Source organism: Acipenser ruthenus, chromosome 20, assembly GCF_902713425.1.
Source record: "Acipenser ruthenus chromosome 20, fAciRut3.2 maternal haplotype, whole genome shotgun sequence".
NCBI classification, from domain to species: Eukaryota; Metazoa; Chordata; class Actinopteri; order Acipenseriformes; family Acipenseridae; genus Acipenser; species Acipenser ruthenus.
The window spans coordinates 15,950,581-16,091,839 of NC_081208.1; the positions used below are offsets into that span (position 1 = coordinate 15,950,581).

The 141,259-nt window shown below is 45.4% G+C and overlaps 9 protein-coding genes across 12 annotated transcripts; 5 read left to right on the forward strand and 4 right to left on the reverse strand.

The window, feature by feature from the left end:
- The first annotated feature begins 11,851 nt into the window (after window positions 1-11,851).
- LOC117425243 (tumor necrosis factor receptor superfamily member 3) lies at window positions 11,852-16,534 on the forward strand. The gene is made up of 4 exons (XM_034042058.3): window positions 11,852-12,028; window positions 12,958-13,083; window positions 15,606-15,731; window positions 16,305-16,534. The coding sequence occupies exons 1-4, from the start codon at window positions 11,881-11,883 to the stop codon at window positions 16,532-16,534; spliced, it is 630 nt and encodes a 209-aa protein (XP_033897949.3). The 5' UTR covers window positions 11,852-11,880.
- A 6,987-nt stretch (window positions 16,535-23,521) lies between these two features.
- LOC117425206 (E3 ubiquitin-protein ligase TRIM39-like) lies at window positions 23,522-28,775 on the forward strand. Its single transcript, XM_034041981.2, has 5 exons — window positions 23,522-24,042; window positions 26,627-26,722; window positions 27,021-27,239; window positions 27,490-27,640; window positions 28,117-28,775. Exons 1-5 carry the CDS (start codon window positions 23,803-23,805, stop codon window positions 28,659-28,661), a joined length of 1,251 nt encoding a protein of 416 aa, XP_033897872.2. The 5' UTR covers window positions 23,522-23,802; the 3' UTR covers window positions 28,662-28,775.
- Window positions 28,776-48,889: 20,114 nt separating this feature from the next.
- On the forward strand, window positions 48,890-57,140 carry LOC117425199 (tapasin-related protein-like). The gene is made up of 10 exons (XM_034041971.3): window positions 48,890-49,115; window positions 49,918-50,163; window positions 50,502-50,771; window positions 51,464-51,640; window positions 52,666-52,833; window positions 53,093-53,196; window positions 54,600-54,840; window positions 55,380-55,478; window positions 55,893-55,924; window positions 56,659-57,140. Exons 1-10 carry the CDS (start codon window positions 49,055-49,057, stop codon window positions 56,665-56,667), a joined length of 1,407 nt encoding a protein of 468 aa, XP_033897862.1. The 5' UTR covers window positions 48,890-49,054; the 3' UTR covers window positions 56,668-57,140.
- A 764-nt stretch (window positions 57,141-57,904) lies between these two features.
- On the reverse strand, window positions 57,905-70,940 carry LOC117425182 (von Willebrand factor A domain-containing protein 1-like). Of its 4 annotated transcripts, none has more exons than XM_058993997.1 (15): window positions 70,528-70,940; window positions 66,130-66,684; window positions 65,594-65,905; window positions 65,167-65,232; window positions 64,874-64,957; window positions 64,656-64,739; window positions 64,373-64,471; window positions 64,093-64,176; window positions 63,515-63,586; window positions 63,284-63,349; window positions 63,066-63,149; window positions 62,849-62,932; window positions 62,471-62,743; window positions 61,302-61,577; window positions 57,905-61,067 (listed from the first exon to the last, which is right to left on the reverse strand). In XM_058993997.1, the coding sequence occupies exons 1-15, from the start codon at window positions 70,613-70,615 to the stop codon at window positions 61,000-61,002; spliced, it is 2,295 nt and encodes a 764-aa protein (XP_058849980.1). In that variant the 5' UTR covers window positions 70,616-70,940; the 3' UTR covers window positions 57,905-60,999. The 4 variants fall into 4 exon arrangements, with proteins under 4 accessions (XP_058849980.1, XP_058849979.1, XP_058849981.1 ...); XM_058993996.1 differs by having other exon boundaries at window positions 64,373-64,456; window positions 65,167-65,250; XM_058993998.1 differs by lacking the exon at window positions 64,874-64,957.
- Window positions 70,941-72,827: 1,887 nt separating this feature from the next.
- vamp1b (vesicle associated membrane protein 1b) lies at window positions 72,828-81,545 on the reverse strand. Its single transcript, XM_034042111.3, has 5 exons — window positions 81,196-81,545; window positions 78,268-78,403; window positions 77,748-77,906; window positions 76,505-76,556; window positions 72,828-76,318 (listed from the first exon to the last, which is right to left on the reverse strand). Coding segments are annotated over exons 1-5 (366 nt in total). The 5' UTR covers window positions 81,198-81,545; the 3' UTR covers window positions 72,828-76,301.
- Window positions 81,546-87,928: 6,383 nt separating this feature from the next.
- Window positions 87,929-91,862, reverse strand: mrpl51 (mitochondrial ribosomal protein L51). The gene is made up of 4 exons (XM_058994001.1): window positions 91,712-91,862; window positions 89,993-90,075; window positions 88,980-89,087; window positions 87,929-88,215 (listed from the first exon to the last, which is right to left on the reverse strand). Exons 2-4 carry the CDS (start codon window positions 90,066-90,068, stop codon window positions 88,019-88,021), a joined length of 381 nt encoding a protein of 126 aa, XP_058849984.1. The 5' UTR covers window positions 90,069-90,075; window positions 91,712-91,862; the 3' UTR covers window positions 87,929-88,018.
- On the forward strand, window positions 91,782-100,606 carry LOC131698932 (acrosin-binding protein-like). Its single transcript, XM_058994000.1, has 7 exons — window positions 91,782-91,909; window positions 92,173-92,304; window positions 92,723-92,929; window positions 93,025-93,119; window positions 93,850-94,128; window positions 94,941-95,223; window positions 95,598-100,606. The coding sequence occupies exons 2-7, from the start codon at window positions 92,223-92,225 to the stop codon at window positions 95,714-95,716; spliced, it is 1,065 nt and encodes a 354-aa protein (XP_058849983.1). The 5' UTR covers window positions 91,782-91,909; window positions 92,173-92,222; the 3' UTR covers window positions 95,717-100,606.
- On the forward strand, window positions 100,271-104,795 carry LOC131698954 (acrosin-binding protein-like). The gene is made up of 5 exons (XM_058994085.1): window positions 100,271-100,301; window positions 100,802-101,017; window positions 102,746-102,840; window positions 103,455-103,600; window positions 104,286-104,795. The coding sequence occupies exons 1-5, from the start codon at window positions 100,271-100,273 to the stop codon at window positions 104,755-104,757; spliced, it is 960 nt and encodes a 319-aa protein (XP_058850068.1). The 3' UTR covers window positions 104,758-104,795.
- A 5,107-nt stretch (window positions 104,796-109,902) lies between these two features.
- LOC117425239 (adenosine receptor A1-like) lies at window positions 109,903-115,129 on the reverse strand. The gene is made up of 4 exons (XM_034042043.3): window positions 114,492-115,129; window positions 113,407-113,704; window positions 111,623-111,870; window positions 109,903-110,992 (listed from the first exon to the last, which is right to left on the reverse strand). Exons 2-4 carry the CDS (start codon window positions 113,611-113,613, stop codon window positions 110,353-110,355), a joined length of 1,095 nt encoding a protein of 364 aa, XP_033897934.2. The 5' UTR covers window positions 113,614-113,704; window positions 114,492-115,129; the 3' UTR covers window positions 109,903-110,352.
- Window positions 115,130-141,259: the final 26,130 nt, after the last annotated feature.

Sequence of the window (141,259 nt, forward strand, 5' to 3'; positions counted from 1 at the left end):
AGGGATACTGGCAAATCCCTCTAACCCGCAGCTCCAGAGAGAAAACCGCATTTTCAACACCAGAGGGGCTGTTCCACTTTAAAACCATGCCGTTTGGGCTACATGGTGCGCCCGCTGCCTTTCAGAGACTGATGGACCAGGTGTTACGCCCACATCATGAATATGCAGCAGCGTATATTGATGACGTGGTGATTTACAGCTCCACCTGGCGAGAGCATTTGGCTAGGGTTGCAGCCGTTCTTCAGTCTCTAAGGGCAGCCCGGCTGACAGCTAACTTGAGGAAATGTGCGTTTGCCAAGACAGAGACTCAATATTTGGGATTTTTAATGGGAAATGGAAGGGTGAGACCTGTGGTCACCAAAATCCAGGCTTTGGTTGATGCAGCGATCCCCAAAACCAAGACTCAGGTGAGGTCACTACTGGGCTTAGCCGGTTATTACCGCCGCTTCATCCCCGAGTACGCCACAGTGGTTAACCCGTTAGTCGACCTCACCAAAAAGAGTGCGCCAAATTTAATTAAATGGTCAGCTGAGTGTCAGGGGGCGTTTGATACGATTAAGCGTAAACTTTGCCAGGCCCCCACTCTTATTACCCCAGATTTCACCAAAAGATTCATCCTCCACACCGACGCCTCGGATGTAGGGTTGGGTGCAGTCTTGTCCCAAAAAGTAGCTGGAGTAGAACACCCGATATTGTACCTGAGCAAAAAAATGTTACCTCGGGAGCGTAACTACTCCGTAGTCGAAAAAGAGTGTTTGGCCATTAAATGGGCTACTCACTCTTTACGATACTACCTGCTGGGACACTCATTTGATCTGGTCACAGACCACGCCCCACTCCAGTGGTTAAGCACAATGAAGGACAGCAATGCCCGGATAACTCGGTGGTATCTGGCATTGCAGCCCTTCATGTACCATATGGTACACCGTGCGGGGAAAGACCACCAAAATGCGGATTATTTTTCCCGGGAGGGGGGAGCAATGGGAAAGGTAGATTTAGCCGAGTGTTCCTTCGGCTCCACTCTGAGCGGTGGGATATGTGACAGAAATACAATGAGTTCTGGTGATAAATCTTCCTCCCGACCTGTGAGGGCGCTAAAGAACGGGAGGAGAAGTATCTGGAAGGGCTGGCCTGACAGTTCGTTTCCGGGACCGGAAAGTGGGTCAGCCTGGAAGGAAGCGAGACTCTGTTGTAAGACCGTATTGATCTGACAGGTAAACAAGGGGCAGCTGCAAGTAATAAGGCAGCTGCAACCGTTTACCTAGATATCATGCGGGATTACATATAGGGGCCAGGGTAACGCTGTTCTTTTCCTTCGTTTGGGTTAAACAGGAGGAGAGAAGGACTGAGAGGGGAGCTCTCAGAAATATAAAAGCAGGAATAAGTGTTACGTGTTGTGTGTTATTTCTGTCTGTCTATAATTGTCTGTCTTTTGTCGCACTACTAGACAGTTAAAGCACACCTCCGGAGCTGTCGCCACAAAAGCACTATCCGGAGCACCACTGCACAGAGCACCTGCACGACTGAGTTCACCCAGGACTGGTGACCGTGCATTTGTTTTTCTGTTCAGGACTGTGTGGGATTATTCACGCTCCCCGTGCTTTACACATTGTTGTGTACTGCCGGGGATTTATTATTTGACGGTCGCCAGACCTGGAAACAGCACAATAAACACTTGTTCACCGAATTATCGTTGTCTGTCTGTCACTCCTGCATCGCATCACCGCTACACCTGTTCCCCTTACCATCCACTTTGCCACAGTGGGTTGTTAGTGGAGGCTTGGATTACAGATTGGAAATAAGTACATTTAGCAGAGGAGAGAGTAGAGTAGAGGAGAAGGAGTAGAGGAGAGTGCGGTAGAGGTCTAGGGCAGCAGGGAGTTTGGTTCTCTTCCATTTCTTTTCAGCAGATCGCAGATTCTTGCTGAGCGGAGTGCCGAGGAGAGCCAGGGTTGGGGAGGGGAGGAGCGAGCAGGTCGGGAGGTGAGGGGACAAAGGGAGTCGAGGGAGAAGGTGAGGGAGTAGAAGAGGGTGGAGGTAGCAGAGTCTACAGAGAGTTGTGAGAAGGAGTCTATAGGAGGGAGGTGAGAGAGAGCAGTGGAGGCAAGGACAGAGGGGGAGAGAGAGCGGAGGTTAAGGCGAGAGGTGACAGTGGGGGTAGGAGGAGCAGAGAGAGAGGGGAGAGACAGAGAAAAAGAGATGAAACAGTGATCAGAGAGGTCCAGGGGGGTGACAGAGAGGGTGGAGGGGCAGCAGGCCCTGGAGAAGGTGAGGTCCAGTTGACGGCCAGCTTTGTGGGTAGGGGGGGATGGAGAGAGACAGAAGTCGAAGGAGTGAAGGAGAGGGAGGAATCCGACAGAGTGGCTGGGGTTGGAGAGATGGATATTTGAAGTCACCTAACAGGACAGTTGGGGTAGACAGAGAGGGGAGGGAGGTGAGTAGATAGTCGAGTTCATCGAGAAAGTGAGCGAGAGGTCCAGGGGGACGGTACAGTACAATTAGCAGGAGTTGACAGGGAGAGGTTAGTTGGACAGCATGAAATTCAAAGGTAATAACAGAGAGTGAGGAGAGGTCGGAGGGGACAGAAAAGAGTAAGGAGAGAGAGAGGAGAAGACCAGTCCCACCTCCCCATCCAGTGAGACCCGGGGTATGGGACAGGACGTAGAGAGAGGACAGGGCAGCAGGAGTTACAGTGTTATCAGGGGACAGCCAGGTTTCAGTGAGAGCAAGGAAATCGAGAGAGAGGTGGGAGGCAAAGGCAGAGATGAAATCAGCTTTGTTAGCAGAAGAGTGTCAGTTCCAGAGTGCACCAGAGAGTGTGTGGGAGGGGGGGGGAGAGGGCAGAGGGATGAGGTTAGAGGGGTTGGAGGAGCACCGGCAGAGAGAGGGCAGAGGACGAGGGCGAGAGGATAGAACAGGGATGTGGGAGACGGTCATAGCAGGACAGGCAAGACAAATAGGCACAAATAAGTTCCCCCTTCATCAAGGCCCCCCTTCGGGACGTTGGGCCCCTTTCGAGGCGTTGGGCGCCGGGGAAATTTCCTCGTCCTCCCCACCCTCTTGGTGGGCCTGGTAAAGCATAGGCAAGCACGGTAAAGCACAGAGAGGTATGGTAAAGCATATTAAAAACAAACCGTGGTAAATGAACCCTTATAAAAGTTTCCAACAGTATACGCATAGGAAATAGGATCAGCATTTCTTCAATCAGGGCAGCAGTGTGGAGTAGTGGTTAGGGCTCTGGACTCCTGCCCGGAGGGTTGTGGGTTCAATCCCTTGTGGGGGACACTGCTGCTGTACCCTTGAGCAAGGTACTTTACCTAGATTGCTCCAGTAAAAACCCAACTGTATAAATGGGTAATTGTATGTAAAAAATAATGTGGTATCTTGTAACAATTGTAAGTTGCCCTGGATATCTTTATATAGTGCCTTTCATAGTGGACCACCATAGAACATTGATTTAACATCTCATCCGTAGGATGGAACACAAGGAGCTTAAGTCACACAGTGAGTCAATAGCAGAGGGGGGATTTGAACCGGTGACCTGCTGGTTACTAAAGCCCTGGACTTTAACCACTGGACCACACTGCCTCCTATAGAAAAATGTTGTGTAACATACCATGCAAAAATACTGGTCAACTTTTCTAAACTCTCTACAGTCAGAGGCTTATGTGCCATGTTTCACTTACTTCTAGAGAATCCGAAAGACCTGTTGGCACCAAGTCCTTGAAGTCTATATGAAGAAATATTTAACAAAAGCTGCCCTTGGTGCTTACTGTAGAACTGTGCCAAAAAGGGTGCCTGTATCATATAGCTGACTTCCAAACGGTGTGCAGTCAGTCAGCCACAGAGTTTGCCACAGCTCATCAGATAGTAAGAGAAAACTGAAACTTAGGCCTCGGAAACTGATTACACAATTAACAGGTTTCACGACCTTTCCTCAGTGAAGCTCAAATGAGTCTGAAGATATTCTCTCTTTGAGTTAGTTACAACTCTTCTCAGAACAGATTCTCTCTGAGTTACAGAGTTAAAGATCTGCTCAGAACAGATTCTCTCTGAGTTACAGAGTTAAAGATCTGCTCAGAACAGATTCTCACTGAGATACACTTACAGCTCTGCTCAGAACAGATTCTCACTGAGATACACTTACAGCTCTGCTCAGGGCTCTCCATAGGGGCAGGTCTGTGGAGTTGGGGGCTACAGCCTCTGATTAAATAACTAGGAATTACTACAATAATGAACGTACTCACATAAGCTTCACTAAGACAGCTCCAATTGTTGTGACTGTGAAGCCTCCACACGGACTGAGACATGTATTTGCACCTTCTTATTTTAGCCATTCAAGTTTGATTCCAGGGTAATGTTTTTACCACGATAGATCATTAATCACCTTTATCACATAAAACAAAACCTGTGGTGGGGTGGGTGTGAGCACCTGCTTATAATACTTCCTGGGTTCTTGAGCCCCGGATTACCATGCAGTGAGTGCCTACTGGGCTCTCTGTGTACTTCAAGACCTCATTACTTCTAATGTAATGACAAAGTTAGCCTTTGCTGTACTTGTAAAAGCAGTGACTGAATCCTTGCTTGTTCTTTCTGAGATGATCTTGGCTACTGCTGACGCACAAATGATGGGGAAATTTTCCCATCAAAGAGGTCATTCATGTCATTCAAGAAATATGCAGGTTTGCCTTTTTCAGAGTACTGCTGAGTGATGCAAAGATTACTGATTACTTAGAAATATTGTAAAATAAACAGATATTTCTTCAATCGATGCTTTTAAAACCACAAGAAGGATGTGTGAAAAAACCCTCACCTTACCATGTCTTAACATCAATGATGAGAGATTGACACACACACACAGCCTGCATATGCAAAGGCAACAGTTCTGTATATATATATAATTTAAATATATATATTTTTTCAATTGTTTATTATTTTATTGTTTAATTGTCACCCGCACCTGGTAATGATTGTAAATGACTGCCAGGTGCAGGGTTTAAAAAAGGTGCAGCCAGTTTGTTCTGGGCTGCTGTGTGTGAAGAAGCCCTGGCAAAATTAGCCTTTGCTGTACTTGTAAAAGCAGTGACTAAAACCTTGCTTGTTCTTTCTGAGATGATCTTGGCTACTGCTGATGGTGATAGTGTGCTCAAGCGTATTGAAAGACAAAGGTACTGTGTAAAGCCTTTTCATGCTATTTGTTTAATAAAAGGTGTTTTTTGTTTTTGTTTTGGGTCAATGTTTTTTTGGGTCAGTGGTTTTTAAAGGGGCAACGAAGTTGCAGCACTGTTCACATATGGTGGCAGTGGTAATGAGTGCCCCAACTGACCCAGAAGACAAAATTAACTTTGCGGAGCTAATCAGGACTGTGGATAAGTCCACGACGGGCATGCTGGAGGTGACCCGCAGGCAGCGAGAGTGCAACGAGCAGTGGAGGCAAGAGCAGGGGTTGCCCGCACGGGAACTGGACATCCCTGTGTCCGAGCTGGAGCTGCTGCTGCAGAAGGTGGTGTGGCCTGCACCACAACAAAGAGTGCAGACACTGGAACTGGAGTCTCCTGCACCTGTGTCTGAATGGCCCGCAGCTGAACCTGCACCGGATCCAGAGGTCCTTACACCAGAACTGGCGTTGCCTGTGCAGGAACCGGAAGTGCCCGAGCTGCAGCAGGTACTGCTGCTGTTGGAAGAAGAGGAGGTGAGGAATATACCTCCACCACAGCCCCAACCTCCACCCCTGCAAAGCAGTCCGGCGCTGATGGGTGCGGTCCTTTGATGGGTGCGGCTCTTGGACACCCTGCCCAGGTCGGGGCACCACCAGGCACAGATGCTTGCCTGGTCCCTTGCGCCGCTCCCCCTGGAATCTCAGACGTTACTGCACGGTCATATGACGTCACTGGCATTCCTCACACCTCTGTCTCCAAGTTACCGGCCAACGTGTCGGTCGCTCCTGGCAAGCCATTTGGGTCCCTCCTCACCGGATCGCGGTCCCTTCCTGTGGGCAACTAGCCCTGCGCAGAGAAAATGTGTGTTTGTGGCAGGGAGAGAGTTAAAGTCTCCCTGCCAAATTTGTTTAAAAGACGGTGTGTTTTGTTTTTGTTTGATTTTGTTTTAACAGGTAACCAGCTTATCTGTCCTGTTTGTTAGTTAGGTTCCTGTTTCTGTCTTTTAGTTAGTGCTCAAGACAAGAGCTAGGTGTTTGTTTTCGCTTTGTTTATTTTATTTTGTATAATTAAAAAAAATTGTAAAGCTCTGATGCCACCTTTGTCATTGTTTAGTTAGTCCAATGAAAGGTATCACCTCCCCTCTTTTGGTTTCTCATTTCTGGACTGATAGGGCTCCCATTCCCCCTATCTGTTGAAAGAAATGATCCAGTGTGCAATAGGCTTTACCCACAGTTTGACTATCTGTAGGGTTATACTGAAGACTTTACTTCACTTATATGCACAAATGAAGCCTCCTTTCTCACGCTAGACCCTTCGAAACAGACCCTTTTTCACAGCTCCTAAATGTAAACTACAGTTAAACCACATATAGTTGCATTAATCAGACTTCTTTATATTGCAGGAAACCACATAGTTACGAGAAGCACAGGCAGACATCATTAGTCAAAGCCTACAATATAGATGTAACAAAAATGAATTGAATCTGTCCCCAGACACTTATTTTTTGCTGAGTCAGTCTTTGGTAAATAACATAATGAGTAACAGGGATGCTATGCTAACTGAAGGTCCGAGTCATTCTACTGCAGTTTAGACTAGCGAACTTAAGCAACAGTTACAATGCAATTTTACTAAAGAATAGTGTAGTGAGCTCAAACTGCAGTTACAACATAATTCCAGTCCAGTCTAGTCTAGAGATCTCAAACTGCAGTTACAATGTAATTCCAGTCCAGTCTAGTCTAGTGATCTCAAACTGCAGTTACAATGTCATTCCAGTCCAGTCTAGTCTAGTGACCTCAAACTGCAGTTACAATGTAATTCCAGTACATTGCATGAATTAACACTTTTCACAATCCCCTGATGGGCACATGAATGCATGCCATATACACATGATCAACATCATTTGTTACAAAGAAACAGGAATTAACAGGGCATAAAGCGGACATTGCTTTTAAGTGTTTTCCATGATGCCAGCCAGAGCCACTGGCCACAGAACCATTCTGAATGTTTGCACACACAATCAGAAGGTGAAGGTAAAACTACACATTACAATGACTTTTGTGCCTGTTTGTATTGTATGTACTTTAACTACTACAATAAATATTTTGTTTTGTAATAAATGAAAAGTGAACATGTTATGAAACCTAGTGACAGAGAAAGAATGACTCTTGGGTATAAATCTCCCTCCCAACCTGTGAGAGTGCTGTGTATAGGGAACAGAATGCCCTGGACTGCATGGCGTGACAATTTATTCCCAGAGTTAGGTGGAAGTCAGCCATCTAGAAAGGGGGCTCAGCTACGGTACACCAAGTCATCACCCCAGAGGGAAAGCGATGTGGCAACCGCGGATTGCAGGAGAAACGGCTGCACTCGCAAACCAAGGGTGTGTGACTGAAGGTACAAATAGGGGATGTGGCTTGGTGATCTGTTCCTTTGTTTATGGTTAAGAGATACTCTGAAGGATGAAAGTAAAATAACCGTGAGTGTTTAGTGTTTGTTTGTTTTGTTGAGTCTAATTGTACTGTTTGTTATTTATTAAATGGCTAACATGATCCGGAGCTGTTGCTACAGGCCAGCACAAACCTGGATTACAAACCCTCCCCAAATAAAACATTGTTTGGACATTGAAATCACTTGTTTGTCATTACTTGTGCACTGCATCACTTCTACACCTGCACACTGCAAACCACTTGGTCACAGACCTACATAGCCAATGGAAACAAACTGGACTGTCAACTTTTTTTTTGTATTGTGTTTTTTCATCTTTCAGACACTAAGGCACTATATTGTAGTCACTGTTGTTTTTAGCACATACAATTGAAGAAAGAAAGGAAGACGACTTTCAAAGCAATAGCAGTCTTGGTATTGGTATTCCCAATAGTCTCACTGTTTAGTGAGGTAGCTACATATAACTGCTGTGAAACAATCACACTGTGGGAGCCAACATGATGAGGAGGTGAATCTAATAAAAATCATGCTAAAGAATTTGTTTTTTTATTGGGAAATTGAACTTTACCACCACACGAATCAAAGTATCAACATTATTTTTAATGTTGTTTCTGACAGACTTCCTAATAGTATGACACCTCATATTTCATAAGAGGAGTGGGGAATTGTTAAACAAATTATCTATAAAAAGAAAAATCTAGTGAACATTTTGTTTTCTATTATTATTATTATTATTATTATTATTATTATTATTATTATTATTATTATTACTACTACTATCATATTGTCCTTAACATTGATGTACACATATATTTGTATGTATTAACTTCAATCTGTTCACTTTGTTCACCTTGTGCATCCTGCCGTTTGGGAGACCGGTAACACTGTTTCTTTGTGATTCTAGTGTGTTTTATAAAATACCAATCTAATATACGTTTAGCCATTTTGTATTTACGATACTCTAAGGAGTACATCTTGATTAGTTTCACACGAAAAATGCGGTTTAAAATATGAATACTGCAGGAATGAGTTTTTAAATTGATACTACAGCTTGTAAAAAGCGATCCTGTGTATGTGTATTGAGACGAATATGTGAACAGCTCAGATAAGTCATTGTGAAGCCCCCAGGCAAGCTGTTTGAGTCCCTCTCACATTCATTCAGTGACAGCGTTGAGGTTGGGTTTACTGGTAAAGGAAGTGCAGGGTGGGGGGCTCACTTGTAGTTGAACTTTGTTTTTACTACAATAACATTAATCAATATGTGTCACTCTGTTACTGTTCTGTGTGACTATGCCTTCCCAAATGTGTGTTGTACACTCCAATCCAACAAGCATATTCCCCTCCAACAAGTACTGGGACACAAATGAAAGAGATTTTTAATGAGGGGAATCAGCAAGCCTTCCAACAAGAGTTTATGCCTCAAAGTGTTACCATTCCCTACCAATGAGATTAGAATGACTGTCTGGGGCTGTATAGAATAATCATTGATGATTGTGCCAATAAAGAATTTGCCAAAGTCTGTAAACAAACACCATGGAAGCTGTTATACACAGCATATCATATACACACCAGTTACTGTATACAGCACTTTCAAGCATGCTAAGAAAAGCTTTAAAAAGCGTTTTGAGTTTGACATAGTATCTCAATCTGTCAATCTGCCCCTCTCTCTCTCTCTCTCTCTCTCTCTCTCCCCACCTCTCTCTCTCTCTCTCTCTCTCTCTCTCTCTCTCTCTCTCTCTCTCTCTCTCTCTCTCCCCCCCCCCTCTCTCTCTCTCTCTCTCTCTCTCTCTTTCTTGTTTTCCGTGAAGATCTTGTTCATGTTTCCTTCCTCTAGTATCAGAATACACAAGCAACAAAAAATTCAATCAAATGAAATAAAACCCCCAAAATGTAGCAGAAGTATATCTGATAAGGATTTATGTGTGGGCGTTTTTTTGGCTTCATTTGTACTTTTTTTCATGTATGACAGATAATTTCCGGCATGTACATCAATGTCAGCTGATTAATGACATTCAAAATAAGTTTCATTTTAATTTTGATAACCTAGTTGCCTGACCTTCATAGAGTCCAGTATGATAGTAATATGAATCAAGAAGTCATTAAAAAACGTAATAGGAGTTTCCCCTGAAATCAAGGTCTATTGTTATTTATTTCTTAGCAGATGATTCAAAAACTAAATAGCTGAAACCCACAATTCACACCGTACTTGCTCACTCACTAAATATCTTGGTATCCATGAATAGAAAATAGACAAATGATTCGACAAAGGACTTCATCAGTGGACACCAGTCTACCAATGCATGCTGAATGATTGAACGTATCTCGCAGTGGCATTAATGGTGTTTCAGACAGTTCCCCAGACAGTTCTAATATGCAATGTTACAGTTAGGTTAGGTTGAGAGCAAACTGAAGCTTCAAGCTTAGTTTAAATAATAAAATCACAAAGTAGGAGCTATCAGAACCATGGAAATATAAGGTTGTGATACACTCAATTAGAACATAAGACAAGTTCTGAACGAGAGGAGGTCATTCGGACCATCAATGCTTGCCCGGTTCCGAGTAGCCGATTGATCCCAGAACTTTGTCAAGTCAGGGCTTAAAGTATCCCAATGGCTCCATCAGACCCTGTGTCTATTATCAACACCCAGACAGGGACAGGGTCTGATAATATCATGCAGGTTATCATCACCACACTGAGACAGGGACATGGTCTGATAATATCATGCAGGTTATCATCACCTCATTCATCGGCTATAGAACAGATTTCCACCCCACTTAATAAAAGCACACGATTAGAAGATTTACATGGAAGTAAGTTGCTTTACTTTGTCTGGTCGCAACTTCTTAAGGTATGTATTTACAATGTGCTACACATGTCCAGTATGCACTGTATATAAATATTTTCTCCCAATTTGGAATGGCCATTTATTATTATTATTATTATTATTATTATTATTATTATTATTATTATTATTATTATTTCTCCTTCACCACAGCGATTCCCTACACAGCTCTGGGACGTGACACTCAGTGGGTGTCCTCCAATCCCATGGGCCAATTGGCGTCATTTTTACACCCAGGAACTCGAGAGCGGATGTCTGCAGGCTATCGGCTTCTGGAGGACAAAGACCAGCCCAGCAAATCTCCGCCCCCAAGCTCACTTGTTGCCTGGCCTGTAAGGGTCGTCGGAGAGCAGTGAAAAGAAACAGCCGGATCCCATCTCCCCAACCCCGGGAGCGCTAAAGCCAATGCAGCGCCCCCATGGAATCCCCAACGATCTCTGGTTGACTCCCCCAAGATAAAGTGACACTTGGTGCTTCCCTTTCAAAGCTAGGCAGATCATTCCAGAGTTGTGGGGCCCTATAACTGAATGCTTTACCACCTGTGTTTAGTTTTTAAATTTGTGGCACAGTAAGTCTAGGAATATATGGCATTAAAAGATTATTTAAATACGATGGTACAAGGCCATTTAATGCCCTATAAGTTAGAAGCAACACCTGAGAAATCTATCCTGATTCAGCCCGGATGCCAGTGCAGAGATTCTAGCACAGGAGTAATATGATCTCGTCTCTTAGTCCCGGTTCAAATTCTAGCTGCAGCATTTTGTATAAGTTGCAGTCTAGATATAACACAGCTATGAATACCACAGAAAAGGGCATTACAATAATCAATTCTACAAGATACAACAGCATGCATCAATCTATCAGTATCTGAGTGGGAAAGAATACTTCTCAATTTGGCAATATTTCTTAGATGATAAAAATAAATTTTAGTAATATTCCTGATGTGTGTCTCAAAAGAAAGATTTGGGTCAAAGACCACACCTACATTTCTCATTTCGTCTGCAAGTTCAGAAGAGAAGCCACCAAAGAGTACAGATATACTTTGTTGGTTCTGAGACCCTAGAATCATCATTTTTGTTTATCTGAGTTTAGCATTAAAATGTTTTCAAACATTCATTTTGTTATGTTAGCAAGACAGGTACTCAAAATATTTACATCCAACTGTGTCTCTTTTTACTGATATTAAAATGTTTGACTACAAATGTTTCAATAACTACTAATAATCAAAAAGTATACTTCTATAAAAAAAAGAAAAAAAAATTCACATGTCATAATACTTTTTTTAAAACTCATTATGAAAAACTTTTAGCTGATGGTGGGATTTTTATGAGTCACTAAGCATACATGTTTAGTGTGGGACTCAGTCACAATTCAGTCACTCATACACTCACTCACTGAGAGCTACTGTGCAGCACCACAGAGCACCAGAGAAGATGGATATCAGATCATTGGTCCTGTTGCCGTGGCTTCTCTTTCTGGTGCCACTGTTAAGATGTGCAAAGTCTTTGGATTGTGATAACAGCACACAGTATGGGTTTCCTTATCTTGAAAACAAGAGATGCTGTACCAAATGTGATGCAGGTAAGTACATGCTGATTATATATATATATATATATATATATATATATATATATATATATATATATATATATATATATATATACATATAAGAAAAAAGGTAATGTAGGTACAAAATGCAGCCAGGAAGCAAAAAGAACGTAAATTAATTTTCAAATGAGGCCTTTGGAATGAACATTCTATTCTGAAGTCATCGTGACATCATCATCCTCTGGAACTTTTCTTTTGAAAGACAACTTGTTTATGACAGCAGCTTGTTTACAATGCTGCTTTATCCATCCAGCTCAAGAAGGTCTTTTAGTCTGAAAAAATGTTCTGATATAATTGATTTTGTGATCAATTATTCACATTTTCGTGCACCTATATTACCTTTTTCTTTTTGAATTTGCTCCTTTTGGTGCACAGTTTTCCTTTTTCAAATTATATATATAAAAATACATATATATATATAAAACTGCAGGGTACAAAATTGAAGGCATATGAAAGAAAAGGTTTTTTAAAAGATGTACACAAAAAGTTTAAAAGATTAAACAATCTTTTATTTTCAGAACGTTTCGGGCAACAGCCCTTCTTCAGCTGTTTAAAAAGAAAAGTAAACACAGTGCAGTACAGTATTTTTTTTTATTTTAGGTACCTTCACAGTACTGAAGAATAAAAGAAAAATGTTTTAATCTTTTAAACTTTTTGTGTACATCTTTTATAAAACCTAGAGAGAGAGAGAGAGAGAGAGAGAGAGAGAGAGAGAGAGAGAGAGAGAGAGAGAGAGGGAGGGATGGAGAGAGAGAGAAGTAAGGTTTAAAATGTACAGATTCATTATCAAAGTTGTTTTTTGTTTCTTCTGAAGTTGGGGATGAACTACCTACTGTAGACCTACCTGCTTTCTTTGTTTCTTCCAGAGTACACCTGACAGTTTTATCGTGTGTGTTTTGCAGGTGAATATATGACAAACAAGTGCACATATTTTGAGGACACCAGGTGTGCGCGCTGTCCAGAAGGCTCCTACAACCCAGCGAAGAACAAGAAGCAGAACTGTGAGCGCTGCCGCATCTGTGAAGGAGGTAATGATGACAGCTTCACATCTTTACAATGCGCATCCACTTCAATTCAGCTCTTTCTAGTTTAACTGAGGCAGTGAAACTGTTTGCAAATTGTAGGGTGGTACTGAAAGACAGTCACTTAAACTGAAGCAGACTTTTTCCAACCAGATTGTATTGAATCCTGAACACTTTTGAGCAGGTACCTGGAAACCATTACTTGTGGTTATACTGAACCAGGCTACTTTTGAATAGTTCCCGAAATTATGCAGTGCTTTGCCTCAGACTTTACTCACAATATCCTGCCTCAATCCAGCCCTCCAGTTCCTCCAGTGAAACATCCACTTACTCCAGAACAATCTCCACATTAACTTGACATAACTAAGGGGTCAGGCTCATAGACTTTAAGGTACTGTTCTGTTATTACTAAAAGCTTCCAAAAGGCACAGGGGTTAGCTTAGGGTTTGTGTTTTTTTTTTTTTCTTCTGAAGTAGTAGTAGTTTAATTTGCTTTTTAATTTGATCTCCATTTGAAGCAACAATATTGTTTTTTATAGTTTGGCTAGGGTTTCACTGAATTAAAAAAAAACAGCGGTGTTTATGTGGATCAATCCAGGAGGCTTCTGAGAGAGAGCTGACATGATGTGATCAGTGTGTGAGTAGAATTGCCAGAGATGCTTCTTCTCATCAGAAGTGACATCAGCATTATGACATCACAGTGCTTAACAGTGCACAGCCTGTACTGTGCTGTTGTACAGGATGAACCAGGGCAGGTCATTGCTTAGGCTCTTGTGTAAGAGTAGTAGAGTGTGTTTCTTCATCACTGTGATGGCCTCCCTGCCTATCTCCTGAGCATTGCTTCAGCCAGCCTCTGCTAGAAGAGAATACATCCACAATGAGAACGCAATTAAGCCAGGACAGGGTCTGTGTAAAAACTAGATCTAGGCTTACTTTATTCTTCAAGTGTTTTGTTTGTTGCTGTTTTGTTTTAAATGTAATTTAGTTAGCTGAGTAATAGTTTCCCCTCCAAAAGGGACTTTTTTATCTTAAAATATTTTTGCTGGAATAACGAAAATTTGTTCAAACGCAATTTATCTATAAGATTAGATCACGCCCACACACATATATTTTCATATGTTTTCATTCTGTTTAATGTCTTTTGGTGGTCCCCCTACTGTTCAAAATAAAGAACACATTTGAAGCTCAGCATGGAGGTAATTCTCGGACTGTGTGATGTGCCGAGATCTCTGAGAGATAAACAGAGCAGCAAAGCTTAGCAGCAGCAGGGTCTGGCATGGTCAAAGCTTCCCCTTTCCTTGCATTGTGTGAGTTGCTTAGATCTCAGAAAGATGATAAACAAGGTCCCCAGGCAGTCTCCCCTGGTAAGATCCATCTGCGTGGAGGGGAGGGGGACTAGCTGCTTGGAATCCCATTGACAGGCTGGTGCAGCCTGGTATCTTTGTTGTTAGTCTGATTGCAGCAAGACCCTCTACCTTGAAGAAGAAGCAACCCCTTAACTACAGTATAGGGAGTCTTCGACATATCGAAGCATATAATACAAGCAACCGGATCTTCAACAGGTGAAAAGGGAGACAGTGATAATATTGCCAGTGCAATGTTGCTAGGTAAGGACGTTCAGTACGACCACGTTTCAATAAAACCCACCGCTGTCAAGGGGAATTCCCAGCAGCATGATCACAGCAGATAAGCAGACCCCTTTATGCTCTAAATGAGAGCTATCAGCCCTTATCAAGGCATGTCATTGGAAACGAAAGCCTTTGTTCTTAACATTTCTAATCAAAGGTAAAACAAGCTAATTTGCCAATGGAAACCTGCTCTGGTTATTAATCCCAGAAACAGAAAGCATCTTCTTGAGCTGTTTTCTTCATACTGCTGTTCCAGGTATTGCTCACTCGTGGGTGTTTCGTAGGTCTTGTCTGGTTTCGGTTCTGGAGGTCTTGTCTTCTGGTGGTCTCGCTATTATTTAGAAGAAGGAAACTTTTAGTTACTTGTGGGGTAAAATTTAACCCTTGTGCTAACAGTTAATATGTGTTCTGTGATCAAATGACTGTGACTGATCCCATTTTCTAGCACACTACATGACTATTTCACAAATGAAAAGCTTTTATAAGGCGCTTGTCTAACTTTGTACAACGGTTTTGTCATCATAATCAAACCTGGCAGCTGCTCTGCGCTCCTAGATTAGTTTTTGATTTCACTCTCAGTGTTGCTGCTGACCCTGCACTGTGCCTCTGTGCTTCTGCAATGTAGAGATCTGCTCAGATCTGCTCAGATCTTTATTTGTCAGTTTTGCTAACTTCCCTTCTCACTTTTCAGAAGGACCTTCTATGCAAAAACAATGGTAGAGAATGATAGAGGCCACATAATATATATATATATATATATATATATATATATATATATATATATATATATATATATATATATATATAATAACAGGTAACACGTGAAATGTGAGGTAAATGGAGGTGATCTAAAGTATCGTCTTAATAAATGCTACCCTGTTTGTCTCTGGTCTCCCCCCAGTGTTTTTCTATGAGAAGCAGTGTACCCGCTACAGCAACGCAGTCTGCAAGTGCAACTCTGGACTACAGTGCATGGATAAGGAGTGCTCAAGGTGTATATACCCTGCTGTAATCACAACCCCTGCAGGTAAAGGAAACTGAAGCTAAATGAACTGAATACACACAGGAGAGCCAGCACAGAAACGTGTGGGCTCCCCAGCAGACAAGAATAGAGCAGAATGGCTATGGGTAGAATGGGATCACAGCATGCTAAGTGTACTTTACCAAATGATCTTTAACGGCAATGCAGATAGACAGACAGGGGCAATGGCCATGCGATGGCTCTGTATTATACTGAGGGGCAATGGTAGCGCAAGTATAGGGCAGCTACAATAGAATGAGGCTGCCATTAGTAGAATGGGACCACAGTGTGCTAACTGCACCCTTATCAAATGATCTTCAATGGCAATGCAGATAGACAGACAGGGGCAATGGCAGCACAAGTATAGGGCAGCGACAATTGCTAGAATGGTACCACTTTGGGATAATATCCATATAGCAGAACCTTTAGGGGATGATTATCTATTAAGAAAGCAAGCAAGTACAAAATAGTGCTTCATTCCCTGCCATTTGTTTTTATTATTCGTCCCAATACCTACTCTATAGAACAGGTAAAAAGGCAACCATTACTAATCCTTAATGTCTCTTTATTGTTGGTTAGAAATCAGTGTAATAGTTAAACGGAGCACCCCAGCCAAAGAGCCTGCAGGTAAACCAGCCACCCCCGCCAAAGAGCCTGCAGTTAAACCAGCCACCCCAGCCAAAGAGCCTGCAGTTAAACCAGCCACCCCCGCCAAAGAGCCTGCAGGTAAACCAGCCACCCCAACCAAAGAGCCTGCAGGTAAACCAGCCGCCATACATGAATCCAGCAGCTCCAGCATGGCATTATAAACGCATTACACTGAATCCAGCAGCTACTGCATGGCATTACACTGAATCCAGCAGCTCCAGCATGGCATTATACATGCATTACACTGAATCCAGCAGCTCCAGCATGGCATTCTACACGCATTACACTGAATCCAGCAGCTCCAGCATGGCATTATACATGCATTACACTGAATCCAGCAGCTCCAGCATGGCATTCTACACGCATTACACTGAATCCAGCAGCTCCAGCATGGCATTATACATGCATTACACTGAATCCAGCAGCTCCAGCATGGCATTCTACACGCATTACACTGAATCCAGCAGCTCCAGCATGGCATTGTACACACATTACAGCTGTCTGCCCTTTACTTTGGCACCCTGGTTATGTGGTGAGTGCACTTCTAATTCATCTAACACAATTCTCTTTTATCTTTTAATTTTTCAGAAAATGAAATTAATAAACGCACAGCCAAACGTAAGACTTTTTTTCTGGTTTAAATGATTTAAAGAATGAAATAAAAAATAAAATAAATGTGGCATTCTCATACAACTAAACAACGGCATAGATTGCGCAATATCATTTGCAGATTGTACAAAGCTAAAACACTGGGGCTTCAGATCAGCACTCCTGGTACAACTTTTCCTGTTTGCAGACTAGATTTCATCAAGCAACATCATTTGTTTATGTTTAACAGTTATTTCTAAGTACACAATCTATTTTTGTGATTTGATAAAAAAGTTCACGTCTGTTTAGGGTGTCTTATTAAACTGCATATGATGACATCTTCTCTACAATACCAGACACAGCACAAGACATTTTCGCTTTAAACTATGATTATCAACTCCAAAGCCATACTGGCTTTCATAATGATAACATCATTGCTTTTCAATACCAAGATAAAAAGTTTTGAGCCTAACATTGATCTAGGCATAAACTTCACAATTCAGTGAGGTAGACAGACGTTTCAGCTAACTCCTTTTATAGAGTGTTTTATAGATTGATTGTTATAGAGTGATGTCACACGCTCTCATTGCCTTGTGTACAGGACACTACTGTTCTTTTTCTCAGCCTCTTTCTATCACTCTATCCCTCCCTGTCTCACTCTCACCCCCTCTCTCACTCTTTCCCCCTCCCACATTCATCCTCTCACTCCCGCTCTCTCTCTTTCTCTCGGCAGGTCGTATATTTCTCATCAGCTGCCTCATTCCTGCCTTTGTCCTGCTTACTGTAATAATATGTGTCTACCTACTCCACAGGACATGGCAGCCCAAAAAAGAGAAGATGTCAACAGGTCAGTACACACGCTCCCAAACCCTCTATCGTTCATATACTGCTTGAACTCCTGCAGGGGTAGGAACTAAGACTTTAAAAACACAATAGCGGGAGCACTTCCTAGCAAGTCCATTTTCAATCTTCCTCAGATAGATTTGTTTTCCAGACTTCTTTAGCCCTGTGAAATGGGTGATGCCTATTTGAGTATTGCTGTAGAATCAGTCAGTCTCTCTGTCAGGGACTTTCATGTTTCAGGTTGGGTGAGTCCTGCTGCACAGTCTGCTGGTAGAGGCAAATATAGCACTGCACAGAACACTGTTCCTCTCCATCGTTCACAAAGTCGATGGGGGTGCCCCTTGGAATTATTCTGCTCCTGAGAGATTTATTTACTGTAATAAAATGAATAGAATATCCCACCTACTTAAACATTCAAGAATATTTGAATTCTGGTTTGAATTGTGAAAGAATATTTGAACACGAAAAACCCATGTTTGTCTCAGCAATAGAATTTACACTGTATGAATATTGACTTTTTCTTTTTAAACTGACTTTAAAAGTCAATTTAGCCTTTTTGTAACAATGCATCACATTGCAGTAACTGAACAACTACCAGCAGCTGCTGATGCACAGTGACTACTCTCTTATTGCACGGAAATAGCCTTGTAGACAACCTCTTGTTACCTGGGGTAATTACACCATGGTCGTGGTTATTGCAATGTAACTACACACTTATTACACCAGTAGTTGCCCAGTTATTGCAATTGAATGCCATAGCTATGTAAGCCCCATAATCTAGAGTTCTGCTGGAGCTACACTCTGTCTATACCTCCATGCTGGTCCCCAATCCTCATCAGGAATGCTGTCTGATATCATGGGACCTCTGCAGCTATGCTGACATGCCTGTTTAATCCTCAGGAACGTCTCAAGATGAGTCGCTGTTCAATGACGAAAGTGAAACCATATCTGAGTGCCGGCGCTCAGAAGAGGAGGAAGGGCCGGTGCCTGTGCAGGAGGAGAGCTGCAAGGAGACCTTCCGCTGCGTCTGAGTGAAATCTGAATAGCACCCCTTCTGAAGAGTTTACTTCTTCACATGTCCAAAACCCTCAAAGACAGGATTAGAAACCGTGCCCAGTCCTGGGTTTCAGTTTTTATATATATATATATATATATATATATATATATATATATATATATATATATATATATATATATATATATATATATATATATATCTTAGATAGATAGATAGATATAGGTATATATATATATATATATATATATATATATATATATATATATATATATATATTAGATAGATAGATAGATAGATAGATAGATAGATAGATAGATAGATAGATAGACAGATAAATTAATTAATTAGTAGGTAAAAAGATACAGATCTTTTGGCAAAATTCTGTACAGCCATATTTTCTTTTCAAACATTTTGTATTATCAAGTGACCTCCTAATTGACCACACCAGTATTACAGTTTAGGTTTTACAAGAGTTGAGCTCCTCATTATTGTGTTATTGTGAAATGAAGAATACTGTGGTTCTTTGGGGGTGATGAAAGGATGAGCACAAAGTGATTTGCGGGTGCAAAACCCCCATAATGCTGCCGTAAATTGTGTTTAGCACCTGTAAAGTCTGCTTTTACTGGCTGCTAAAAATGTATGTAAAGAATGGTTTTCACCTGACATTCTGCACCCGCTGTCAAATTTGCACTTTGCCATCATTAATCCACTGAAATGATATTGAAATGAATTCAGATTAAGAAAAGAGCATGGAACTGGGCTGGATCTGGATACTAATCGGGTGAAAATATTATAATGTGATGTAAGGATTTTGCTTTCACTTAGGCAATTGCTGACCCTCCAAAAACTTTACAACTCTTCTTATAAGGTGCAAACCATGGTAGAAGTGAGTAACTAAGAGCTCTCTGTACTCCTAACTCTGCAAGTGCTGCTGCTAAATAGATTGATGCGCTCATTGAGACCCTCATTATCATAATTGCATTTCATTATTTGTGCCGGTTGAGTAATTTGCATTGCTCACATAGGGTGCAATGCAATTTGAATTTTGCATCCACAATTACTTGTACTGTGGCCATACTTACATCACCCCTTCATGTACTGCCAGTATTTGCCTCTTTATTGCATTTTTTAATGTATATATTCTGAATTTGTTTTATTTAGCTTTTTATCTTGGGTTGGGGGGGGGGGGGGGGGTATAGAGAACTTTAAAATGCAATAGAACACATTTATTATAAACATCAGTGTGTTTTGTTTTTTTCAATAAACATCATGTAAAATGTGGAAAACATCTGCATCATTGATTTGGCTGGGGATTAAACAATTGGCACTAGAATTGCTTGTGTATATTGTTTATGTGTATTGTTCATGTATATTGGTCCACCACCATATTTTATAGTAAAAATGGCATCCAACCATACAAACCAATATCCTAGAACTACAGGTGCTGGAATCGGTGTACAGTCCTCTATCAGTCACATGCATCCATCCACCAGCAATGAGTCCATGGCTGAATATCAACAGTCAAGCGTCAAGTTGAAATAAATGGCGGCCATGCAGGAATTGTCGTGGGTGCCCTGCTCAATTGTCGCAATGCCAGCAAGCCAGTAGCCACACAGGACAGTTCGTACAATTAAAAATGTACAGGCACCTTTTGCTAAAGAACAGCATTTTTTGAACAAATAAATAGTTATTATTGAGTTATATGGCTAATAATTAGCTTTATTTTGTATTTAAGTTTTAGCTTTATATATAAATCCTAAGCAAAAATGCACAACATCCTACACTTTATCCTTGACTTAAGTTGAGTGGCTTTGGTGCCCTCTGCACATGTATTGAACGGAAGGACATTTTCGCCTTGTCCTTTCTTCTCCAGTTTAGAGCCCTGCAAATGCCCAGATATTTATACACGGTTGCTTGTTTTAAAGCCCCTGTTTTCTAGTTGAAGACTATTGAAGAAGACCTTACAGAATATAAGATAGAGTCATCTGCAGTGATGAACAGGGGAGCTGTCTGTTCTACAGTATGTCAATGGAAAAGAAAATCTGTCCTAGAATAAAAACCCAGAGGAACTCCTTTATTAAGATACGAAAATGTTGTGTATGTTTATATCTATCTATCTATCTATCTAGAGAGAGAGAGAGAGAGAGAGAGAGAGAGAGAGAGAGATTATTTTTTATTTGTTTATTTACCCTTGTTTATTTACCCTTGTCCTGGAAAACAATTAAAAGACCATTACAAGGAACACAATAAAAACATGTGGCTCAAACTTAATCAGCATCACACAGAAATCAAAGAGCAGAATAAATAGGACATGAATCTACTGTTAATGTGGAGTGAAGGAGAAGCATTGGCAGGAGGTTCTAAACAATCCCCAAATAGAATCTTTAAAACCATCTCTTCAGGAGAATTATAAAATAATTCTACCAAATGTGTCTGAACAGCCAAATTGACAAAGTCCGGAGAGCGTAAACTATAACCAATGCAAGTGCTTTCCACCAGAGCACTCAAACAAGAAGGCACCAAGCCTTTAAAAACATGAAACACAAAACCTCTGCTTTGTAAGTGAGAGCCAGCCTCATGACGTGTCTAAGGGGGTCATTCCAGAACAAATCTGCAGCATGAAGGTATATTTAGTGTATGTAGAGCCTGAAGCACACTGGTAAATATAATCACCATAATCAAAAAAGGGAAGATAGTAGCAGTCACTGACTTTAACCTGCTGGATTGAGAAAAGACCTTCTTGTTCCTAAAAAGAAAACCTAATTTAGGTATTCAATATAGGAATTAGCAGAAAGATGCTCATCAACCCATATACCCAAATCTTTATAAAAGTATTGCCATGTAATGTAACATTAGCCCAAGTCAAATTTCTAATTATCTTCCTATTGGAACAGAACAGCCTTGGATACATGAAGTAATAATCTGGATTGAAATAGTCTGTGCTGTACAATATGAAATGCAGACTGCACCTCCTCCTGTCCTGTACAGAATAGTATAATCAGCATATAGATGTATATTAATATCCCCCAGATCAGATCCCAAGTCATGTATATAGAGGGTGGATTGGTCCACGGACTGACCCCTGACATACAGGCTTAAAGAAAGGGGCTTGTTACCAGGTTCCTGGTTCAATCCAAGCTACTGACTCTCTGTGTGTGACCCTGAGAAAGTCACTTCACATCCTTGTGCTCCGTCCTTCGGATGAGATGTAAAACCGAGGTCCTATTGGAAGTGACTCTGCAGCAGCAGTTGTGATGCGCCAGACGTGAACAGGAACAAACTCTAAGCCACTGTGCTTAAAGTCAAATAGTAGAAATAAACATTTAGGATCAGGGTGGACCTAGGTTTAATATCTTGTATGTGTTATATATTGCAAGATTGTTTTTATGCTGTGATACTAATAAAAAACTGAAATGGATGCTTTTCTTTATTTATTCTTTCAGTGTCTTCACTAGATTTGCACACAGACTGAGATTTTAACCCAATTCTGGCTCTGGTGCTTGGTTTACCTGCTTAGTCCATGCAGAATTCAAACAGAAAATGCACAGATTACGTTATTAAAAGTCTGTGGGTGAAGTTTATTTTCCGTTATTAGTTTCCATTTTCAATAGCATATCCCCATATAGGTCATGTAGACCCCCAACCTTTTAAAAGTTTCCAAAATAATATGTTAATATATATATATATATATATATATATATATATATATATATATATATATATATATATATATATATATATATATTAATGTTTTTCCTGTGCCATTTAGTACTGTTCTGTATGACTCTGGTCGGTGAAGGCTTGTGGTGAAATAAAATATTTTTGGGAAACTTGAGTCATTTTTTTTTGTAATGAAACATGGTAATGCTCTTTAGAATGTACGTAAAAATGCGTAACATCAGATTAAATAACCTTATGGTTTTACACACCCACACACAACCTCAACAGACGCTCACACGTTCAGTCCACTCCAGGCATGCCAGTTGATATCATTTTCCATGTATTTTTGACTTTGAGCACAGCACATACGTACCTTTCTCCTCAGTCTATTTTATCAGAAAAGCGCCCTTCTGCCGGTTTGTTTACAGCACCCTGTTCTAAACCTTGCTATGCGACTATATGAGTGTCAATCTGAAAGTTCACTCAAATAGAAAGCGCTACAGGACGATATTAGTTGCCAAAGATAAAACGCGGTCTCTGTTTCCCTTAAATCGTTTTTTAATGGTTTGCGCTGTTTAATTTTCGGTTTTGTTATTAAAGTGGCACGTGTAATTACGGCTACACTTAAATGAATACACCAAAAAGTCAATAACATTTAAAAACAGTATTGATACTAGCTAACACTGTAGTACTGTAGTCTGTAAAATGAAAGCTATAACTATAAAACACTAAATCGTGGTACATGTAATAATGCTACGATTAAGGCAAACGTTTCATAAACATCTTCAATATGTTATATGCTATATATATATATATATATATATATATATATATATATATATATATATATATATATATATATATATATATATATATATATATTGCTTAGTACAACTACATCATCATACATAATTTAACTAAATTCACTTTGCCTCTCGCGGAGCAACAAACATATTTACAGAAAGTACTTTTCCAAAGTTCCCTCTGTTTCATTTAAATAAGTTACTGAATTAATACCGATTTATTGACCTTACCGAACATCCCCGAATAAAGCACTGTATTGCTAGCTGTTATTTTCTTCCGGTTTCCAGAACGTCTAGCTCAATTTCTTTTTTGGTGATTGGGGTTGTGACGCATTACTTTTCTATAGCCTACATGTTAGTGTTGAAATTATATTTACAAACCATGCATATTAAATTAATGTTTCTGTTGACCTCTAATGAAATGAACGAGTGACTATTTACTAACGTGAACCTAGTCGGCTTTCTTATAAACTTGAATATATAAACTGTTTCGTTTTCTCCCTGGCAGACAGCAGCGATGGCGACAGCGGCGTCTCCAGAGGAGAAGTTCTCCTGCTCCGTGTGTCTGGATCTCTTCACCGAGCCCGCAACCATTCCGTGCGGACACAGCTTCTGTCTGGACTGTATCGGGAGCTACTGGGACCAGAACGACCAAACCGGCGTGTACAGCTGCCCCCAGTGCCGGGAGAACTTCACTCCCAGACAATATCATGACCGAACTGGTGGAGGAATTGAAGAAAACGAGAGCAATCGTCCCGTATGTGTCAGTATACACAGTGCTTAATTTGTACAGAGGTGCCGGGGCGCAAGCAGTTACATACCGTTAGAACCGCATGCGTGTATTTGAAAGAGTACAAGTCGCGTATTCCACATCACATACGAAGTGTAGTAAGCACAGAAAAATACATTAAAAGCAACCGCAGGACAAAAAGAAAAAAGAAAGACAAATATAACATTTCCGAGACTTCACGTTTATTTTTTAGCATGTGGATGTACTCTCCTGCTAAAGACTACTCTCTTTGCAAAAACGAATGCGAACGTCCTTGTCTATTTAGCGCGCACAAGAACTTGCAGAAAGGATACAACTGTGTTGAGAATATTGTAAATATTATGTCTGACTGAAAAACTTACATTCTCAGACCGCATGCATTTAGGTGAAAACATAGTAAGATAATTTTAACTTTCATAATATAAGAACTTTATGGCATGGCAAGCTCAGAGGTACAGTTGGGGTGTTAGAAAGTAGTACATTGTCAGGAAGTGGTACGCATACCAAAACTTGGCCCATGTAATGTCAAAAAATGGTACACTGTCAGATTTTGGTATAGGTGCAATCAATTGCGATCTGATGGGTGTTTTGCTTTGTCAAAAAGAGATACATTTACTTCTAATTATACGTTTTTTTGAAAACTTAAACTGAAAACAGGCAACCAATTTCTCTTAAAAGAAAAAAAAAACTTTCACAACAAACAAGCCAAAATGAGAAGTCACTGCAAAGTTGAGCAACTAAAAACATGTACAAGACCCAATGTATTGCATATGATAAATATTTGCATGCTGTTTTGTAAATAGTGGAAAAATATGAGAAGTTACATTAAAAACGATGTACAAGACTGGAAAATATCATAAATTATATTTAAAAGATGCAAAAGACAGAAAACAGCATAACGTACCAGATCTGATGGGGCATTTCCCTGCTTTCTTAGCGGACATTATTTAGGCAAGCGCGTGCGCTGCTTACCAATTTTTAACATGTACCTGAAAATACACTCACCTGGACTGCGCCCCAGCAAGCCAGACACAAATGAAGCTGACTGTACCTGTGCTACAGCCCTCTGGCAGTGCAAAAGAAAATATATTCTTGAAATGGGCGTACAGTTTTTAACTGTGTTTTGGAAGAAGGCAGAACCCACAGTAGGCTTATCGTTAGGACACTACCCTATTTACTGTGTGTGTGTGTGTGTGTGTGTGTGTGTGTATATCTATCTATCTATCTATCTATCTATCTATCTATCTATCTATCTATCTATCTATCTATCTATCTATCTATCTATCTATCTATATATAATCCTAGTAAAGGAATCTCATATGTAATGCATGTCTACAATTTAAAGAAAAGTCATTTGATTTGTACAGGAAATTGTATATACTACATTACTGCCTTATCAGTATTCTCCATTATCAGTATGAAGTCCCGTTGGTATTTTAAAATGATTGAACGCGTTATTTTCCATCTTATTTTACGAAGGGAATTCCCAGCTCCCGCTCCTGTCTCTGCTGAGCCCGGAGACGTGCCTTGTGATATCTGCCCCAGCGAGATAAAGCGAGGAGCGGTCAGGTCGTGTTTGACGTGCCAGGGCTAGTACTGCGAAGCGCACCTCCAGCCACACTACCACACGGGGTTGAAAAGGCACACGCTGGTCCAGCCTCTGAGAGATTTCGAGCAGAAGCTTTGCAAACAGCACCACAGATTGCTGGAGCTTTAATGTAGAACCGATCAGAGCTGTGTCTGCGCGCTGTGCATTGGCAGCGGCCACTCGAACCATTCAATTGTCTCGAGTGAGAGAGAGAGAGTGGAGAAACAGGTAAGCTATTGAAACTGAAGTGTCATAGTGTCCTTTAGAGCCCCATTCACACTGGCATGCTCTATCCAGGTCAGAACCTACCCGGGTCAGGACCCGGTGTCATGCGGGTCGGCTACGCGATTTCACATGGCTTTTGATAAAGCAGGGTCCACCTGGGTGACAGAAGCAAACACACAACACATGTATCAATGCCCCGGGAGCAGCTTGTTACAGACGTTTCCATCCAAGCTTCTCTGGATTGAACCGTTGGCTCAAATGTTGATTAGAGCAAATGTTTCTACATCCCTGCTGCAATTTCAATCAACAGAAATATAGCTAATCAGAAATGTTCCTTGCAGAAGTGAAACCTTCACGCAGACATGGCCGTTCAACCCGGGTCAAAGAGTGTCGACCCACATCTTGGTACGTAGTTTCACACTATGCGGGATGTGACCCGGGTAGCCAGAACCCAGCTCCGGACCTGATTAGGAGTGCCAGTGTGATCCAACCAGTGTTACTGGCATGTTTCTTCTTCTTCTTCTTCTTCTTCTTCTTCTTCTTCTTCTTCTTCTTCTTCTTCTTCTTCTTCTTCTTCTTCTTCTTCTTCTTCTGAAATTAAATTTGACCTGCTGTTTCTATGAAAATGACCAATGCTTTTCCAAATCAATCATATACATTACCATTATAAAAATAATAGAACAGTATTTTTTTTTACCTTATTGCTTTAGTAATATTCCGTTGTTGTGTCCCTGTTTCTGCTCATCTTGTTCTGTGCAGAAGGAGCTGGGGGAGAGACAGGCAGGAATAGAAAAGCTCATTGAGGAGAGACTGGAAGAGCTGGAGAGACTGAACCAGGCTGTGCAGTCACTCAAGGTGAGAATGACATGAGCAACAAGAACAGCATAATGAAACACAGCAGGCATGCAGAGGAGGCTCCAGTAAGGACTGGAGCATATTAGGATAATCCAGGTTTTACTACCAGCTTGATTAGCCAGTGCAGAGCTAACAAGCTCAGGTGTGTCTTATTAACTTGTAGTGAAACCAGGAATGGATCCAACTGCTATGCAATGGGAGTCCATCCCTTTATTGATAGCCATGGTAGGAGATGTACGTTGCTGATGTTTCATCTATAAAGGCATTTCTAACACCTAACCCTTCCTTCTCTGACTAGCTCTCAGCACAGGAGGAAAGGGCTGAAAGCGAGCAGGTCCGCTCCATTGAGAGAATCAGGACGGAGGTGGGAGAGCTGATTGGTGCTAAAGAGAAGGCTGCAGTGAGCCGGGCCGATGAGCAAAGGGAACAACTGGAGCAGGAGATCCAGGAGCTGAGAAAGAGGAAGGCTGAGATGGAGCTGCTTTCTGAGACAGAGGATCACCTCCACTTTCTGCAGGTGGGTTTCAGTGGGGTTTCAGTATCAAGACTTTTAAACATACTGATGTTTGTTTTTATGATGTTTTTTATTTAGCTCAAAGCATGGTAAACATTTTTGTTCAGTTTTGTTGCTGGTCTTTATGTAAGAATCTGGGCTCCCCCTGATTATTTCCTGTACACACTGAAAGACCTCCCCAGCTGCTCAGTCCAGTGTTGCAGCCCCTGTGCTACTTGGCTGACGAATCCTTTTCTCCACACTCCCCCTGTAGAGTTTCCAGTCTATCTGCACCCCTCCTGCAGCTCAGCAGCTCTTTGATAACATAGACAACTCTTTCTGGACTCTGAGGAAAGCTGTGTCTCGACTCAAAGACCACCTCGAGGGATTCTGGAAGGTGGAGTTCATGAAAGCAACTATAGCAGGTTGGTGCAAATCATATGTGAGCCACATAGTACCATAGTCTCAAGTTTTAAAATTGTTATTATTTCTACAGCATTAGACAGAATTGAGTACCTGCTTTCAGATTTCTCATGTTTGAAGATCAGATCATTTTAAAGTTATGAAGAATACCGCAAGAGATTTTTTCAGAATGGCCATAATATGAAAATAACAAGTTCCAATGTTTTAGTCATCCACTGTCTTTTATTGATGGATCAGTTTGTCATCTGTGGATAGAATACAAGTCTAACTTATATCTGGAGAACTGTCTATCCTATTCTATAAAAAGTTGACAAGGCAATTCTTCAGCACTGAGTATAATTTTCATTTCTCCAAGTGTTCTTTTTCACAATACTGACGGCTCTGGTTTTTCGTTTCCATCTATGCAGCAGGGGGTTTGTATCTGGCATGCTTAGTTTGTTAGATTTTATATGTTTTACCCCCTCTTTCTTCCCCATAGTTGACGTGACTCTGGACTCTGATACAGCAAACCCAATTCTCATCCTGTCTCAGGATGGGAAGCAAGTCAGAACTGGAGCTAAACAACAGCCTCTCCCTGACAATCCAAAAAGATTTGAAAAGCATATCTATGTACTGGGCAGGGAGGGCTTCACTTCAGGGAGACACTACTGGGAGGTGGAGGTGGGGGAGAATATATACTGGCTACTAGGAGTCACCAGAGAGTCTTCTCAGAGGAAGAGGTGCTTCACTGAGAATCCCCAGCTGGGTTTCATTGTCATTTGGTGGAATAAAGAAAATCATTTCTGTGCTCTCACTGCCCCCCAAACCCCCCTCCCCCTGAGCCCCAAGCCCCAGAAGCTGGGGGTGTATCTCGATTATGAGGAAGGGCAGCTCTCCTTTTACAATGTGGAGACCAGAGCTCACATCTACACTTTCCCTAACACCTTCACTGTGAAACTCTATCCTAACTTTTGCCCTGGTGTCTCCCACTCTGATGAAAATGCAGCTCCACTGATCATTTGCCCACATACATACACAGATTAAATTCACAATTCCTTTTATTTCAAATGGTCATCTCCAATGCATGCATGTGACAGGATGAGAATATAACACTGATGTAACACAATTATGAATAAAAAGCTGAAGAATTGAATTCAAGTTGTTTTAATGTTTGCTCTTTTATAAAAAACAAAACAAAAAAACACTGGTATTTAAGACTGACATCTTAGAACTTAAACTATGGGTACATTTAGTTCTGCATAGAATGCTATATATATATATATATATATATATATATATATATATATATATATATATATATATATATATATATATATATATTAAGGTGCTTCAACTATGTACAGGGGTGTCCAACCATGATAAAATGATACAATGAACTACCTCAGGGTCTGGATGGAGGTTTAATTGATTCAATTAAACAATTTGGAACAGGTTTAGAGCAAAGACCAGGAGTGGAAGGACCAGCTTTGACCAGCCCTGGGCTATGAATCCAGGAGCTGCTCTTCAGTTCCATTTGCCTGCTGTAGACATGTGTAACTAGATCATTGTCTTTTATATCTCAGTAACCGGAGATGTGGTTTGTGATAACTGCGGCACAGTCAGCCACACCGACTGTACCAGTTTTCCAGATCACTCCGCAAGCTTTAAAAGAAAAAGAAAACAAGGTTTTTATGGTCATGTTTTCAGTGCGGTTACTGCAGTCTGTACTAGAAGTATTCAGACTAAGACCATTGCTATGCACTCTAAGCATTTTAGAAAGTGATTTGTTTTTAGTCCTTAAATTCTTGGGTCACTGTCTCAAGTTCCACAGTATGAATCATATTAATGCTTCTGTAGGTGCAGTAGTGGTAGATATCCACCAGATGGGGGTGTAGACCAAATGGCAGCACACTTAGGTGCTGATTTAAGGATAGGCACAGTGCAAACAATTGCGCCTGCAAAATCCAAATTGCCTAGCGGCCAGGCACAGCGGCCAATGTAAGCTTAAGAGCAATGCAAGTACAGAGAGCAGTAGAGCGCTGGATGAGATTTGTGGAGCACAGAAAACAAACCAAGCATAAAATATGTCACAGGAAGGGCAGCAAAGTCCTTGATGCGTGGAAAGGAAAAGAAAAGTTTTTTTAGAAGGAGCTGAATTCCTTACTGCTGAGGTCACTCAGCATGAAATGTAGTTATTTGGTAAAGCCTCAGCCAACATCCGTTTTGCTACCAAAGAGGCCATATGGTCCTCTATAGTGAAGAAAGTCAATGCTGTCGGTGATACTTCTTTTTTCTAGGATGAAGTGATTTCATTTTTTAACCTGTTCTCACAGCTCATGAACTGCACAATAATATTACTACTACTACTACCACTACTACGACTACTGACAGGTCGCACATTTGTGGAGCTCCTGCAGCTGTGCTCTAAAAACATTAAAAACAGTTATTTCAACTTTTTATTTTTCAATTCTTTTTATAATTTAAGTTATCTAAAGTAGTAGTGCACCTTTTTAGTTAAAAACATTCTGGTTAAGTTGTTTTATTTTTAAATAAAACACTTATTTAGTTTTTCCTTTTCTCTCCCTGCACTTGCCTCCATAAGCAAGTGCAGGAGAGATTTTTCCTTCTTTGAATTTTCCTTCTTTTTAAAACACTCCTTTTATTAATTCATTAATTTTACTTTAAAGCTTTTATTTTTGTGTTTTTAAGAAAATTATTTTTATATAAATAACTGTTTTAGTTTTTGTGTTAAAAATCGTTTTGTTTTAAAAAAATCCCCCATCTCTGCTGTGTGCAGAGTGGGGGAAGGGCAGGCAGGGAGCACAGGCCGTGTGCTCCTTTGTTTGCCCTTTGTTTGATTTTTTGACTTTCTTTTGAGTTTAAAACTATTTCTTAGTTTTGAACTTTGGTTTATTTTTGAATTTTCTTTGTGCCCCTGCACTATTGTAGTGCAGGGGTGGGTGAATTTGTATTTGTTTGTTTGTTTTAAAAATAAACAAATACGTTTGTTTGTATTAAAAAAAAAAAAAAAAAAAAAAAAAAAAAAAAAAAAAAAAAATCCCTTTGTTTTTGATTGTTTTATTTTTATTTTTTGTTGGGTGTGTGCCCCTGCACTATTGAAGTGCAGGGGTGTGTGTGTAAATTTTTATTTTTTGTTGTTTTAAAATAAATTAATATTTTCTGTTTGTTTGTTTAATTTTTTACTTTGCTACTCCTGCATTATTGGAGTGCAGGGGTAGCTATTTTTCGTTTATTTAATTAAAAAAAAAAAAAAAAAAAAAAAAAAAAAAAAAAAAAAAAAAAAAAAAAAAAAAAAAAAAAATTTACTAATTTTGTTTTGATTTAAAACTTTTCTGTTCTGTGCGCCCCTGCACTATTGGAGTGCAGGGGGGTGCAATTTGTGTTTGTTTTATTTTTTGAACTATTGTTTGTTTCTTGTTTGATTAATAAATAAATAAATAAATAAATAAATAAATAAATAAATAAATAAATAAATAATACAAATAAAACTTAAATAATGAGTGGGCAGACACCACAGCCCCCCAGACAATGGGCAAAGGCGGCCGCGAGCAATGCGGCCCCCCCATTTAAAAACATCACCAGGAGGCACGGGGTCAGGTGCCTCCTGCGAGACTCCCTCTCGATCGAGGGCTTCGTCAAGGCCATGGCGAAGGCGGTGGGACCAGCAGCTATCGTGGCGGCCTCCAAAATGTACGGGAAAGCCGTGTTTTTCCTTAAATCGGAGGCCGCCGCGAACACCGCGATCGAGAGGGGTCTCAGCGTGGGGGGCATGTTTGTCCCCATCGAGCCCCTCGCGGGGCTGGGCAGCAGGGTCATCCTGTCCAACGTGCCACCGTTTATTCAGGATGCCCTGCTCATGCCCCATCTGCAAGCCCTGGGGGAGGTCAAGACGGCCATCCACCCCATCCCTCTGGGCTGCAGAGACCAGGCCTTCCGCCACATCCTGTCCTTCCGCCGTCAGGTGACCATCCACCTGGCGGGGAGGGACACTGCGGAGGGCAGCTTTGTGGTCCCCTTCGAGGGGACCAATTACGTTATCTTTTATTCCTCGGAGGAGGTGCGGTGCTTTCACTGCAAGGAGCTGGGGCACCAGAAAAAGAGGTGCCCCAAGCTCCAGAAAAGCGCAAAGGCACCCGCGCAGGCACCGCGCCCCTCCGAGTCCACCTCGCCCCCGGGGCCCTCCAAGAGGCCCGCAGAGAAGGGGGGCAAAAAAGTACCCGCCCCCCTCCCAGTAACATCCGGGGAGGGAAAGGGAGAGAGGGCCCCCGAGGCGGCCGGACCCTCCGCGCCTCTCGAAAGCGCGCGGGGGGAGAAGGCCGCCGAGTGGACCTTGGTCGCCCGCCGGAAGAAGAAGGTGGCGGCCAGGTCCACCGGGGAGGCCAAGCGGAGGGAGACGAAGCCCGCCGCCGCACCATCTGGCGGTGGGTCAGGGGGAGTCTCAGAGAAAGGGACTCCCTCGACGGCACCCCCCGCGAGGCAGGGCGGCAAAGCCGCCCGCAAAACCAAGCACCTCATCCCCGGGTATGATGACAGAAGCGCTGCCGGAGGCGTGCTCCCCGTCGCCGTGGCAGGGCAGGGGACAGACTCCGGCAGCATCAGGGGGAAGAGGAAGGCGCAAGCGCGTCTTCCCACGTGTGCACGCAAGTGCACACGTCTCGGCCTCTTGCTGAGGGTCCCCGGGGGGGCGATGGAGGGCCCCCAGAAACGAAAGAGACCGCCTCGGCATCCCCCCTCTACCGGCGACGAGGGCTCCGGCCCTCGTGCTGCCACAGAGGGGGAGAAAGATCCATCTCCCGAGGCGGTCCGGGGCTCCGCAAAGGCAGCGGAGCCCATGGAAGAGGCCCCCGCCGAGAGGCCAAAGGGGAGGGAGGAACCCGCGAGGGCAAAAGAAGCCCTTCGGGTAGATCCCCTCCCCGTCACACCACAGACCTCGGAGGCCGGCCCCGACCCTGCCATCGGGGGGCCGGCCGCAGCGGATGTCGCCGAGGGGGCGCAGGAGGGGCCCCCGAAGGAACAGCTGCCTCGGGAACCGTCTTCCTCCGACGGCGACGCGGGTCCTGAACCCTGTGTTGCCGAGGAGGGGGCGGCGGAACCAGCTCTCGAGGCAGGCGTGGGCTCCGCGGACAAAGCGGAGCCCATGCAGGCGATCCCCGCCGAGGGGCCGGAGGGGGAGGACCAACTACCCCTCCCGGAACAACAGCTGCCTCGGGCTCCCGAGGCAAGCGTGGGCTCCGCGGATAATGCGGAGCCCATGCAGGCGACCCCGGCCGAGGGGCCGGACGGGGAGGAACGACTACCCCTCCCGGAACAACAGCTGCCTCGGGCTCCCGCCTCCGTGGAGGAGGCGGATCCGGCTCCCGAGGCAAGCGTGGGCTCCGCAGACAACGCGGAGCCCATGCAGGCGACCCCCGCCGAGGGGCCGGAGGGGGAGGAACAATTACCCCTCCCGGAACAAGAGCTGCCTCGGGCTCCCGAGGCAAGCGTGGGCTCCGCGGATAATGCGGAGCCCATGCAGGCGACCCCGGCCGAGGGGCCGGAGGGGGGGGACGAACCACCCCTCCCACAACAAGAACTGCCTCTGGCTCCCGTCTCCGGGGAGGAGGCGGTTTCGGCCCCCGAGGCAAGCGTGGGCTCCGCAGACAACGCGGAGCCCATGCAAGCGACCCCCGCCGAGGGGTCGGAGGGGGGGGAAGAACCACCCCTCCCGGAACAAGATCTGCCTCAGGCTCCCCTCTCCTGCGGCGACGGGGGTTCCGGCCCTCGTGTCGCCGCGGAGGGGGAGGAGAAAACACCCCCTGAGGCAGAGGCGGGCTCTGAGGGGCCCGCGTTTACATTGGTCTCCGGAGCGCGGAAGGGAGGGGAAGAACCGGAGAGGGCAGAAGGTGGTGCCCTCGCGGTAGATCCCCTCCCCGAAGCGCAACGGGGCCAAGAAACCGGTCCCCGACCCAGCATCGAGGGGCCGGTTCCAGTCACCGAGGGGGCGCGGGAGGAGCCCCTGAACCAGCAACCGGTGACTGATGCGGAGGAAGGGGAAGGACCCGAAAGGGTGTATCCCCTTTCTCTAGGGGAGGGAGGGGAAGGACCCGAGAGGGTGGATCCCCTTCCTTCGAGGGAAGAGGACGGGCCTGAGACCGTGCCTCGGACCTCCAAGGAGGGACCCAGAGCGGGGACGACGAGACCGTCCGGCTCGGCGGTGTACGTCGAGCGACCGTCTGCGCCCCCGAAATCGAGGGTGCAGACGGTCCCCGCCAGGGTCCCTCCGCCGATCTCTCCCGCCGCGTCCCCGGGGGGGGGGGCGCTGGGAGAGTCGGTCAAGATCAAGATCAGACGCAACGCGCTCACCCACCAACGTGAGTGCGTTGTGCTTCTCCACCGCGAGGGGGGCGGTGGAGAACCGGAGGAGCGGGAGGAGGACTCGGAGTCCGCGTGCAGCGTGGGCTCGGAGAGTCTGTCCGCCCCTTCTCCGGACATCCCTGCGGCGGAGCTCCTGGAGTTCCTGGAGGCCACCATCCACCGCAGGGACAAGGTCCAGCTGGCCCTGGACAAATGGGGGGACTTTCAGAGGATCTTAAACTCTGTGAGATCCTTCCTCAGGGCCAGCCACGCCAGCAAAACTTCGGGCACGTGCGTGCACATACGTGCCCGAAAGTTTCACGACCAGTTGGTGAACTTCGGGAGATCTCAGGATCTCCCGTGAGTGTCGCCAACTACTCCTGACAGAGGACCATGTATCGCATCGGGACCGTGAACGTCAACGGATGCAAGGACCATTTCCGCAGGGCCCAGGTAATCTCCTTCCTGAAAAAAGGGGGTTACTCTGTGTGCTTCCTGCAGGAAACCCACTCCACCCCGCAGGCCGAGGCCAACTGGCTGCTGGAGTGGGGGGGGAGAGTGTCCTTCAGCCACCTCACCGAGTCATCTTGTGGGGTGGCGACGCTCTTCTCCGGGTCCTTTGTTCCCACGGTGCTCGATGTGGTCAACGTCGTGCCGGGCCGTCTGTTGCACCACCGGATCCGGGACGGGGACGCTACCGTTCACCTGGTGAACGCGTACGCTCCGTCCTCGGGTCCGGCGAGGGTCCAGTTTTTCCGCCGGATGTCGAACCACCTGAACACCATCGGCGCCGACGAGCTCTTGGTCCTCGGGGGTGACTTCAACTGCACCCTCGAGGCCGCGGACCGGGTGGGGCGCGAGCCCTACCCGCTCTCGTCGGCCGCCCTGAGAGAGCTGATCGCTCGGCTCTCTCTGGTCGACATCTGGCGGTGGCAACACCCGGACGCCTCAGCCTTCACCTTCACCCGGGTGAGGGAGGGGCGGGTGTCTCAGTCCCGGATCGACAGGTTCTACGTGTCGCGGAACCACGCTCATTGCGTTCGCGCCTCCGACATCAGGCCGGCGCCGTTCACGGACCACAACCTGGTGGCCGTGACGGTGGCCGTGGTGCCAGCTAGGCATTTCTCCGCCTACTGGCACTTCAACAACAGCCTGTTGGAGGACGAGCGCTTTGAGCGGTCTTTCCGGGACTTTTGGACGGTCTGGCACGGCAGGCGATCTCGCTTCCCCACCTGGCGTCAGTGGTGGGACGTGGGGAAAGCGCAGATCAAGGTCCTCTGTCAGGAGTACACGAGGGGCGCGAGCAGGCGGAGGGACTCGCGGATCGAGCGGCTGGAAAGGGAGCTGCTCGATCTGGAGAGCCGCCTGGCTCGCGGGGACCAGCTCGAGCAGAGCGCGTACGAGGAGAAGAAGTGCACCCTGCGGGACCTGCAGCTCCAGCGGTCCCGGGGGGCGTTTGTGCGCTCGCGCGTCCAGTTCCTCCGGGAGATGGACCGCGGCACACACTTCTTCTACGCGTTGGAGAAAAAGAAGGGAGATCGTAAAAACATCACCTGCCTCCTGGCGGACGACGGCTCCCTTCTGACGGATCCGGAGAGCGTGAACGAGAGGGCCAGGGCCTTCTACTCGGCCCTCTTCTCTCCGGATCCCGTCGACTCCGACGCGTGCAGGGTTCTGTGGGATGGGCTTCCCACGGTCGGCGAGGGCGTCCGGGACGAGTTCGAGGGCCAGCTGACCCTGGCCGAGCTCTCCGACGCCCTCGGTCAGATGCCCTATAACAAATCGCCGGGCATCGACGGGCTGACCGTGGAGTTCTACAAGAAGTTTTGGGACTTGCTGGGGCCCGCCTTTGCGCGGGTCCTGGCGGAAGCCTACGAGACCGGGGAGATGCCCCTTTCGATGAGGCGGGCGGTCATCACGCTCCTGCCCAAGAAGGGGGATCTCCGCTGCCTGAAGAACTGGCGCCCGGTCTCGCTGCTATGCACGGACTATAAAATCGTGGCCAAGGCCGCCTCCCTGAGGCTCAAGTCCGTGCTGGCAGACGTGATCCACCCCGACCAGTCCTACACGGTCCCGAACCGGACGATTTTCGATAACATCTTTCTGGTTCGGGACCTCCTGCACTACTGCAGGAGGACTGGTCGGTCGGTCGCCTTCCTGTCGCTGGATCAGGAGAAGGCGTTCGACCGGGTGGATCACGAGTATCTCTTCGGAACCCTGCGAGCATTCGGATTCGGGCCGCGCTTTGTCGGCCTGTTCCGGATGCTGTACGCCTCTGCCGAGTGCCTTGTAAAGGTTAACTGGTCCCTGACCGCGCCCCTCGCGTTCAGGAGAGGAGTGCGTCAGGGCTGCCCTCTGTCCGGACAACTGTACGCGCTGTGCATCGAGCCCTTCCTCTGCCTCCTTCGCAGGAGGCTCACGGGGTTGGCGCTCGGCGCGCCGGACACGAGGGTGGTCCTGTCGGCCTACGCCGACGACGTGCTCCTGGTGGCCTCCGACCCGGTTGACCTGGAGAGGATGCGGAGCTGCCAGAGCGTCTACTCTGCCGCTTCCTCTGCCAGGATCAACTGGGACAAGTGCTCCGGGTTACTGGTGGGTCCCTGGCGGGTGGACTCCCTCCCTGTCGCGCTCCAGCAGTTCAAGTGGAGCGCGGACAGTTTCAAATATCTGGGAGTCCACCTGAGCCCCGCGGAGACCTCGGTCGCAGCCAACTGGGTGGAGTTGGAGGACAAGGTGGCTGCTCGGCTGAGGTCGTGGTCGGGTCTGCTGAGACTGCTTTCCTTCAGGGGACGGGCTTTAGTGATCAACCAACTGGTGGCGTCGATGCTTTGGCATCGACTCACCGTCCTGAGCCCGCCCCCTGAGTTTGTGTCCAGGGTCCAGAGGAAGCTGACGGACTTCTTCTGGGCCGGAAAGCACTGGGTCTCTGCGGCGGTTCTGAGCCTCCCTCTGGCCGAGGGAGGCCAAGGGTTGGTGTGCATCAAGAGCCAGGTGCACACCTTCCGCCTCCAGACGCTGCAGAGATTCCTCTACGCAGACCCGGCCCCGCAGTGGTGCACGCTGGCGTCGCTTTTGTTGCGCCAGCTGCACGACCTGGGCTACGACCGGCAGCTCCTTTGGATCGACCTCCGGGGAATCCGTCTCCCCGAGCTGCCGGTCTTTTACCAGGACCTGCTCAGGACCCGGAGCATGTTTTCTGTCGGCCGAGACGCCGTTCCGACCGAGGGCGAAGGACTCCTGCTGGAGCCCCTGCTGCACAACCCCCACCTGGGTGCGCAGGCGTTGGAGTCCCCCTCGGTGCGGCGCGCGCTGATCTCGGCCAAGGTGACCAGAGTCTGGGATCTCCTGGATCGCGAGCGGTCAGAGTGGCTGACCCCCGAGTCGCTCGTCGCCAGGGCGGCTCGGGCGACCGTCAGGACGGCTGGCCGCGCGATCCGGGAGTGCAAAGCAGCGTTGCACCCAGACTCTGTCAGGTATCTCGAGGGAGTTCTCAGGACCGGGGAGCCATCTTCCATCCCACCCCCTACCCCCGGCTCTCCGGTCCTGCTGATCGAACCCAAGGCCCGAGCCCCCCCTCGGCCTCCCCTCGAGAACAACCTGAGCAGGATCTCGCAGTTCTCCTCGACGCCCCTCCGATCGGCGTCGAGGGGGACCCTGTACGCGATGACGCTCCACACCCTCCACTTCCTCGCCCTCGTCTCCCGCCGAGACACCGCTTGGCGGGAGACCCTCCGACCACCGGAGGGCGTCGGTCCCCAGTGGGAGGCCCTGTACTCCCCGCTGGTCTCCAGGGGAGCTGGGGACTTGGGGTGGAGGGTCCTGCACGGAGCGCTCGCGTCAGGAGAGATCCTGCGTCACTTTACCGACTCGGACGCCGCATGCCCTTTCTGCGGTCAGTCCGAGTCGGTAAGTCACATTTATTTTCTTTGCGCCAGGCTGCAGCCGTTTTTCCTTTTATTGAAAAACCTTTTGCTGCAGTTCTGGCTGCATTTCTCCCCCACCCTCCTCATTTTCGGGCACCCTGTTCATGGCTCCACCAAGAAGAGGGACCTCCTCGTGAATCTGCTCCTGGCTCTTGCTAAACTGGCAATTTACAAGACCAGGAAGCGTAAGATGATCGGGGAGGGTCTCTTTGACTGTGGGGCCATGTTCAGGGCCCTTGTCCGATCCCGGGTTAAGTTGGAGCACGCCCACGCGGAGTCTGCTGGCGACATGACATCTTTTGTCGACCAGTGGGCTCTAGGGGGCGTGCTCTGCACACCTCCCCTTTGGATTTGAAAATTTAATTTACAGCTCTTTTTGACCGGTTCCTCATTTAATTTAGTTAAGGTTCGTCTTTTTTAGCACCCATAAAGGGTGCTAATTTGAATTTTTGTCCAGCTGTCTTTGGACAGCTGGTGTAGTCCCTTCAAACGGACCTTAAATAGGACTACTGACAGGTCACACATTTGTGGAGCTCCTGCAGCTGTGTGTAAAAACATATAAAAACAGTTATTTAAACTTTTTATTTTGTAAAACTTTTTATAATTTCACTTATCTAAAGTAGTAGTGCACCTTTTAGTTGAAAAACATTCTGGTGAAGTTGTTTTATTTTTAAATAAAACACTTATTTAGTTTGTCCTTTTCTCTCCCTGCACTTGCCTCCATAAGCAAGTGCAGGAGAGATTTTTCCTTCTTTGAATTTTCCTTCTTTTTAAAACACTCCTTTTATTAATTCATTAATTTTACTTTAAAGCTTTTATTTTTGTGTTTTTAAGAAAATTATTTTTATATAAATAACTGTTTTAGTTTTTGTGTTAAAAATCGTTTTGTTTTAAAAAAATCCCCCATCTCTGCTGTGTGCAGAGTGGGGGAAGGGCAGGCAGGGAGCACAGGCCGTGTGCTCCTTTGTTTGCCCTTTGTTTGATTTTTTGACTTTCTTTTGAGTTTAAAACTATTTCTTAGTTTTGAACTTTGGTTTATTTTTGAATTTTCTTTGTGCCCCTGCACTATTGTAGTGCAGGGGTGGGTGAATTTGTATTTGTTTATTTATTTAAAAGTAAACAAATACGTTTGTTTGTATTAAAAAAAAAAAAAAAAAAAAAAAAAAAAAAAAAAAAATCCCTTTGTTTTTTGATTGTTTTATTTTTTGTTGTGTGTGTGCCCCTGCACTATTGAAGTGCAGGGGTGTGTGTGTGTAAATTTTATTTTTTCGTTGTTTTAAAATAAATTAATATTTTCTGTTTGTTTGTTTAATTTTTTACTTTGCTACTCCTGCATTATTGGAGTGCAGGGGTAGCTATTTTTCGTTTATTTAATTTAAAAAAAAAAAAAAAAAAAAAAAAAAAAAAAAAAAAAAAAAAAAAATTATTACGAATTTTGTTTTGATTTAAAACTTTTCTGTTCTGTGCGCCCCTGCACTATTGGAGTGCAGGGGTGTGCAATTTGTGTTTGTTTTATTTTTTTTTGAACTATTGTTTGTTTCTTGTTTAATTAATAAATAAATAAATACATAAATAAAGAAATAAATAATACAAATAAAAGTAAATAATGAGTGGGCAGACACCACAGCCCCCCAAGCAATGGGCAAAGGTGGCCGCGAGCAACGCGGCCCCCCCATTTAAAAATATCACCAGGAGGCACGGGGTCAGGTGCCTCCTGCGAGACTCCCTCTCGATCGAGGGCTTCGTCAAGGCCATGGCGAAGGCGGTGGGACCAGCAGCGATCGTGGCGGCCTCCAAAATGTACGGGAAAGCCGTCTTTTTCCTGAGATCGGAGGCCGCCGCGAACACCGCGATCGAGAGGGGTCTCAGCGTGGGGGGCATGTTTGTCCCCATCGAGCCCCTCGCGGGGCTGGGCAGCAGGGTCATCCTGTCTAACGTGCCACCGTTTATTCAGGATGCCCTGCTCATGCCCCATCTGCAAGCCCTGGGGGAGGTCAAGACGGCCATCCACCCCATCCCCCTGGGCTGCAGAGACCAGGCCTTCCGCCACATCTTGTCCTTCCGCCGCCAGGTGACCGTCCACCTGGCGGGGAGGGACACCGCGGAGGGCAGCTTTGTGGTCCCCTTCGAGGGGACCAATTATGTGATCTTTTATTCCTCGGAGGAGGTGCGGTGCTTTCACTGCAAGGAGCTGGGGCACCAGAAGAAGAGGTGCCCCAAGCTCCAGCAAAGCGCAAAGCCACCCGCGCAGGCACCGCGCCCCTCCGAGTCCACCTCGCCCCCGGGGCCCTCCAAGAGGCCCGCAGAGAAGGGGGGCAAAAAAGTACCCGCCCCCCTCCCAGTAACATCCGGGGAGGGAAAGGGAGAGAGGGCCCCCGAGGCGGCCGGACCCTCCGCGCCTCCCGAAAGCGCGCGGGGGGAGAAGGTCGCCGAGTGGACCTTGGTCGCCCGCCGTAAGAAGAAGGTGGTGGCCAGGTCCACCGGGGAGGCCAAGCGGGGGGAGACGAAGCCCGCCGCCGCACCATCTGGCGGTGGGTCAGGGGGAGTCCCAGACAAAGGTACTCCCTCGACGGCACCCCCCGCGAGGCAGGGCGGCAAAGCCGCCCGTAAAACAAAGCACCTCATCCCCGGGTACGAGGAGAAAAGCGCTGCCGGAGGTGGGCTCCCCGTTGCTGTGGCAGGGCAGGGGACCTCCTCCGGCAGCCTCAGGGGGAAAAGGAAGGCGCAGGCGCGTCTTCCCACGTGTGCACGCAAGTGCACACGTCTCGGCCTCTTGCTGAGGGTCCCCGGGGGGGCGATAGAGGGCCCCCAAAAAAGAAAGAGACCGCCTCGGCGTCCCCCCTCTACCGGCGACGAGGGCTCCGGCCCTCGTGCTGCCACGGAGGGGGAGAAGGAACCACCCCCCGAGGCGGTCCGGGGCTCCGCAAAGGCAGCGGAGCCCATGGAAGAGGCCCCCGCCGAGAGGCCAAAGGGGAGGGAGGAACCCGCGAGGGCAAAAGAAGCCCTTCGGGTAGATCCCCTCCCCGTCACACCACAGACCTCGGAAGCCGGCCCCGACCCTACCATCGGGGGGCCGGCCGCAGCGGAGGTCGCCGAGGGGGCGCAGGAGGGGCCCCCGAAAGAACAGCTGCCTCGGGCACCGCCTTCCTCCGACGGCGACGCGGGTCCTGAACCCTGTGTTGCCGAGGAGGGGGCGGCGGAACCAGCTCCCGAGGCAGGCGTGGGCTCCGCGGACAAAGCGGAGCCCATGCAGGCGACCCCCGCCGAGGGGCCGGAGGGGGAGGAACAACTACCCCTCCCGGAACAAGAGCTGCCTCGGGCTCCCGAGGCAAGCGTGGGCTCCGCGGATAATGCGGAGCCCATGCAGGCGACCCCGGCCGAGGGGCCGGAGGGGGAGGACCAACTACCCCTCCCGGAACAACAGCTGCCTCGGGCTCCCGAGGCAAGCGTGGGCTCCGCGGATAATGCGGAGCCCATGCAGGCGACCCCCGCCGAGGGGTCGGAGGGGGGGGTTGAACCACCCCAACCAGAACAAGAGCTGTCTTGGGCTCCCGCCTCCGTGGAGGAGGCGGATTCAGCTCCCGAGGCAAGCGTGGGCTCCGCAGACAACGCGGAGCCCATGCAAGCGACCCCCGCCGAGGGGTCGGAGGGGGGAGCTGAGCCCCCCCAAACACAACACGAGCTGCCTCAGAATTCCCTCTCCTGCGGCGACGGGGGTTTCGGCCCTCGTGCTGCCGCGGAGGGGGATGAGGAAACACCCCCTGAGGCAGCGGCGGGCTCTGCGGAGCCCGCGTTTACATTGGTCTCCGGAGCGCGGAAGGGAGGGGAAGAACCGGAGAGGGCAGAAGGTGGTGCCCTCGCGGTAGATCCCCTCCCCGAAGTGCAACGGGGCCAAGAAACCGGCCCCCGACCCAGCATCGAGGGGCCGGTTCCAGTCACCGAGGGGGCGCGGGAGGAGCCCCTGAAAAATCAACAACCGGTGACTGATGCGGAGGAAGGGGAAGGACCCGAAAGGGTGTATCCCCTTTCTCTAGGGGAGGGAGGGGAAGGACCCGAGAGGGTGGATCCCCTTCCTTCGAGGGAAGAGGACGGGCCTGAGACCGTGCCTCGGACCTCCAAGGAGGGACCCAGAGCGGGGACGACGAGACCGTCCGGCTCGGCGGTGTACGTCGAGCGACCGTCTGCGCCCCCGAAATCGAGGGTGCAGACGGTCCCCGCCAGGGTCCCTCCGCCGATCTCTCCCGCCGCGTCCCCTGGGGGGGGGGCGCTGGGGGAGTCGGTTAAGATCAAAATAAGACGCAACGCGCTCACCCACCAACGTGAGTGCGTTGTGCTTCTCCACCGCGAGGGGGGCGGTGGAGAACCGGAGGAGAGGGAGGAGGACTCCGAGTCCGCGTGCAGCGTGGGCTCGGAGAGTCTGTCCGCCCCTTCTCCGGACATCCCTGCGGCGGAGCTCCTGGAGTTCCTGGAGGCCACCATCCACCGCAGGGACAAGGTCCAGCTGGCCCTGGACAAATGGGGGGATTTCCAGAGGATCCTCAACTCTGTGAGGTCCTTCCTCAGGGCCAGCCACGCCAGCAAAACTTCGGGCACGTGCGTGCACATACGTGCCCGAAAGTTTCACGACCAGTTGGTGAACTTCGGGAGATCTCAGGATCTCCCGTGAGTGTCGCCAACTACTCCTGACAGAGGACCATGTATCGCATCGGGACCGTGAACGTCAACGGATGCAAGGACCATTTCCGCAGGGCCCAGGTAATCTCCTTCCTGAAAAAAGGGGGTTACTCTGTGTGCTTCCTGCAGGAAACCCACTCCACCCCGCAGGCCGAGGCCAACTGGCTGCTGGAGTGGGGGGGGAGAGTGTCCTTCAGCCACCTCACCGAGTCATCTTGTGGGGTGGCGACGCTCTTCTCCGGGTCCTTTGTTCCCACGGTGCTCGATGTGGTCAACGTCGTGCCGGGCCGTCTGTTGCACCACCGGATCCGGGACGGGGACGCTACCGTTCACCTGGTGAACGCGTACGCTCCGTCCTCGGGTCCGGCGAGGGTCCAGTTTTTCCGCCGGATGTCGAACCATCTGAACACCATCGGCGCCGACGAGCTCGTGGTCCTCGGGGGTGACTTCAACTGCACCCTCGAGGCCGCGGACCGGGTGGGGCGCGAGCCCTACCCGCTCTCGTCGGCCGCCCTGAGAGAGCTGATCGCTCGGCTCTCTCTGGTCGACATCTGGCGGTGGCAGCACCCGGACGCCTCGGCCTTCACCTTCACCAGGGTGAGGGAGGGGCGGGTGTCTCAGTCCCGGATTGACAGGTTCTACGTGTCGCGGAACCACGCTCATTGCGTTCGCGCCTCCGACATCAGGCCGGCGCCGTTCACGGACCACAACCTGGTGGCCGTGACGGTGGCCGTGGTGCCAGCTAGGCATTTCTCTGCCTACTGGCACTTCAACAACAGCCTGTTGGAGGACGAGCGCTTTGAGCGGTCTTTCCGGGACTTTTGGACGGTCTGGCACGGCAGGCGATCTCGCTTCCCCACCTGGCGTCAGTGGTGGGACGTGGGGAAAGCGCAGATCAAGGTCCTCTGTCAGGAGTACACGAGGGGCGCGAGCAGGCGGAGGGACTCGCGGATCGAGCGGCTGGAAAGGGAGCTGCTCGGTCTGGAGAGCCGCCTGGCTCGCGGGGACCAACTCGAGCAGAGCGCGTACGAGGAGAAGAAGTGCACCCTGCGGGATCTGCAGCTCCAGCGGTCCCGGGGGGCGTTTGTGCGCTCGCGCGTCCAGTTCCTCCGGGAGATGGACCGCGGCACACACTTCTTCTACGCGTTGGAGAAAAAGAAGGGAGACCGCAAGAACATCACCTGCCTCCTGGCGGACGACGGCTCCCTTCTGACGGATCCGGAGAGCGTGAACGAGAGGGCCAGGGCCTTCTACTCGGCCCTCTTCTCTCCGGATCCCGTCGACTCCGACGCGTGCAGGGTTCTGTGGGATGGGCTTCCCACGGTCGGCGAGGGCGTCCGGGACGAGTTCGAGGGCCAGCTGACCCTGGCCGAGCTCTCCGACGCCCTCGGTCAGATGCCCTATAACAAATCGCCGGGCATCGACGGGCTGACCGTGGAGTTCTACAAGAAGTTTTGGGACTTGCTGGGGCCCGCCTTTGCGCGGGTCCTGGCGGAAGCCTACGAGACCGGGGAGATGCCCCTTTCGATGAGGCGGGCGGTCATCACGCTCCTGCCCAAGAAGGGGGATCTCCGCTGCCTGAAGAACTGGCGCCCGGTCTCGCTGCTATGCACGGACTATAAAATCGTGGCCAAGGCCGCCTCCCTGAGGCTCAAGTCCGTGCTGGCAGACGTGATCCACCCCGACCAGTCCTACACGGTCCCGAACCGGACGATTTTCGATAACATCTTTCTGGTTCGGGACCTCCTGCACTACTGCAGGAGGACCGGTCGGTCGGTCGCCTTCCTGTCGCTGGATCAGGAGAAGGCGTTCGACCGGGTGGATCACGAGTATCTCTTCGGAACCCTGCGAGCATTCGGATTCGGGCCGCGCTTTGTCGGCCTGTTCCGGATGCTGTACGCCTCTGCCGAGTGCCTCGTAAAGGTTAAATGGTCCCTGACCGCGCCCCTCGCGTTCAGGAGAGGAGTGCGTCAGGGCTGCCCTCTGTCCGGACAACTGTACGCGCTGTGCATCGAGCCCTTCCTCTGCCTCCTTCGCAGGAGGCTCACGGGGTTGGCGCTCGGCGCGCCGGACACGAGGGTGGTCCTGTCGGCCTACGCCGACGACGTGCTCCTGGTGGCCTCCGACCCGGTTGACCTGGAGAGGATGCGGAGCTGCCAGAGCGTCTACTCTGCCGCTTCCTCTGCCAGGATCAACTGGGACAAGTGCTCCGGGTTACTGGTGGGTCCCTGGCGGGTGGACTCCCTCCCCGTCGCGCTCCAGCAGTTCAAGTGGAGCGCGGACAGTTTTAAATATCTGGGAGTCCACCTGAGCCCCGCGGAGACCTCGGTCGCAGCCAACTGGGTGGAGTTGGAGGACAAGGTGGCTGCTAGGCTGAGGTCGTGGTCGGGTCTGCTGAGACTGCTTTCCTTCAGGGGACGGGCTTTAGTGATTAACCAACTGGTGGCGTCGATGCTTTGGCATCGACTCACCGTCCTGAGCCCGCCCCCTGAGTTTGTGTCCAGGGTCCAGAGGAAGCTGACGGACTTCTTCTGGGCCGGAAAGCACTGGGTCTCTGCGGCGGTTCTGAGCCTCCCTCTGGCCGAGGGAGGCCAAGGGTTGGTGTGCATCAAGAGCCAGGTGCACACCTTCCGCCTCCAGACGCTGCAGAGATTCCTCTACGCAGACCCGGCCCCGCAGTGGTGCACGCTGGCGTCGCTTTTGTTGCGCCAGCTGCACGACCTGGGCTACGACCGGCAGCTCCTTTGGATCGACCTCCGGGGAATCCGTCTCCCCGAGCTGCCGGTCTTTTACCAGGACCTGCTCAGGACCCGGAGCATGTTTTCTGTCGGCCGAGACGCCGTTCCGACCGAGGGCGAGGAACTCCTGCTGGAGCCCCTGCTGCACAACCCCCACCTGGGTGCGCAGGCGTTGGAGTCCCCCTCGGTGCGGCGCGCGCTGATCTCGGCCAAGGTGACCAGAGTCTGGGATCTCCTGGATCGCGAGCGGTCAGAGTGGCTGACCCCCGAGTCGCTCGTCGCCAGGGCGGCTCGGGCGACCGTCAGGACGGCCGGCCGCGCGATCCGGGAGTGCAAAGCAGCGTTGCACCCAGACTCTGTCAGGTATCTCGAGGGAGTTCTCAGGACCGGGGAGCCATCTTCCATCCCCCCCCCTACCCCCGGCTCTCCGGTCCTGCTGATCGAACCCAAGGCCCGAGCCCCCCCTCGGCCTCCCCTCGAGAACAACCTGAGCAGGATCTCGCAGTTCTCCTCGACGCCCCTCCGATCGGCGTCGAGGAGGACCCTGTACGCGATGACGCTCCACACCCTCCACTTCCTCGCCCTCGTCTCCCGCCGAGACACCGCTTGGCGGGAGACCCTCCGACCACCGGAGGGCGTCGGTCCCCAGTGGGAGGCCCTGTACTCCCCGCTGGTCTCCAGGGGAGCTGGGGACTTGGGGTGGAGGGTCCTGCACGGAGCGCTCGCGTCAGGAGAGATCCTGCGTCACTTTACCGACTCGGACGCCGCATGCCCTTTCTGCGGTCAGTCCGAGTCGGTAAGTCACATTTATTTTCTGTGCGCCAGGCTGCAGCCTTTCTTTTTGCTGCTAAAGAACCTCATGCTGCAGTTCTGGCTGCACTTCTCCCCAACCCTCCTCATATTCGGGCACCCTGTTCATGGCTCCAGCAAGAAGAGGGACCTCCTCGTGAATCTGCTCCTGGCTCTTGCTAAACTGGCAATTTACAAGACCAGGAAGCGTAAGATGATCGGGGAGGGTCTCTTTGACTGCGGGGCCATGTTCAGGGCCCTTATCCGCTCAAGGGTTAAGTTAGAGCACGCCCACGCGGAGTCCGCTGGCGACATGGCCACCTTTGTCGACCGGTGGGCTCTGGGGGGCGTGCTCTGTTCCACCTCCCCTTTTGTTATAAAGATTTAATTTACAGTCCTTTTATCTGGTCTTTTCTGTTTATTAGTTAAGGCCTAGTCCTTGTTGGCACCCCTATTTTAGGGGTGCTAAATTGAATTTTTTCTCCGGCCGCCTTTGGGCGGCCGGTGCACCGACTGCCACTGGGCGGTCGGTGTAGTCCGGCCATTAGGCCTTAAATAGGACTACTACTACTACTACTACTACTGCTACTACAGTTAAGGCCTAGTTCTTGTTGGTACCCCTATTTGTTTAGGGGTGCTAATTTGAATTTTTTCTCCGGCCGCCTTTGGGCGGCTGGTGCACCGGCTGCCATTGGGCAGTCGGTGCAGAACATAACTGTTCCTTAAATAGGACTACAGTTAAGGCCTAGTTCTTGTTGGCACCCCTATTTGTTTAGGGGTGCGAAAATGAATTTTTTCTCCGGCTGGTGCACCGGCTGCTGTTGGGCAGTCAGTGTAGTCCAGCCACCAGGCCTTAAATAGGACTACTACTATTACTACTACTACTACTACTACTACTACTAATACTACTACTACTACTACTACTACTACTACTACTACTACTACTAATAATAATAATAATAATAATAACAGCTATAATTCTCTTCTTAATAAGAAAGAAAATGAATGTGCAGTAACTGTAGTAAACTTTGAGAAGGGGCTGGTTCATTATCTTCTCTGTGCTTTACTACACTGTCCTTTTACCAGGGGATATTATTATTATTTATTTATTAGCAGACACCCTTATCCAGGGCGACTTACAATTGTTACAAGATATCATATTATATTTTACATTCAATTACATTGTTTTTTACATATTATTACCCATTTATACAGGTGGGTTTTTACTGGAGCAATCTAGGTAAAGTACCTTGCTCAAGGGTACAGCAGCAGTGTCCCCCACCTGGGATTGAACCCACAACCCTCCAGTGAAGAGTCCAGAACCCTAACCACTACTCCACACTGCTGCCCTAAAGACAGCAGTAAACTCTGAGAAGGGGCTGGTTCATTATCTTCTCTGTGCTTTACTACCCTGTGCTGTGCTTTTACTAGGGGGGTACCAAAGCAGTAAACTTTGAGGAGGCTGGTTCGTTATCTTCTCTTTACCACGCATTCTTTCTTTCACTGAGCTTTACTACACTTTACTGTGCTTTTACCATGGAATATTAGCGAACACAACAATAAGGATATTTTAAATATTTTCTCAACATGAACTATAGCCTCCAAGGGCATGTATAATGTGCGAAATATGTTTCAAGAATATATATTGCAACATATGGACAATGCTGACATCTACTGGAGAAAAGAATGTAATAAAAAGAACAAGAGGGCATTTTACAATAATCCTGTTCAGTTTGACACGATCATTCCTTCTTAAGTACAGAACACAAGAAAATAAAGCAATAAGCTTTCTGGTCCCTAGTAGCTGATTGATCTCAAAGCTTTGTCAATTTGGGTCGTAAAGGAGCCCAGTGATTCTGCGTCATTAACATGACTAGGTAGCCCCATTCCATTCCATTTATTTGGTTAAGTGGCACAGTTTCGCTCCGCGATTTTTTTTACTTGTTTATTTATTTTTTTGGGTGGGGGGATGTTGCAAGCCAACTGAAAGTGACTTTGCAAGTTGTGTTTCGTGATACGCAGTAGTGGCAAAAAAAGTAACTTATGCAAGGCTCTCGCTTCCTTCTCTATTGCGCGCGTTCCTTTTTTTGTGCATGACAGTTCAGCATGAGAGGTAACGGCTGGACGTTTTAGTTTCAGTGTTCAGAAACAAGGATTTAAGAGTTATGTTCTTGTGCACGTTATACTGGTTTTACTCAAACGTGATTCCTGTTCAGGTATTTATGAATGGGGATAATAAGAGACATGATGACCAAGAAATATAAACGCATTTCTAAAATTTTCAATTATACAAAGGTACCTAATTCAAGGTTTGATAAAAAAAAATAATAATAAAAAAAAGTGTTTAGTTTTTGCAATTTATTTTATTTACTAAAATTAAAGTGCACGGCAGTTTAGATTAGGGTTATTTATGTTAGAGGTTTAAACGTATGAAATGTTTTTAATTTGACATTTTCCCCAAGGAGTGCTAACAGTGGGCCGCAGTGCTTAATGCAGCTAAAAAGGTAGGCCTCAGGTAAAAAAGTGCGGGAACCTCTGCCCTATATTCAGTTTCGCACGTCTTCCTGGTAACTAATGACGCATGAGGAAGCGTTCCTTCTGATTGGCTGAGGCCTTCCTGCAGCAACAAAAAGATCCCCCCCCCCCCCCCCTCAAACTAATAAATAAATAAATATCGAAATTATTATTAGGCATATATCAGCGATACTTTGGGCTTGCTTTGTGTGGATCACAATTTGTCGAATTATTACATTTGAAAAATAATAACTTCCTGTTTTTAAAATCCCAAACTTCAAAAATGAAAGCAAAAGTGAAATATCATGTTAAACCAATGTTTTTTTTTTTGCAGTTCGTATATGAAGACGCTATTGTATTATACAGTCTGTTTATATCCGTCTATAACTTAAAGAGCAACAAATAACAAAAAAGGAAAATCAAAAAAGGCGTTTATCATAGAAGCATGTATTTGAAGTGCGCCTTGTCGGTGTGTGCTGTAGCCCTGTGTGCAATCCTGGGTATTGGTAAGAATCGTTATTAATACATTACGATAAGTTGACGCGACAAACAAATCTACATCTAAACAATATGGCGTTGTAGATTTAAAATATCACAAATCTGAGTCTAGATATGTAGTTATATGTTTGCTAAAATCAAGCCATTATGGATTGCTGGTAACATCTCACTGTATTAGGTTTTTATAATGTTTATCTGTCTGTTTGTATCGGTTCTGTACACGTCTTGCAATGCAGTAAATAGTTGCCTGAATGCAGGGTCCATAGGACACCTGTATTTCCCTCACCGTCTTTTGGGGGTTTCTTATTACCAGTATCCTACAAATTCTACTGCCAGTAAGAAGATATACTGCTGCCCCTAGTTTAACATCAGGGCTGAAGAAAGAGACATACGTATCTAATAATGTGTTTTGTGCAGCTACTGGCAGCAGCGGAATCACCTGCCTTAGAAACCCGACTGGTTAGTTTAACAAAACTAAAACCGAACAACACAGCAACATACAGTCAACTCTCATTACGAATTTTAAGGGACCGCCATAATTCTTATTAAAAGGAGTCTAAGCCAAATGCATCGTGTCAGTTTGTATTGAAGTTACAGTGACACTGAAATATCAATGACAGTACCATGTAACTATCCTTACAATTAGAGCAGCATTTTTTGCTGAAATTACTATTACAATTTTAATTACACAGGTGTGCCAAGGTTCAACTAGAGTTCCAATCGCCAATGTAATTCAGCAGGTCTGCGGATCACTGTATATAGTTATTTAGGTTTTTTTGGATGTTCAAAATGTCTTCCTCCCTCCCGCAGCCGGTTCGGATCCTGACCCCAGCGCTGACCCCCCGGCCGTGCTGCGATTGGTGGATATTGTTCTGGAATGCTCTCTGGTGGAGGAGGGGGGTGGGCGGCTATCAATGTTCGCATCGGCGTTCTCCCGCCAGCCTGCCACCCTGGTGCTGAGGAAGGTCGGCGTGCCAGAACACGAAACCCTGGACAGCTATACCGAGTACCAGCCTCCCCCTTTCGACCCCGAAGCACTCATATTCGAGGTGGAAGGTCAGTGAGGGGGGTTCTGATCAGCAGTAAGGTCGAGGGTCGAGGGTCAAGGAGGGTAAACTGAGTTTACCTGCTTCTCATTTCAGGAGTAAAGCGTTTACTCGCTCCTGCTTACCTGTGATAAGCACATCCTGGCTATACCAAGGGTTAAAGTCAAGTTCCAGGTTATTATATTATAAAGAGACTCGTGCATTTAATGACTGATGCAAAAACACAGCTAAACTGAAGGATTAACTGCATGTTCCCAGAAAAGGATAGGCTTGTGCACATGTTGTACAGTTGTTTAATAAAAAACACACCCCTTTTTTGTCTAACCAATCAATGCGCTTCTCATGCAGTGACATCAGCGTCAATCCCAGGAGCTGAGTCGCTGCTCCACGCCGACTGCAACGAACAGGAAGTGACATGTGAGATCAGCCAGTACTACCCCCAGGATGAGGTGTCGGAAACAGCCTGGTTTATTTGCAGCCTGCAGGTAGAGGGGGGCGGGGTTAGTGCCACCATGGTGATGAGGACTCAGCCAATCACAGGAGAGGTGGGCATGGAGCCGCAGAAACAGAAGAAGCTGGACTTGCCTCTGAGTGACAGTGGGACCATTCAGCTGGCAGGTAAACAGCATTATGGGAAATGTAGTTTTTAAGCATAGTTACAGTGTGGCCAAAATAATAGAAGCACCTGTCTTTCTCTATTTAAACTGGAGTTTAACCCCCAAGTGACCTTTAAACAGGTTAGTAGCTCACACTAGCCTGTAGAACCCAGTGCTGGGTTTCACAACACAATGACGTTTATTATTGAAATGATCAGGTGCCAGGAGTTTGAGGAGGGTTAGAAACTTACACTAGCCCTGCTGCTGCTGCTGCACCCAGTCCTGGGGTTCAGAACGCCCCTCAGTGAAGTCTATTATTATTAATATTGAAATGATCAGGAGCCAGGAGTTTGTGCAATTAATGTTAAATACATTTCTGTCTGGCCAGTTACAGAAATAGCCCAAATCCCTTTGAATGAGTCCAATACTCCCCCAGCTTTGGTTTCATCTGCAAATTTGACAATCTTGCAATGTGTATCTTGGTCCAAGTCATGGATATAAATGAGGAACAGAAAGGGTTCAAGTACAGACGCTTGTGGTACCCCACTTAGTACACCCCCCAGTCTTATTTGACCCCTCTCACAAGTGCTCTTTGGTCTGTTTTTATCCAGTGTACAGTCACATGTCCTTCCCTGTGTTCCTGCTGATTGAGTTGAGGTGTCAGTGTTTCTTGTGTCAAACTCTCTCCCCTCGCTCTGTCTCTGTGTGTCACAGCGCAGTTCAATGTGTTCACCAGCATGCCCAGTGTCTCCACTGCACTAGGGGGCACTGTGCTACTAGACTGCGGCTTCACGGGTGAGCAGCACATACAGGAAGTGCAGGTGGAGTGGCGCGTGCAGCACAAGGGGAACGGGAGGCGTGTTCTTCACTTTCGCAGCGATACGAACGAAGGTAATTCTTGAGCTACTAAATGAGCTACACCTTTTAACCCTGGCTCATATGATGCTCTCATGCATTTGTGTCTTCCATATATAAAGACTAGAAGAGTTTTTCATATTCGTCCTCGTGTGAAGTCACCATGCATGAAAGGGTTAATTCTTCTTATTTAAATTTATATTAAAAAATAATTCACTGGATCATCCCTAATGAGTAAACACTCGTAATGCTAAGAAATACTAAAAGAAACTAATTTGAAGACAGTGAAAAAGACTTCTAGTCGAAACACTTGTCTGAATTTTGTATGCTGCAGATGTATTGAGGTGTATTGCACAGCTCTCTCTGTGATAGTCTGTGTGTTGCAGATATATTGAGGTGTATTGCACAGCTCTCTCTGTGATAGTCTGTGTGTTGCAGATGTATTGAGGTGTATTGCACAGCTCTCTCTGTGATAGTCTGTGTTGCAGATGTATTGAGGTGTATTGCACAGCTCTCTCTGTGATAGTCTGTGTGTTGCAGATGTATTGAGGTGTATTGCACAGCTCTCTCTGTGATAGTCTGTTGCAGATGTATTGAGGTGTATTGCACAGCTCTCTCTATGATAGTCTGTGTGTTGCAGATATATTGAGGTGTATTGCACAGCTCTCTCTGTGATAGTCTGTGTTGCAGATGTATTGAGGTGTATTGCACAGCTCTCTCTGTGATAGTCTGTGTGTTGCAGATGTATTGAGGTGTATTGCACAGTGCTGTGTTTCTTCTGTTTTCTTTCAGTTCATGGTATTTTATTGCATTTTCTTCTGTTTTATGACAGTTTTCTTTTGTATTTTTTGTGTTTTTTTGTGTTGTTTCCTGTTTTTCCTTGTTTCTTCTGTTTCTTCAGTTCCTTCTGTTTCTTATTTCTTCAGTTTCTTCAATGTTTTCTTTCTTGTGTCTTCTTTGTATGTTCTTCTGTTTCATGTATTTCTTGCAATTTCCTGTATTTTCTGGTATTTCCTGGTATTTCCTTGTATCTCCTCCTCTCTCTCGTGGTTCTGTTTCAGGAGTCTCCGATCGCCCCGGGGCTCAGATCGACTCTGCCAGGCTGGCTGCCCACAGGAACGCCTCGCTCTTCCTGCCTGGGTTCCGAGTGGTGGACGAGGGCACCTACATCTGCATCGTGACAGCCGGGCCGTACCAGGCACAGCAAGTCATTCAAGTGCAGGTCCAGGGTGAGGAGCAAGCCAGGGCTGCCTTACAACCCTCCCCTCCCAGAGCCTGATTAACACTGTCATTGCTAACCAGGGCTGCCCTACAGCCCTCCCAATTCATTATCTTACCTCTTATTAGCTTCATTAACATTATCACTGCCTCTGTCCCCTTTAGAAGAGTGCTGACCATGTTTAAAAGCCATTCTCTCACCTCTTTTATTTTTCTCATTATCATGACCCCCCCTTCACACTCTGTTTCGCTCTCCTATCTCCCCCTCAGAACCCCCCTCAGTGAATCTTGTTCCCGAGGCTCTGCAGCTCCAGGAGGGAGTGACAGAGAGACTGAGCTGTGAGATCAACAGATACTACCCCCTTGATGTGCAGGTGTGTCAATCTTTCTGTCTGTCCATCTGTTTGTCTGTATGTGCCGGTCTCTGTGTGTCTGTCTGTGTGTGTGTTTGTGTGTGTGTCTGACAGATGAAACAAAGAAAGAGAGAGAATTATTATCAGGGAGAAAGAAAGAAAGAAAGAAAGAAAGAAAGAAAGAAAGAAAGAAAGAAAGAAAGAAAGAAAGAAAGAAAGAAAGTCAATCAATGGACGTTCAAATGTGACATCAGATAATTGAGGATTGCACTCCCCCTAGTGGTCATTTATATATAAAAAAAACTTCACTGAAGACATTAAGCATTTTCAGTGGTTGAAAAGAAACCTTGTAAAGTATCTCTTTAGGGAGTAAGAGCCTTTGTTTTTACATTTGATTTGTTTATTTATTTTTATTTCCCTTGCTATTGTATGGTGTTGATGGTTCTGTTGATCCAGTATTAAGTTCACTTGAGAGAACACAGTTTACAGTGGAAAATACCCTTATAAAAGTTTACCATAGTAAAAGCATAGCAAAGTGTAATAAAGCATAGTGAAAGTATGGTACAGCATAGGAAAGCAATGCAAAGAACAGTGAGGTATGGTAAAGCATATTAATAAACATGCTAAACCAGGGTACATTATGGTTAATACATGGTATTACCATGGAAAAAGCATGGTAAACTTGAGGAAAACTGGAGGAAAAGCACACTGAAGATCCTTGCATGCATGAAGAATTAAAGAGAGCTAAAAAATTAAAAAATAAATAAATAAAATAAACATTTGAAGTCAGTCAATCAATCAATGTTTATTTTATATAGCACCTTTCATAGTGGACCACCATCACAAAGCGCTTTACAAGATAGTGTGGAACAATGCAAATACATTAAATACAGTGAAATACAGGACATAGTACATTAAATACAAACAGTAAAAACAATGCAAATACATTAAATACAGGGCTAGGATGTGAATTCTAAACATTGTGGATGTGTGTGTCATACAGAATCATGAATATGGAGTGAAAAACCTGAAATAGCAATTTAGACAACAGCTAATAACAGATATCAGGCTTAAAGAGCATTGAAAGCACGAGAGAGCACGTGGGTTTTGAGAGTTGATTTGAAAGGAGCGACTGTGGGAGCATCATGCACTAAAGCTGGGAGTTCCAGAGAGTCGGAGAGACACATAATATATTTTTCATTGACAATTATTGTACATTTTTTCCCATTGCTTTATATGGAGACACAATGGCATCCTCATATAAGGCTATTATGCAACAAACATAACACACTGTCATCAGGCATTTGCATCTTTTCCCATATAAAGGGCTTATGAGGTTTGCATGAAAGGATGATGTTCACTGCTTGAAAAGAATGTGTGTTTTCACTTTTTTCACTGTCTGAACGAGCGGCTCTGTATTGCAGGTAGTCTGGACCCAGTCTCCTTCCTCCTCTCCTTCCTCCTCCCCTTCCTCTCCTCCCCCTTCCCACCTTCCTCATATCTACTTCTCCAGCCACAGGCAGCACCCTGACGGGACCTACTCACTGTCTGCCTACGTGCTGGTGAATCCCTCCACCTGTGACGCCGGGACTACTTTCACCTGCTCCGTGACACACCCCTCCCTCAGCGAGCCGCTCACAGCCAGCCTCACTCTCACACTGCCGGGTACGACTGCACTGCAGCTCCCAGGAGGCTCCACTGCTGAGCGCAGTCCAGGGCAGCATGTGCAGAGGTGCAGCCTGGGAGCTGTAGTTTTATACCTAATGTTATAGGATCCTCTCTGTGCGTGTGTACGGTTTTTGTTTTGTTTTTACAGACAGGGTTTGAGGTTAATTCCTGTTTTTCAATTCCAGTTCCATTCCCTTTTAATCAATTCCAACACATCATTGATCAAAATTGCAATCAGCAGTATTCTGTAGAAATGAGCTTCTCACAGTGGCAGGAAATTACTTAAGTCGAAGTCACTGTTAGTCAATTAAATTGACTTCAAATGAAAGCAATTGAAAAATCACAATTATGCGTCTAAAATATCTTTTCCAATTCCTTCGAAGTGATTTTAATAAAGGAGTTGGAAATGTAAAAAAGCCCATGAGGACCATCACGTGTATCGCGATACACATCGTATTGTGACATTAGAGGATCCAGGATATTTTTAGTGAGGACAACACTGACGGCCCTCTCTGATTCCTCTCCTCCCTTTACAGAAGAATCTAGACTCTGGCTGATTCTCGGAGTCTCCATGGCGACACTCATCTTCATATTTGCTGCTTATAAACTTGTGTTGCAGTGGAACAAAGGGACAGGTAAAATATAGACTTTATACATTTCAATATAGATTAGACTGGACTGGAATTACATTGTACTGCAGTTTGAGATCACTAGACTAGACTGGACTGGAATTGCATTGTAACTGCAGTTTGAGATCACTAGACTAGACTGGACTGGAATTACATTGTAACTGCAGTTTGAGATCACTAGACTAGACTGGACTGGAATTACATTGTAACTGCAGTTTGAGATCACTAGACTAGACTGGACTGGAATTACATTGTACTGCAGTTTGAGATCACTAGACTAGACTGGACTGGAATTACATTGTAACTGCAGTTTGAGATCACTAGACTAGACTGGACTGGAATTACATTGTACTGCAGTTTGAGATCACTAGACTAGACTGGACTGGAATTATAATAAGTGTAACTATTTTTTATTTTCAGTTGCCAAAAAAGGACAACTAAAAAATATCAAGGTTAGTGTCTGTCTACTGTAACTAATAACTAACACCCCGAGGCTTTATATACCGACAGCGCCTTTGAGTAACATTTAATTCAGAAGATCCTAATTTACTCTCTATATACACTGTCTGATCTGTCTTTTTTGTACTCTCTATATACACTGTCTGATCTGTCTTTTTTGTACTCTCTATATACACTGTCTGTCTGAGCTGTCTTTTTTGTACTCTATATACACTGTCTGATCTGTCTTTTTTGTACTCTCTATATACACTGTCTGATCTGTCTTTTTTGTACTCTATATACACTGTCTGATCTGTCTTTTTTGTACTCTCTATATACACTGTCTGATCTGTCTTTTTTGTACTCTCTATATACACTGTCTGTCTGATCTGTCTTTTTTGTACTCTCTATATACACTGTCTGTCTGGTCTGACTTTTTTGTTTTTAGACTATCTTTGCTTACGGTAAAGGATTTTACTATTTCTTTAACTACTGTACTAAGTCACTGCATTGCATTGATCCAGCGGTTTAATTCAGGGTCGTTGACATGCTGTGTTAGTATTTTGTACTATTCATTTGCGTTAGTTTACAATGTTTTTTAAAATACTTTACCATACCTCTGTGCTTGCCTATGCTTTACCAGGCTTTCGATGTGCTTTATTATATTTTGCTGTGCTTTTAGTGTGGGAAGCTTTTATAACTGATTATATACTGTGATAAGTGATACTATATATATTTTTTTTTTCAGGTAAATTGATATTTACATCAAACTAAACGGACCAGCACTCCTGAAGTTACGAGATGAACCCCAAACCTCTTCACACAGCATCGTCTTCTTTGATTGGACACGCAGACTTAATGAATATATCGATTCATGATATCGAACTACACTCCCCTCCAACTAGTATTGGGACTGATAAATAATTGCAGCATGATAGGAATGGGTGTGATTGTGTTGCCCCCTCCGTTTTACCCTGCTGCTCAGACCCCTTGCTTGATAGGAATGGGTGTGATTGTGTTGCCCCCACCGTTTTACCCTGCTGCTCAGACCCCTTGCTTGATAGGAATGGGTGTGATTGTGTTGCCCCCACCGTTTTACCCTGCTGCTCAGACCCCTTGCTTGATAGGAATGGGTGTGATTGTGTTGCCCCCTCCGTTTAACCCTGCTGCTCAGACCCCTTGCTTGATAGGAATGGGTGTGATTGTGTTGCCCCCACCGTTTTACCCTGCTGCTCAGACCCCTTGCTTGATAGGAATGGGTGTGATTATGTTGCCCCCTCCGTTTTACCCTGCTGCTCAGACCCCTTGCTTGATAGGAATGGGTGTGATTGTGTTGCCCCCTCCGTTTTACCCTGCTGCTCAGACCCCTTGCTTGATAGGAATGGGTGTGATTGTGTTGCCCCCTCCGTTTTACCCTGCTGCTCAGACCCCTTGCTTGATATGAATGGGTGTGATCGTGTTGCCCCCTCCGTTTTACCCTGCTGCTCAGACCCCTTGCTTGATAGGAATGGGTGTGATTGTGTTGCCCCCTCCGTTTTACCCTGCTGCTCAGACCCCTTGCTTGATAGGAATGGGTGTGATTGTGTTGCCCCCTCCGTTTTACCCTGCTGCTCAGACCCCTTGCTTGATAGGAATGGGTGTGATTGTGTTGCCCCCTCCGTTTTACCCTGCTGCTCAGACCCCTTGCTTGATAGGAATGGGTGTGATTGTGTTGCCCCCACTGTTTTACCCTGCTGCTCAGACCCCTTGCTTGATAGGAATGGGTGTGATTGTGTTGCCCCCTCCGTTTTACCCTGCTGCTCAGACCCCTTGCTTGATAGGAATGGGTGTGATTGTGTTGCCCCCTCCGTTTTACCCTGCTGCTCAGACCCCTTGCTTGCTTCCTTGCTTTCTCACTGAATATCTTGGCGTCCCTGAACAGATAATCTTCAACTCCATGCAACAGATTGTAATGAGTGAGCAAAGCAAGCCATCCCACAAGTGCAGGGAGCCCGTTATATTCTGCATGTTCCGTGAGTTTATTTCCTCCTTCACACCCCAGAATACGTCAAGCTGGGTTATTCTCTGCTACACCAGGTACAAAACTAAATCTGTAAAATCCTTGCATTCAAACAAAGTCTAAAAAAGAGCAGAAATTCAGTAAAATATACGAATGCTGTGTTTGTCACATCCACTAGGGGGCAGAGTGTTGTCACCTTTAAAACCATTTTCAAAATTGCAAAACTAGCAGAAGAAGCATCAGTAACTGCTAGTTTTATACCGTTAACATTTTGTTCACATGTAAATATGGGCTGTTAATGTTTTAAAAAAAATAAACATTTCTATTCTAACCTAAATGCTACTGTATTAGATTCTGTTCTATTCTACCCTGTTCTGTTCTATCCTATTCGATTCTGTTCTATCCTATTTGATTCTGTCGTGTTCTATGCTATTCGATTCTGTTCTGTTCAGTTCTGTTCTATCCTATTTGATTCTGTTCTATGCTATTTGATTCTGTTCTGTTCTATCCTATTTGATTCTGTTCTATTCTATTCGATTCTGTTCTATCCTATTCGATTCTGTTCTGTTCTATCCTATTCAATTCTGTTCTATTCTATCCCATTCGATTCTGTTCTGTTCTATCCTGTTAGATTCTGTTCTATCCTATTTGATTTTGTTCTGTTCTATCCTATTCGATTCTGTTCTGTTCTATCCTATTAGATTCTGTTCTATCCTATTTGATTTTGTTCTGTTCTATCCTATTCGATTCTGTTCTGTTCTATCCTGTTAAGATTCTGTTCTATCCTATTTGATTTTGTTCTGTTCTATCCTATTCTGTTCTGTTCTATCCTATTAGATTCTGTTCTATCCTATTTGATTTTGTTCTATTCTATCCCATTCGATTCTGTTCTGTTCTATCCTGTTAGATTCTGTTCTATCCTATTTGATTTTGTTCTGTTCTATCCTATTCTGTTCTGTTCTATCCTATTAGATTCTGTTCTATCCTATTTGATTTTGTTCGGTTCTATCCTATTCGATTCTGTTCTGTTCTATCCTATTCAATTCTGTTCTATTCTATCCCATTCGATTCTGTTCTGTTCTATCCTGTTAGATTCTGTTCTTTCCTGTTCGATTCTGTTCTGTTCTATCCTATTCGATTCTGTTTTGTTCAATCCTATTTGATTCTGTTCTATCCTATTCAATTCTGGGCTGTTCTATACTATTCAATTCTGTTCTGTTCTATCCTATTCTGTTCTATCCTATTCGATTCTGTTCTATTCAATTCTGTTCTATCCTATTCGATTCTGTTCTGTTCTATCCTTTTCGATTCTGTTCTATCCTATTCAATTCTGTTCTGTTCTATCCTATTCGATTCTGTTGTTCTATCCTATTTGATTATGTTCTCTTACTAAACTACACTATTCTAAACTACACTGAACTATACTACCAAGTCCCTGTACACTCTCCTCCGTCTCTCCTCTCCCCCTCCCTTCCCTCTCTTCTCCCCTTACTCTCTTTTTTCTTTCCTTTTTGTTTCAGACTTCATTTCCTCCTGAGACAGTTCCCTCATCTTCTTTTTATTATATATAAAACCATCAGAAATGAGAAAAACAAAAAAATCTCAAGAACCAGATGGTGATCCAAAGAAACACTGCCAAGAACGAGAGAGAGAGAGAGAGAAGAGAGAGAGAGAGGGAGGGAGGGAGGGAGGGAGGGAGGGAGGGGAGGGGAGGGGCATGTCTAGATCAGGCTGATGTGTGAGGAGAGTCAGGAATGTCATGTCTAGATCAGGCTGGTGTGTGAGGGGAGTCAGGAATGTCATGTCTAGATCAGGCTGGTGTGTGAGGGGAGTCAGGAATGTCATGTCTAGATCAGGCTGGTGTGTGTGGGAGTCAGGAATGTCATGTCTAGATCAGGCTGGTGTGCGAGGGGAGTCAGGAATGTCATGTCTAGATCAGGCTGGTGGATGAGGGGAGTCAGGAATGTCATGTCTAGATCAGGCTGGTGTGCGAAGGGAGTCAGTAATGTCATGTCTAGATCAGGCTGGTGTGCGAGGGGAGTCAGGAATGTCATATCTAGATCAGGCTGGTGTGTGATGGGAGTCAGGAATGTCATGTCTAGATCAGGCTGGTGTGTGAGGGAGTCAGGAATGTCATGTCTAGATCAGGCTGGTGTGCGAGGGGAGTCAGGAATGTCATGTCTAGATCAGGCTGGTGGGTGAGGGGAGTCAGGAATGTCATGTCTAGATCAGGCTGGTGTGTGATGGGAGTCAGTAATGTCATGTCTAGATCAGGCTGGTGTACGAGGGGAAGGAATGACAATCAGATGCTCACAGACACAGCATACTGCACAATCCCCCATTGAGAAGACAAAGGCAATAGGGTTTGATAATCAGCATTGCTGTTCATTTTCTATCACTATGCCCTCACTTTTAGTTTTTAGAACAGGCACCAGCTGTAGCAAAGAGACAAAGAGAGGTGGACAGAGAGAAAAAGGGAGGAAGACAGGTGAGATGAAGACAGATGGAGAACATGAAAGAGGGAGAGGTAATGTTTTAATAAGTCACAAGCTATAGAAAAGAGAAAAAGATTAAGGGGCAGAGTGATGGAGAAAAGAGGGAGAGGGAGGTAGTTTTTATAAGCAGCCCATGTTATAGCAAAGAGAGACAGATAGCGGGAAGAGAGATAGAGAAAGCGGGGGAGAGAGAGGGGTAAACCACAGCCTGTTTTGTGATATATCAGTCATCTTTTTTTGGAAAAAAATATCATTTCTACAAGACACAAAATATAGGCCCCCCTCCAGCCAGCTATCCCAATGGGGGGGAAGTGTCTGTCTGTGTGTCTGTATTTATACACCGGTGCCATTGTGGCTCCTGGGGTCAGCAGGGTGCACAAACCACAGTGCAGCCAGACACCAGCCTGCAGTCTCCTTCTGTGTCAGTACATAAGCTCAGGAAACCAGTCAGCCTCCTGTACAAGCTATAGGGCAGGGGAGCCTGCACGGCCGCCGTCCTCGCTGGGATGACACTGGATTTGAGTTTCAATTTCGGGGGTGAGGGGGGTGTGGTACTCCTCTGCAGAAGAGCTCAGTTCCATTGTGACAGGGGGTGTCAGCACTTGCATTTGAAGTAAGGCGCGCAGAGTCTGTAAGGAATGTGTCTTCTCTTATTGACTGGAGCTGAGAGGGAGAGAGGGAGAGAATTACAATACAATACCTACACATACAACCCTGTACAGAGCTAAAGCAGATACCCAACATGGTGTCTATAAGAAGTTGTATTCTAGTGCGCTGGCACTGCCTGCTGTGTGCTGGGCAGAGCCTTGCTGTATTGCACTGTACACAGGGCAATGCTGGCGGGACCACACTATATAACACTAATATAAAACCCTGTGCAGAACAGGCAGGGTTTACCTGGCAAAGTCCTTTTCTTGGCACAGGTTTCCGCGCTGCGCCCGTGTTTATAGAGCGCCGACACGCAGATGACGTGTGCAGAGCGCGGCGCGAGGTCACGCAGGTACACCGTCCTCACGTGACCCGGCAGCGAGTGCTCCTGGATCTTTCCACTCGAGTCGATGTGCCGCACTTTGTACTGCCTCACTTCCTGTTCCTCTGGCTCCGCCCAGGAAGCCACTAGACTGGAGGAAGTGACATCAGTCAGCATCAAGTGCTGCGGGGAGGAGAGCCTTTCTGGAGACAAACACGGGAAGTGTCAACCAGTTTTGCTTACAACAAAAAGGGATTGTTTTGTAATGTCAAACTGAATAAGAGTGTGGGTCTCTGCCTGTCTGTCTGTCTGCAGCTTTAATGGAATTAAACTGGAAGAATGTAGTAAGCTTAGACAGACACAAGATGAAATTGTGGCAAACTGGACATGTGTTGAGGGATGAGTAACTCCACACTCCCTTCTGAAGCCACTCAGATGTGCTTGTTGCTGAATAGTTGCACACACGACTCTCACACATCTAGTACAGATGTAGTGATCATGTGACCCGTCATGACTGTAAATCTACAATTAATAGTTGGAAGATTTAAACCTTCTGTGTAATCAGACACACATGATTTAGAGTGTGGGTCACCTTTATATTTCCCTATGGTATTTATAATACATTTCACATTGGTTTTTCACACAGTTTATTCACAGTGCATCATGCTGCTGTCACAGATTAATCGTTTAGAAAAACATCTTAAAACAATAAAGTTAAACGTTTAGTAAACTACTGTATTATTAGGGCTTATTATTTTCTCTTTAATTTTTGTGTCGGGTGGCTACCTCTAATCAAGTTGTGAGTGTGTTTTCGTTCTCGCGCTCTCTTTCCTCAGGTCTGTCATATAAAGAGTGCAAGAGAAAATGCACTCTTAACTTTATTAGCAGTATCCACCCAACACTTAGAAACATATGTCATTTAAATCTAAATAAAAAACAGATGAAAAGCTGATATTAACATTCTTGATCTGTTTCTATAGAACCTGTTGTGGTTTAAACGTTTCAAATCCTGTCATTGACATTCTGAGTGCAAGATCTACACTCTCAGTGAATTGCTAATAGGTTCCAATTCAGCATTGCAGGCCAGCTCATTTACCTGACCAGGTCCTGGCGGTCACTGAGAATGGCTGTTGCCCCCCACCTCTGTAGTGGGCGGTCACAGTGATAAGGTAAGCAGTGTCTGGCCTCAGCTGGGTCAGCCACACCCCCTGCTGCTCCCCCTTGACCTGCAACGACCCCACAGTGACCCCTGACCCCACTGTCCCACCCTCACCGCGGGGCAAGACTCCAAAGATCACCTGATAGTGAGAGACAGAGCGAGGGGAGGAGGGGAAAGAGAGGATGAGGGAGCGAGGGCTAGCGGGCCTGGCTGAGAGAGAGAGAATTTAAGTCAAAATATTGCAGACACTGAATTTATTTTTAGCCAGCCAGACAGAGAGACAGTCAGACAGACAGTCAGACAGTAAGTAATCACCTGTGAGTGTTTTGTCAGTCAGTGTGTTTGGATATCTTCCAGGCTGTCTCGTATTTGCAGAAGAAACTGACAAATTAAGAGTGACTGAGAGAGAGAGAGAGAGAGAGAGAGAGAGAGAGAGAGAGAGAAACACGAGACATGACTGTTCATGTATTTATAATTCACTGTACAAGAATAGGAGATAAGGGCACAACACAATTTATTTCAGAGTATTCACCTGCAGGTTTCTTGTCAGTCAGTGTGTTTGGATTGTTCCCTTTCTCTCTCACATTTGCAGAAGAAGCTGGCAAGTTAGAAGAGACTGAGAGAGAGAGCGGGAGAGATAGAGAGAGGAGACATGACTGTTCATGTATTTATAATTCACTGTACAAGACAGATAGACAGTGAGATAGACAGACAGACAGATGGACAGTAAAATAGACAGACAGTATTCACCTGCAGGTTTCTTGTCAGTCAGTGTGTTTGGATTGTTCCCTTTCTCTCTCACATTTGCAGAAAAAGCTGACAAGTTAGGAGAGAGAGAGAGAGAGAGAGAGAGAGAGAGAGAGAGAGAGAGAGAGAGAGAGAGAGAGAGAGAGAGAGAGAGAGAGAGAGATTGCTGTTAATTTATGTATAATTCATTATAAAAGAATCTGAATTTATTACAAACAGACAGACAGTATTCACCTGCAGGTTTCTTTTCAGTCAGTGCGTTCACCTGGTTTGCATTCTCTTTCAAATTTAACAGCTTTGAAAAGTCTGAGAGAGGAAGAGAGAAACAACTGTGGTATTTAGTTGTTATTACCCATACAATGCAGGAGAGATGAGCGACAGAGAATCAGAGAGACAGACAAACACATAGTGACAGGCAAACACACAGACAGAGAATCAGACAGACAAAGAAACACAGACAGAATCAGAGAGACAGACAAACACAGACAGAGAATTGAGAAACACACAGACAGAGAGACAGACAAACACACAGACAGAATCAGAGAGACAGACAAACACACAGACAGAAGCAGAGAGACAAACACACAGACAGAGAATCAGAGAGACAGAGAAACACACAGACAGAATCAGAGAGACAGACAAACACACATACAAAGAATCAGAAAGACAGCGAAACACACAGACAGAGAATCAGAGAGACAGACAAACACACAGACAGAATCAGAGAGACAGACAAACACACGGACAGAGAATCAGAATCACCTTGAAATACATCTGAATCCATTACAGAAAGAGAGACAGACAGTATTCACCTGTGGGTTTCTTGTCAGTCAGTGTGTTTGGATTGTTCCCTTTCTCTCTCACATTTGCAGAAGAAGCTGACAAGTTTGAAGAGACAGAGAGAGAGAGAGAGAGAGAGAGAGAGAGAGAGAGAGAGAGAGAGACATGACTGTTCATTTATTTATAATTCACTGTATAAGAATTGGAGATAAGGGCACAACACAATTTATTTCAAACAGAAAGAGACAGACAGGCAGACAATGAGGTAGACAGACACGGACAGTAAAATAGACAGACAGACAGAGTATTCACCTGCAGGTTTCTTGTCAGTCAGTGTGTTTGGATTGTTCCCTTTCTCTCTCACATTTGCAGAAGAAGCTGACAAGTTAGAAGAGACTGAGAGAGAGAGAGCTGGAGAGATAGAGAGAGGAGACATGACTGTTCATTTATTTATAATTCACTGTACAAGAATTGGAGATAAGGGCACAACACAATTTATTACAAACAGAAAGAGACACACAGCCAGACAATGAGGTAGACAGACAGACAGAGAGACAGACGGACGGACAGTAAAATAGACAGACAGAGTATTCACCTGCAGGTTTCTTGTCAGTCAGTGTGTTTGGATTGTTCCCTTTCTCTCTCACATTTGCAGAAGAAGCTGTCAAGTTAGAAGAGACTGAGAGAGAGAGCGGGAGAGATAGAGAGAGGAGACATGACTGTTCATGTATTTATAATCCACTGTACAAGACAGACAGACAGTGAGATAGACAGACAGACAGATGGACAGTAAAATAGACAGACAGTATTCACCTGCAGGTTTCTTGTCAGTCAGTGTGTTTGGATTGTTCCCTTTCTCTCTCACATTTACAGAAAAAGCTGACAAGTTAGAAGAGACTGAGAGAGAGAGAGAGAGAGAGAGAGAGAGAGAGAGAGAGAGAGAGAGAGAGAGAGAGGAGACATGACTGTTCATGTATTCATGATTCACTGTACAAGAGTTGGAGATAAGGGCACAACACAATTTATTTCAAACAGAAAGAGACACACAGGCAGACAATGAGGTAGACAGACAGATGGCAAAATAGATAGACAGACAGAGTATTCACCTGCAGGTGTCTTGTCAGTCAGTGTGTTTGGATTGTTCCCTTTCTCTCTAACATTTGCAGAAGAAGCTGTCAAGTTAGAAGAGACAGAGAGAGAGAGAGAGAGAGAGAGAGAGAGAGAGAGAGAGAGAGAGAGAGAGAGAGAGAGAGAGAGAGAATTACTTTGTTAATATATTTATTAAAGAGCATAAGAGAATACAAGGCAGGGAATCAACTGCATCCATTGCAGAATCCATGATGTCCCAGTCATGATTTTGTGATATTTGTATTCACACATCCTGGTCATTAAACAGTACTGACCACTTACTGATCTTAACTGAATCCATTAAAGCCGGGGTGTCCAATCAAGGTCAGGGGACCTAAAAAGAATACAAAGAAAATGGAAGCTGTTTGCTGTTGAACCCGGGTCAGTGCTGGAGGGGTTCCTCACCTGGCAGTGTCTCAGCCGCGCCAGGCAGGGCTGTAGTGGTGAAGTTTCCCCACAGCACCCTCTGCCCCTGGGAGGAGGAAGTGCTGGTCAATGAGAGCCAGTAGGGAGTGTTTGCCTGCAGGTTCCTCAGGGTGGCGCCGTGACTCTCCCAGTGAAGCTCCTGATACACGCGCGACTGCCTACCAGCGGACCAGGAAGTGACCTCCAGGATGTAACGACCCTCTGAGCCAATCAGGAAGCGAGGCCAGGACACAGAGGCGGTTTCTGATTGGATGTCAAACACGGACAAGCCTGTAGACTGTGAATCAGAGCCTGGAACACAAGGAAGGTTACTGCAATATAGAGAGGTATATAACTACCATAACACAGAGGTTGACTTTTATATGAGTGAGAAGACAGACAAGCATTTGGGCTCTAGTGCCTTCATCTATGTTACTGAAACTAGAAGAGTCTAAGTCAAGCAGGTGTTACTGCAACACTGCTGGTGTTTTCCTATCAATAGAAAGAGCTGTCTTTGTGACCAGTCTGCTGCTTACCCACGATGGCCTCACAGAGTTGCACTGAAATCTCGGGCAGGTTGTCTGTGTCTGTGAAGAACATGGATGAGTGGTCCGAGGCGACGGTTCGGATGCCGTGGTCAGACCTGCCTGTGGAGACCAGCAGCACTCTGACTCCGGCCTCTTTCAGCAGCCTGGCGGGCAGCTCCACCTCATCTGTGGACATGCCGTCAGTGATCCAGAGCACCACCCTGTGTGCCCCGGCCCTCGAACCCCATCCTGGGGCGAAGCCCTGCCGGCGCGCCCACTCCAGAGCCAGGCCTGAGTTCGTGTCTCCCCCCCTCTGCCGCAGGACCCCCAAGGACCCCTGCAGGGCCGCAGCTGTCTGGTGCTGCCCGATGCGGAACTCCAGTACTGGGAAGTCAGAGACGGAGAGCAGCCCCACCTGCACAGGACCCACAGGGAGCGCGGAGGACAGCCGCATGAGCAGAGACAGGAACTGAGAGAACTCCCAGGCCGTGACACTGCTCGAGCTGTCCAGCAGGAGGAGCACATCGACCGGGAAGAGAGGCGCGGCACAGCGGGGCAGCACGCCTGGGGAGACAGCAAATTCAAATTCATTGAAATATATTTTTTTAACCAGGATAGAACTCTTAAGATACACACATTGTTTACAAGTGGGCCCTGGCAAGAGAAGGCAGCAAGAAATAACATTATAAAAAGAGACAAATCATTCAAACAGGACAAAAACTGTCATACAAAATAAAAGCATAAAAAGAATTCCAATTTACTGTACATGATCCTGGTCATAAACCAGCCTGATGCATTGGAAAATTGTACACTGGAGGGCAGCCCTTCAGATCCTCTGTTGTTAAAGTTAAACTGCCACCCCTCCCCTGAATCTTCCACAGGCGCACAGCTTCACCTCCAGCCTCACTGTCGACTTGCAAGACCATATATGAACAAGCTTCTCTCATTTCTTTCTTTCTCTTTCACTTTCGTTTTTTCTCATTAATTACATCTGTTTGGAACACTACAGGGGAGGGAATGGAAGTGTTGAGGGGAGGAGGGCTAAGGAGGGGTTGTGGGGGAGATGCTATGGGTACTGGGCAGGAGGTAATCCACTGGAATAGATTCAAACTTTCTATAGAAACCATGTTGAGTAGCTGCTGTAGTTCAATACAGGGTTTATATTAGTGTTATATAGACACCATGTTGGGTAGCTGCTGTAGTTCAATACAGGGTTTATATTAGTGTTATATAGACACCATGTTGGGTAGCTGCTGTAGTTCTGTACAGGGTTTATATTAGTGTTATATAGACACCATGTTAAGTAGCTGCTGTAGTTCTGTACAAGGCTAAACAGAATAAAGTGTTTTGAAGTTTTGAGAATGGAAGTATTGCAGTGATTACGTTTGAACTTGTTTAGCAAACAGGTTTGTACAAAAAAAAGTTCAAAAAAACATTTAAAAAATCAACCAAGTAAATATTTCACCTCTTAACACAGATATTTATCAGAAGAACTCTGGGCAAAACTCCTGCTGTTGTAACTGGAACCAGATGTGCGGCATGATAATATTCACATGTGGAGCAGCTGGCAGGCAACACAATAGTCCCCCCTCCCCCCGCGCCGATCGTTCTTTCCTGATAGCATGAATCGATATATTCATCACGTCTGCATGTCCAATCAAAGAACACGATGCTGTGTGGCAGATTGTTCTATATTATTATTAAACTGAAGAGTGTGTAAGAGTGTTCATCAGACAGTGACATAAGGATCTCTTAGAAAAGTTTACCACTGCAGTTTCCCCCCATGCTGTTCCCATGGTCACCTCGCTTCACCATGCTTTCACTGTGCTTTATTACACTTTGCTAGGGGAAACTTATAAGGGTTAGTTTACCATGGTTTGTTTTTTAATATGCTTTACCATACCTCTCTGTGCTTTACAATGCTTCCCTATGCTTTACCATACCTCTCTGTGCTTTACAATGCTTCCCTATGCTTTACCATACCTCTCTGTGCTTTGCAATGCTTCCCTATGCTTTACCAGACCTCTCTAGGCTTTACCATGCTCCCCTGTTCTTTACCATACCTCTCTGTGCTTTACCATGCTCCCCTGTTCTTTACCATACCTCTCTGCTTTACAATGCTCCCCTGTTCTTTACCATACCTCTCTGTGCTTTACAATGCTTGCCTGCGCTTTACCATGTTTTCACTGTGCTTTATTATACTTTGTTGTGCTTTTACTCTGGAACACTTTTATAACAGATTTCTGTCACCTCTGAAACTTGTACAGCGTTGTTCCATTCATTAGCTCGAAGTCGCTGCAGTTGCAAGGGTGGGGGGTAGGGGGGGGGGGGCCCTGGCTCTTATTATTATGCAGACACTGTGGCTGACCTAGCCTGCCTTACGGGCGGCAATGACAGGCAACTAGAAAAATAATAATAATACCCAGCAGGGCCAGATTAAAGGACGTGGGGGCCCTACGCTAACCCATATTTTGGGGGCCCTATGCATATTATGGCGAATGGTGTTATTGGTATATTGGTTAATCCGGCCCTGCGTTGGGGACAGGGAGTGTGAGCACGGTTTTATTTTTCTTAAATACATGTTCGGCCATGGAGTTTGCACAAAAAATTAAAAAGAAGGTGCAAATACATGCAGTCACTGTACAGTATTTTCTATCATGCCTGTGCAGGGTAACCATTAATGTTCCAGTTTCAAACCAAAACTAGGCACTTTGATGTTTTGCAGACTTGAGAATTGCATTTCTAAAAAAATATTTTATATTCAATGTGATTGCCGTTGCACTTTGTAATTCATTATGGAGGGAACAATATATATTCTCCCGATTGTGGAGCTGCCATATAAAAATGAGAAACATCATCAGTGTGTCCATCTATCTACGGTTATTACGTAGCCTATAGTGTTTTTATACAGTTCTACGGTTATGCACCAATACAGTGCTGTGAACACGGTTTATATTTTCTGCCCTCAATAGTTCATACACTATCATTATTTATTTCTTAGCAGACACCTTTATCCAGGGCGACTTACAATTATTACAAGATAACACATTATTTTTACATACAATTACCCATTTATACAGTTGGGTTTTTACTGGAGCAATCTAGGTAAAGTACCTTGCTCAAGGGTACAACAGAAGTGTCCACCACTAGGGATTGAACCCACAACCCTCCGGGTCAGGAGTCCAGAGCCCTAACCACTACTCCACACTGCTGACCTATACTGCTTGCCTGAGAGACTCAGAGACCAGGTATGCTGTAATCGACAAATACATTTATAGCCGTCATAAAATAACAAAATTAACCAAAAGCAAGCTTCTGTGCGCTTCTCTTCCTGTAAAATGTCCCAAACAAACAACGACCTCGTGTGGGCCCCAGTTCTGCTGAGGGCACTACACTATAGCGTAATTTGTGTATAGGTTAATCCAGCCCTGACACCCAGTACTGTTGAAGTAAGAACCTCTCTGAACGATTGCATAAGGGAGAAGTAAATAAAATCAAGGCAATCAAACCTGAAGATTTTTAACAAGCATGCAGGACATGAATTCCTTCTTGGTATCAATTGACAGGCCAGTATGCTCATTTGTTTCAAAGTAAAGGAAGCTCACTTGTTTTGAAAGCTGTTTGCTTCCAGGGGTGACACATTAATTCCTTAAATGGAGCCACTTGCAGCTCAAAAAAAAAATGGATGCTTGTTTATTGGTCTTGGATAAAAACCCGTCACCATGAGCCAATATTCAGGCACTGTCTGCCCAGAAACTATGATCTGAACTGCTGGTAAGCTTATTTAACCCCGAGAGCATTGACCTGTGTACAGAACAATACAGCTAGGCACCGGACAGCATTGACCTGTGTACAGAACAATACGGCGAGGCACCGGACAGCATTGACCTGTGTACAGAACAATACGGCGAGGCACCGGACAGCATTGACCTGTGTACAGAACCCGAGATATAGACACCAGATTGGGTATATTAGCGTCATTGTAATCCCTCCAGCATTGCCCTGTATACAGTTTAAATAGAAAAATAAATCTGCCACGGAGGGCTTATATAAATATATATTGAAACACTGAAATAATGCCAGTGCTGTGAATATTGGGCTGTGTAATTTATCCAACTTCAAAACTCCAAAAACTATACATACAGAAATGTGTTTAGTTTTTTCTTATCTTCAGAATAATATATTCAAAATAAGTTTTACAAATAAAAAATACAAGTTTGGAAAGCTCATAAGCATAATTGTATGCATAACATATACAATACAATACATTAACATCACACATTATGACATGTATAATAATAAGTATCCATACCGGTACCTTAAACACGGTCATACACACACATATTGCGTAGAGTTGTATGTATACGCATTTACAAAACTGTGTAATAATACGCCCCCATAATTTACCTCGTTTCTCGATAATTTCAATCTCCTTTGCAACAGCAGTAAGCACGTAGATAGCGCAATAAAGAGTTACGTACACTCTGAAATTCATTATAAAAAATCCATACAGAAGAGTTTTCAACTTGAAAGGTGGTGTGTGTTTTCGTTTTTAAATCCACTCTGAAATGCGTAGGCAGGTGTCTGCTGCTTGTTTGGATGTGAAAAGGCTGAGCTGCCGCCGCCCCTCGCGCAGCGCTCCCGAGCTGTTGAAGCGCAATAATAGTGCTGTTCGGAGTAGTTTGCTGGGCTCGCGCCAGTAATCTGCAGTAGCTCCAGTTGTTTTGATTAAACTCGTATGGTGATGGTCGAAAGAGCCAAGGTATGCAAGCGGACTCCCGTTTCCACGCGCTCTCTGATCTACAGCAACCGCTGCACAACCCCCCCCCCCCCCCCCCCGTTTTTGCCTTTTCTTGCCGAACTTATTGAAAAAAATGGATCACAAAAAGGGCTGGACAATAAATAAGAAACACCTGCCTAAACACAGTCAGTAACCTGTTATCAGACGGACACTAGCTCTGACGATGGCATTGATTCAACGTGGCTTAATCAGACCCATGGTGTACATCTTATTGACAGTGCTAAGGCAGGTGAAACAGTCCCGTGGTGTACACCCTATTGACAGTGCTATGGCAGGCAAATCAGTCCCATGGTGTACACCCTATTGACAGTGTTATGGCAGGTGAATCAGTCCCGTGGTGTACACCCTATTGACAGTGCTATGGCAGGTGTTTCTAATATTTTGTCCAGCCCTCATTTTTGTTTTCATACCTGGCATAGTGTTGAAGGGAGAATAGCTTCAGATGACTGTGGGAGTCGGGCCAGATATTTTATATAAGAAAATGTAAGAGCCTGTAATATTTACGACCTCCAGAAATATCATTTATATTCAGCTGACAAGGGAATCCTGACCCATAAATTAATGAGACAAGCTCCCTCGCCTTCTCAGAGTTTACTGCCTTGGTATCCCCTGGTAAAAGCACAGCACAGTGTAGTAAAGCACAGAGAAGATAATGAACCAGCCCCTTCTCAAAAATAAAAAGTGTTAGTGTGGTGCCCCTGTCTGTAGTGCCACTGAAGATCATTTGGGAAGGGTATAGTTAGCATACTGTGGTCCCATTCTACCAATGGCAGCCTCATCCCATTAACTATACTTTTGCTAGCCTTGCCCCTAACTATAATACAGACCCACTATTGCATTGCCATTGCAGTGTCACTGTCTGTGTGCGTGCGTGTGTGTCTGTGTGTATGTCTGTGTGTGTGTGTGTGAGTACGTGCATGCGTGCGTGTGTGTGTGTCTGTGAGTGTGTGTGTGTGCATGTGTGAGTGTGTGTGTGTATGTGTGTGTGTTTGCGTGTGTGTCTGTGTGTGTGTGTGCATGTGTGTCTGTGAGTGTGTGTGTGCATGTGTGAGTGTGTGTGGGTATGTGTGAGTGTGTGTGGATATGTGTGTTTGTCTGTGAGAGTGTGTGCGTGCGTGCATGTGAGTGTGTGTGTATGTGTTTGTGCGTGTGTGTGTGTTTGTGTGTGTGTGTTTGTGTGTATGGGTGTGCGTGTGTGTGTGTGTGTGTGTGCATACGTACGTGCGTGTGTCTGTGTGCGTATGTGCGTTATCACTGATCACAGCCATTGTAAAGTCGCCCTGCTCGAAGCTCACTTATATGTTTCACAGTGATGTTTGCAATGGGCTGGCCATGTGTTAGCTCTTACTACTGACTTGCTGGAATGCGATCCTCAGCCTGCAATTTCCTCCTCTTATCTGCCCAGATGGGATCACTGGACACATCTGGATAGAAACACCTGGGGGAGAAATACCTGAGCAATGGCAGGCAGCTGCGACAGACTCCAGCATGTTTAAATAACCATAATCATTAGCGGACTGCATTACACCATCCCACTCTCCCAATACTGCAGCTCTGCCCTGTTTAATATCCTATAGTGTGTCTCTCCTGTTTAATATCCTATAGTGTGTGTCTCTCCTGTTTAATATCCTATACTATGTGTCTCTCTCCTGTTTAATATGCTATAGTGTGTGTCTCTCCTGTTTAATATCCTATAGTGTGTGTCTCTCTCCTGTTTAATATCCTAGTGTTTATCTCACTGTAACACCCTCTAGTGGTCACTGCAGCTAGTAGGCGTCTTTGTTTTTGAGTATAGCTCATATTCGTTTATAAATTATATTAGTGAGGAGACAGACAGTAGTCTTGTATAAGAGACAGAAAGGGGGTCGGCTGGACAGGTTACTGAAATCACAGACTGACTGCCAAACAGATTTACATTATAATACTTTATTGAATATTTCATTTTATCCTGTTGTACATTAAATATACATGCGTTATGTTTTATTTTTACCTTTGCATTTTAATCATTATTATTCATATAGTTTAACACTGTAGTATTAGCATTTTTTTTTCATATTTGTACAGATTAATTATTGAACTCTTTTAAATGATTTGTACACAAGATGGAAGTGACAGCTGAACGTCTCGGAACACTGCAGGTTTTTTTGTTTTTTGTTTTGTTTTTTTAAAGATTTAAACAAACGAAGTCTTTATCGCTGAAAAAACAACTTTCTGATTGGTATATTATCATCTAGCGTCTCTGGCATGGCCTGCTGTGTGCTGGGCTGAGCCTTGCTGTACTGTGCTGTGCACAGGGCAATGCAGAGGAGGCTCAGTGATAATGTTACTAGTAATAAGACTCGAAGAGGCGAGCGAGTGGATTTGAACGATGGTAAGCACGCCTTTAAAGGGGCAGTGATGGTGCTGCCAGGTTGAAGAAGGACAGGTTTTTTAAGGCTCTGTTGCGCGCTGATGTTATTTGACAGCTCTCTGAAGCAATGCCGCAGATCCTGCAATGTACCGAGACGTTTGTTTAAGGAAAACAAAACGACACTCGTCAATGATACACAAATACACAAAAACAGACATCGTTTTCTGAAACACACACACACACACGACACAGGCATCTGTTAATTAGTTCTGTTGGTCATTTTCAGTTTCCAACTTTGCAACAGCTCGTAGCGAGGGAGGGCAGGAACAAGCGCGTTAGTCGCCTCGCCCCTCCCCGCGATGCGGCGGACTCTGCCATGTCCTTCTCAACACAATCGTAAAACAATCGTTTTATTCCAAAAAACATCAAGAACATATCCTCAAGAATCCCACAATGCCATGAAGCTGAGCTTCACTCCGGATGCTGCGTTGGATAGTGTTGCATCACTGTAATCATTACACTGTTAGATTTATTTGCAATTTCTTGGATTACTATTAAAAATTGATCACAATTGAAACTACAATTTCTTCTTGGCGTCTGCTAGTTTCCTACCTTCTCCTTCATCAAAAACAACGAAGGCATTGTTGCCTTGCCAGTTTGTTTACCCTATATTTTTAGTTGCCCGCAGGCTTCCTCTCTGCTTGAGCTTGCTGTCCCTTCCTGTCTATCATGAGCGCTAACCCGACAGCCCGCCTCCTGCGAGTACGCGGGATTATGATTGGAGCGCCATGCTGTGCAGAAGGTAAAATTCACTTCTATGAGATTTCATTTGATACTGAAAGACTCAACTAATTATTATGATTTTTTCCCCTGTAACTACATTTTCTTTTAATTTATTCTTTTCGTTGCTGTTTTTAATGTTATTTGGTTTCTAAAACAAAGATTTGAATAGAACTCAATGCTGCCATCTAGTGAAAACTGAGGAAAATTCACAACTACTACTACAAATAATAATATTAATAATCATCAGAGGCATACTTATACAACTAACAAAAATAAATAAATAAATAAATAAATAAATAAATACCTACATAAATAAAGTACACATTTTTTTTAAACCTAGAAAAAGATTAATCAAAACGTCTCTTTTCTGTTGAAAAAGACATGGCAGGTGATGACATCACAAGGGATGTGGCCGTGGTGACTAGTTTGTTCCCACTGGGCACAGCTGACGTGCAGACAAAAAAAAATAACAGACTTGAGACTGGCAGGAGCACAGCACAGGGCCACACCGCAGGGCTTGTGAGCTTGGGATCGGGATAGTGTCAGGCTGCCTCAGACCTCTGTTAGCTTAGCTGGACCAACTTAGACACGCTAAAAGAAGCTTAACGAATTCCAAGACAAACGCTTCAATTAAAAGTATTTTCCAATGTCGTGAAATTTAATAACCAGACAACAAAGTGTTTCCAAAGTTGTCTTGGAAAACGTTGGAGCTGTTGAAACGTTTGTTGTTGACTTGGTTACGTTTCTAGGCACTGAAACAGACTATTGATCGGTACGTTTGTCGTTGAATTGATTGGGTATCGTCCGTTTCATAGTTATGGGTGGGCCTGTCAACCGATTCGGGTTCGTTTTGCTTCAGTGCTATTTCCAACCAAACCGATCTGTATTGATTTGGTACAAAACAGGCCCAGCAAAGGTGACCGGTAAGATTTGGGAACTGGAGCATGTGCATACTGGTTTACAACTGGTATTTAAAGCTGCAGCAATTGACACCACAGCCTACCGAACCAGCATGACCAGTTCAGACCAGTCTGAACATAACCCTGACCAGTGCTGGCATTACCCACAGGGACCGCATTCTGAGCGCAAGGATTCCTTTAGCCCTACAGTGTCTGAATCAGCCCTAACCCCTCTGCTTCACTCACTTCCTCTAGCGTATCTGGGTGCACTCTCTCTGCTTTGGGAGGGAACAGTTTTGGGGGAAAGAAAGAAAGGGATATGGGTAGTGGGGTAAAACAGAGGGGCAAGAAAATCATTCTAGGGAGACAAGTCTAGTGATCTCAAACTGCAGTTACAATGTAATTCTAGTCTAGTCTAGTGATCTTAAACTGCAGTTACAATGTAATTCTAGTGCAGTCTAGTCTAGTGATTTCAAACTGCAGTTACAATGTAATTCCAGTCCAGTCTAGTCTAGTGATCTCAACCTGCAGTTACAATGCAATTCCAGTCCAGTCTAGTCTAGTGATCTCAACCTGCAGTTACAATGCAATTCCAGTCCAGTCTAGTCTAGTGATCTCAAACTGCAGTTCCACTGTAATTCCAGTCTAGTCTAGTCCAGTGATATTAAACTGCAGTTCCAGTGTAGTGCTGTGCTATTAGCTCACTAGACTGTATTGCACTGCAGGGCAGCTATCTCAATGCACTGCAGTTTGTGGTCTCAGACTCAGGTAGATGAGCTCAACAGCAGCAGCAGCAGCAGCAGGGTCAGCCTGGTCAGTGCCTCTCAATGGAAGAAACCCAGTGTGAAAAAAAAGATATATCTACAAACCACTATGAACTGGGACAGATGGATTAGCACAGAGACTGGGGGGGGGGGGTGCATTACTCGATCATTAAATATTTTGCAGCTATTCAGGGATACCGAGATATTTAGTGAGAGGAAACAAGCAAGCGGTCTGAGTAGCGGGGGGGGGGGGGGGCAACTAATGCCCCCCCCCCCCGTTCATTGTGCATGTACTCATCTGTCCCTGTACTAGCCTCAGGGGACGTATTCATGTTTAGAAATATACATCTATATTTGCAGCAAAGTCTAAGATCATGCATGCGATCTGAACATCTAACACACGGTACAAAAGGAAGAGATGATCATTTCAACAGAAGGAAAATTGCATCAGAGCTTTTTTTTCTGAGTTGGTTACAAAACGTTTGCAGGCTCCATGTGATACTAAGAAAGATTTCTGTCTTTCTGTGTCTGTCTGTCTATCTGTCTGTCTGTCCCGCTCTCTATCGCTCGCTCTCACAGAAGTTTCAAGTGAAGAAATAAACTGTGGAAAAAGAATTAAAGAAGAAATTAGAATATACATATACTATCACAGTGATTCAGACAGTCCCCCTGAGTTTCATTCTCCATTTACATATAATACAGCAGGGGCATTAACAATGATTCAGACAGCTCCCCTGAGTTTCAATCTCACTGTTGTACTTCTCAATGATTTCCACGCAGTACTCACTTATTATTATGCCTACAATGATTGCACCAATGACTCCCATCATGATCATCATCTGAAATGAAAAAGATAAAAAGGTGTAAGTCCTGATGAGTCAGGGGACTGATTCACCTGCTATAGCTGCTGAGAGCAATGGCAGCACAAGCACAGGGCAGCTACAATGGCATGAGGCTGCCACTGGTAGAATGGGACCACAGTGTGCTAACTGTACCCTTCCCAAATGATCTTCAGTGGCTATGGTTCAATATTAGACTGAGGTAGCTCAGTTATAGAGCAGCTGGGGAGGGCAGCAGGACTCCTGCATGTAGCTCTATGGATCTCTTGTTGGTTCCAGTTATGTTTAGGAAGCTACACTGGGGATTGGTGTCATGGAGGAAGCAATGGAACTGCTGCCACTGTGTCTGTCAGCGCGGAGTTAGCGCTGTGTGTGTGTGTGTGTGTGTGTGTGTGTGTCAGTGCTCTGTGTGTGTGTGTGTGTGTGTCAGTGCTGTGTGTATGGGTGTGTCAGTGCTGTGTGTGTGTGTGTGTGTGTGTGTGTCAGTGCTGTGTGTGTGTGTGTGTCAGTGCTGTGTGTGTGTGTGTGTGTGTGTCAGTGCTGTGTGTGTGTGTGTGTGTCAGTGCTGTGTGTGTGTGTGTGTCAGTGCTGTGTGTGTGTGTGTCAGTGCTGTGTGTGTGTGTGTGTCAGTGCTCTGTGTGTGTGTGTGTGTCAGTGCTGTGTGTGTGTGTGTCAGTGCTGTGTGTGTGTGTGTGTCAGTGCTGTGTGTGTGTGTGTGTGTGTGTCAGTGCTGTGTGTGTGTGTGTCAGTGCTGTGTGTGTGTGTGTGTCAGTGCTGTGTGTGTGTGTGTGTGTGTCAGTGCTGTGTGTGTGTGTGTCAGTGCTGTGTGTGTGTGTGTTTGTCAGTGCTGTGTGTGTGTGTGTCAGTGCTGTGTGTGTGTGTGTGTGTGCAGTTTGTGTGTGTGTGTCAGTGCAGTGTGTGTGTGTGTGTCAGTGCTGTGAGTGTCAGTGCAGTGTGTGTGTGTGTGTCAGTGCTGTGAGTGTCAGTGCAGTGTGTGTGTGTGTCAGTGCAGTGTGTGTGTGTGTGTCAGTGCTGTGAGTGTCAGTGCAGTTTGTGTGTGTGTGTCAGTGCTGTGTGTGTGTGTGTGTCAGTGCAGTGTGTGTGTGTGTGTCAGTGCTGTGAGTGTCAGTGCAGTGTGTGTGTGTGTCAGTGCTGTGTGTGAACGATGCTGGATTAGCAGTCCCAGGTTACCTTGCAGTTTTTCCACCAGTACTTGTTCTTGAGTTTGGCGGCACTGCTCTCGAACTGCGAGGCTCCGGCCTGCAGCGCGTCCGCACGGTCATCCAGCTCGGACAGCTTCTGGTCCCGCTCCAGGACCTTGTCCACGTTCACCCGCATGATGTCCACTACCTGGGAACAGACAGACACACAGGGGACAGAGAGACACACAGGGACAGAGAGGCACACAGAGGGACAGAGAGACAGACAGGATTAGTCAGGATTCAGACAGTTTTGTACAGTTTTATCCTTTATTTCACAAGAATTCTTATATCAGCTGAAGTTTCTATAAAATACACCAGCATCTGTGATTAGTGAAGCAAACCCTGATTCTAACACAATGAAAGAGCAGAGTAATATAGAACTGCACTCAGACTTTGTAATAATAATGCATCTGGATTTCTAGAGATCTCCAGTCAATATTGGAGGCACCCAGAATGCTGAGGCAGCAGCGCCCCCTGGTGCGTGTCAGTGTCAGTGTGCGCTCTCTTACCTCCTCCACCTGCGCCTGTGTCTGCTGTAGCCTCCTGTTGCTGGATGTGTTGGGGGGGGGCTCAGGGGCTCCAGGGGCCCCAGGGGCTCCAGGGGGTCCGGGGGGTCCGGGGGCAGCTGCAGGGGCAGGAGCAGACCTGGGAGGCAGAACACCGTCAGACAGGGCAACAAACACCAACAGTCACGGGAAATAATCACATCACAGGCAGTGACTCACAGACTTCAAACACAATTCAATCAGGTTTTGCCGGTATAATCAATTTTAAAGGTTGCGGGTTAAAAAACGGAGATTTAATTATATTGGTGATGCATCAAAAAAGGGTTATTACACGCTGTGGCAAGGTGCCCACCCCTTTTATTATTTATGCATTATTATTTGTGTTGTATTATTATTTATAATATTGTGTTTGTGTGCGGCCGGATGAAAGCAGTCCGTCATTTTTATTTATTATTTGAGACCGGTGAAAAGCCGGTCTTGTAATGAATAGTCAGTGTGGATGAGGCTAATACCCCTTCCCTATAACTCTCGTGGGAATGTGGCCGGAGCCTTAATAAGGTAATTTATTAATGGGTAATTAAGGCTCCAGCCACGAATATAGAAGGACCCCCTCTGGCACATTAGGGGGAGAGAGTGTCGGAGGAGAGACCAAATCGCGAGCCGAGAGAACCAACAGTTGCTATATTTCGATTTATACTTGTTAATTTGTTCCGTGTTTTGTTTGTTTGGCCAACGTGCCCTATTGTTTTGTAAAAGTGTTTCTGTTTGTTTAAACTGTTTCTTCTTTATTATTTTAAGAAAACTCTGCGCGCAGCCACAGCGCTTCAGTTTCAGCCCATACTGTTTTGTTGTTGTTGCACGTCTTCCTGATCCGTGACGTCACTACACCTGCGCACTACAACCACTCTGCCACACAAGTAATACGTTTCCAATGATACAGAGCAGGGCAGCGCTATCTATCACACTGCAGTCTGCTGAAGAGACATCGCACTCCAAAATATAACAATAACATGGTTCAAGACTACTGTCTGTCTCCTCACTAATAGATGTGAATCTGTCCAGTCGACCCCCTTTCCCTGTCTCTTAATAAATTGTACATTTATATAGAAAGATGCTCTTATAAAAATGTATAATTACCCTAAAAGCAGTTTAATAATTCTGGCCAGCGAGGGTTTATTACCCAGGAGGAAACCCTACACTCACTCTGTCTGTCTGTCTCTAACTATCTAACATGACAGTAGAATGTGTCTGTCTGTCTAATCATGCATTAAGTGAATATTTTGGCCGGTGTGCCTGTCTATCTGCCAGTTGTAGAATGGGTATATCTGTGGAATGTGTATATTGTTTATAAAATGTGTATAATTAATCATTAAGGTATAGGTGCCCCTACACCCTATTGACAGTGCTATGGCAGGTGAATCAGTCCCATGGGGTACACCCTATTGACAGTGCTATGGCAGGTGAATCAGTCCCATGGGGTACACCCTATTGACAGTGCTATGGCGGGTGAATCAGTCCCATGGGGTACACCCTATTGACAGTGCTATGGCAGGTGAATCAGTCCCATGGGGTACACCCTATTGACAGTGCTATGGCGGGTGAATCAGTCCCATGGGGTACACCCTATTGACAGTGCTATGGCAGGTGAATCAGTCCCATGGGGTACACCCTATTGACAGTGCTATGGCGGGTGAATCAGTCCCATGGGGTACACCCTATTGACAGTGCTATGGCGGGTGAATCAGTCCCATGGGGTACACCCTATTGTCAGTGCTATGGCAGGTGAATCAATCCCATGTTCCATCTATCTATGTCACTTTTAAATGCGTGGTATAACATGTATGTCACATGGTTGCTTCACGAATCATCGGGCCCTTTCCCGTGAAATGCCTTCATCGACCCGCGTTTGATTTATCACCGAGCAGTATTGACGGCGATAACCACTATCTAATTGAAACGAGTCCAGGGTTTGAAAGTGCGCTACACGACATCGACAACACAAAGCGAAGCAGAGCCTGCCCGGAGCTCCACGCCTTGTTTTTCCTCTGGTTCTTTCCATCGCGTTCTCGAATGCGCAACCCCTGTCACCTTGGTGGGATCGGCGTTCAAGAGACACAAAACACAGCCAATTGGAAAAAAAAAAACAAAACGCTTAGCTTTCGAAAACCATGATGCAGTGTCGCTGTCTCACCCCATCCCCCTCACCCTGTCTCTCTGTCTCTCCCTCGTCCATCTCTCACGTTTCGCTCTTCAAATAATAGTAATAATAATACTATTCATATTATTAATAACAGTAATAATAATAATAATAATAATAGTATATAAATATCGCTTATTAACAAAAATAGACAATGTCGTTTAGGTACGGAACACAAGCGTGACATCACCTCACAGGTTCACCCTTGGTATTCAGCATCGCGTGTCTCTTTAATTTGACTTTTGTTGTATTATTAATGCCTGCGCTTTACCTAACATAGTACATTGAGGTGGGTGTCGTGAACACATTTTATAATGTCTTGTCAGGACATATTAACCCCCCCCCCCCCCCCCCCCCCAAAAAAAAAAAGAAAACCTTACCGCAGATACTGTACGATGTGGCTTACTTTCATGAAAATGCTTTTCAAAACGTCTGTAGAAATTTGTGAAGATAGAGAGACAGACAGACATACAGACAGCGTCTACACTACAAAGCAACGCGGACCTCAGCATTTATTACAGTCTGCCAGCAGCTGTATTATATAAAGATGCTTATCGCAACAGGCAATATTGCGCACCCAGTATCTAATTATCCAGTTCGGTAAAATGTACTGCTGTCGTACAATCTATCATTTAGAAAGGCTACTGCAGTATTTATAAAACAAAATTTTGAGATATTGATGGTATGCTTGCAGAGGAAATACTGAAAAACATATGATTTAGGAGCATACTTACATTTTGTTTTAGGTTGGTAGAGTTGTGTTCTTCAGGAATAAATTATTATGATTTTTGCTTTCTGCAGGTTAAGCGACAGAACGTAAAAAAAATCACGTCAGAGGTGTTAGAAAAGATGAAAAAAAGATATTCGCGTCTAAGCTAAGCAGCCGACAAGATAAAAAAAAACACAAAAAGCGGTCTCTAGAAAAGAATAAACGGTAGAAAATGATAGAAAAAGCGCTGCACTGCTGGAGTAAATCTCGTCCTGTGTAATGCAGTATTTGGGGGGCTTGCTGGAGCATGCACTGGCGCGCGCCGGTGCAGATAATTTTTACTGCAGAACCTTTATTCCAGGCAGGCGGTGACGTCACTGCGGCTGGTCTGACACCCTCAAGCCCTCCTTCCTCTCTCTCTCTCTGTCTCTTCAAAGAAGGGCGTGTCTGTTCATCTTAATTCTAATCTATTCCAATATATTCAAGCATCCTTTGGATTCTAGCCAATCAAACCGCCGGTATGCAATTGAAGCGGGCATATATTATGCAGAGACGGTATTCTTTGGCCAATAGGGGATGAGAATGCAGGTGCGAAATGTTAATTTATTTATTAAAATTGTATGGGAGGGGGGAAATGATGCATCAACTAAGCACAACAGCTTGTGCTTACAATGCAGGCCATTTCCCGTAAATAGAAAAAACAGAAACATTTCAGAAATGACTAAATAACGTTACTTTATAATGAAGACACTATAATTACATGTAAAAGAGACATTTTGATAAGGTGCACTGATAAGGGGGCATTAAGATGTGGTTGGGTATTCTAGATAATGACATTGTATCTCGTTGTAATATGCAGCACATCATCAGTTTTCTTTGTTTTGAAATATTTTAAACATTCTTTGTTTGTTGATTTGGCCCGAGACGGGATTATTGACCGTCTCGAGGTCAGAAGGATCTGCATTTGGGAAATTGCATATTAAAGGGAACGCGTCCCGTTAAAGTTCTTCTGCTGCGGCAGACAGGCAGCATCTTGTTTTGTTGGCCGATGAGTTTGTTTTGCGGCGCCTTAAAGGCGTAGTGTTCCACTTAAGTTTGTTTTCAAACTGCAGACAGACAGACAGTGCCCCGCAATCGTGTTCATTTAGGCTTTAAAATCCATTCTCTTTCCTGTCATTAGCTTTATTAACATCACCACTGGTCCCAGGGGTGTAGCTATCATAAGTGCAGGTGGTACAGCTGCTCAGAAAATAAAATAAAACTGTAGGCCTAACAAATAATGATAATAACACCTTTCCACTAGCCAGCACACACCGCCAAGTGCCATACCATAGTGTCTGGTTTTAACCCTGTAGTGTATTAAAATGACCATATATGGGCGTGGATAGGACCACAACCCCCAAAAAGAAATACAAAAATGATGCTGTAACAATAACTCTTTCTAAGCTGGCTATAAGCAAATGCGGAATTTTATGAGGATTTCAAATAAAAAAATCAGATTTCAAATATCTACTACCGACCATTGCAGAGCAACAAGATTTTGTCCAAACACAAAACGAACAGATGTTCAGCACTGAAGTGTCAACAATTCTGCAGAGGTAGTCTTTAACTGCCCGATTTTATTAATGGATAGAAAAAATACACTATGCAAATAATGAGATGTCAAAATTGTACATACAGTATATAGTGGTTTAAAAAAATGAATGGTGTTAGATGCGCTCACTGATTCATTTGGGATATTGCAAGGTTTCAATATTTACAGCCTCCTATAATGTTTCACCAGATATTATTTCACTGTATCTTTATTGTATGTTTTTCAGTTAATTTCCAACCTGAACATCCTACAGCTTGTCCAAATAACCTCACGGAAGCAACAGTGACCTCAGATACCCCACTGTTTCATGCATTTTTAGCTTAAAGTATAAGATATATAAATGTAATGAAAATATATCTATTATTTGTTATTATTTCTTTATTTAGCAGACGCCTTTATCCAAGGCGACTTACAGAGACTAGGGTGTGTGAACTATGCATCAGCTGCAGAGTCACTTACAATTACGTCTCACCCAAAAGACGGAGCACAAGGAGGTTAAGTGACTTGCTCAGGGTCACACAATGAGTCAGTGGTTGAGGTGGGATTTGAACCGGGGACCTCCTCGTTACAAGCCCTTTTCTTTAATCACTGAGTGAAAATTTAATAACTGTTGTGATAAAAAAGATATTGCAGGATTACTTATTGCTATAGGCACAACATACTGGTGAGAAGTGTATTCTCTGTTCAACAGTTGAATCTGAAGAAAACCAGCCTGTGTGGTCAAACCTCTGGAATGTGACCACCTGGGACAGGATGGTGATGCATGCATTAATTCAAGTTTGTGGTTCACCAGATATACAGATGTTACTAAGGGACAAAAAAACTAAAACTGTATTTGAAGCAATATCCAGGCGTTTGGAAGCACGAGGGTTCAAGACAAGTGATGAAGCCAGCAAAGGATGGGAAAGGTGCAACCAGAAGTGGAAAAATCTTGAACACAACTTTAAGGACTTTGTATTTAACCAGAAAAAGACTGGCGCTGGCAATAAAAAGAAGCCAGACTTTTTTTGAACAACTCCATACCATTATTGGCCAAAAACACACTTTAAAACCAGTGGCACTAAGTGACACAACAAGGGCCCCTCAGACCATAGGCCTTGCTGCAGAAGCATCTACTGAGGGACGGCACCCTTCATCAGACTGCACCCAGCTGGAAATCCAACAGTATCGAGAAGAGGACAGAGAGATGAAGTGGGAACTTTTGGGACTTTGTTTTTTTTGGGACTTTTGAGATGTGCAAAATAGTGTGTCCTTTTTATTATTTATTTTCTCTGCTTCGCACATGTTATAATTATATACAGGTGTGTAGCTGCTTTGACTTTATTTATATGTATGTTTCAATTGTGCATTTGTTAAGGTGTGGTACCTCAGGGCAGTGGTTTTCAAACAACCAACTCTTAAAAGCTGAAAATAATGAAAAATGTCTGATTTTAATTATTTTATTAGTTCAATGAAGGGTTTGGTGCAGCATCTGAGCTCCATTGTAATGAAAACCAGCAGACACAGTGGGTCGCCAGGACCACGATTAAAAACCACTGCTTTATGGAGCTTCATTCAAGTCAGAAGTGTTTACCTTGTCAGTAAGTGGTTGCAGATGTCGTCTCGTTTTAAGGAGCCAGCAGTTCTGTTTGTATTTCTGGTTGGTTGTGTTACACTTAGATCCTGACTGTTGTCAGACTCAAACTGGTACTTCATCATCATCCTACTTACAAAAAAAGAGGCCATAATAATCCAGGAATGTTTTTAACTCTGGCATCGATGTATTTAAGTCTGCGGAATCGGTTTTTTAAATGCAATTTCACTGGCAGTTCTTGTTTGTGATTGCTTCCTGTTGTATCTGAATTGTTATAAACTTAAGTTCCCATTGTCTTTGTATGGGACCATCATCCACTTTTTCAACGAGTAAGCACTGTCACCAACAATGTGGAAATCATTAGGAAAAAATTCCTGCTGATTTTCCTCAGTTGCCTGACAGAGGTTGGACTGGCTGAACATGCTGGCATCATGGGCTGACCCTGGAATGCCTGTAACAGATCACGGTCCATATAAATAAACTTAACAGCAGTTACAGAAATGACCATTAAGCAAAAACACCCTTACCTACAGGGGAATAGTCTAACAGAAGTGTACTTCATGTTTCAAAGATACAAACAATGTGACTTACTTTCATCATTAAATATGACTTTTTTTAACTGGTAGTACTTTTAAAAATCAGATTACGTTAGTTTTGTTGTTGTTTTTTCCTTAATATCTTACAATATTCAGAAATACATTGATTATTGGGGTTCCTGAGTGGCACATCTGGTAAAGATGCTCCGCGTGGAGTGCAGGATGCGCTCTATAGTCTGGACGTCGTGGGTTTGAGTCCAGGCCACTCCACAGTCGACCGTGGATGGCAGATCCCAGGGGGCGGCACACAATTGGCCAAGCGCCGCCCGAGGGGGGGGGGGGGGGGGATAGTGCTTAGGTCGGCCAGGGTGTCCTCGGCTCACCGCGCACCAGCGACCCCTGTAGTCTGGCCGGGCGCCTGCGGGCTTGCCTGTAAGCTACCCAGAGCTGCGTTGTCCTCCGACACTGTAGCTCTGAGGTGGCTGCACTGTCTGCAGTGTGAAAAGAAGTGGTCGGCTGACGGCACACGCTTCAAAGGACAGCGTGTGTTCGTCTTCGCCACTCCCGATTCAGCACTGGGGTGGTAGCGTTGAGCAGAATATCCAATTAAAAATAATTGGATATTCTAAATTGGGAGAAAATACTAAAAATAACTGGTAACTACTAAATTAAAAAAAAAATACATGGATTATTAATTATCAATTACCTGCAGAACAGTCTGTATAATGTCCATGACTGTCACAGACAGCTTGTAGAACGACTGTGTGTGACATTTCCATTCTCTAATTATTGACAAGGCTGGTGTCAAAAAGTCAGTAAATTAAATAAAAAATGCTAGGTATATATGGTTTTAAAAATGAAAGTACTATTTTCGATAAAAAAAAAAAAATGCTTCCATACCTGGAAATCCAGCTGTCTTTGAAGTGTGATGCCACACTGTTCATACGATGAGCTTCTGGCCACTTTATGTACTTCAGAGCTATCCTCTCAAAATACAAAGATACAAAATGATCTGTCTGTATTTGTTACTGTGGGGAAAAAAAGCTCTGCCTGTTACAGATACAAATAGCAGCAACGCCTTCCCCCTTGAAGCAGTTGCATGGACTTCACATACAGATGACAGCAGCTCGTATTCTAGCCCTTATCGTTGCTAAGTTATCTGAAGTGGAATACCATATCAGAATAAGAAGGCTGTATTGAAGACACTGAAAATGACTTGTAGTTGAAATGCTTATTGAATTTATTGCAGGTTCTCTATTCGTTTCAGGTTTAGCATGTTGAGAATGCTTGTAACCAATCAGGAAAGCATCACAAGCAGCTCTTCAGCAATGTTTATGAATCACTGCAACAGGTATCTGTGTGTAAGACTGCATGTGTTACAGCATTTCATTATACATGGAAAAGAAGTATGGGCCTGCATTGCCCACTTACCAGTATGTGATCACTAATAATGCCATTTCCACTGCAACTAATAAACAGTGTTTTTCCATGGCTCGCCCAAGCGGCTGCGCATGGCTATAGGGTCCGGTTCTGTATCATACACGATGCAGCCAAACTGGCTACAAATGAAATGCATCCTCACGTAGCCAGTGGGTGCTTAAGCTCTTTGTCTACGGCTGTGATGAAACGCGTGGAACTTGAGGTATAAAAACCAAGCGACGTTAGCCAGTGATGTTAAGGGGGCAGCAGTGTGGAGTAGTGGTTAGGGCTCTGGACTCTTGACCAGAGGGTTGTGGGTTCAATCCCCAGTGGGGGACACTGCTGCTTGTACCCTTGAGCAAGGTTCTTTACCTAGATTGTTCCAGTAAAAAAAAAAACCCAACTGTATAAATGGGTAATTGTATGTAAAAATATTGTGATATCTGTATAATGTGAAATAATGTATAATGTGATATCTTGTAACAATTGTAAGTCGCCCTGGATAAGGGCGTCTGCTAAGAAATAATAATAATAATAATAATAATAATAATAATAATAATAATGTTAAGCATTCGGCTCATTCTAAAACCATTCACTGATTGAATGCTATTGGGAAACGGTGGCCCTGTGTTGCCATCTTGGCTCTAAATCCCTATAGTTTACTGCACCCTGCTGGTCCAGTGCAAGAGCCAAAATGGATTCACTGCTTAACCTTGTCTACAAAACATCAAATGAAGGTCTTCTAGGTCCCTGACCCCTGCCATATAGGCTGTGTGGTGCAGTGGTTAAAGAACAAGGCTTGTAACCAGGAGGTCCCTGGTTCAAATCCCACCTCAGCCACTGTGTGACCCTGACCAAGTCACTTAACCTCCTTGTGCTCCGTCTTTCGGGTGAGACGTAGTTGTAAGTGACTCTGCAGCTGATGCTTAGTTCACACACCCTAGTCTCTGTAAGTCGCCTTGGATAAAGGCGTCTGCTAAATAAACTAATAATAATGTGTGTTTGAGTGTCTCCCTCTAATCAAGCTGAGAGTGGGTTTTATTCTCTAGCACTCTTTGTGGTGTCTGTCACACAAAGAGTGCAGTAGAAAGCGCATCCTCTCAACTTGATTAGAGACAGCCAGCGAAGACATAAAAACATATTCTAAGTTACTAAATCTAAATAAAAACAGAAAAAGCTGCTATTAATGTACTGAATCTGCTTCTATAGGACCTGTTGTCAGGGAGGTTGAGATCTTCATTCTCAGCGACGTTATTAATATAGCTGCTTCCAACAGACTCCAATGGGGATGGGACTTCTAATGTACAATGAAAGCGCAGAGAGCAGGGTAGAGGTATGGACAGCACCAGCCTTACAGGCTCTTCCTGGTCCTCAGCAGCATACTGATCTGCTGCGTTCTGCAGGGCTGGGATCAGAATTTACACTGAAGATACTGAGAAAGACTTCTAGTGGAAGCGTTAGTCATTGAATCTGTGACGTTTCTTTCAGTATTTCTATGATGCACTACAACATTACTGTGAGCGAGACTTCATGTATAAAGCATGTCTGTGTGCACATGGAGAAGACTTTGAATAAATGACCTTGTAACCTGCACTCACTGCTGGAGTCTATATTTGGAAATATCAAAAGAAACGTGTTGAGTTTGAGTGGAATTTATTAAGTTCCTTTGAGTGTTTGTAACAGAATAGAGCGTGGGCAGCACTGGCTTGCTGTATTGCTGCTCTGCTCAGCGATGCTTGCCGTAGTGGTTGAATCTCCGGTACAGGAACTTGATCCTCTTGTTCAGGTTGTGCTGGTCCTCGGTGAACATGCGGTCTCCCACCATCTTCTTCTTGCGGATGCAGCGCTGCAGCTCGTTCCCACGCCAGCCCTTCAGCCAGACCGGGGCCACGATCAGGTCCTTCGGGTGAGCACGGAACCCCCCTGAGGACCGGGAGGGAGGGTCAGTCAGAGACACTGTACACTCTGAGTGTGTGTGTGTGATAGAGATTATATATAATCGGACCAGGGGGCAGTCCCAACTGGACCTGTGCAATCTGTACTTCATCGCACTGACAATGTAATCCTGACTGCAGTTCACTCTCAGCTCACCTGTGTAACTGTAATTATACCACAGAATTGATCGATTACACATTGATTTGTCATTTGATCATTATTCTTATTTTTGCAAACACTTTTGGTGGATATGTTAATGTGTGGAGCTATTTATGTTTTTAGTGTAATTGTAATTACTGCAGCGCAATTCTAAGTGTAATTGCATAATATCGCATTGTAATTGTAATTTCAAACCGTTCTGTAATTGCATTTATAATTAACCCCAGGCCAGATAGATATATCAGGGATGGCAATGAGACTCCTACTGATTAGCAGTTTCACCCATTCCAGGTGTATAGGTGACAAGCTCAGATGCGTCTTACTAGACTCAAAGTAAAACCAGGAATGGATCTAACTGCTATGCAATGGAAGGCTGATTTCCATCTCTGTATATAGTCTTGTACCATAACAGACAGAGAAAGGGGCTTGACTGGACAGAGTCACTTCTATTAGTTTATATTAGTGAGGAGACAGACAGTAGTCTTGTATATGAGACAGGGAAAGAGGCTCGACTGCATAGAGTCACTTCTATTACACATTATCAAATCGATCACCTCGCAGTTTTAATTGAGAATGTGTATTTTTTTGCTCACCTAGAATTCCGATGTTGTCGTATATTCCGAACATGTTTCTCTTCTCCGTCCACCTGTCTATCTGTTTGGGCGCAGGGATGGCGTGCATCCGGATTAAACACGACGATCCTGACGGGAAACACAGAGATCTCAATCAGAACGGGAATGCGAGATCAGAAACCTCCCAAAAAAATGAATCTATTTTTTAACATTTTTTTTTTAAATTTCATTTAATTAAAAAATGAGAAGTTGGCAATAAGATATTTTTCTTGGCACTGCATGGCCGGCATGAATATTTTAATTTTTAGAAATTATTTACTTCAATTGATTAATAGCTGGCAATAATATCCTCTTCATAGAATCACTGAGCTGCTCTTTCCAGTAGCCTTGCACCTGAAACCTGGCTACAGGGCAGCCTGGCTTTAACACTGGGGTCTATGGAGGGAAACAGCCTGGCTTTAACATTGGGGTCTATGGAGGGAAACAGCCTGGCTTTAACATTGGAGTCTATGAGGGGAAACAGCCTGGCTTTAACATTGGGGTCTATGAGGGGAAACAGCCTGGCTTTAACATTGGAGTCTATGAGGGGAAACAGCCTGGCTTTAACATTGGGGTCTATGAGGGGAAACAGCCTGGCTTTGACATTGGGGTCTATGAGGGGAAACAGCCTGGCTTTAACATTGGGGTCTATGAGGGGAAACAGCCTGGCTTTAACATTGGGGTCTATGGAGGGAAACTGCCTGGCTTTAACATTGGGGTCTATGAGGGGAAACAGCCTGGCTTTAACATTGGGATCTATGAGGGGAAACAGCCTGGCTCTGAGCTGAGATTTGAGGATCCTCCAGGATTAACACAATGGACTGTGTGTCAGCTTGTCCACACAAAACACAGAGACTGAGAGAGACCCATGACTAATAATACTAATACTAATATTAATACTAATACTAATAATAATAAAAACTAGAATCACATCAATGTGTGCTCATAAGTTAATCCACTGTTTGTTTGTTGTTTTTTTTATTTTATTTTATCACCTGTGGAAAATTCCCTCGATGCCAGCGGCTTGAAAGCTGACAGACCGCGTCTAAACAGAGCAAACAGACTGGCCATGATTCACCTGCAAGAACAAGAACAAGAACAAACTCGACTGATCAGAGCAAACAGACTGGCCATGATTCACCTGCAAGAACAAGAACAAGAACAAACTCTACTGATCAGAGCAAACAGACTGGCCATGAGTCACCTGCAAGAACAAGAACAAACTCTACTGATCAGAGCAAACAGACTGGCCACGAGTCACCTGCAAGAACAAGAACAAGAACAAACTCTACTGATCAGAGCAAACAGACTGGCCATGATTCACCTGCAAGAACAAGAACAAACTCTACTGAGCAGAGCGAACAGACTGGCCATGAGTCACCTGCAAGAAAAAGAAGAAGAACAAACTCTACTGAGCAGAGCGAACAGACTGGCCATGAGTCACCTGCAAGAACAAGAACAAGAACAAACTCTACTGAGCAGAGCGAACAGACTGGCCATGAGTCACCTGCAAGAACAAGAACAAACTCTACTGAGCAGAGATAAGAGGACCAGTAACAACAAACCACTGGCAGCAGCCTCACGGGGGCTTCTGATACCAGGACAAATACTACTGCTGGCATGAAACCACAGACACACTGCTGCCAGGAGGGGAACACCATCAGGGCTGAAGAAAGATAAATGCTGATATGTTATTGTGAGTTGAGAGAAAGGGAAATGGGTGGTTATATTAAGAATGTGTTTATTTGTGCAGCTACTGGCAGCAGCGAAATCAGTTGCCTTAGCAGAGGTGGAAATGGGACCCATTACACAGCAGTGTAATTCACCATGAGTCTATTGAGACATCTCTGAGCTTGTTACAAACACACCATGGCTAATCAAGATGGTAGTTAAACCTGGAACAGGAGAAACTGCTATGCAGTAGAAGTCTTCTTTCCATCGCTGCTTAGAGATGGCAAGAATCCTCCTGGTAGAATAACACCTGCCATTAAATAACACACTCACGTGAAACCCGAGATTAGTACAAGTTTAAATATCAGAATACAGATAAAACGTAAGCTTGAAAACATTTTATTGATGCAGATGTCAGTGTAATTTCATAATGTTACTATAAATCATAGTTTTACTATTTTAAGTGCATTAACAGACACCACCGCCCTATACAAGTATTCACTGTGGCAATATTACAATATTGGTTTGTATCCAATTTTAAGAAAAGGTATAATCACGTTAAAAAAAGGAAACAGGACAGAGGCCGTGCACATCCCCGCAGTCGTTACAGTGCATACAATTAAACAAGAAAAACAAGGCGATCATTTGACTTTGAACTGCATTTACCGGTGCACAATTAAGGGGCATCTTAAAACGCTTAAATTCAAAGCAAACCCCTAGAAACTGCGAACAGCAAACCTAGCTACCGAGAACCGAATTTCTGGAACGGTAAGTGTTGTTTTCTGCAAAGCTTGTGGACATTTGTTTTCACTTTCTGTACATTAAGCGCTTTTCGTATTAAGCCAAGTTCACAAGACGAAGCTGTCTTGTGTTGGTGTTGACGTGCTTATGAATTGTGTATCTCAATGAAAAACCAGACTGTTTTAGGGTAAAGTGCTAGATTTGCCGTTTGTTTTGAATTGAAGGGCATTAAGCCACGGATGTCCCGCATAATAATTATATATTCAGAGAGCACTTTGAACGAACGTTCGCTACCAACCTACCCGTCCAAGTCGATTCTTTTAAAGTAAAAAAAAAACTCAAGAAATGATTTCTGATTGAGATTCGAATAAAGATCTTCTGATTGTTTTGTTTTTTTCTCTCCTATATTTTCTCTCAGGGTTTCCGACGTGACTTTGCACAGGGCGCAGCCATCTTGTAATAATCCCACAATCCTCTTCGTTCCATCCTTAAAGCGACAGGTACCAACAAACAGGAGAATGTTGTACTAACTGAAAAAAAAAAAAAAAAAACTGATAAAGGATTATTATATTGTTGTTTTTAAAGCTTTTTTATTATTTTTTTTAGATATATAGATGTGTATTCTAGATAATGACATCATAGTTGCCACTAAATCACAGGACTTGAACTGTGACATCACAAACGTTTCATCACAATGGCAGTGTTGCTATGGAAACACTGTTTTATCAAACTAATAACTCTTTTTTTTTTTTTTTAATTGAAGCTGTTTCTGTACATATTTTGATAATTTAATCCCCCAAAACAAGAAAATGAATGGTGAAAAGACAGACAGATTGGGTGCTGTTTATTAACACAATGTTCTCACTGAAGAATATACATGTATTTCTATATACTGGTAAGTATTATTATTAACCATACACTTTCACTGCTCTCTCTATCCCTTTCTCTCCCCCGCTGGTCCTGTCTGTGTTGGTTCAGTAGCAGCGCTGGTCCTGTCTGTGTTGGGGTATCTTGCAGTGACAGTCCTGTCTGTGTTGGGGTGTCTGCAGTGACAGTCCTGTCTGTGTTGGGGTGTCTTGCAGTGACAGTCCTGTCTGTGTTGGGGTGTCTTGCAGTGACAGTCCTGTCTGTGTTGGGGTGTCTTGCAGTGACAGTCCTGTCTGTGTTGGGGTGTCTTGCAGTGACAGTCCTGTCTGTGTTGGGGTGTCTTGCAGTGACAGTCCTGTCTGTGTTGGGGTGTCTTGCAGTGACAGTCCTGTCTGTGTTGGGGTGTCTTGCAGTGACAGTCTTGTCTGTGTTGGGGTGTCTTGTAGTGCTGTGTTGCTGTGGAGCACTGGCACCCCCTGTGGTCGGGTTCTCACCTGGCGGCACCCCGCTCTCCGCTCTTGAGTACCGCAGCTTCTTCAGGGTGCTGTCTGGCCGGGCTGAGCAGCTGTGTCGACTGCGCAGGAGGAACGGCTGCAACAACAGTAGGCTGCGCAGACTGGACGCCATTGAGAACCACGGCCGCATCCCGTCAGGTAAACAGACCGAGAGGAAAATGACACGATCAGCACAGCTCTGTGCTGGGAATGCCTCTCCCCTCACTCTCCCCTCTCCCTGCTCACCTGCACAGGCACCGTCTGCACAGAGCTCCACGGAAACCTCATCTTCCGGGATTTCTGCTCATTCGCAACGTACCGCTGCAGCAGCCGCAGATACTACGTGAGGGTGAGTGCAGAGAGACCGGGCCAGACAGGGGTTTACCAGAGCAGCATCGCTAGCCCTTCAGCACGGGACGGATACAAACACGCTCTCTAGTCTTTCTATGGAAGACACATGCAGGACGCCATTTTTATTCCCTCGTGAAAAATATATTTCTTATGTGTCGAAAACAACTTTTTCTTTCAGTTTTTTTTTTTTCTCAATATTTCATACATGAAAGGGTTAGGGTTAGGGTTAACACTCAGCACTCTGCCCCCTGGTGAATGTGAGAAATAAGTCTTCGAGAAATACCAGCTGTAATCAATCTCCTGCTAGCGGCCGATAAATTAGTAACACTGACATCAGAATAAGACACATACTGACCTCTCGACTGCAGCGCTTGCATTTTAGCTGATTGCTACGATGTTCGTTTTTAAAGAGAGTGGTGTACAGAGGTATCCCTGCCACAAAGTCACACAGAGACACTTTGATTCAGACTTGCCCAAACAGTGGACTTATGCATTCAAGTAATTTATTTTCAGTGATAAATAGAATACAATATGGTGGAATCCAGTAGCAGATTGATACAGATAGATTTGATCTTGCATCTTTCAAGCTGTTGTATTAATGAATGTGTTTTCGGTGCTAGAATAGAACATCTGAATGATACAGATATACAGGTCTGTTCCTGCCCACACAGTGTCACTGTGTCATCGATTGATTTGTCTCATTCCTGCACTCTCTCACTCTGTTCCAGAGGGTTGTCTGTCCGGTGGGCTATGAGATCGACACCTCCCCCCTCCGCCCCCGTGTCACTCACACCCTCACGAGAGCTGGCAGCATGGCAGAGTCTCAGAGAGAGGGGGCGCATCACAGTGTAGTGCCAGCAGGGCAGAGACTGGGAGAGGGGTCCCGTGACACAGCACAGCCGGGGAAGGAGGGGCGGGGCTCCAGTGGAACAGCACAGAGAGCCCTGGAGGGGCTGGGCATTGAGACACCCCCCCTCCCGCCTGAGACCATCAACACTGCTGTCCACGTGAGTCTGTCTGTCTGTCTGTCTGTCTGTCTGTAGAGAGAATCGGTGTTTACATACCCAGCGTGTGTACTGGTTTAACTCAGTTGGCACTTAATTAAAAACTTCTCCCAAACGAGTTCAAGATATCAACAGAAACAATTGTGCAACAAAACACACAGAAATGTTTTTTTTTTTTTTTAAATAAAACACAGTAGAAAAGTAGAAGAGAAAGTTAATCTGAAAATATCATAAATCTGCAATAATGATCAGGCAAAATCTCTGCTTCAGTGCAAATATTAACCATGTGTGAAAGTTACAATACATGAATGGTCTGTACGTTGTCTTTTCTGTAAGAACTAATAATGCTCTTAAGTTAGCAGATGTAACATGAATAAGCCAGCAGGATAATTGTTTGAATAAATAGGAGTCAGTAAATAAATTAATATGAATTCTGATTAATGGGATGTTACGAAATCGTAATAAATTCTTTATCTGTTGTTAAAATTTGTTGTCCTTTTATAGAACCACGGCACAACAAATATTTGAACACCCATTCATTTTGTTCTTTAAGAGCAAACAAAACTGTTTCCTGACCTTGCAGTTCCTTACAGTAGCTGACTGAATTCACCTGGGAATCTGAAGGAGGCCCTCTTGGTTGGGCAGTGGGCCTCACTTTATCATTTGTTGCTATAATTTCCGCATGTCTGTCAGGGGAGAGAATCCGTAATGGCAGTGTCTCACTCTTGGTAATGCAGTAAACTCACACAGACCTGTGTGTGCTGTTCAATGCTGCTTGTTTTGCTGTAGCTTTGCTGACTGTTGCCTCTCTCCAGGAGACTCTGTGGAGCAGCGAGGGTATGGCGGAGCTACAGGATCTTCTGCAGATGATTCTGGAGAACGAGACCCAGAGCAGCGATCTTGCCGCCCCTCACAGGGAGACATCCTCACCCCCAGAACTGAGCTTGGGGCTCCTGAGGGACCTGAGCAAGAACATCAGTGTCCCCCAGCAGAAAGAGAGGGACAGTGTCTCCCAGCACAGAATGAGGGACAGTGTCTCCCAGCAGAGAGACAAGGACAGAGGGAACTCTTTCAACAGCTCCAGCCAGCACATCGCAGGTCATACATCAGTCTTAACTCTTCCAAAACACTTAAAAAATTCGATTACAAGTCAAGACTCCATTGGATGCCATGAGCAGTAGCTACACTTATAATGTCACTGAGAGTATAGATCTCACACTCAGAGTTAATGACAAAGCATTCAAAACGGTTAAAACACAACAGGTTTAAGACTACTGTCTGTCTCCTCACTAATACAAACTAATAGAAGTGAATCTGTCCAGCCAAGCCCCTTTCCCTTTCTCTTATACAAGACTACTGTCTGTCTCCTCACAATTTTTGACCCAGGTATATAAAATCAAACTGTTGGTGATTGTAACAGTTCCATAGCCATTATCCTGATCTCTGTTGTCTGTCTTCATGCTGATTTTTAGGCAAATCCCTGCTTTCTGCAACTCAAGAAAAACCTTCAGAGAAGAAAGAGAAGGAGAGGAAGAGAAGTAGCTCCCTGCCGTTCTCCAGCAGGGCTGTAGAGAGACTGACTTCAAGGTGAAGAGATACAGGGGTGACGTATGGATAGGTGCAAAGTGATTTGTGGGTGCTAACCCCCCATAAATTGTGTTTAGCAGCTGTAAAGTATGATTTTACTGGCTGCTAAAAATGAGGTGTATGTAAAGAATGGTGTTCACCTGGTGTTCTGCACCCACTGTCAAATATTAATTAATCTATTAAAATTATATTGAAATGCATTCAGATGAAGAAAAAAGCATGGGACTGGGCTAAAAAGAAATGGTAGATTCGCACAGCACTACATCTCAGCGATGTCTGTAAAAATCCAGAGGCCACCGTTTATGTGGTGATTTTTAGTCCTATGCAAATCGGGCTTAAGAAGCAATTCCATTGTAGTGTCAAACTGAACATTCGTTCTTTCTTTCTCCTTTTCCTCCTCCTTCTCTCTTGTGTACTTCTGGAGGAGGAGGAGAGCATGAGAGGGGCCCTGGAGCTCTGTCTGTATATGAGAGGGGCCCTGGAGCTCTGTCTGTATATGAGAGGGGCCCTGGAGCTCTGTCTGTATATGAGAGGGGCCCTGGAGCTCTGTCTGAAAGGGGACTGAAAGGGGACTGAAAGGAAAGAGCAAGCTGTGAGAGCTGACACCTGCAGTTAGGAGCTGTAGAGAACTGGCACGACAAGTAATACAGCACAGTGAAAACATGGCAAAGTATAATACAGCACAGTGAAAGCATAGCAAAGTGTAATACAGCACAGTGAAAACACAGCAAAGAGTAATACAGCACAGTGAAAGCATAGCAGAGAGTAATACAGCACAGTGAAAACACAGCAGAGAGTAATACAGCACAGTGAAAGCATGGCAAAGAGTAATACAGCACAGTGAAAGCATAGCAAAGTGAAATACAGCACAGTGGAAGCATAGCAGAGAGTAATACAGCACAGTGAAAGCATGGCAAAGTGTAATACAGCACAGTGAAAGCATGGCAAAGAGTAATACAGCACAGTGAAAGCATAGCAAAGTGAAATACAGCACAGTGGAAGCATGGCAAAGTGTAAAACAGCACAGTGAAAGCATGGCAAAGAGTAATACAGCACAGTGAAAGCATAGCAAAGTGAAATACAGCACAGTGGAAGCATGGCAAAGTGTAAAACAGCACAGTGAAAGCATGGCAAGGTGTAATACAGCACAGTGAAAGCATGGCAAAGTGTAATACAGCACAGTGAAAGCATGGCAAAGTGTAATACAGCACAGTGAAAGCATAGCAAAGTGAAATACAGCACAGTGGAAGCATGGCAAAGTGTAAAACAGCACAGTGAAAGCATGGCAAAGTGTAATACAGCACAGTGAAAGCATGGCAAAGAGTAATACAGCACAGTGAAAGCATAGCAAAGTGAAATACAGCACATTGAAAGCATGGCAAAGTGTAATACAGCACAGTGAAAGCATGGCAAAGAGTAATACAGCACAGTGAAAACACAGCAGAGTGTAATACAGCACAGTGAAAACACAGCAAAGTGTAATACAGCACAGTGAAAGCATGGCAAAGTGTAAAACAGCACAGTGAAAGCATGGCAAGGTGTAATACAGCACAGTGAAAGCATGGCAAAGTGTAATACAGCACAGTGAAAGCATAGCAAAGTGTAATACAGCACAGTGAAAACACGGCAAAGTGTAATACAGCACAGTGAAAGCATGGCAAAGTGTAATACAGCACAGTGAAAGCATGGCAAAGTGTAATACAGCACAGTGAAAGCTTAGCAGAGTGTAATACAGCACAGTGAAAACACAGCAAAGTGTAATACAGCACAGTGAAAGCATGGCAAGGTGTAATACAGCACAGTGAAAGCATGGAAAAGTGTAATACAGCACAGTGGAAGCATGGCAAAGTGTAATACAGCACAGTGGAAGCATGGCAAAGTGTAATACAGCACAGTGAAAGCATGGCAAAGTGTAATACAGCACAGTGAAAGCATGGCAAAGTGTAATACAGCACAGTGAAAGCATGGCAAAGAGTAATACAGCACAGTGAAAGCATAGCAAAGTGTAATACAGCAAAGTGTAATACAGCACAGTGAAAGCATGGTAAAGTGTAATAAAGCACATTGAAAGCATGGTAAAGTGTAATAAAGCACATTGAAAGCATGGTAAAGTGTAATACAGCACAGTGAAAGCATGGCAAAGTGTAATACAGCACAGTGAAAGCATGGCAAAGTGTAATACAGCACAGTGAAAGTATGGCAAAGTGTAATACAACACATTGAAAGCATGGCAAAGTGTAATACAGCACAGTGAAAGCATAGCAAAGTGTAATACAGCACAGTGAAAACACGGCAAAGTGTAATACAGCACAGTGAAAGCATGGCAAAGTGTAATACAGCACAGTGAAAGCATGGCAAAGTGTAATACAGCACAGTGAAAGCATGGCAAAGTGTAATACAGCACAGTGAAAACACAGCAGAGTGTAATACAGCACAGTGAAAACACAGCAAAGTGTAATACAGCACAGCGAAAGCATAGCAAAGTGTAATACAGCACAGTGAAAGCATGGCAAAGTGTAATACAGCACAGTGAAAGCATGGTAAGGTGTAATACAGCACACTGAAAACACAGCAAAGTAATACAGCACAGTGAAAGCACAGCAAAGTGTAATACAGCACAGTGAAAACACAGCAAAGTGTAATACAACAAAGTGTAATACAGCACAGTGAAAGCATGGTAAAGTGTAATAAAGCACATTGAAAGCATGGTAAAGTGTAATAATCACAGTGAAAGCATGGTAAAGTGTAATAAAGCACAGTGAAAGCATGGTAAAGTGTAATAAAGCACAGGTAAGCATTGTAAAAAAATTGCGAGGTGTTGTAAAGCATATTAATAAACATGGCCGACCAGGATAAACTATGGTAAATGCATAGTATAACCATGAGAAAAGCATGGAGGAAAACTGCAGAAATACTATGCACATTTCTGGGGTGAATGTTTCTAAGGGTGATGTGCTTATAGCTTATCTAGCTAAATATTGGGACTGACACAAGCCGTGCTGTTTAGAAATCTTCGATGGCTCCTTTAAGTAAGATGAGTATTGCATTACTGCTCACTCTGTGTTGTGTGGTGTCTGTCATACAAAGAGCGCAGGAGAAAGCACATCCTTTCAGCTTGATTAGAGGGAGCCACCCAACACTAAGAAACAGATTATAAATCATTACATCTAAAAGCTCACTTTAACACACTTAATCTGTTTCTATAGAACCAGCTGTGTTTTCAATGTTTCTAATGCTTTGTCATTGACATTCTGAGTGTGAGATCTACACGCTCTGCAACATTATAAAGCTAATTGTTGCTAATAGCTTCCAGTGGGGACGTGACTTTTAATTAATATTATTATCTGAGCCTGTAGAATGAGTGCTCATCATGCTCCTCACATCAATTAGTTCATGTGACCAATACTGTTGTGAAGCTTCATATATTGTGTGTTTTCAAATCAAGTATAGATACATTATGATTCAGACAGCTCCCCTGAGTTGCAATCTCCATAGTTTTATATATTATACAGCAGTGGCACCAGCAATGATTCAGACAGCCCCCTAAGTTTCCATCTACAGTTTTATATATCATACATCACAAGTGACTAAGGCTACCACGTTTACATTTGACACATAAGGAAAAGTTAGTGCTTCTGTGTTGAAGTACAGAGTACCTGGAAAACCTCACGTCTAATTAACAGAACAGTGATTCGAAACAGTAGAAAGTCTCCTGGCAGCAGGGTTTTTGTGGTTTCCTGTTCCCTGTACAAATTCTACTGCCAGTAAGAAGCCCCATAAAGACTGCTGCCAGGAGTTTAACATCTGGGCTGAAGAAAGAGAAATGCTTAGATTGTATTGACTACGTTTAGAGAAAGTGAAATGTGTGGTTATATTGAGAAAGTGTTTTGTGCAGCTACTGGCAGCAGCAGAATCAGCTGCCTTGGTGCTGGTTCAGCACACATCAATTCCAAATCTACAGGTCATTTCCACAAGCACATTAAGAATCTTATTTTGGACACAAAACTGCTTCAGATTTACAACACTGGACTTACTTTTTAAAAGATATATATCATTAGCGATCATATTGGAGGGGGTTATTATATCATCTGAAACAACATCACTGAACTGTGATTACCTTGTTCTTATACGGACTCCTTCTCCAAACTGAGATGAAAGAAGAACAAAAAATGCTAATACTACAGCATGATATTTTACACTTCATATGGCAGGAAGCTGAGTCCATTCAGATGCATTGTGGACTCTGTAGTTTCTTAACTGGAGCTCGCATACCTGTGAAAGGTAATACAGACTTGTCAGCTGCTTAACGTTGTAGTAAACTAAATGGAGACGTTCACATGTTTAAAGGTGGCAACTTTACTAGTGACCCCTCTGATCTCATAATGGCGCTGTTCTTTTCTTTGTGATGATGATGTCACAATCACCTTGTTGCTTAGCAACCTCTCACCCAGCCAACAAAATCAACCAAGACAGCTTTTAACTGTGTCATTTCTCAGTTTTTTTTTTTAATTGACAATTTAGTTGAATAAATGAAATGTTATATTAGAGAAGGAGTGAAATGAAGGTTCTTATTGTGCTTCTATATGTGGGTAAGAATATTAAATATTATTATTAGTAGTAGTACACATTAGTATTATTAGTATTACTACAGTGTTATTAGTAGTAGCAGTACAATATGTATATTACAACTACGGCTACTGCATTATTAGAAACAACACACACACACATGCTGTATATAAACGTCTCTTTATGTGTTCAGTAGGTGGCAGCATTGGGCCATAATTTAAAAGGCGCGCTGCACAAGCTTTGAAACAAGCTTATAGAAGTGAAGTGACCAGTAGCATTGGCAGGGACACGTTTCTATGCCAACATGCATCATCCATTCCCGTGTGTTATAAAAGAAGCACACTATCTATCTATCTATCTATCTATCTATCTATCTATATATATATATATATATATATATATATATATATATATATATATATATATATATATAATATATATATATATACACACACACGTTTCTTAGCACTGCTTTTGGCAGCCAATAATAAAATAAAGAGTTGTTTTGCAGTGTGTTGCGCAGCGGCCAGGTCTCAGTCTCTCACAGCCGGTCACCGGGGCTCGTGGGAGGGAGTTCCCGGCTCCCCGCTCCCACGGTGGAAGTACGCTGAGTTCTTCCAACTCCAGCGCCCGGAGCACAAGGCCGAGTCTGTCTGCAGCATCCGGCTCGCCTCTGGGTGTAGCCACAAGTGGATGCGGCGCCTGGACCAGTTCGAAAACAACGGCGTGGTGCCGACAGGTAAACACTGACAATAATAACATCACACGGGCCTGACCGGCACAGGCCCCTCGAAAAACCCCTCCTCACGAAGCAAAAATGTAGGCCTATGCCCGCGTCTGAGAGTTTTATCTTTGGGTCGTTTTGCGTGGAAAACGCTTGCCAATTGTATCTGGTTCTTTTTAAAATATATATTTTAATTGAATAAAATATACATAAAGTAGCATGGGTATATTAAGAGTTCTACCCGTTACCTTCGGGTAGAACGGCGCCATTACTTTACAAAACGGAGCAAGCTGAGAAGTTATGGAAGGCCACCAGGGTCAAAAACGTGTGCTGTTAGTACAAGTTTCAAATAAATTACTACGTGTAGTACTGCGATACACTAAGCGTTCTATTTTGTTAACCACACGTACTATTTTTAATACTATTTGGGCCAATCAGTTCATTAGAAATGAAATAATAGCCAATGAATTTAAAGAAAGAGGTACGTGTACTAAATGATCTACTATATATATATGCCTTTTGCTGTAGTATGCTAGGTTGTATGTTAGTGGCTTCTCCATGATTGCATCTGAAGTATTTGAAGATGTTAGTGATGTTACATAATAAACGCTGGGTCTCAATAGTCGGCGGGACTTCTGGCAAATATTGTAAAGAAACGCCCCCGGCGCTATACAAAATAAAATTATTATTATTATGATTATTATTATTATTATTATTATTATTATTATTATTATTATTATTATTATTATTAATAATATATTGTGATAACCCTTACTATTTTTGACACTAAAGCAGGAGACTGATAGATCACAATTACTATCAAATGCATTATACTTTATAATAAACAAGGTCCCTGTCACGCCACGTAAAATAACATATGCCAAACCTCAATGAGACGGCTGCACTCAGCAAATGTATGCTTGCAGCGCAGAAGAAAATCTCTCGCCGCCATATTTGCAATATTCCTTATTTTACATTGATGTCTTCTTGTCTAAATGATACTACAATGGTTATTGGCTACTCTGCCAATTACGTTGTGCTTAAGCAGCGATTACAACAGAATACGTTGTCGTGACAAGCCACTAATGTAAAATGATTATCCACCAACCTAGGCGATACATACCTCTTGTTATTAAAATTGGCACACGTAGTCATTTCTGTGCTCTGATTGGTCCAAATGAGTACATGTAGCAATATTTGAAACGTGTACTACACAATACGTTTTTGACCCAGATGGCCTTCCATACCAATCAGGATACACAAAACACTACGCGTTCTAAATAAATGTAAATTAATTATGCATTTTGTACGCAGTAGCTGGTCATTTTACAGTAGTACCGACCTAGTAGCTGGTCATTGTTCAGGCATGCAGCTTTAATTATAAGAGTAGCCAATCATGTTTAGCACCTCTTATAAAAAATGGCCACAGTAAAAGCACAGCAAAGTGTAATGAAGCACAGTGAAAGCACGTTAAAGCATAGGTAAGCATTGTAAGGCACAGAGAGGTGTGGTAAAGCATAGTAAAAGCACACGACAAACCAGGGTAAACAACGGTAAAAGCAAAGTGTGTGTTTGATCTGCAGGCCTGGTCTGTGCAGCTCTGACTGTGTGTTTGATCTGCAGGCCTGGTCTGTGCAGCTCTGACTGTGTGTTTGATCTGCAGGCCTGGTCTGTGCAGCTCTGACTGTGTGTTTGATCTGCAGGCCTGGTCTGTGCAGCTCTGACTGTGTGTTTGATCTGCAGGCCTGGTCTGTGCAGCTCTGCACAGTAACCCCACCTTCCCAGACTTCTGCGCCTTCGCAGTATATCGATGCACCAACAAGAAGTATTTCATCAGGGTAAGATGGGACGAACCAGGGGAAATAGGCATTAAAACACAGAGCAGGTAGCAGTGTAACAGCATAGCACAGTGCAATAGCATAGCACAGTGTAACAGCACAGCACAGTGTAACAGCACAGCACAGTGTAACAGCGTAGCACAGTGCAATAGCACAGCACAGTGTAACAGCACAGCACAGTGAAATAGCATAGCACAGTGTAATAAAGGGTAGTAAAAGCATGGTCAACAAGCATTGTTTAGAATTGCAGCCCACAGGGTTATGGTGGGAACTGCAGTAAATGTATTGAAAAGCTGCGGAAAATGCATGCACATTTACAGTGGTAAAGTTTTAAAAGGGTTGTTCGTGTAATATTTTCCTCTTATTAGCTTTGTTACCTAAACAGACATAAGAGAATGCATTTTAAAGAAGCCTTGGTTGGCACTTTAAAGGGGGGCAGTGATACTGTTATTTGTGCTAATAAGAGGAAACAGAATAATAATAATACTACTACTACTACTAATAATAATAATAATAATAATAATAATAATAATAATAATAATAATAATAATAATAAGAGTAATAGAAATACTACTAATAATACTAATAGCAGCACGTTGTCGTGTTGCTTACAGAGGGTTGATTGTGACAGCGTGATGTTGGAGCAGCACCCCTTGACCCCGCCTCTGACTCTCCCCACCCCCGGGGCCTGGCACAGGACAACCCCTCCCATCTCGAGCAGGGGGGCGCTGGAGGCTGCGGGACTGGAGCAGGCTGCCAGGTGAGGGGGACAGTGCTTCATTGCCCGGACCTTTCAAATGTAGGATTAAACTCGGTTAAACCTTTAACCCTTTCATGCATGGCTACCTCACATGGGGACGAATACAAAACCTGATATGGAAGATGCAAATGCATGACAGCCTCATATGAGGATGCCCCCCCCCCCCCATATAAAGCAATTGAAAGGTTCTAAAGCACCTAAGCAGAATAGAATGGTGAATTGGAGATGTGGTTGAGGACTCAACGAAAGGTATTCAAATCAGAATAAATCGGAGCTCTAACTAAACCGGGAACAAAACCTAGCGAGTTCTCAATCTCAGCTGGTGGCACCTCCTGGTGCTAGACGCACCCTGAGATCAGTGAAGGCAGAACTTCTGCTAGTTCCTAGAAGTAGTCTAAAATCAGGATGGGCAAAGGCAAAGGCCATCCCGAGTCAGATCAGGAATGCTGGCTCAGTCGAATCATTGAAATCCAACAGTGAGTCACAGCTGCATTGTACTGTACTGTACCATTCACACTGTGTCACAGCTGCATTGTACTGTACTGTACCATTCACACTGTGTCACAGTTTGTCAGTTTCTTTCAGTGTTTCTAAATTCAGCACCATTGAGTGTTTAATAGTAACTGATGGCTGTAAAGGATGAACGTATTGAAAATGTTTAACTGTCCCCGATCTGCACCGGCAGGTTCATTGAGGACACCTACACCCTGTCTGCAGTGACCAGCGCAGAGAGCAGCCCCACCACCAGAGGGCAGCCTCCCCTGGGGAGAGACGGGGAGGAGGCAGCGCTGAGGAGGGAGGCTCCTCTGGGGATGAAGGAGGGGCTGCAGGGGAGCGTGCTGATTGGAGCGAGGGAGGGTCAAAGAGAGGGGGGTGCCGGGAATGAGCCAAGGGGGAGCAGGGAGCCGGTAACACAGAGCAGGGGGGGTGAGGGAGGGGCGGGGCGGGGTCACCCCAACATCGTTTCCGTGGGACCCAGGATCACGGCCCGTGACCCCGTGAAGGGAGACCTGAAGGACCTCCTCACCAGGATGAGCGACCCCAGGGTCATAGCGCTGACACAGAGGCTGAGCGCAGCCAGGAGGGACGGAGATGAGACGGAGATTAAACTGTTGACAGAGCAGCTGGAGAGAGCACTGGAGGAAGCAGGGACATGAACCAGAGAGGAGAGGAGAGGAGGGAGCAGGGACATGAACCGGGGGGGGGGGGGGGGGAGAGGGGTGAGGGGTCAATCAAGGAACATCAAAGAAATGTGAAAGTGCACCTCATTTTTACTAGTATTTGTTTTAATTTATTTATAGTTTTAATTAGATTGTGTGCTTGTGTGTGCTACTCTGAAGAAAAAGGAATGTTAAATTAAAAAAAAAAAGATTTTCCCAGCTCTGTGGGTCATCTTTAATTTTTTGGTGTCAAAAATATAACTTGTGATGTCTAACTGCATGAGCGTGTGTCATAATAATGGTAACACAAGACACCGAATAAACAGAAGTCGTAGTGCAAGTAAAGTTTATTTTGAATGATAAGGAATTACATTAAAACAGCTGTTACAATGTCTTCAGGATTACAGGAGACACGAGATTAAAATGTGTGAGAGAAATGAGAAGGTAGCTGTTTATGGCACAGTCTTGTACTGTATGAAGTTCAGGAGCATTCTGCTGTCAGCCTTTAGTTGTGCTGCAGTGCTGCAGTGTCAACCCTTCTAGTGCCATACACACACTAAACAAACCTGAAGAGAGTGAAGACACTGAGAAACCACCTAGTGCCATACACACACTAACAAACCTGAAGAGAGTGAAGACACTGAGAAACCTCATAGTGCCATACACACACTAACAAACCTGAAGAGAGTGAAGACACTGAGAAACCTTCTAGTGCCATACACACACTAACAAACCTGAAGAGAGTGAAGACAGTGAGAAACCTTCTAGTGCCATACACACACTAACAAACCTGAAGAGACTGAAGACACTGATAAACCTTCTAGTGCCATACACACACTAACAAACCTGAAGAGACTGAAGACATTGAGAAACCTTCTAGTGCCACACACACTAACAAACCTGAAGAGAGTGAAGACACTGAGAAACCTTCTAGTGCCATACACACACTAACAAACCTGAAGAGACTGAAGACACTGATAAACCTTCTAGTGCCATACACACACTAACAAACCTGAAGAGACTGAAGACATTGAGAAACCTTCTAGTGCCATACACACACTAACAAACCTGAAGAGAGTGAAGACACTGAGAAACCTTCTAGTGCCATACACACACTAACAAACCTGAAGAGAGTGAAGACACTGAAAAACCTTCTAGTGCCATACACACACTAACAAACCTGAAGAGAGTGAAGACACTGAAAAACCTTCTAGTGCCATACACACACTAACAAACCTGAAGAGAGTGAAGACACTGAAAAACCTTCTAGTGCCATACACACACTAACAAACCTAAAGAGAGTGAAGACAGTGAGAAAGACTTCTAATGGAAACTGTTGCCATTGAACTTACATTGAAGACAGTGAGAAAGACTTCTAGTGGAAACTTTTGTCAGTTAATTTATTAAGTTGCTTTTAGTATTTCTAAATTCAAGTGGTTAATAATTACTGATGATTAGCACTAATCATCTCTAATGAATGACTACTTAATGACCGATGGGTTACTTGCATTGATGCATAAGAAGATCAAACAAGCATTTAACCACAGGCTGTTTTGTTAAAAGACACACATTTAAATAAAAGGGGTGGGACAGTCTGGCTCGCAGTGGTGAAGTGGATGACGTCACGGACCAGGAAGTAACTGACACCAAAACAGTGGATGGGCGGGTGAAGCTGAATGCTATTGCACTCAGCGTATTTAATAACAAACACAACAAAAGATTTAAACAAAACAACAAAACACAAAACAAAAGGGCACGAGGGCCAAACGAATAAACAAACAAACAAACAAGTAAGTGTCGTGCTGGATACTCCAGCACGTTTTAGCAATTGTTTTTAACTTTCCTTCTTTCTCTCCACTCCCCGTACTCTCCTCTCTACACCCAACATCAAGTGCAGAGAGCTGCAGGTTTATATACTCTGGCCGAGGGATTAACTAGTTGTTAATTATCTTATTATCCCTCGGCCAGAGTCTGCACGCGTTTGGTAAGGATGCATGACTGTCAGCTAGTTAAATAATCAGTAGCTGATCAGCCATGCATCCTCACAGGGTTTTTAAATATATAATAAAAGACGCAGCGCTTTTACCCGCGCCGCAAACAAAAATAAAAATAATAATACATAGAGGCGGGACACTCCGCCACACATGCCCCCCCCTTGTGCGCAGCACACATGGCCTTTTCGGCCACCTCCCCCCTCAGTATCAATGTCCTGGAAGAGGGGGAAGCAAGTTGCTTCTGGGGGGTGGCCATGGTGGAATTTCTGGCACCCCCCCAATTCTTCGTGACCGGCAGCTCCCTCTTCCGGGGCTCCCTCCACACTCTATCCTGCCGCGAAAGTGCGGCTGGGGGAGCTGGTCTCCTGACCTTCCCCCTCCTCTTCAAGGCCGGCAGTTCCCCTCCGTGGGGCTCTGACCACACAATCTCCTGCCGCGAAAGTGCGGCTGGGGGAGCTGGTCTCCTGACCTTCCCCCTCTTCTTCAAGGCCGGCAGTTCCCCTCCGTGGGGCTTCGACCACATGATCGCCTGCCGCGAAAGTGCGGCTGGGGAAGCTGGTCTCCTGACCTCCCCCCCCTTGTTCAAGGCCGGCAGCTCCCCTCCGTGGGGCTCCGACCACATGATCTCCGGCCGCGAAAGTGCGGCTGGGGGAGCTGGTCTCCTGACCTCCCCCCCTTTCTTCATGGCCGGCAGCTCCCCTCCGTGGGGCTCCGACCACATGATCTCCGGCCGCGAAAGTGCGGCTGGGGGAGCTGGTCTCCGGACCTCTCCCCCTTTCTTCATGGCCGTCCGTTCCCCTCTGTAGGGCTCCGGCCATAGTGTAGTGAACCCAGGCGAAGCAGGATCCCTGGCGACCCCAGGTGAAGCAGGATCCCTGGCGACCCCAGGCGACGGCAGCGGACCCTCGGGAGGCGAAGGCAGCAGCAGCAGCGGACCCTCGGGAGGTGAACTCGGGAGGGGAGCCCCTGGCCATGGAGGCGGCAGCGGGAGCTCCACTTCTCCCTCGTTCCCTGTAGCTGGTGGCTCTCCAGGCGATGTGGAGCAACAGGCAGCCCCAGGCGATGCGGAGCAACAGGCAGCCCCAGGCGATGTGGAGCAACAGGCAGCCCCAGGCGATGCGGAGCAGGCATCCCTGGGTGGTGCGAGGCAGGGCAGGAGCAGTCCTTCCCATGACGGTGGATGTGGAACCAGCAGGTATTCACCCTCTGCTGGTGGAGCTGGGAGTGGCAAGCAGTCCTCCCACGGCGGCTGAGGCGGAACCAGCAGACATTCACCCTCTGCTGGTGGAGGTGGGAGGGGCAAGCAGTCCTCCCACGACGGTGGAGGCGGAACCAGCAGGCATTCACCCTCTGCTGGTGGAGGTGGCGGAGGCAGAGGCAGCTCCTGCTGCTCTGCTCCTGGTGGTGGTGGAGACAGAGGCAGCTCCTGCTGCTCTGCTCCTGACGGTGGTGGAGACAGAGGCAGCTCCTGCTGCTCTGCTCCTGACGGTGGTGGAGACAGAGGCAGCTCCTGCTGCTCTGCTCCTGACGGTGGTGGAGACAGAGGCAGCTCCTGCTGCTCTGCTCCTGGTGGTGGAGACAGTGGCGAGGGCTCCCAACCCTCTAACGCTGGAGACGGCAGCCATGGCTCCTCTCCTGGTGGTGGTGGAGACGGCAGCACTGGCTCCTCTCCCTCGGGCGCTGGAGATGGCAGCGATGGCTCCTCTCCCTCGGACGCTGGAGATGGCAACAATGACTCTTCTCCCTCTGGCGCTGGAGAAGGCAGCGATGGCTCCTCTCCCTCTGGCGCTGGAGATGGCAGCGATGACTCTTCTCCCTCTGGCGCTGGAGATGGCAGCGATGGCTCCTCTCCCTCTGGCGCTGGAGACGGCAGCGATGACTCTTCTCCCTCTGGCGCTGGAGACGGCAGCGATGACTCTTCTCCCTCTGGCGCTGGAGACGGCAGCGATGGCTCCTCTCCCTCTGGCGCTGGAGACGGCAGCGATGACCCCTCTCCCTCTGGTGCTGGAAACAGCAGCGGGGCCCCTCCCATATCTGCAGCCAGTTAGTTGAGCACCATGGCTGCGATGTCTGGGAGGGATGCTGGGTGGTGTTTCTGTTCCCAGGCCTCCCAGCGCTCCCCATCTCTTGCCCACAGGAGGTTGATCACAGCAGGGAGGGTGTCCACGATATCCCTCTCAGGCTCCGCCAGCCAGTCCCAGATCCCCTCTGAGGAGAGTGGACCAGTCCGCCTCGGAGGATGCAGAGGCAGCTCCTGCTCCTTTCCCTCGGACGGTGGTGGTGGAAGTGAAACCAGCAGGTATTCTTCCCCTGCTAGTGGAGCCATTGGCTGTGGACACTCGGCCTCCCCCCTCTTGGGCTGTGGACGGACCGACCCCTCATCCTCCTCCCACATGAGCGCAGGATGTTCAGGCTCCTCCCTCACCTGCCATGGAGGGGGTTGGTCGGGTGCTACATGCCCAACCTCACCAACGGCGAAGCACCATTCCTCACCCCTCAGACAGGTGAGGCAGACGTCCAGCACAGCAGAGACCCGGCGGGACTTGCGACCAGCCCCGCGATGTTGCACCTGCTGCTGCTGTTTCCTCCTTCTTCCCATTATTTAATTTGAAAAAAAAACGAACAAACAAAAAAACCGCCCTTTTCTGTCCTGGTCCGGCTCTTGGAGGCGTTGTTTGTCCCACGCAGGACACCATATGTGACAGTCTGGCTCGCAGTGGTGAAGTGGATGACGTCACGGACCAGGAAGTAACTGACACCAAAACAGTGGATGGGCGGGTGAAGCTGAATGCTATTGCACTCAGCGTATTTAATAACAAACAAAACAAAAGATTTAAACAAAACAACAAAACACAAAACAAAAGGGCACGAGGGCCAAACGAATAAACAAACAAGTAAGTGTCGTGCTGGATACTCCAGCACGTTTTAGCAATTGTTTTTAACTTTCCTTCTTTCTCTCCACTCTCCACTCTCCACTCCCCACTCCCCACTCCCCGTACTCTCCTCCCCACTCCCCGTACTCTCCTCTCCACTCCCCATACTCTCCTCTCCACTCCCCGTACTCTCCTCTCCTCTCCACTCCACTCCACTCCACTCCCCGTACTCTCCACTCCACTCCCCGTACTCTCCACTCCACTCCACTCCCCGTACTCTCCACTCCACTCCCCGTACTCTCCTCTCTACACCCAACATCAAGTGCAGAGAGCTGCAGGTTTATATACTCTGGCCGAGGGATTAACTAGTTGTTAATTATCTTATTATCCCTCGGCCAGAGTCTGCACGCGTTTGGTAAGGATGCATGACTGTCAGCTAGTTAAATAATCAGTAGTTGATCAGCCATGCATCCTCACGGGGTTTTTAAATATATAATAAAAGACGCTGCGCTTTTACCCGCGCCGCAAACAAAAATACAAATAATAATACATAGAGGCGGGACACTCCGCCACAAGGGGTAACAACTATGAAATACACTTTTCAATTATTTCAACATTAATTCAATTATGATGGTTCTGAGGGCTACTTATATGAAGCATAATAAGATGAAATGATAATTTAACGATGTGCTATATAATATACATGCTATGATGTAAAGAAGGCATCAGTACTCCTCGTGCCCCCTGCCCTGGCTTCCCCGGCCCTCAGGCTGCCTCAGCGTGCTCTGCAGGGCCAGCATCATGTCCTGATTCTCGTAGAAGTACAGGAAGGGGTTGGCGGCGGCGCTGCAGAGCGCCAGCAGGGTGGCGGATGGCAGAGCCCAGAAGGGCAGGGTGCAGGCTGGGCAGAGCAGCAGGGCCAGGTTGAGCAGGTGGAAGGGCAGCTTGGTGAGAGAGAAGCAGCTCACCACCTTCACCATGGCGAAGGCCATGCGCCGCTGACGCCAGTAGAACTGTCCTAGCTTCCCCAGCCGGCCCCGCGCCTGCTGACTGTGCGCCCGGACCTTCAGGAACACGCTGGTGTAGAGGCCAGACATGGCCAGCAGGGGCAGCAGCATGCAGCCCACGAACAGCACGTAGACCAGGTAGCGCAAGTCCATCACCTCCCGGTACCTGCAGCCCGGGACGGGGCTGCTGCTCGTGTCGTTTCGGGGGTCCCCCGCATGGCAGCCCGGCTCGTGGGGGTGCCTCTGTTTGGAATAGTTGTTGAACCCCATAACGGGCAGGAAAGAGACGACGATGCCAGCTAGCCAACAGGAAGTGAAGTGAGCCGCCACCCTCCCACGAGTCATGAGGGATTTGTACCTGGAGGAGGAAAGCAGGACAGAGCATAGCACAGTACCATAGGGAAAGCAGGACAGAGCATAGCACAGTCCCATAGGGAAAGCAGGGCAGATCATAGCACAGTCCCATAGGGAAAGCAGGACAGAGCATAGCACAGTCCCATAGGGAAAGCAGGACAGAGCATACCATAGGGAAAGCAGTGCAGAGCATAGCACAGTCCCATAGGGAAAGCAGGGCAAAGCATAGCACAGTCCCAAAGGGAAAGCAGGACAGAGCATACCATAGGGAAAGCAGGGCAGAGCATAGCACAGTCCCATAGGGAAAGCATGGCAGAGCATAGCACAGTCCCATAGGGAAAGCATGGCACAGGGTGAGCAAGCACAGTGAAAGCATGGCAGAGCATAACCAAGCACTGTGAAGCACAGCAAGGCTTGATAAAGCATATTAAAAAAAACATGGCTAACCATGGTAAACTGTGGTAAATACATGACATAACCATGGGGAAAAACTGTAAAAGTGGTATGCAAAAATACTGTGCAGTACAGTAGTGTGTCTGTCACTGTGCACAGTATTTTTGCAAGCTCCATTTTGGCTCCTCGTGGAGCCTTTTCCTGTTCGAAGCTGTGGACTCCAGTTTCCTGCGCTACTCACCGGGTAGGGTAGGCCACGATGTGCCAGCGGTCCACAGCGATGAGCAGGTGGTGCAGGGTGGAGACCACGGCCCAGGAGAAGGTGAGGCAGGCCAGCCACAGGCAGGAGCGGAAGGGCAGGGGCAGCTCCAGGGCGAGCAGGAACAGCAGGGGCAGAGAGAACAGCCCCACACCCAGGTCAGAGAACGCCAGCGAGATCACAGCCAGCGTGGTGACATCACGAGAGGAGCAGCGCCGAGACAGCAGCACCTGAGAGAGAGAGAGAGAGAGACAGGGAGAGAGACAGGGACACAGAGAGACAGGAATAGAGACAGGCATAGAGAGTCAGGGACACAGAGAGACAGGGAGAGAGACAGGCATAGAGACAAGCATAGAGACAGGGACACAGAGAGACAGGCATAGAGAGACAGGGAGAGAGACAGGCATAGAGACAAGCATAGAGACAGGGAGAGAGACAGGCATAGAGAGGGATAGAGACAGGGATAGAGACAGACATAGACAGAGATAGAGACAGGGACACCAGGAGACAGGGATAGAGACAGGCATAGAGGCAGGGAGAAAGACAGGCATAGAGAGGGATAGAGATAGGGATAGGGAGGGATAGAGACAGGCATAAAGAGGGATAGAGACAGGGACAGAGACAGGCATGGGGAGGGATAGAGAGGGATAGAGATAGGGATAGAGAGAGGGATAGAGACAGGCATAGGGAGGGATAGAGACAGGGATAGAGACAGGGATAGGGAGGGATAGAGACAGGGATAGAGACAGGGATAGGGAGGGATAGAGACAGGGATAGAGACAGGGATAGGGAGGGATAGAGACAGGGATAGAGAGAGATAGAGACAGGGACAGAGACAGGCATAGGGAGGGATAGAGAGGGATAGAGATAGGGATAGAGAGAGGGATAGAGACAGGCATAGGGAGGGATAGAGACAGGCATAGAGAGGGATAGAGACAGGGATAGAGACAGGCATAGAGAGGGATAGAGACAGGGATAGAGACAGGGATAGGGAGGGATAGAGACAGGGATAGAGACAGGGATAGAGACAGGCATAGAGAGGGATAGAGACAGGGATAGAAACAGGCATAGAGAGGGATAGAGACAGGGATAGAGACAGGGATAGAGACAGGGATAGAGAGGGATAGAGACAGGGATAGAGACAGGCACAGAGCGGGATAGAGACAGGGATAGAGAGGGATAGAGACAGGGATAGAGACAGGGATAGAGACAGGGATAGAGAGGGATAGAGACAGGGATAGAGACAGGCATAGAGAGGGATAGAGACAGGGATAGGGAGGGATAGAGAGGGATAGAGACAGGGATAGAGACAGGCATAGAGAGGGATAGAGACAGGGATAGAGACAGGCATAGAGAGGGATAGAGACAGGGATAGGGAGGGATAGAGACAGGGATAGAGACAGGGATAGAGACAGGGATAGAGAGGGATAGAGACAGGGATAGAGAGGGATAGAGACAGGGATAGAGACAGGCATAGAGAGGAATAGAGACAGGGATAGAGACAGGCATAGAGAGGGATAGAGACAGGGATAGAGACAGGCATAGAGAGGGATAGAGACAGGGATAGAGACAGGCATAGAGAGGGATAGAGACAGGGATAGAGACAGGCACAGAGCGGGATAGAGACAGGGACACAGAGACGTGTAGATTTCAGGACGTTTCAGTCAAAAGTTTTCAGTTGTGTAGAAAGAAAATCATAATCATTTAAACGCTTTGTATAAATCCACAAAAAACACTTTTTTCCCATGATACACATCAATACCTACCTTCAGAATGGACACGTTCCCGGTGGCTATGAACAGGATCAGCACCAGGCAGGCAGGGAAGATGACGGCTATGAAGACCTTGTGATTCAGCGTGGAGTCTCCCAGCTCGCCCCACATGTAGCTCTGGTTTGTGAGGCGCTGCTGGGATCTCCTGAGAGTCAGATTATGGATGTCCACGGGCACACCCCAGGCTCTGGACTGTTTCATTGTAGAGTAACGCAGTGGAGTCTCCTACAAGATCCTGCAAGACTGCAGCGCGATCCAAACGATTCTGATGTTCAAAGTGCCAGGTTCTACGCTATGAACACAACAATTGCAGTGGTGTTTATCCAAGATCCTGTGAGATTTCAGTGTCTCAGCAGACTTGTAATCAGTTGAAATTTGGATAACTTATCAAGTTTTCAGACTTGGTAAGTTATCCAAATTTCTTCTGGATATTACAGTTGAAATTATCTTTCTGTGGTCTGCATATATATTTTTATTCACAATTTGCTGATAATTATGTTTTTGCATAACAGACAGCGCCACTGCCACTACTGATGGCCAAATGCTGTAACTACAGTTTGTTTACTTGGTTGGGCAAATTCTAGCTGGTTCCATTGTCTACAGTTACTGCAGTTTATGGTGGTTGATGGAAGCAGCTGAATCTATTTTTTGCAGGAAATCTTCAGGTTAATGTCAGTTTGCAAAAAACAGTGTGACAAACGTACGTACACATGGGGGTCACAGGAGTAGAAAGGTCACACTGTGTGCATCATGTGATTATAACTGACACACAGACAAATAGAAAGACAGAGACAGACAGACCGACAGATAGACTGAGGCAATAAGAACCAATAGACAGACACACAGAATGACAACAAAAAAACAAAACTGATAGATAGATAGATAGATAGATAGATAGATAGATAGATAGATAGATAGATAGACAGATAGACAGTTAAAACAGACAGACAGATACATGCATCGATAGATTCTGAGGATAAGTATGGTGGATTAATGGACACACAGACAGACAGATATTTACTATAGCAGATAGATGAACAGGTAAACAGATAGACAGACAGTAGAGAGTTTACACTAACCTTTTCACAGGAGAAACTCTCTCTAGTTCTGGGATAGCCACTCAGCTTGCTGCATCATTAGAACCAGCCTTTGAGAAGTTTTACAAAATGACTTAAATGGAAGTTTACAGACCTTTGCAAGGTTTGAATAAAAATCAAAATAAATCACGAGATTTAATGAAGTGCATTTGGAAAAAATAAGAAAATCTGCGCAGTAGGGTTTCACTGAGCAGCACACAAGAAAGAGGAGATGAGAACTGAGTCAACACGGCTCTCACTGCCAGCGCCAGCGTTCACGGCATGCTGGGAAGAGGAGCGTGTTTGTTTAGACAGCGGGGTTTGTTTGAGCTCAGACTGCCTCTGCGCAAACAAGACCGGAACACAAACCACTTCCACGCTCTGAATCTCTTCAATTCTTCTGAAGAAAAGAAAAAGAAAAGGATTATGTGGATGTATTGGATTAGAGTGTACTACCCGGTTTAGAATCCTTATTGTTAGTGATCATACTTGTCAATAAAATGTCAATAAAAATATGTGTAAAAGAATATTGTGTTCAGTTCTGCCCTCCACAGAGAATATAGACATGCTAGGGAGGACTGAATCATGTTTAAAATGTCACTGTCTGTTCGAAACTCACAGACACCAAGAGGACAGAGAGGAGCGAGAGGGAGGGGGGAGAGAGGGGGGATGGAGAGAAGGAGGGGGACAGGGGAAAGTGAGGGAGAGAGAGGAAGATAGATACAGAGACAGGAGGCATGTGGAGAGAGGGAGGGAGAAAGTGGGGGAGAGAGGGAGGGAGAGAGGGAGGGAGAAAGAGGGAGGGAGTGACATGCCCGGTGAGAGAGAGAGAGAGAGAGAGAGAGAGGGAGAGAGGGAGAGAGGGAGGGAGAGAGTGACATGTCTGGTAAGTACTTGTTTTTCTTCTTGGTTGGTGCAATCTGCTCAGGTCTCAGATATAAAGGTTTGTTTCTTTATCTGTGTCACAGCAGTGAATAGACAAGCTTGTGTTGCTTAGTGAAGTCACGTCAAGGTTTTATAAAATTCATTAAACAGAGATATGCTGCATGGGATCTGCAGGGACTAACAGCTCTAATAACTCAATCAATAAAGCAGTGTTTGCATCAATACCCCACAACAAGGTGTGTGTTTGCTGATGATGTCAGAGTCATATCAGCGCTCAGTGTGGAGAAACAGATACTGATTAACCATATTGTAATAGAAAGACAGTGTCAGCCCACTACTCAGACCCTGTGCTCTCTTTCTTTCTTTCTGTCCTTTTTTCTTTCTTTCTTGCTTCCCTTTCTTTCTTTCTTTTTTTGAATAACTAATTCAGTTACATTAGCTCATTACAGTCTCAATTGTTAAGGCAAAAATCCTGAAACTATTAGCACGAGCAAAACAGGTAACACAAACACCAAAACGGACTCCTCATTTGCAAAATTACGAACACATTTCTCTGGTTAACACACACACACAATGCAAAATTCAAAAAACATCTGCATGGCTCACTTAATGCAATTCCATCACTTGAATACAAGTTCAATAAGCAAGCGTCTTGTTTTCAGAACACATATATCTCTATGCTGTGGCTCTCAATTAATGCTCATTACTTTGAATGCACATTCCACACATGGGAGTGCACAAGTGATCGTGGTAGTTTTGTGGTATTCGAGCAGCAATTGTAGACCATGTCGTCAACTGCAGTATGACATATAAGCAAAGCTGGCAGTGCAACCAAATCTGCGGCAAGCAACAGCTGCATCTATAATTGGTTTTGAACTGAGAATAGGTATGAATAGCAGTACTTTATGTAACCTGTTGTATTTATAGAGTTTGTGGCTTGCATGTATTGTAACACCAGAACAAGAACTGGACTTTGCAGATCTCATCTCGGCCAACAATGACATCCACCTTTGTGAGATACAAAGCTACATAGTTGCACACTAGGATGTTTTTCATGATGGGAACAGCATTCGTGTATCAACCACTGACCGCGCTCTCATGTCAACATGAAGGCCCTTCTTGCTTGTTTGGTTGTTAGTATCTTATTGATCCCAGAATCTCATCAAGCAGCTTCTTGAAGGATCCCAGGGTGTCAGCTTCAACAACATTACTAGGGAGTTGGTTCCAGACCCTCACAATTCTCTGTGTAAAAAAGTGCCTCCTATTTTCTGTTCTGAATGCCCCTTTATCTAATCTCCATTTGTGACCCCTGGTCCTTGTTTCTTTTTTCAGGTTGAAAAAGTCCCCTGGGTCGACATTGTCTATACCTTTTAGAATTTTGAATGCTTGAATCAGATCGCCACAGTATTCTTTGTTCAAGACTGAATAGATTCAATTCTTTTAGCCTGTCTGCATAAGACATGCCTTTTAAACCCGGAATAATTCTGGTCGCTCTTCTTTTTCTAAAGCAGCAATATCCTTTTTGTAGCGAGGTGACCAGAACTGAACACAATATTCTAGATGAGGTCTTGTAAAGTTTTAACATTATTTCCCTTGATGTAAATTCAACACATTTCCCAATATATCTGAGCATTTTGTTGGCCTATTTTTATAGCTTCTCCACATTGTCTAGATGAAGACATTTCTGAGTCAACATAAACTCCTAGATCTTTTTCATAGATTCCTTCTTCAATTTCAGTGTCTCTGATATGGTATTTATAATGCACATTTTTATTGCCTGCGTGCAGTACCTTACACTTTTCTATATTAAATGTCATTTGTCCAGTTCTGAATGCTGTCTACATCATTTTGAATGACCTTTCTGTTAACAGTATCAGAAACTGTGCTTAGCGATTGTGAGAAACTAATAAAGTAACCACAGAGTAAACCTGCTATTTGCAGACAAGGACCTAGAATTACTTTTGACTTGTAATATTTTCTGTCAGTTTTTGTGTCTGTACTTAATAAATTGGTGTTATTAATTGATCCTGCCTTTGTGTCTAGTCTGTGGTGTTCTTTGTAAATCCTTGCTCTTATGCACATTGATTAGAACTAATTACCTCTTATTAGCTTTATTAACATGATCACTACCCTCCTTTAAAGGATAACTATATTTAAAACCCATTCTCTTACCTCTTATTAACTAAAGGAGTGCTAACCAAGGCTCATTTAAAATCCATGCGTTTACTTTTTAACAGGACTCATTAACATATAACCCAACTGATTATGGCATATTTAGGATAACTATAATATTACAAAACTATGCTTATTTAAACATTGGGAATCAGTGAATAAAGTTGAGTTGCTATGATTTTCAGCACCACTAGAGGACACCAATGTGTCACAATCACACTGACCAGGCCTGAGCCTGCTGCTGCTGCTGCTGCTTCTGGTCTATCTGAGATCTGAGCAGATGATAATCCAGGAAGAAAAGAAGAAGAAGAAGAAGAAGAAGAAGAAGAAGAAGAAGAAGAAGAAGAAGTATAATATATAAAACTATGGCGATTGAAACTCAGGGAGACTGTGTGAATCATTGTTGGTGCTTCTGCTGTATAATATATAGAAAACTATTGAAAAGTAGGTAGACTTGGCCTTTTCTAACCGTCACTCATTTCAGAACAGTGTTTGAAAGTCGCTATATAGCTTGCCAGTCCCTGAGTGTTTTGATAACCAGGCTGCAGTAATGGCTGATGTCTGGTATTCAGAGAGTACTTTCCATCCTTGATTACTGTAGCCAGGTTGGCTGAGCACTGACAGGAATGTCACCCACTGATGTCAACACAGAAAATAACTAACAGACGTCATTCACATCTTCGGTCATTTAGCAGAAGAACCACAAGCTATCTTTCTATTAAAAGACTTGTTTTGTTCTTTAAAAAAATGCTTTGCAAAACTGAAACTTGTAATAACTGTCACATTGTATTCATGGAAATTAATTATTAGACTTTGCACGTACAGAGGACACCACACATGATTCAGACAGATACCCTGAGATCCAGAGATTTATATATTATAGCTATATTTATATATTATAGTTAGGGCTTCTAGTTTTTGGTTTTTATTTTCCATCTCTCTCCCTCCCTTTAAACCTTAATTAATGGTTGTTAAGCCTTAACTGAATACCAGATTGTTTAAATTAGTGACGCACTAATGGAAACTAACGCAGTGGAAAATAATAAGCTGAATAGGGCGATTAGAGCCAGAATGAAATGCAGGTTCAGATAGAATCAGGTGAGATTAATGCACATCGTTTGTGAACTCAATCAAGATATGAGGGTAAAAAGAAACAACTTCCTTTGGTAATTAGTGTTTGATTAAGAAAGCGAATCGACTCAAAATATGTTTAAAGGGACCTCACGTGATCAAAAATAAAACCCGAAAACTAGAAGCCCTATTTATAGTTATATTTATATACTACAGCTATACTTGAATGTTTCTAGTGCTTATCAGAGGCATATTAAAGCAGCCTTGGTTAGCACTCCTTTAAAGGGGACCAGTTATAATGTTAATACAACAGCTAATACAAGGTAAGAGAATGGATTTTAAAGATGGTTAGCACTCCTTTGAAGGGGTGACCAGTGACTATGGTAATAAAACTAATAAGAGGAAAGCAAATGGGTTTTAATAACGGTTAGAACTCTTTCAAAGGGGGCAGATATAATATTGCCTCCCCAAAGACTCCCACTGCCAGACGCAGAGCTTGTCTGCAGAATCCTCACTGCCAGGCGCAGAGCTTGTCTGCAGGATCCTCACTGCCAGACACTGAGCTTGTCTGCAGGATCCTCACTGCCAGACACTGAGCTTGTCTGCAGGATCCTCACTGCCAGACGCAGAGCTTGTCTGCAGAATCCTCACTGCCAGACACTGAGCTTGTCTGCAGGATCCTCACTGCCAGACACTGAGCTTGTCTGCAGAATCCTCACTGCCAGACGCAGAGCTTGTCTGCAGGATCCTCACTGCCAGACACTGAGCTTGTCTGCAGGATCCTCACTGCCAGACACTGAGCTTGTCTGCAGGATCCTCACTGCCAGACACTGAGCTTGTCTGCAGGATCCTCGCTGCCAGACACTGACCTTGTCTGCAGGATCCTCACTGCCAGACACTGACCTTGTCTGCAGGATCCTCACTGCCAGACGCAGAGCTTGTCTGCAGGATCCTCACTGCCAGACACTGACCTTGTCTGCAGGATACTCACTGCCAGACGCAGAACTTGTCTGCAGGATCCTCACTGCCAGACACTGACCTTGTCTGCAGGATCCTCACTGCCAGGCGCAGAGCTTGTCTGCAGAATCCTCACTGCCAGATGCAGAGCTTGTCTGCAGGATCCTCACTGCCAGACACTGACCTTGTCTGCAGGATCCTCACTGCCAGACGCAGAGCTTGTCTGAAGGATCCTCACTGCCAGGCGCAGAGCTTGTCTGCAGGATCCTCACTGCCAGGCGCAGAGCTTGTCTGCAGGATCCTCACTGCCAGACGCAGAGCTTGTCTGCAGGATCCTCACTGCCAGACACTGACCTTGTCTGCAGGATCCTCACTGCCAGACGCAGAGCTTGTCTGCAGGATCCTCACTGCCAGACACTGGGCTTGTCTGCAGAATCCTCACTGCCAGACGCAGAGCTTGTCTGCAGGATCCTCACTGCCAGACGCAGAGCTTGTCTGCAGGATCCTCACTGCCAGACACTGACCTTGTCTGCAGGATCCTCACTGCCAGACGCAGAGCTTGTCTGCAGGATCCTCACTGCCAGACACTGGGCTTGTCTGCAGAATCCTCACTGCCAGACACTGAGCTTGTCTGCAGAATCCTCACTGCCAGACACTGAGCTTGTCTGCAGGATCCTCACTGCCAGACGCAGAGCTTGTCTGCAGAATCCTCACTGCCAGACACTGAGCTAGTCTGCAGAATCCTCACTGCCAGACACTGGGCTTGTCTGCAGAATCCTCACTGCCAGACACTAAGCAGCCTTCATTCCAGTCTACTCATGTGACAGTGTGACTATAACTCAACTCAACATACAGAGAGAGGAGGCGGGGCTGATGGAGTTCAACGGTTACATCACATGGTTTGAATGCAATGAGGAAGGCTGGTCAGTGCCCAGCACTCAGGATTCTCCAGACACGTTCAAAGCAGCTCAAAGCCGAATGGAGAAAGATTTGAAATGATATGAACTCGATCTTGAAGGAGCAACTCAACCCAGAACCACTCAGAATAACTGAAGCAATACACCATCACATAGAATAGGTGCTCGGAGCTCGATTGCTTTCGTCTCCACTGGCAGGGCAGCGAGACTGAATGAGAGCGCTGCAGGCTCCCTGCTCGGAGCTTGATTGCTTTCGTCTCCACTGGCAGGGCAGCGAGACTGAATGAGAGCGCTGCAGGCTCCCTGCTCGGCGCTCGATTGCTTTCGTTTCCACAGCCTGTAGCAGAGCTAGGGCTGCTTTATGAAGCAGACAGGAAGTGAGGCAGGAAGCTGCTGGTCTGTCTGAGGTACCCGTATTTTAACAGAAGACAAGTGACAATGCTGCTGGTGCAAATAAGAGGCAAGAGAATGGGCTTCAAAGAAGTCTTTGTTACAACTCTTTTACAGGGGAAGCAGTGATAATGTTTCTACTGTTTGTAAGAGATAAAGAACTGGTTGTCACTCCTTAAAAGAAGGGGATAAGTGGCAATGTTGCTAGTGTTAATAAGAGGTAAGAGAATAGGTTTTAAAGAAGGTTTGGTTAGCACTCCTTTAAAGGGTTGCAGTGTTGTAGTAGGAAAACTTGAATTCTGAATTCTCATGAATCACTGATGCCATTCTTTCCTATGAGATTCAGACGCACACAAATTTGCATGAAGCTCAATAACAGGCTGGTCTGTCTGAGGCTGACCTACTCTCTGAGTCACTGTGGGAGAGAGGAAAGGAAAGAGAGAGGGAGTGAAAAGAGAGGGGAGAGAGAGAGAGAGGGAGAGAGAGGGAGAGGGGTGTGAGACAGTGAGAGTGAGAGTGAGAGAGGGGTGTGAGACAGTGAGAGAGTAAGAGGGGGTGAAAGAGAGAGAGAGAGAGAGAGGGGCGAGGAAGAGAGGGAGAGAGAGAGAGAGAGTGAAACATGCCTATCTGGAACATTGGGATACAAACACTAAAACACAAAACAAACTAGAGTGCTATCGGACCCTAAATAGAAATTACACCCTGGCAGTATCCCTGGTAACTCTCAGAAACACAAAGCAGAGGCAGATCCTGACCAAATTCCGGCTCAGTGACCACAACCTTGCCATTGAAGAAGGCAGACACAGGCAAACCTGGCTGGCCAGGGAAAACAGGCTCTGTGGTCACTGTGAGACAGGAGAGGTCGAGGCAGAGATTCACATCCTAACACACTTTGAAAAATATAAAAACATAAGGGACATTTTCTTCCCCAAATTCTGCAATTTAATCCCAGAATTCCACAAAATGCACAATAACCAGAAGGGGTGACGCAGGCCTCCACAGATACACCCTGCTCTAGTGTCTCCAGCTTTCTCAGACAGACTTCCTTCACCACACTCCCAGGTCTATACATGACCACAATTAATGTCACTTTTTATACAGTCCTGATTTGCAGCTACTGACCGCAATGTAAAGTCACTTCACTATAGATGTCTGTCCAGTGCGAAGGGAAGGATTGCTTGAACAGTACAGGAGGTGTGCCAACAGCACCAACCCCCAATGGTCTCCTGTGAGAAGGTATTTCCTGAGTGGGTGTCTGTCTATTCTGGGACTGCACATGAAGGGGGTCACCGGCACCCATATCAAAATCTCTTCCCCCTCAGTTTACTGGAAAACACAGAAAAAAGAAGCCTCAAACCACACAGCCACAGGGGAATCACAATGTAAAGGTCAGGTTAGAGTGAGAGTGAGGGGGAGATTCAGTGTGGTGTCCCCTGCTAAAATCACAGCAGAGAGGAGATCATGAACCAGCCCCTTCTTAGAGTTTACTGCTTTGGTACCCCCCCCTGGTAAAAGCACAGCACAGTGTGGTAAAGCACAGAGAAGATAATGAACCAGCCCCTTCTCAGAGTTTACTGCTTTGGTACCCCCCCCCCCCCCCCCCCCTGGTAAAAGCACAGCACAGTGTGGTAAAGCACAGAGAAGATAATGAACCAGCCCCTTCTCAGAGTTTACTGCTTTGGTACCCCCCCCCCCCCCCTGGTAAAAGCACAGCACAGTGTGGTAAAGCACAGAGAAGATAATGAACCAGCCCCTTCTCAGAGTTTACTGCTTTGGTACCCCCCTGGTAAAAGCACAGCATAGTGTAGTAAAGCACAGAGAAGATAATGAACCAGCCCCTTCTCAGAGTTTACTGCTTTGGTACCCCCCTGGTAAAAGCATAGCATAGTGTAGTAAAGCACAGAGAAGATAATGAACCAGACCCTTCACAGAGTTTACTGCTTTGGTATCCCCCTGGTAAAAGCACAGTACAGTGTAGTAAAGCACAGAGACGATAATGAACCAGCCCCTTCTCAGAGTTTACTGCTTTGGTACCCCCCCTGGTAAAGCACAGCACAGTGTAGTAAAGCACAGAGAAGATAATGAACCAGCATCTTCACAGAGTTTACTGCTTTGGTATCCCCCTGGTAAAAGCACAGTACAGTGTAGTAAAGCACAGAGAAGATAATGAACCAGCCCCTTCTCAGAGTTTACTGCTGTGGCATATTTAAATGAGAAGCATTGGTAATATTGCTAGTGCTAATAATATGTAAGAAACTGATTTTAGAAAGAAATTGGTTAGAATTCTTTTAAAGTGTTGCAGTGGTAATGTCGCAGTAGGAAAACTTGAATTGTGAATTCTCATGAATCACTGATGTCACTTATTTCCTAGCAGATATAGGGGACAGTGTATTTGCATGAAGCTTATCTCAAAAGAGGATTTTATTTTCTTCTGTGTTTTTTAAAAACACCTACATATGGAAATGATTTTGAAATGTATTTTTTTACCAAACATATTTTCCCTTTCAGTGTTTCAGCAGAGCCTGGCTGTGTTGTACTGTACACAGGGCAATGCTGGCGGGACCACACTGTATAACACTAATATAAAACCCTGTGCAGAACTACAGCAGCTACTCAACATGGTGTCTATATAACACTAATATAAACCCTGTACAGAACTACAGCAACTACCCAACATGGTGTCTATATAAAACTAATATAAACCCTGTACAGAACTACAGCAGCTACCCAACATGGTGTCTATATAACACTAATATAAACCCTGTAGTGAACTACAGCAGCTACCCAACATGGTGTCTATATAACACTAATATAAACCCTGTACAGAACTACAGCAGCTACCCAACATGGTCTCTATAGAAATTAGTGATCTAGTGCGCTGGCATTGCCTGCTGTGTGACCTGTTTTAATTTCTGACCTGTTTTATTTTTAGAAATCAAATGTATGAACAAGCAGCACATTCATGTTTTAAACAATATATTAAACAATATATGTGCAACGTGTGCAAAACGAAAAAGAAAAGAAATGTGGAGCATTGCGTCTTGTTTTGATTTTGAAATAGAGGATAGTGCGGTGATGTGGAAAGTAATGCAGTTTTAATTAGCTGCAATTGCAGGGGAGTGTCATGAAGTTTTGCATCAGCTCTGAAGATCTGAGTGTTTGGAAATTATAACTAGCCCGTGTTTATGATCTTCATGGAAAAAAAGAAAAAAAAATGTGTGAATTGATATTCAAAACAAACCTCATTGAACTTACAACTGCACACAAAACTGCAACTAGTTTTGGGACAGATGAGCAAACGCACAATGACCATGAGAGGGGGGGGGGGGGGCGTTATTTTACCCCAATACTCAGACCCCTTTCTTTCTTTCTTTCTTTCTTTCTTTCTTTCTTTCTTTCTTTCTTTCTTTCTTTCTCACTAGAAATCTTGGTGTCCCTGAATAGATAATCATCTCTTCAAGTACATGTACAAGATTGCAATGAGCGAGCGAACAAGCCGTCCCACAAGTGCAGTGGCAGCTGAAATACACTTCACAAGAATTGCATGGCCCTGAGTAGATGTAACAAACACATCTGTAAGAGATGTCCCATACTGTGTATATCTACATTATAATGTATTATTAGAATGTTCATATCAACATTTCTCTAGCATATATTTAAATGTTTAATTATACATTTTATAACACTTGAACACGTGTAACCTTGTGTGATTGTTTTTGTTCAATTTAAAGAAAAAATAGTCAATAATTCTGAAAGAAGAATAATGGAAAGAATAATGTTCCTATACACCAGGGGTGTTGCAGGGGGGGGGGGGGGGGGGGGGCACGTTAGTGGTAACACTCTGGTGTACCAGCTGTATTTAGGGTGACCACCTTTTCAGTGACACGAGGCCCAGGGGGCGTCCTCTGATCCCACGGGCCAATCAGCATCTTTTTTTTTTTTTTTTAATTTAGTCATTGCCAATTATTTGTATTATTTTCTCCCAATTTAGATTGTCCAATTATTTGTAGGTTCAGCTCACCACTACCACACCCACGATGACTCGGGAGCGGCGATGACGAACACATGCTATCCTCTGAAGTGTGTCCCGTCAGCCGCCCGCTTCTTTACATGCTGCAGGCTCACCATGCAGCCACCTCAGAGCTGCAGCGTTGGAGGACAACGTAGCTCTGGGCTTCTTACAGGCAAGCCTGCAGGCACCCGGCCAGACTATAGGGGTCGCTGGTGAGCGGTGAGCCGAGGACACCCTAGCCAACCTAAGCCCTCCCCCCCGGGCGGCAAATTTATGCGCCATCCCCTGGGAGCTCCCGTCCACGTCCCGTCCTTTACCAGATGCGCCACTTGGGAGCCGATCATTATCTTTATACACCCAGGAACTTGAGAGCGATGTCTGCAGGTTATCGGCCTCTGGAGGACAAAGACCAGCCCAGCAAATCTCCCCCCCAAGCTCACTTGGTGCCTGCCCTGTAGGGGTCGCCGGAGAGCGGTGAAGAGAAACAGTCTAAGCCGGATCCCACCTCCCCAACCCAGGGAGCGGCAAAGCCAATGCAGCGCCCACACAGGATCCCCAGCGAAGACCGACTGCCTCACACAACCAGGATTGAAACTTGTGATCTCTGGTTGTATGACTCACCTGCACGCCGCTTGGAGGTGCTTTTATCAGGTAGGCCATTCGGTGACCTACTGTATATTTAATAACAGTATTTCAAAATTCAATATCAACTTATCAACTTTGAATGCTTCTTAATATCGTTTTCACCTCCAATTCTAAAATCTTTTCTACATAATGTATTAAAAAACTCTTGCTGAATCATTAGCACTTTGTATTACCGTTATAACCCATGCCTTAAAGGGGACTCCTTCCTTTACCGACGTATCACTATCGGTGGCACTTCAACTTTTAGAGTCAGCAATTTTGCATAAACAACAAAAACACTGAAATTAAAATATTCCATGAATTGTATTTGGTTTGCTGTCGCCAAAGCAGATCAGTGTTGGGGACCATGTGATGTGAGTGTAAAAAGTCACATGATACTGGGTTTATATAGTTTTATGTCTTAGATTGGCTATCCAATGAGTCAATCATTGTGGGGCTGTGTAAGGCATTACTGTTATGATATGCTATGGTTTGACTGGGGCGCTAAACTGCACTGTATCTAGTGGAAATTCCATTCCAGAGGCATTTAGCCAGTGACTGGGACTTGATCTTTACATTTAGGGACTGTCCTGTCCAATTAGGGACAGGTGGTCACCCTAGCTGTGTTTAGAGAGAGGTTTGAGAGCTCTATTGAGGTGGCAGTGGTACGTGTATGTTTTAAAAGTACAAAGTGACACATCAGTTAAAATAACTGATATTTCATACTGCATTAAGCAGCTGTTTAATGTTACGCAGTAGAAATGGCGAATGGAAATTTCCACTGTGTCTACAACACAAAGGTCACAGTATTTATAAAAATGGACTTTGCAGAGGAAATGTGATCATCGCTGATAAACGGTCTTGTCAGAACCACCACGCCTTGCGGTGAAATAAAAACACTATCTAATTTTGCATCATTTTCAAGTGGACAGAAGTGTCGGGTGGATAATCACAATGAGTTCAACAGGAAGCTTCTGATACATCTTGTGCTAGTTGAGCCCATTCTAGATGTGTACTCTTATGCCCCTTTTAAATGTTTACTACGGTAGTTTTGCACAGTATTCACCATGCACTATGCTTTATTACACTTTGCTATGATGTTATAGGGCATGCTTTTATAAGGGGCACTATCTGTTTGTCACACTCTGCACAGTGAACCTGTCTTGAATTTTCTCCAACCGTTTGTCATTCCTTGGGATCTATTATAGGAGGTCCTACATAATACAAAGTCAGTTCCTTCGCTGAAGTCGTCATTGTGCTGTCGATGGGACCCTTTGTGACGTTATTCTAACTGTACTGTGTTCTGTTACAATTGCACAACTCAGCAAAGTCCAGTGGATCACATGACACGTCACATCACCACCTACATTGCAGACTCATTTTTCAAATTGTACTCAATTCCCCGGTTACATCCAATCAACACCGATCCACACAGACCCTGAAAAGATCCACGTAACAATATTATGTTTTTAATTTGAAAACAAAATCAGATGTCGCAATATTGCTTTGCAGACAGAAAACTAAGCCTGTTCCGTTTTCCACAGGTTCTGCTGCCGTGCGGAACATGAAGAAACTGCATCGTCATGCTTTTCAAGCAGAGCCTGGTTCTGACTCATTACTCATGCAGAATCCTCCCAGCAGTCAGCAGATTGAGTCCTGTCTTCCAGTAAAGTGCTGATAACAACAAGGAGGCTCTGCTGTTTCAGAGCAGCTCTGTCAGCAAACAGCTTGGCTCTGTTTTAGTCAGAGTTGGTAAGTGTCTGACAGCTAGCACAGCTGGATTCAAAACCGCACTGACCACAAGCTGCAACACAAAACAACACATTGCTGCTGTTTCGGAAAAAAATATATATATATACACACACATATACATATATATATATATATATATAAAAAATGAAAAAATAAAGTTTATTTTTAGATATAAACAACATATGTGGGTCATTGTACAGAAATGGGACTCATTGAGTCCTCACTTAAGTATTTAAATATATTTTTCAAAAGGTTTGTCGGATGCAGTATACATCTATTTATTTAGCTGTTTTCATTAACATTCAGCAAATAGTCATAGTTATTTTTATGCAATATTAACATTTAAGGGTGATATTTTATAAAAGTTCAAATGCATGTCATGGAATCATTTTAAAACATGGCAATTTTTTTTTAAAGAAATGTTGTTATATTATGGTATAATGTTGAACTATTATTTTAGTTATTAGCGGTAGCGGGGAAACCTTGGGCAGCCCCGATAAACATTTGTATAGCAGGCTGAGGGAGCCGTGAGTGTAGGACGGAGACCCGGGCCGTGCGGGTAGCGACGGTTGGGGTGAAGCTGCCGAGCGCAGCACCTTTTATTTGTAGTTTTGTTTATTGTGCTTTATTTTCCCTGTTCCTTTCGCCTTTTGATTATTCTTGTGTTTGAGCACCTGTACTCTGTACCGCTCCCGGTATAGTTGTGGCTCTGTCTGTACCATCGCTGGTAAGGCAGACCACAGACAACAGCACCCTCTGCGGGCTGAAAAGAAAGTCCGCTCCCATAATAAAACTGGGCACCTGTGCGGTGTTCCCAAATTACTTTTGTGTCTCCTGTGTGTCAGTGAACTACCCACCACCCTTCCACAATGCCTTAGGCCAAACCTTTGATCATGAAAAGAGATTGTACCACCATGGCCAAATGGTGAGTAGATCAGTTTCAAACATTTATTTAACAAAAATCACTTCAAGTGTCTGGAAATCATCCATTAGGTTTATTATGCTTCATTACCATACATGCTATTATGCTATGATTAAATGTTTTACCATACAAATGATTATAGGTTAGAATTAGTTTGTGATTTATATATTCAAAGTTAGGTCATAATGTGTATGCCTCAGATTTTGATTAATTCATAAAATGCTTAAATTGTTTAGATGTGCTTTATACTAAATTATTGTTAAATGTAAATTAATTTATGATGGTTGGTTGAAAATTAAAATGTAAATTAATCTATGATGGTTTGTTGAAAATTGATTTTATTTTGGGATACTTAGGACCTCATTTATGAAGCGTTTACCGTATGCAAAACATGATTACTGTTACAGTTTTGTCCCCATCCTATTTACTATTCCCATTTCCCTGCGGAAAACAGAAAAAGGATTTAGCAGATGCACAATAAAAGGGGCAGAACAGCGCTGCCGCCTCATTTGCATTGAATTAATGATGTTTAATTATGCAAAGCAGCATGATAAACACAGATAATGAGCTGCCCTACATTCATGAGCTATTCACGAAGGTCTGACAAGGATTTTGCACAGGAAAAAATTACCCAAAAATTCTGCCGACCGAATGCTGCCGCAAAGTGGAGAGCATAGGCAGCTAAAGCCGATTTGAAATGACGTGCGCTGTAGGCTTCACATTGTTGTAGGACTGTGACAGAAATACAATGATTCTTGGTGGTAAATCTCCCTCCCGACCTGTGAGGGTGCTAAGCAGCGAGAGAGAGTTCCTTGGATGGGCTGGTCTGACAGTTCTTAGCCAGGGTTCAAGAGAAGTCGGCCAGCCAGGAAGGGGGGTGAGACTCCGTTGCAAAAACGCATTGACCCGGAAGGGAAACGACGTGGCAGCCGCAGATTGAAGAGGCGGTTGCACTTGTTTACCAAGGTGTCATGTGTGAAAGCATAAAAGGGGACGGAGAATTGTAATCTGTTCCTTCGTTTTGGGTAATGTGTATTGAGACCGGAAAGGACCTGTATTATCGTATCGTGAGTGTTTAGTTTGTTTGTCTAACTGTTTGCTTGTTTTTTGTTAGACAGCTAAACACTGTCGCCAGAGGCCAACACCCACCCGGAACATCACTGCACTAAAGCACAATATTTGTATATTCACCACGAGCACTACTGCACTCACCTGTGAGTGCGCCTGCACTTGTATTCTGTACCGCCTCTGGTATTCCTGTGGTTCTGTTTTTACCATCGTTGGTAGGCAGACTGCGGTCAACAGCGCCCTCTGCGGGCTGAAAAGAGGAATTACCAACCCATAATAAAACTGGGCACCTGTGCGGTGTTTCAAGTTCACCTCTGTCTCCCTTGTGTCAGTGAATTACCCACCACCCTTCCACACGTGGTGTGAGAAGTGGGATTCACTGGCACTGCCCACTTTAAGCAGTGCACACAGACATGGATGCCAACCAGTTCGTTGAGATGATGGATCTCCTGCTCAAGACCCTGACTTCTGCGGTGCAAGGTTGATGAGATCGACCAAAATGACGGCAGAGGATCGACCCGACACCTACCTTGAGGTGTTTGAGGCCCTGGCGACCTCTGCCGGGTGGGATCAGGCCCAATGGGCTAGTTACCTCTTGCCCCAGTTAACGGGGGAGGCGCAAGCAGCAGTGAGGACGCTGTCTCGCGACCGGATGATGGACTACCCCACGCTGAAAGCCGCTATCCTGAATCGCGTGGGGGCCACACCGGAGGGATATCGCTGGAAGTTTTGGGAGGAGCATTTCTCGCCCGAGGAGCACCCCAGAACCATCGGCCATCGCCTGAATGAGTACACCATGGGCTGGTGGAATCCAGATGCGACCACTAAAGCCAGGCTGGTGGAAATTATTGTTATTAAACGGTTTCTGGAGCGTTTGGTTCCAGAACCACGGCTGTGGGTACAGCGGCAGGCACCTCCCACCCTGGATAAGGCTGTAGCACTGGCAGAGCAGTACCAGGCAACAGAACCGACGCCAGCTAGGCTGCCTGGGCGAAGCACTGCGGGATCATCCGCACCACTGGCCCCAGATAGGGAGAAGGGACTGGGGGGAAGGGGTGTAGAAGGTTTTGGATGGGGGGGGGGGTGGTGAGAGCTCCTGGCCTGGGAACCGGGGCAGGGTGTGGTCACCCATGGGCTGCTGCGGTGTCGGACCGGGGTCTCGCACAGCCTCCTTACCATTGAGCCCCGTTGATGGCTCCGGTGTTTCCACCTCTTGCTGAGGCTCCAGGGCGAGAAACTAGCCCACTGTGGTGTTGGACATGTCGGGAGGTGGGCCACCTCGTGCGGGATTGCCCCGTGATGGAGTGTGACCTCAGCCGACTAGGTAAGCATGTTCAATTACCTCAGTCACTTCAGCAGACAGGTTTTGTTATTCCTGTGACAGTGGATGGTACAAAAACCCAGGTGCTCCTGGATTCAGGGTGTGGTCAGTCCCTAATACAGGATAGCCTAATCTCACTGGTGCATAAACAATTATTGGGACAGGTGCATATTAAATGTATTCATGGGGATGTACGCTCCTATCCCAAGATCAGTTGGAATATGACCATTGGCCAGCAGATGACACAGGTGCAGGTAGGATTGTGTCCTCGATTGCCAGTACCAGTAGTTCTGGGACGGGACTGTAGGCAGTTTATGAATTGGTTAGCTGCCCTGACAGCCCCGTCTTCCCTATTGGCTAAGAAGGAGGAAGTAATTGGAGAGATCTTCCCTTTCTGTGACCCGACTTGGTTTTGCCATAGATTTAGACCCCGGAAAACTAAACGGGAAAGTCGGGCCGCTAAGAATGAGTGCTGGCAATGGAGGGAGTCCAAGAGGTTTCAGGTGGGGGCGGTTGGTGAAGTCTGGGGGGGAGGCCGCGGAGCCAGGACAGGGGTCTGGCTCGGCTGCCTCCGCTCGGGACCGACCCGATCCCGAGCTGGAAGCCATGGGGGCTGATTTTTTAGCTTGTTCCCGTGACTTCCGACTCAAGCAAGGGCATGACGACGTGCTGGGCAGGCTCTTTGACCAGGCAGCTGTGGTTAATGGTCGTGTGGTCGAGCCCAGATGCACCGCCATGTACCCTCACTTTGAAATTGATCGAGACCTTCTGTACCATGTTGAAAAATTGCCCCAGATGGGGGAGGTGCATCATCAATTGCTCATTCCTCAGCCCTTTAAGGAGGATTTGTTGCAGCTTGCTCACGCTATTCCCTGGTCATTTGGGAAGGGACAAGACTAGAGCGAGGCTCGTGACACGGTTTTATTGGATGGGGCTGGATGGTGACATCAGCCGTTTTTGTGAGCGGTGTGGGGAGTGTCAAAAAGCTAGCCCTAGAGCCTTCCCACGAGCACCACTGGTGCCTTTGCCCCTAGTGGAAGCTCCATTTGAGCGTATTGGGATGGACATAGTTGGGCCATTGGAAAGGAGTGCGGCAGGATACACACACCTATTGGTCATTTTGGATTGTGCAACGCGTTATCCAGAGGCCATTCCCCTCCGATCTATGTCCTCTAAGTCTGTTGCCAATGAGCTCGTGAAGGTTTTCTCTTGGGTGGGGATCCCCAGGGAGATACTGACCGACCAAGGCACCAACTTTATGTCCCTTAAGAACCCTTAAGAACATGTTGCGCAGATTTATTAGTAGTGATGTGTGTTACTGGGACCAGCTGATTCCTCCCCTTCTCTTTGCGATCAGAGAGGTACCTCAGGCTTCCACTGGGTTTTCGCCCTTTGAGCTGTTGCATGGGCAGAGCAGCTGGACAATTCGACAAATACGGTCCGGTATGTGTTGGACCTGCGCAAACATCTTGAGTCTATAGGAAAATGGGCGCATAACAATTTGCAGCAGGCTCAGCATAGACAGGAGACACAGTACAACCAAGGAGCCCGGTTATGCCCATTTCAGCCAGGGGATAAAGTTCTTCTATTATTACCCAGTTCTGAGTCGAAATTTCTGGCTAAATGGCAAGGACCCTTTGAGGTTACACTCCGGGTTGGGAAGGTGGACTATAAGATCTGCTAGCCGGAGCGATGGAGAGAGAAACACATTTATCATATAAACCTCTTGAAGCCCTGGTTGCAACCGGAGGCGTTGTTAACGGCGCAAGCAGATGGCGTCCCAGATCTGGGACCTGATCTTTCTGTGTTGGGGAGAAAAGGGTCGGTACAGATTGCGGAGAATCTGACACCAACACAGAAGGGTCAGGCTCAAGCTCTGGTGACGGAATTTCCTGACGTGTTTTCTCCCGTCCCGAGACAGACTCGAGTAGCCCATCATCACATTGACATTGAGCCAGGGGCGCCAGTTCCCCAGAGGCCATACCGTATACCTGAACATAAAAGACAGGTAATAAAGACGGAAATTGATTAAATGCTTAGACTGGTGGTGATAGAAGAGTCCCAAAGTTACTGGAACAGTCCGATTGTTGTAGTGGATAAGCCGGATGGATCAACTCGATTTTGCATTGACTTCAGGCGAGTTAATGAGAAATCGAAGTTTGACGCTTATCCCATGCCCCGGGTAGATGAGTTGCTGGAGCGTCTTGGCACGGCTCATTTTAAGACGACACTGGATTTAACGAAGGGGTACTGGCAGATACCCCTGACCCCAGCATCCAGGGAGAGGACGCCGTTATCGACTCCCTTTGGGTTATACGAATTCAGGACCTTGCCCTTTGGGTTGAAAGGAGCAACAGCCACTTTCCAGCGGATGATGGATCACATTTTGTGGCCCCATCAGCAGTACGCTGCTGCTTACATAGATGACGTGGTTATCCACAGTGAGGATTGGCTGAGTCATCTGTGTAAGGTAGCGGCGGTACTGCGATTCTTGCGGGAGGCTGTGCTCACTGCTAACCCAAAGAAATGTGCCATTGGGAAGAGTGAGTTGGTGTATTTGGGGTATCAAGTAGGAAGGTGGCCAGATCAGACCGCTGATTGCTAAGGTGAAAGCCTTGGCTGACTGGCCGGTCCCTACGACCAAAACCCAGATGCGCTCTTTCTTGGGACTAGCGGGCTGTTATAGGAAGTTCATCCCGAGCTTCGCCACGCTCGCTGCTCCCTTGACAGACCTCAACCGGAAGGCTGCCCCAAATATGGTTCAGTGGACGGAGTCGTGCCAGAGGGCCTTTCTCGCTCTGAAGCGGAGACTGTGTAGTAAGCCAGTGCTGTGCAGTCCGGATTTCAGTAAGAGGTTCAACCTGCAGACAGATGCGTCGGAGACAGGTCTCGGGGTAGTGTTGTCTCAGGAGGTGGTTTAAGGGAATGTGAACACCCATGGTGCGGACACAGGGTGCGAGCAGACCTTAATAAGGACAGCTCTCCTTGGCGGTGTGTCATGGAAGCCACAAGCTCAGGTGGCTATCTCCTGTATCCATGGAGACAAGGTGGCATACCCCACTATAAAAGCATATTTATCGGTAGGACAGATAAAATGTCACCTAGTAGTAGGGGCGGTGGAAAGGCTACCACACCTAGTTATTCTGGGCCGAGACTGGCCAAACTATAAAAAATTGGTGCAAATAATGTCATTCTTGACCGCACACATAATTGTATTATTATTATTTATTTCTTAGCAGACGCCCTTATCCAGGGCGACTTACAATTGTTACAAGATATCACATTATTTTTACATACAATTACCCATTTATACAGTTGGGTTTTTACTGGAGCAATCTAGGTAAAGTACCTTGCTCAAGGGTACAGCAGCAGTGTCCCCACTGGGGATTGAACCCACAACCCTCCGGTCAAGAGTCCAGAGCCCTAACCACTACTCCACACTGCTGCCCAATTGTAGCTGAAAAGAAAGAAAGGGAAATAATTGGTGATGTTTTTCCCTTTCAAACTGAAATGTTTTCCCCCCTGTTTCGTCCTAGAAAAACAAATAAAGAGAGACTGATATAAAAATGGGAAGGAGCATTAATGAGACGAGGCTGGGGTTTGGTGGGAGACCGTGACACAGTTAACAAACGCCAGTCAAAGGGTGCCAACATAATGACCCATCACTGGTGCACGCTTGGGGGCAGGTCCGGTCTATTGAAGGTAAGGATGTTGATGGCGCTGGGGCGCTAGTATTTCCACACTTCAGTATCAAGGGGCAATTACTGTATAGGGTAAATCTAGCCACGGGCACAGGACAGCCTGTAACACAATTATTGGTTCCCCCGTCTTGTCAGACCGAGGTCATGAGGCTGGCGCATGGTATCCCTTTTGCAGGGCACCTCAGAGCTGACATGACAAGGGAGCGGATATTGGCTCGATTCTATTGGGTAGGTCTTCATACTGATGTGTCGAAATATGTTAGTTATAGTAGATTATGCAACGTGATACCCGGAGGCAGTTCCATTGAGGTCCACTAGTGCCGCTGCAATAGCCACAGAATTAGTGCAGATTATGGCTAGAGTAGGGATCCCCAAGGAGATTTTGACTGATCATGGAACCAACTTTTTGTCTAAAACCTTACAGCAGGTATATAAAATATAAAAAATAAGTCCCATCAGGACATCTGTTCTGAATCAGTTGCTGAGATGTTTTGTAACACAAGAGCAAAAACATTGGGCATCACTTCTCCCCTACCTCCTTTTTGCAGTGAGAGAGGTGCTGCAGAGTTCAACAGGGTTCTCCCCCTTCGAGCTCTTGTACAGCCGACAGCCTTGCGGCATCCTCGATCTGTTGAGTGAAGTGAAAAATAAATGTAGTGAAGCATGTGCTCCTACTGAGAGATCGCCTGGATTTGGTTGGTCGTTTGGCCCAGGACAACTTCAAATCAGCTCAGTACCGGCAACAGCAGCATTACAGTAAAAATGCACTAATTCGAACCTTTCGACCAGGAGACGAGGTAATACTGCTGCTTCCCTCCTCAGAATCGAAATTATGTGCTAAATGGCAGGGGCCATTTGAAGTGATTCGGGCTATAGGAAAGGTGAATTATGAAATTAGACAGCCTGATAGCCGTAATGAACATGAAATTTATCATTTGAATTTATTAAAGCCCTGGCAGTCAAGGGAGGTCTTATTTATAGCCCAAGGCAATGTAGAGGATGATTTAGGCCCCTGTCCAGAGACTCCTAGCACTAAAATAATTTCGATGGGGAAATAATTGGTTCCAGGTCAGCAACGGGAACTGCGTAAGCTTATTGAGGAGTTCAGCGATGTTTTTTCTGACTTGCCCAGCATGACTAACTTAGTTGAATATTACATTATCTCTCCCTCAGGTGTCACAGTACGAGAGAGACCTTACCAGATCACGGAAAGTCGACAAAGTGGCGTTCGCAAAGATGTATGTGACATGCTCGAACTTGGGGTGATTGAACCTTCCAGGAGCGAGTGGTGCAGTCCTATTGTCATAGTAGCCAAGAAAGACGGCACCAACCGCTTCTGTGTGGATTTCCGGAAGTTAAACGCTATTGCCAAGTTCGATACATACCCTGTGCTTGATGAACTTCTAGATAGACTGGGAAAGGCGAAGTTTATCTTGACTCTGGACCTGACAAAGGGATACTGACAGATCCCCTAAACCTGCAGTTCTAGAGAGAAAACTGTATTTTCAACACCAGAGGGGCTGTTTAACTTTAAAACCATGCCGTTTGAGCTACATGGTGCGCCCGCTGCCTTTCAGAGACTGATGGACCAGGTTTTACGCCCACATCATGAATATGCAGCAGCTTATATTGATGATGTGTTGATTTACAGCTCCACCTGGTGAGAGCATTTGGCTAGGATTAGAGCCTTCCTTCAGTCTCTAAGGGTAGCCTGGCCAACCGCTAACTTGAGAAAATGTGCGTTTGCCAAGACAGAAACTCAATATTTGGGATTTTTAATGGGAAATGGAAGGGTGAGACCCGTGGTCACCAAAATCCAGGCTTTGGTTGACGCAGCGATCCCCAAAACCAAAACTCAGGTGAGGTCACTACTGGGATTAGCCGGTTATTACTGCCGCTTTGTCCCCGAGTATGCCACAGTGGTTAACCCTTTAGTCGACCTCACCAAAAAGAGTGCCCCAGGAGGCGTCTGATAATATTAAGTGTAAACTTTGCCAAGCCCCCACTCTTATCACACCTGATTTCACCAAGATTCATCCTCCACACCGATGCGATGGATGTGGGTTTGGGTACTGTCTTGTCCCAAAAGGTAGACAGAGTAGAACACCCAATACTGTATGGGCTCTTTACGATACTACCTGCTGGGACACTCATTTGATCTTGTCACAGACCACTCCCCACTCAAGTGGTTAAGCACAATGAAGGACAGCAATGCCCGGATAACTCGTGGTATCTGGTATTGCAGCCCTTCATGTACCACATGGTACACCATGCGGGGAAAGACCATCAAAATGCGGATTATTTTTCCCGGGAGGTGGGAGTAATGGGAAAGATAGATTCAGCCAAGTGTTCCTTCGGCTCCAATGATTCTTGGTTGTAAATCTCCCTCCCGACCTGTGAGGGCGCTAAGCAGCGAGGACAGAGTTCCTTGGATGGACTGGTCAGACAATTCTTTCCCAGGGCTCAAGGGAAGTTGGCCAGCCAGGAAGGGGGCGAGACTCCGTTGCAATAACGCATTGACCCAGAAGGGAAACGACGTGGCAGCCGCAGATTAGAGAGGCGGTTGCACTCGGTTACCAAGGTGTCATGTGTGATGGCATAAAAGGGGACGGAGAATCGTAATCTGTTCCTTCGTTTTGGGTAATGTGTATTGAGACCGGAAGGACCCGTATTATCATATCGTGAGTGTTTTGTTTGTTTGTCTAACTGTTTGCTTGTTTTTTGTTAGACAGCTAAACACTGTCGCCAGAGGCCAGCACCCACCCGGAACATCACTGCACTAAAGCATAATATTTGTATATTCACCACGAGCACTACTGTACTCACTGAGGACTGGTGACCGTGTGTGTTTTGTCTGTGTGTGTCTATTTGTGAAATTGTGTGTTAATATTTGGGACTGCCCTGTGCATTATTTATACAGGCAGTACTGCCTGTACTTCTTTATAAGTTTTTTTTGGTCAGTTTCGACCGCTGGATTATAAATAAACAACAATCATATCTCCAGAACTGTGTTTGTCGTTATTATTTCAGCGTATTTTCTTTTATCTCTGTCTCATATTTTTATCCCTGCCGCCACCAGTAAGTAAGCTCCTCCCCCTGTGCGCAACTTCAGACCTGTTGCCAGCCACAATTTGTATGCTAACTGGCATATTTCTAAATAGGACGTGACACTTTGGGGAATACCAGGCACAGTCATCTCAATTTTCCTCCTGCAATTCTGGCCAAATTATCACTGCTAAGTAAATGAGGCCCACAGTAAGACAGCCTTGTGATTGAAATATGATATAAATATTTTGTCTATTTAACAATGCCAAGATAATTAGTCAGTAAGGGGGTTATGTAAGGTGAAACGGCCAATAAAGGCCTCGAACCCACCAAATCCAAACAGGGTAGAAATGCACACAATAAAGGCAGGCAGGCCAGGCAGTGCATATCCTAATGCTTCACTGTATTTATACTTTTTTTTTTAGAGTAACACAGAAAGAGAAAGTAAGAAATAGACAAAATGCCTCAAAGTAGTGCAGATAGAGGTAGATGTTTCAGAGAAAAAACAGCAAAGATATGCAAGAAGAAAAGAGCAGGGCAAGCTGACAAGTATAAATCAAGCAGGTCACAGCAAAGCCAACACAGAAGCTGGAGAGCTAATCAAAGGAGGCACAGGCTGAAAGAATGAAGCTCAGCTGCCACGCCCCCAGCAACACCAAGTGATAGTGACAGTAGAGCAGCAGATTCTTCAATTCAGAGAAAAAAGGGGCAGAAAATATGTGAAAAAGGATAGAGAAAAGACATATCAATCAAAAAGTTGAAAGTAATTGAGATTAATAATAAAAAAGCAGACAGGCACAAAAAAACCATTGCAGAGATTTTCAACCTGTTGACCCACCATGTCCCTGCACGCAAGCTGAGGTCCTCCGACTCTGGCCTGCTTGTTATCCCCAAGCAAAAGAGCACCACACTTGGAGAATGCTTGTTTAGCTTCCTGGCTCCGACTCTTTGGAACTCTCTCCCAGCTTTGGTGCGTGATGCTCCCACCGTCGCTCGCTTTAAATCAACTCTCAAGACCCACATGTTCTCTCTTGCTTTCCATGCTCTTTAAGCCTGATATCTGCTGTTAGCTGCTGTGTTGCTGCTACTATTATCATGTATTATGCACTTTCCACTGTATTTAATGTATTATGCATTTTTTTGCTCCTGTATGTATAATGCATTTGTCATGTTGTTAATGCATCTTGTAAAGTGCTTTGTGATGGTGGTCCGCTATGAAAGGCATTATATAAAATAAAGATTGATTGATCGATTGATTGATTGCAGTATCTCCAAAGAACTGAAAGTACCATACTACCAAATAATACATGAAAAGACTATTGTTCCAAAACACATTAATACGTGAACTGAAGGAAAACCACACCAAAGGAACATGTCAGAAAGAAAGACACAAAGAAAATCATCAAAAATATACAAAAATACATACACATTTCAACTCGGCTGAGTTGTGTTATATGCAGATAAGATGTTTTCTTATTTAATTCTGGTTGTTTCACAAAAAAAGATCACATCAATTTCTTAATTTTTTAGAACCCCAATTAGTCCTCTTTCTGTAGAATGACCCATATAGAGTGCAAAATGTATAGAACACCTCAAGATTTGCCATTTATGTCCTTTATATACCTACCTGCATGAAAACCTGTGGGTGTAGAATTACATTTATTCTGCCAGCAATCAGAGATATAGAAACAATAGGCAGCCATGTGTGAAAATGTTCGACCTCTTTGTGCTTTAATTAGGCTTATCTTAAACAACTTCTAAAAAGGCTCATGCATGTTACAATTTGTGGCTCTGTGTTACTTTTCTCTTACTATTTTTAATGAATTGAACGTGTGGCCTATTAAAGTCATCAAAGTCATTTTCAGTAACAGTGGTTTGATTTTGTATGCCCAACAACGTGTGCACACTGCTGTATTATATACAGAAACATGCCGATGCGTATTTATTTATATGACAAGCGTGGGCTTTAACTGTTGAGAAATCAGCTGATTCCAGACCACAGTGATGCCACAGTGCTGAAATGATCTCATTACTGCAGAAGAAAATTGGTGACATTCGTTTATAATTATATCATTTATGGTAAATAGTATAACACATATACGAACATGCATGCGTGGACAACTGATGTGCTTACCACGGTTATTTTGCACTTTTTTGTGCTGTTTTCCCCAATGCTTTCCCCATGTTTATACCATTAATTTCCCATAGTTTACCCTGGTTTGCCATGCTTTTAAATATGCTTTACCACACCTCTATGTGCTTTACAATGCTAACCTATGCTTTACCATGCGTTCACTGTGCTTTATTATACTTTGCTATGCTTTTATTATGGGCAGCAGTGTGGAGTAGTGGTTAGGGCTCTGGACTCTGGACCAGAGGGTCGTGGGTTCAATCCCAAGTGGGGATACTGCTGTTGTGCCCTTGAGCAAGGTACTTTACCTAGATTGCTCCAGTAAAAACCCAACTATATAAATGGGTAATTGTATTTAAAAATAATGTGTAAAAAATAATGTAATTCTATGTAAAAATAATGTAATTGTATGTAAAAATAATGTGATATCTTGTAACAATTGTAAGTCGCCCTGGATAAGGGTGTCTGCTAAGAAATTAATAATTATGGAAATCTTTTAGAAGGGTAAATCTATACTATAAATCTGTTGATGTATATTTAATGAATGTGCGTATATGTCTATATAATATGTATCTAACTTTGAATTGTTCTAAGCACAGTGTTGGACAGTAGTCAGTTCTGCAAGCACAGTGTTGGACAGAAGTCAGTTCTGCAGGCACAGTGTTGGACAGTAGTCAGTTCTGCATGCACAGTGTTGGACAGCAGTCAGTTCTGCAGGCACAGTGTTGGCCAGTAGTCAGTTCTGCAGGTACAGTGTTTGACAGCAGTCAGTTCTACATGCACAGTGTTGGACAGTAGTCAGTTCTGCATGCACAGTGTTGGACAGTAGTCAGTTCTGCAGGCACAGTGTTGGACAGTAGTCAGTTCTACAGGGACAGTTGGACAGTAGTCAGTTCTGCATGCACAGTGTTGGACAGTAGTCAGTTCTGCAGGCACAGTGTTGGACAGTAGTCAGTTCTGCAGAGGCAGCTGGACAGTAGCCAGTTCTGCAGGCACAATGTTGGACACAGGTCAGTTCTGCAGGCACAGTGTTGGACAGTAGTCAGTTCTGCAGGCACAGTGTTGGACAGTAGTCAGTTCTGCATGCACTGTGTTGGACAGTAGTTAGTTCTGCATGCACAATGATGGACAGTAGTCAGTTCTGCAGGCACAGTGTTGGACAGAAGTCAGTTCTGCTGGCACAGTGTTGGACAGTAGTCAGTTCTGCAGGCACAGTGTTGAACAGTAGTCAGTTTTGCAGGCACATTGTTGGACAGTAGTCAGTTCTGCATGCACAGTGTTGTACAGTAGTCAGTTCTGCAGGCACAGTGTTGGATAGTAGTCAGTTCTGCATGCACAATGTTGGACAGTAGTCAGTTCTGCAGGCACAGTGTTGGACAGTAGTTGGTTCTGTAGGCACAGTGTTGGACAGTAGTCAGTTCTGCAGGCACAATGTTGGACAGTAGTCAGTTCTGCATGCACAGTGTTGGACAGTAGTCTGTTATGCATGCACAATGTTGGACAGTAGTCAGTTCTGCAGGCACAGTGTTGGACAGTAGTCAGTTCTGCAGGCACAGTGTTGGACAGTAGTCAGTTCTGCATGCACAGTGTTGGACAGTAGTCAGTTCTGCAGGCACAGTGTTGGACAGTAGTTGGTTCTGTAGGCACAGTGTTGGACAATAGTCAGTTCTGCATGCACATTGTACAGCAGTCAGTTCTGCAGGCACAGTGTTGGACAGTAGTCAGTTCTGCATGCACAGTGTTGGACAGTAGTCAGTTATGCATGCACAATGTTGGACAGTAGTCAGTTCTGCATGCACAGTG

Bases quoted from the DNA above. Each gene is read 5' to 3' on its own strand.
- LOC117425243 (XM_034042058.3), top strand. From the start codon at position 11,881: ATGGATATCAGATCATTGGTCCTGTTGCCGTGGCTTCTCTTTCTGGTG. The intron at 13,084-15,605 runs GTAATGATGACA...GTCTCCCCCCAG, and splicing joins CTGCCGCATCTGTGAAGGAG to TGTTTTTCTATGAGAAGCAG. The intron at 15,732-16,304 runs GTAAAGGAAACT...ATTGTTGGTTAG, and splicing joins TGTAATCACAACCCCTGCAG to AAATCAGTGTAATAGTTAAA.
- LOC117425206 (XM_034041981.2), top strand. From the start codon at position 23,803: ATGGCGACAGCGGCGTCTCCAGAGGAGAAGTTCTCCTGCTCCGTGTGT. The intron at 27,240-27,489 runs GTGGGTTTCAGT...CTCCCCCTGTAG, and splicing joins ATCACCTCCACTTTCTGCAG to AGTTTCCAGTCTATCTGCAC. The intron at 27,641-28,116 runs GTTGGTGCAAAT...TCTTCCCCATAG, and splicing joins CATGAAAGCAACTATAGCAG to TTGACGTGACTCTGGACTCT.
- LOC117425199 (XM_034041971.3), top strand. From the start codon at position 49,055: ATGTATTTGAAGTGCGCCTTGTCGGTGTGTGCTGTAGCCCTGTGTGCA. The intron at 49,116-49,917 runs GTAAGAATCGTT...TCCCTCCCGCAG, and splicing joins GTGTGCAATCCTGGGTATTG to CCGGTTCGGATCCTGACCCC. The intron at 50,164-50,501 runs GTCAGTGAGGGG...CTTCTCATGCAG, and splicing joins ACTCATATTCGAGGTGGAAG to TGACATCAGCGTCAATCCCA.
- LOC117425182 (XM_058993996.1), bottom strand. From the start codon at position 70,615: ATGAATTTCAGAGTGTACGTAACTCTTTATTGCGCTATCTACGTGCTT. The intron at 64,457-64,655 runs GTGAATACTCTG...TCTCTCTCTCAG, and splicing joins GACTGACAAGAAACCTGCAG to TCTCTTCTAACTTGTCAGCT. The intron at 61,578-62,470 runs GTAAATGAGCTG...GTTTGTCTCCAG, and splicing joins GACCGCCAGGACCTGGTCAG to AAAGGCTCTCCTCCCCGCAG.
- vamp1b (XM_034042111.3), bottom strand. The intron at 77,907-78,267 runs GTAAGAGAGCGC...GTCTGTTCCCAG, and splicing joins CACAGGCGCAGGTGGAGGAG to GTAGTGGACATCATGCGGGT. The intron at 76,557-77,747 runs GTAACCTGGGAC...TTTTCATTTCAG, and splicing joins ACTGGTGGAAAAACTGCAAG to ATGATGATCATGATGGGAGT.
- mrpl51 (XM_058994001.1), bottom strand. From the start codon at position 90,068: ATGGCCAGTCTGTTTGCTCTGTTTAGACGCGGTCTGTCAGCTTTCAAG. The intron at 89,088-89,992 runs GTGATAAAATAA...GTTTCCCGTCAG, and splicing joins ATCGAGGGAATTTTCCACAG to GATCGTCGTGTTTAATCCGG. The intron at 88,216-88,979 runs GTGAGCAAAAAA...CCCGGTCCTCAG, and splicing joins CGACAACATCGGAATTCTAG to GGGGGTTCCGTGCTCACCCG.
- LOC131698932 (XM_058994000.1), top strand. From the start codon at position 92,223: ATGGTGAAAAGACAGACAGATTGGGTGCTGTTTATTAACACAATGTTC. The intron at 93,120-93,849 runs GTGAGTGCAGAG...ACTCTGTTCCAG, and splicing joins GCCGCAGATACTACGTGAGG to AGGGTTGTCTGTCCGGTGGG. The intron at 94,129-94,940 runs GTGAGTCTGTCT...GCCTCTCTCCAG, and splicing joins CCATCAACACTGCTGTCCAC to GAGACTCTGTGGAGCAGCGA.
- LOC131698954 (XM_058994085.1), top strand. From the start codon at position 100,271: ATGAAGGTTCTTATTGTGCTTCTATATGTGG. The intron at 100,302-100,801 runs GTAAGAATATTA...TGTGTTGCGCAG, and splicing joins TATTGTGCTTCTATATGTGG to CGGCCAGGTCTCAGTCTCTC. The intron at 103,601-104,285 runs GTGAGGGGGACA...CTGCACCGGCAG, and splicing joins GGACTGGAGCAGGCTGCCAG to GTTCATTGAGGACACCTACA.
- LOC117425239 (XM_034042043.3), bottom strand. From the start codon at position 113,613: ATGAAACAGTCCAGAGCCTGGGGTGTGCCCGTGGACATCCATAATCTG. The intron at 111,871-113,406 runs GTAGGTATTGAT...TCTCTCTCTCAG, and splicing joins GGAACGTGTCCATTCTGAAG to GTGCTGCTGTCTCGGCGCTG. The intron at 110,993-111,622 runs GTGAGTAGCGCA...TTCCTCCTCCAG, and splicing joins ATCGTGGCCTACCCTACCCG to GTACAAATCCCTCATGACTC.